Here is a 118,506-nt window from a genome sequence, read left to right as displayed (position 1 = left end):
TGTGTGCCTCTCCATTCTTCCTCCATACTCTGGGTCCTTGGTTTCCAAATGAGATGCAAAAGTTACTCTCATCAGAAAAGAGGACTTTGGACCACTGAGCAACAGCCCAGGTCTGTTTTTCTTTAGCCCAGGTAAGACGCTTCTGATGTTGTTGTTCAGGAGCAGCTTGACAAGAGGAATACGACATTTGAAGCCCATGTCCAGGATCTGTCTGTGTGTGGTGGCTCTTGATGCACTGACTCCAGCCTCAGTCCACTCCTTGTGAAAGTCCCCAACACTTTTGAATGGCCTTTTCCCAATAATCCTCTCCAGGCTGCGGTCATCCCTGCTGCTTGTGCATCTTTTTCTTCCACAGTTTTCCCCTCCACATAACTTTCTATTAGTGTGCTTTGATACAGCACTTTGGGAACATCCAACTTCTTTTGCATTTACCTTTTGAGGCTTTCCCTCCTTATGGAGGGTGTCAATGATGGTTTTCTGCACAACTGTCAGGTCAGCAGTCTTTCCCATGATTGTGATTCCTACTGAACCAGACTGTGAGACCATTTAAAGGCTCAGGAACCCTTTGCAGGTGTTATGGCTTAATTAGCTGATTAGAGTGGGACACTTTGAGCCTAGAATATCACACCTTTTCACAATATTCTAATTTTCGGAGATTGTGGATTTGGGGTTTTCATGAGCTGTAAGCCATAATCATCACAATTATGACAAATCACAGCTTGAGCTATCTTGTTTTGCATTACTAAAATAAATGAACTTTTGCATGATATTCTAATTTTTTTGAGTTTCACCTGTATACACGTGTAAAATTCTTCATTGGCAGTGTTGTAATACGCACAGGTAAACACACGTTCACGCATAAATGATTGCATTCAAACATGCACTTTTCTGGATTTGTTTTACAGCTCTGTACTAAGTGTTGTATTACTGATCTGTAGGCAGCTGTGTGCGTTGTTCTACAGGGAACAATGAATTTATATTCAGATAAAAAAAATAGTTACAAATTTTATTTCTGTGTGCCTAAGAGGGGACATGATCATGACCAGCTGTACATCAGTAACTAATTACTCCACCCGTTCACACTGGGATCACATGGGAATGGGCTGTAAATCCCACTGGAACATGGAAAAAGTAGTGCATGGTACTGAGCTACTGTGGAATTTGGTGGCTACAGAGGCACTGTGCTGCTCACAGGTAAGAGCCTCATGAATTAGTAGATCCCTGCTGTTGTTCTTTACATTGGAATCAGCTGCCCATGCGAATGTAGCCATACCGCTCCCCTTAAGCTGCAAAGTCAGCCAGATGGGGTTGTATACATGCCACAATTGCAATGCTTTGCTTCACAGATGCAGCAAGACTATCCACCCCCGTCACTTTTGGTGGACAGGATTGCCGCTGAACACAATCTGTTCAAGTAAATGGGGGTGGTACAGCCTTTTGTGGGTTAAAACAGGCAGTGAGGTGAAAAACTCACCTCCCAGCTGCCAGTCAACCACAGTCTGAAAACCAATACACTGCAGATCACCTCTCAGAGGGTCATTAAGGGCTGCTGCATGTGTAAAAACAAAGATGAAGGTCCCTGAAAAAGACACAGTCACAAACTGTGACTGGATGAAAAGCGATTTTTAAACAGCACAAGGGATTCTTTACTGTTAGAGCAGAGAACTGGTGAAACAGTCTTCCTCAGGTAGTAGCAGCAGCTGAAAGCATAGATAAATTAAAAAAACAGTTAGACCACACAGCCTTTTAGTTGCATGAACCGATTTCCAATGATAAGAATCAGAGGATTCTTGTGGTTGTAATGACAGGTACATGCGACTAGTGGCAGTCACCTGCTGTTAGGGACAGACCTCTGAGGCTGGACACACAACTCTGTATGCTGCTATAAGGCCACATCAACAAGACCTTAAATGGCTTCCTCCAGGAACACAAAATACAGATGTAGTGGTTACCTGCTGGATACGCATACATGCTCCAGTCATCTGGTTGTATAGGCTGAGCACCCAGGTCTGTACAGACCTTCTATTGCGGTGCTGAAAGACAAACATGACGTACAAGTGTGGTGACATCAGCACATTTGTACTTCAAGATCTGTGAGCCCTTCCACCATGGTGGCAGTTGCCACTTGTCTCTCCATTCATAGATATCCATAAACAGAGATGACACAGCTGTGCAGGCAGAGCTATACAGATACACTAAATTCAAATGAAAACAGAAGACTCACAGGGAGGAAAACCTGCATAATGTGCCCATGTTTCTTGGCACACCCTAAATATAGGTGTAACATGAAAGAGCAGCTTTTAACACCCACATTTCTAACAAAAAGAGAAGGTCTTCCTATGCATAGTGAGAAGGTGGCTCCCTGCCTTACAGGCTTTCCCTGGAGCCACTGTTGCATACATGTTCCTGGGACTATAGCTATATGTAAAGAGTTGGCATAAACACAGCCTCATCTGTGAACTATAGTACTGATCTGCCCACCAGCTTTCACTTTGACAGCTGGATTCCCTGTAATTGGCCCTTGCATGTTTGATGTAAACAGCGGATGGTACCTGACAAGTAGTGCCATTTCCACAAAGGTAGTAAATATGTAGGGCCAGTTGAATCACATTTACTAAACAGCCCATCACCAGCTCAAAAAAAAACAAAAACATATGCATGCAGCTATGCCCTTGTTTTAACCTCTTGCATTCCAGGACATTTTAAAAAGGCCTACAGCCATCAGTTGTTAAAACAGGAATGAGTGGTATCCCACAAAGGCAAGCTCTGCCTGAGACCTACGTAGGTAAAAACATGTTCAAATGTACAGCTAGGTACCATAGATTGGCATGGAACTACTTCCATACATCCAGGTCCTAGTATAGCTTATGGTAGTGGGGCACATGCAACGGTGCTGGTTCTGTACCATTTCACCACTCTTCATTTCTAAGTATAAGATATTACTTGGACAGCTTAATCAAACAATTACTAGCCCCCTTCCTTGAATTTAACAATGAAGTGGAAGACACTTCGGGATGAGTGTATTTTTAAGTAGTCCTGTGTTGAGAAGGCTGGCCCTGGGATGCTGCAGTTGTGTAAATTGATACATCTCATAAATAGAAAGGCAATGTCAGGCATTTACTAGGATAGCAGAAGCTCCAGTATGTTTTGAACAGCAGAGCTTTTAAACAGAGAGATAGACAACTTGCGAAGCATAGGAATAATTTGCTAAGTTAGTCCTCATGCACACTGGACGTTTTTACAGCGGCTGTTTTTGGCTTTAGACGTTTTTTCCTACAGCTAGTAAACCCCCCAGCATGTTATCCTGTGTCCATGCACACAGACTGTAATCAACGCTTTTTGGTTGGGATGTTTCTTGCCTGGGAAAAAAAAACCCAGGACTTGTGGGTTTCTAGAGGAGTTTTTTTTTATTTTTTTAGCCGTAAAAATGCTCTAAACGCTGAAAAAAAGCGATAAAAATGCCACAAACCGGCATTTTTTGACTTTTTTTGGTAAAAAAAAAAATGTAAAACACGGAAGAACACTACTAAACGCGAATGCAAAAATGCTGAAAAACTCACGTTTTTAATGCAACTTTACACAGCTAACATTACCAGCGTTCTCACAACGCCCTGTGTGCATGGAGCCTGACAATGGGATTAATTATCTAAAGGGAAATGGACTGTGCACGTTGCAGGTGCACTCATTTTCCCCATAGCTTAGTAAAGGTGGTGAAGTTGCACTTTGTTTAAAAAAAAAACAAAACCCAATAAAGGTGCAAGGAACAGACCCCCCCCCCCCCCCCCCCAAAAAAAAAAAAAAAAAAAAACAACAAAAAACAGCATTTTTGCTCACGTTTGGATAGAAATCAGCAGAGCTTCACCACATTCTCAAAGCTTTCAGAAAATTAGTACAACTGTACTTGCAAAGTGCAGTCTGTTTGCCTTTAGTAAGTTAACCCCAATGCCTTAGCCTAGGTTCATACGAACGTGCTATGGTGTGCCGTGATTTGTGTTTCCCACACTGCATTCCAAAACACACTGCCCTTGCGATCTGCTGCGGGTGTCATTATAAAGTTAACGACAACCCAAATGCGGGTTGTAAACACGGTGGATTTGCCTGCACCAGATCTCATGGTACAAAATTACCATGCAATCCGGTTGTGGTGGAGCTCCAAACAAGGTGCATGCATGTCTTTGGTGCAATGTAGTGTTATTTGTACCCATTCAAAATAAAGGGGCTCACACATAATTGCTAAAGCATGCTGTACGCAGATGACAATTTACAACTAGGGCAAAGTAGTAGAAGTAAAAATAGAATATATAAACAAATATAGCAAAAATAGAGTGACTAGCCAAATTTCCCAGCTTTTATATTTGATATGATGCAAGAAATGATGGGTCTTAAAAGTAGAATTAAAAGGCAAAAGGTTTTTCTTTTTAGTTTGGATAGAGCAAGGGAAAGTTATAAGTTTTATAACCCGTCATTTTTTGTTTTTTTGCCATCTCACATTGGGAAGTCCCATTGGGGAGATTTCCCTTCACATCATGTCCTATAGCCAAAACAAGAAGTGAGAGGAAATGTTACATGCACTCTTCACACAGCAGAGCTTCCAGCTAACCTTATACATATGATGTAGCACTGCCCTAAACAGCACCGCTGTAAATAATGTTTCAGTTTAGTGTAGCACTGGACTGGAGCATTTGTTTACTTGGTATAATAGACAAATCTACCTTACGATACATATATGCTCACTGTCAAGAGTGCTATTCCAAGCACATTGATTGCCCAGAAGTGGTTGTCCCCACATCCCCCTATTTGGGCAGAATGGAGAACGCAAATAGACACTACTCCATATAGAGAAGAACTGGTATACCGACAAAGGAACTGCCCCCACACGCTTTGATAAAATATGGGACATGTACACTGGGTTTAGACCCAACTTCACCTATTTTGAATAGATTGTCATGTTGCCTCTTCCCTGGATGGTGTACCTTGTTTGCAGATGCTAATGTAATGCTAACCTCCCCTTGGGGTCCATCTGCCTGTAAACTAGATGTGTTGGAGCTGACCTCAATAACTGCACAAGCAAGTTGGGTTGATATACTTATTACTTTATTAATATCAGTCATGGAGAGAGTTTTATTAGTTTATTCCTTATCTTAACATGAACTGTGCTTTAAGAGGATGATAGGATGACAACTGCATGATGTCCATATATTTCTCACGTCGATTGAATGGATCACAATTCTGTACGACTGTTTGTTTCGTTTATTTTAAACCATGTGCACTAAAAATGGATCTTTATTGACAGTTGTAAGTTGCCAAGAAAAACTTGATTCTTTTGTTACTGTAAAATCCCTCTCTCTTCAGTTCTTTGACAGACACAACTCTTCTGAATCTTGACCATAGAGTTGTTTCTCTTCCTAATGTCCTACTCCTGAAGGTGGTGATATAACCCGATGCTCAAGATTCAGAAGAGCTGTGTCTGTCACTGAACCCAAGTGAAACTTCTTTTGTTTGTGTATACTTCAAATAACGAAAACACACACACCAAAAAAAAAAAAAAAAGTCTCTGCTTACTGAATGGAAGTTTTTTTTTTACCATTGGCATACTTGAATAGACAGGCTTTTTTGCAGCCATTACCATTACTTTTTTTTTTTTTTTTTTAAAGCTTTCTACTCTTGTAAGCATACACCACCATTCACAGGAATACTCCTACTTGACAGGTTACTGGTAAATAATTGCAATAAGGCCTGCTTCACACAGGTGATGAAGTTACACAGGTAAGGCACATGTTTACTGTTTCCCTGACCAACTACAGTCAGGTCCATAAATATTGGGACATCGACACAATTCTAACATTTTTGGCTCTATACACCACCACAATGGATTTGAAATGAAACGAACAAGATGTGCTTTAACTGCAGACTGTCAGCTTTAATTTGAGGGTATTTACATCCAAATCAGGTGAACGGTGTAGGAATTACAACAGTTTGCATATGTGTCTCCCACTTGTTAAGGGACCAAAAGTAATGAGACAGAATAATAATCATAAATCAAACTTTCACTTTTTAGTACTTGGTTGCAAATCCTTTGCAGTCAATGACAGCCTGAAGTCTGGAGCGCATAGACATCACCAGACGCTGGGTTTCATCCCTGGTGATGCTCTGCCAGGCCTCTACTGCAACTGTCTTCAGTTCCTGCTTGTTCTTGGGGCATTTTCCCTTCAGTTTTGTCTTCAGCAAGTGAAATGCATGCTCAATCAGATTCAGGTCAGGTGATTGACTTGGCCATTGCATAACATTCCACTTCTTTCCCTTAAAAAACTCTTTGGTTGCTTTTGCAGTATGCTTTGGGTCATTGTCCATCTGCACTGTGAAGCGGCGTCCAATGAGTTCTGAAGCATTTGGCTGAATATGAGCAGATAATATTCCCGAAACACTTCAGAATTCATCCTGCTGCTCTTGTCAGCAGTCACATCATCAATAAATACAAGAGAAGCAGTTCCATTGGCAGCCATACATGCCCACGCCATGACACTACCACCACCATGCTTCACTGATGAGGTGGTATGCTTAGGATCATGAGCAGTTCCTGTCCTTCTCCATACTCTTCTCTTCCCATCACTCTGGTACAAGTTGATCTTGGTCTCATCTGTCCATAGGATGTTGTTCCAGAACTGTGAAGGCTTTTTTAGATGTCATTTGGCAAACTCTAATCTGGCCTTCCTGTTTTTGAGGCTCACCAATGGTTTACATCTTGTGGTGAACCCTCTGTATTCACTCTGGTGAAGTCTTCTCTTGATTGTTGACTTTGACACACATACACCTACCTCCTGGAGAGTGTTCTTGATCTGGCCAACTGTTGTGAAGGGTGTTTTCTGCACCAGGGAAAGAATGCTTCGGTCATCCACCACAGTTGTTTTCCGTGGTCTTCCGGGTCTTTTGGTGTTGCTGAGCTCACCGGTGCGTTCCTTCTTTTTAGGAATGTTCCAAACAGTTGTTTTGGCCACGCCTAATGTTTTTGCTATCTCTCTGATGGGTTTGTTTTGTTTTTTTCAGCCTAATGATGGCTTGCTTCATTGATAGTGACAGCTCTTTGGATCTCATCTTGAGAGTTGACAGCAACAGATTCCAAATGCAAATAGCACACTTGAAATGAACTCTGGACCTTTTATCTGCTCATTGTAATTGGGATAATGAGGGAATAACAAACACCTGGCCATGGAACAGTTGAGAAACCAATTGTCCCATTACTTTTGGTCCCTTAACAAGTGGGAAGCACATATGCAAACGGTTGTAATTCCTACACTGTTCACCTGATTTGGATGTAAATACTCTCAAATTAAAGCTGACAGTCTGCAGTTAAAGCACATCTTGTTCGTTTCATTTCAAATCCATTGTGGTGGTGTATGGAGCCAAAAATGTTAGAATTGTGTCGATGTCCCAATATTTATGGACCTGACTGTATAAACGCCAAACGCAATTGTGTAAACAGGGAGAGGATGGAGGTGTACACACTGCAGAACTAGCATTGTCTTGACCAGACAATTATAAAAATAAATACACATATTACAAAAAATTGCTTAATGCAATTTCAATTCCTGGCCAACGCATTTAAAACACTCATTAACGTTACAGAAATGTTAAAGGCTGCTTTTAAATTCAGCTCCTGTTTGAACTCTAACAGATGCAAGCAGCAAAGAAACTAAGAAAATGTAGAAGTGCCGATCAACCCGTTTTCTGGAAAAAGAATAATGAAACTGTCATCTCTGCACCACCAGCATCAAACAGCCAAGCTAGAAATAATGAAGGAGACAGCAGCATGGAGATACAATTCCCACCTGTCTGAGTGAGACTTCTAAGCATTTTTCCACAGTAATTGCACAGGTGGTACAAACACAATATAATTATGTACATCACATGACAAGAAACCATTACCCTGGAAAGCTTCAGAGGACTGCACAGGATAACCGCAATGTCATGATTTTAGAATATTTTAATTGCTATTTATATATGCAGCTTTACCTCTTACCAACCACATAATGCATAAATGTGAGAACAAGAAAGGTGGGCATTAATACTCAGCCAACGCACATATGCATCCATGGTGGCCTGAGGATGTGTGCCAATAGCGCCCTTACTACATGTTCCCAGCACACTGGGTGACTGTCGCCAATAGCTCTCATTCAAGACTTCTGACCAAGAGCCAGTGGGATGGGATCCGGAATCATGTGCCTTCTGAGTGCAAATCATTGCAGTCACTTGATACAGAAGACACACCACCTCCCAGGCATTCAAACCCCAGTCTAAGGGCCACTGGGAGACTGGCAAGGGCTTAAAAAATATACAATTCACGAAGCCAGCAAACAAAACAAAAAAAACAATTTGAATATTATTAAAACATGACTTTAAAGAATAAAAAAAAAAGCTGAATGCCGATGTTGCAGACGTTTGATTGTACCAAAAATATTTTCGCACGCAATAGAAAATGTTTGTTTCCACCTTGGCCTTGCATTTGCACAAGTTGTATTTTTTCTCCATAAAGTGAAGGCATGGCATCTGTTTTAGTATATTGGAGGCTGCAAAAGATATATAACCTGAGAATTAAAACATATGCCATCATTCATCATTTTAAAGGGTGACCAATTGAATCAGTTTACAGCTTCTCCATAAGAGAGGAGCCTCTCATCACAACCGCACCTTGCAACACAAGGCCCTTTGCTTTTGTGTTTTACTGCCCTCATGGACCTGGGGGCACAGAATGAAAGGGGAATTCTGAGATAGTGGGCCTTGGAAAAGAGAAACAAAAAAAAAAAAAAAGATCAGTGGGCTGCAAGAGGCATCTCAAGCACGTGAATGTCAAGTCTAAAGCGAAAGTCTTTTAAAAGTGGGTTCTCTTTGTTGACCTAATGCTTACTAAAATAGCATTTTTGTACTTCCCAAAAAATCATTTGTATGGTGTTAATTCAGGGACACAGAGTTAATAATGAAACAAGATGGTCATCTTGCTGCCAACAGGAGACTGGGCTCTAGCTAACAAAGCTGCTATTCAGTTAGATAGAACACCTCCCACTCTCATCATGCTCTAATTTTGTAGAAAAGTCAGAAGGGTGGGACCTGTGTCACCTAATGAACTCCAAGAAAAGTATTTTACGGTAATTACAAAAATACCCTTTTCTTTATCAATAATTAGGTGACAAAGGATTAATGCAGAAACAAGAGGGACGTTCAAAAGCAGCCCACCACAATAAATGAAATGCTAACAAGGCCTCCATACCAGTGTACAACCCAGGTAGTTTGCAGCTTAACGGGCTTCCTTAAGAACCTTAGGTCATAAGAAGCCTAACTTTGCAAATGTGTCAAAAATGTTTGAAAATCTGGGAAACAGATGTATGATGTTGAAAGGCTCAAGAGGCATTCACTGACCTAGTGGAGTGTGCCTTGGCAGGAAAAGGTGGAATCTTGTCCTTCAGCAGGCTCAAGCCTGCTGTCTAAGGAGCTGCCTAAGCCACATAGAGATACTGTAACAAGAGGCAGGTTGTTCCGTACAGAATGACAAAAATGGTAGTCAGTTGTGTGAAGGAAGCCTTTGCAGATATATAACTAGAGTGACTTGCACAACATCCAAACCATGGAGGGATATCTCCTTGGGAAGTACCATGCAGGACAGAAATGGAATAACAATGTCCTGATTAAGGTGAAGGGGTTAAAACACCTTGAGGAGAAAAGGGTGCCCTAGGCCTCAAGATCACCATGTCCCTGTATAGTACCAGAGAAGTGCCTTACAAGACACGGCCACTAAGAATCTTGCCTCACAGAGGTTAAGGCAACAAGAGGCTACCTTGTTAGTGAGAATAGAAACTCCTCCTATGGAGTCACAGGTGGATCTATGCACACAACACTTTGACCAGGAAAGGATGGGCAAGCGCTCTTTGTGAAAGAATTGTGAAGGCTAAGATCTTGCCTTTTATGGCATTCAAAGCATAGTGCTGGTGGTAAAATGGTCCTGATCCCACGAGTCACCAGTGCTTAAGGGATAACCAAGTTGCTCAGAGTTCCAGTATATTGAATGTAAGATGAGCTTTCTCCAGCTACCAAGTCCCTAGCACCAAAAGAGTTTCCAGGACATCTCCTCAGCCTGTTATTTGGGTGTCCATTGTGAAACTCTTTCAAACAGACTGAAGAAAGGGCTTCGCTAACTTTAGGATTGAATTTGTGAGCCACCAGGGGGATAACTTGTTCCTGGGTGTCATGCACATGCGACTGTCCAATGTCTGTGCCTTCTGGTCATAAGCACCCAGAATGTTGAGTTGCAACGGTCTGGAGTGGAGTTGGGCATGCAGATGAAGGCAACTGTAAAGCCCAGGACTGTCAAGCAAAAAACTAAGGGTTGACAATCTCTTGTACTGCACAATCAAAACTGTGGAATAGACAGCAAGAAGCTGGTCTTGGAGAAGAAACACCCTGGACTGAGCTGTATGTAGTAGAGAACCTAGATACTCCAAGGGATGAGTTGGATTCAGTGCTTATTTCTAAAAGTTCAAGACCTAACGTCTACAGAGTCTGAGCAGTTTGATGGACATTGGCAGACAAGGCTTGTGCCAACAATTCCCTACAAAATATTGTACAGATTGTTCATTCATACCTTTCTAAAGGTTTGTTTGGAGCGGGCTAATACATAGGTATCAATAGGTATTTTGCAAGCTAATCTGAACAATTTTCAAAAGTGCACTTAGGAGGGACAAACTGAGGGAAAGTACTATATATCAACATACAACATTACCATACAATGTACCAACCAAACCTTGATGTCTAACTTTTTTATATAAAAGACAAAGTTCAAATCTAGTTATAAGAGATAATGGAGATCTGCCAGCACAGTACAGACCGGGTTAAATTATGGCAAACACACACCACAGCCCCTCCTTAACATTACATAGAAGAACTATGGGTAAGATTTTAAAATAAGTAAAAAAGGAAAGCAGCATTTTTAAAATATGTTTTTACATTATGCTATGTGAATGGAAACATGTAACAAATACACTGCTCAAAAAATGAAATGAATACTTTTTCATCAGAGTAGAGCATCAAGCCAATTAAACTCCTGGCATATTGATCTGGTCAATTAAAGTAGCAGAGGGGGTTGTTAATCAGTTTCACCTGCTTTGGTGTTAATGAAATTAACACCAGGTGCACTAGATGGACAACGAGACGACCCCCAAAACAGGAATGATTTTATAGGTGGAGGCCGCTGACAATATTTTTCCCTACTCATCTTTTCTGACCGTTTTTCACTAGTTTTGTATTTGGCTAGGGTCAGTGTCGTTACTGGTAGCATGAGGCGATACCTGGACCATACAGAGGTTGCACAGGCAGTCCAACTCCTCCAGGATGGCACATCAATACGTGACATTGCCAGACGGTTTGCTGTGTCTCCTAACAGTCTCAAGAGCATGGAGGAGATTCCAGGAGACAGTTACTCTAGGAGATCTGGACAGGGCCGTAAAAGGTCCTTAACCCATCAGCATGACCGGTATCTTCTCCTTTGTGCAAGAAGGAACAGGATGAGCACTGCCAGAGCTCTACAAAATGACCTCCAGTAGGACACTGGTGTGAATGACTCTGAACAATCAGAAACAGACTTCCTGAGGGTGGCCTGAGGCCCCGATGTCCTCTAGTGGGACCTATGCTCACTGCCTGGCACCATAGAGATCAATTGGCATTTGCCATTGAACACCAGAATTGGTTCCACAGGCGCCTGTTCTTTTCTCAGATGAGAGCAGGCTCACCATGAGCACATGTGACAGACGTGGAAGGGTCTGCAGAAGCTGTGGAGGACGTTATGCTGCCTGTAACATCGTTCAGCATGACAGTTTTGGTGGTGTGTCCATGATGGTCTGGGGAGGCATATCCATGGAGAAATGCACAGACATCTACAGGCTAGACAATGGCACCCTAATTGCCATTAGGTATCGAGATTAAATCCTTAGACCCATTGTCAGTCCCTACGCTGGTGCATGACAATGGTCAGACACATGTGGTGAGAGTATGCAGTTCCTTGAGGAAGAAGGAATGGATTCCATTGAATGGCCCCCATGCTCGCCAGAGCTAAATCCAATAGAACACCTCTCGGATATCATGTTTTGGTCCATTCAATGCCACCAAGTTGCACCTCAGACTGTCCAGGAGCTCAGTGATGCCCTGGTCCAGATCTGGGAGGAAATACCCCAGGACACCATCCGTTGTCTTATTAGGAGCATGCCCCGACGTTGTCAAGCATGCATACAAGCACATGGGAGCCATACAAACTACTAAGTACCATTTTGAGTTGCTGCAATGAAATTTCAGCAAAATGGACTGGCCTGCTGCATCATTTTTTCACTTTGATTTTCAGGGTATCTTTGAATTCAGTCCTCTGTAGGTTGATAATTTTCATTTCCATCAAACGATGGGGCATCCTTACGTTCCTAACACATTACCTAGCCCATATCAGTATAGATATCCAACATGTTTCCCCATTGAGATCTAGGTTTTCAGAGTGTTCCTTTAATTTTTTTGAGCAGTGTATAGTATAAGTATATACTTATACTTTGAGCAGTGTATAAGTAGGTGTTACCCCACTTTGGCAATACACTTTAAATTTTGGCATAGAAAACATTACATGGCTCTGTGTAATGTACAACAGCAACAAAGCACTACAGGAACCCATTGGTAAGCATTCACTAGTCATAAATGACTCATAAGGAAGAACATGAATCTACAGTTGGCTTCAAAGCAGATATAAATAGAGCAATAGTTATATCAAGCTTTGGAAACTATGACAATGAAGAAAAAAAATAAAAATAACAGAAACCTTGGGATACTACATGGACACTATGTAATAAGCAAGCTTTGTTATATTGGATGGCAATGTCTGCTGCTGCCTAATACATTTATTTAGCATGTGTTAATTGTTTATGCACATATTACCCCAATAATTAGCATTTTAGTATTTCTGGTCATAGTTGCAAATACACCATTTTTAAATGTTAAACTTCAAGTAATCCTACCACAACAACAGGGACAGTGGGAGGAGTGGAGATGGCATGTAAGTAAGGTGAAGGGGTTAATATACAGGTCACCTACAGACAGCATGAGGGGGAGGAAGAAAGGTTAATAACATTTGAACAACCTCACATAACAGCTGCTACTGACCTGGAATTACATTTAACAACTTTGTATAACTAATCCCAGTATTAGATGAATTGTTTGCACAATTGCACATTCAGAGAAAAAAAAAAAAATAGAAGTCTATGGATATTGGTCACGCAAATGTGGTTAGCACAAACTCCATTTAGGGGTATTAACAGACCTCGGAATGGAGGCCTATATGCATCTGAGGAGAGAAGGACAGGAAGGTGGGTAGAGTACAAAGAATAAATGCACCAGTGACAAAAGCAATGATGCTAAACTGAAGCCAAGTGTTACCTGCAGGCACCTAGATGTACCTGCATGTACCTTTAGAGCTCTTAAGAAAACCTCTGGCACCCCACAGTGTGGAGGTTTCAATATGCTAATTACAACTGCAGTACAATTCAACCTTGGGCACACCCTCCCTGTTAGTCTTTTGCTGAAATCAGTAGTCTTGCTTGCAGAAAGGAAAAGGTTATGAGTCAAATATATGACAACCCCCCCCCCGCAATCATCACCGCAATACAATCCCAATGCTTTAAAGTGTCACTAAACCAAGAGAAAAACAGTCATAACATACTGTGCATTATCACTCATCCAGTAAGGAATTTGTTTTATGTACAGTGAAAAATACCTGGTTGAACCTGCCCTTAGCAGCTGCTTCGTGCCTTCTCTGTGTCTCCAAAGATTGTACAGCTCGCCCGTTGCCACATCTATTGCGTATGCTCTGTTCTCTCTTTAGGTTCTGAGCATCTCACGTGACTATAGAGTCACACACATGGTCGTATATACAATCCACAGGTCCACTTAGTTTGGATTAACACCGCACACACTATTTTTGTGGTGTCAGCCCTGCCCAGTGTCTTTTGCTAATCTGCTCAACCACTCCCACTCTCAGCGCTCTATAAGATAAAGGCTAAATTATTCTGTAGTCGAAGATAAAAACTAGGAGGGCTAAAGAGGTAACACAATAAGTGTGCAAAGAACAAAAAGGCAGCTCTGAGTTTCTGACAAGAACACCCATTTTTGTTGTTTGCACTTTTCAAACAATTATAGCAAAACGCTTCAAATATCAAAAAGGGAGCACATAAGAGAAGTTAATCGTTTAAATACCCTTTAAGTGATAATGTGCATAACACAGAACCCTGGGTTGTACAGCTTCTGGGGTACTCTGAGGTTTCTGAAGCATCTCCGACTGCCTGAAATTACATTTTGCTTCCATTTGACACAGAAAAGCTTTATAGTATCATAGCATTACTTACCATCAAATACATGCTAATGAGGACTTTGCATGCAGTTATATGAAAAATACTTTAACCTCTATGTTAAGCTGTGTTTGTATGTAGTACAAATGAGACACCCTAAATCCAGTTTAGCAACCCTAGGTGTACATTACAGCCTATCAATTTGCAAAACTGGGACAGGGTGTAACTACAAAGTCATAAAAAGAGCTGATGCAGGACTTCTAGCTTTGTAGGGAGCAGTTTCAGCAATTTATCCAAATTTGTGCTATAATTTAAATCTTCATATGTTTATTTGACAGATTAAAAAATAAATTAAAATGCATCTAAACTCAATAAAATCTCATACAACCTTTACCATATAAATGTAGTTTCAAAAGTAAGTTTCAATCTTTTTAAAACTGCAACTTTCATTAAAGTAAATCTGGTAATTCTGTTATGAACACTTTTGCCCAGGTACTTACTGTTACAGGGTGACAAAGTTCTGTCTCCCAATCACTCTCCTGTGCTCTCACCCCGTCACATTTACTTGCAGTTGAATTAGACGTGTCGACACTCATAATGCTGGCATGTTACGCCATTGTCACCATCAGCAGGTCAACCCTAAGCAATGACATGCAGCTGTAGCAAATGCTGGGTAAGTGTGCATGCCTGGGGGATTACTGTGCAAATAGTTACTTTGCTCTGTATCTGCAAAATGACTGTCTACTTCGGTCTCTCAGAACAAGGTTCCAAAAATCACTCCACAAAACAATTACATATGAGTGTTTACTTTATTGCAAATTCTAGATAGTTGCAAACTGGGACTGGACAATCCAGTGGTTTTTAAAAAGCAACTAAAAGATTTGGGAAATATGAAATAAATTGAGTATATCTTTTCTAAATATTTGAATGCACTCAACACTGTCCATATACCGATCCTAAAAAGGAGTGCGCACTGAAATCTTCCACTGCCAAAAGGACATATTTGCCACTTTGCAGTGATAGGGCATTGTTTCATAAAATGTTGCAGAGGACAGTCATGCAGTAACCACCTGCCATAACTTGCACTTGTACCTGCTAAAAAGCAGAGATACGCCGGTTTGCAATGGGTTACTGCACATCAATGCTCTGTGCAACGTTATCACAACGTAATTAAGGCAGGAAAACGTAACCCTTTAACTGCCAAGTTAGCCATATAACTCTGGCAGTTTAAGGACAAGATTGAGCATACATGCCAGCAAATAACTAGGGACACAAGATATTTGAAATACATGAACTGCTCAACTGGGCAAAACACATCAACCTTTGCTTCAAATAGCTTGTTTCACTTCAGACAAGTGAAAAGCAAGGAGCGCAACACGCTATACCCCAATGAGGCAAATATCACCCTCCATATATATGTTAGCCATGATTCCACAGCAAAATCACTGTTACAGAGCAGGCCAGCCCAAAACTATTTTTATTGTGGACTTCTAATGTAATGATACGTGGATCAGTATTTAGTGATATATGTAAATACCATTAAATAGATAAAAAAAATCCTAATATAAACTCCGGACAAAACAAACTGATAAAAAAAGAAAAGAAATAAAAGGATAAGGGGACACTGTTAACGTTGACATTTTCTTAAAAAATAGAACTGTTTTCATGGATATTAACTTTTGATGGGGGGGGGGGGGGGTGTCCCACAAGACTCCTGGTTGTTGCACATGTTAATCACTGCCTATGTGGGCCTGCCCCACACAGAGAGAAGTCCGCCTGGATCAAGTCCGGAGGAGTTGAACTCTGCAGAATCTGTTTTTATTTTTTGTTGTCTTGTCAATCCAAAGGGAGGAGTTGAAGAGAAAGAAAAAAGTTTCAGTCAATGTATTGTGAGAGCCAACGGAAGCCCTCGCCATAGCCTTGCCTCTTGAGCACACTGCACATAAACACTTCCATGGGGCGAGCATTAAGATCCTTCAGTGGCACATTTCCCTGCAGATGAAGGGAGATAATGTTGTTAGCCTTGGCACAGCATATACTGTAAAGGAAAACAAAGCTATGCACATACAAAGCCATGGCATGATGACCATCTCCTCTTATTCTGCACATCACCATACTTTTTATATTTTTTTGAACCTTGTCAAAATAGTTCTCCCAATAATATCACTCGTGTGATTCCCTACACTTAGGGTTCCCATATATAGCCTGATTCTCGGTTAACTTAATGACCTGATACGAAGATTGTAAAGTAAAGCTTTGCTAGGAAAAGAAAGGGCTCCAGATTGTTAGATGTACGCATTACAAAAAACAGACTTTATTCCTGCTTAGAAAGTATCTGCATGACAGGACCAATTATTAAAAAAGTAAAAGATAGTTTAATCGTGCATGCACAGCTTGCCCGCATATGTTGAACTGTACAGATGCTTGCAGCAGTTCCCGGAAAGTTTTAGAAATCTCATTACCCCTCTGTTTTCATGAGACACCCGTCCATCACTAAACAGTAATACTATTCTATCAGTTTGCTATTATAATCAAGGAGTATTACACATTAGGAAGATAGACAGATGGGCTTTTGGGAGAAGATAAAGATCGGTTTCCCCAACCTAAAAATGGGTATCTGAAAGCAAACTTTCAAAAAGCTAAATCACAGTAATTATCTAAAGCTGATAAAATGGATATCAAAATTATTCCGTGAAAGATAAAAGGTCTTACTTTTCCTGTGGTTTGTCCATAAAGTCCGAATATTTCTCTCAGCCTCTCTTCACTGATTGCGTCAGCTCTGTCAATTTTATTCCCAAGAATGAGGATTGGCACATTAGATATCGTTTCATCTGTCATGAGTGCCTATATGATTTAAAGGGGGGAGAAGCAGGTCAATATAAAATTAATATAATTTGAACAAAACATTTAACAGATGTGTTAAAAAAAGATTGTGTTCATGTGATATGGTTTAGGACACAAGACTACCTCATGGAAGTGCAAAAAGAATTGATGTGCAGTAACCTACCTCAAGCAGTGCTCAGCGTATAAAATGCCATTGTAGTCAGACTGATGAAAGCTGACTGTTGACTGGTTATTGTTGTCACAGGTCACTGCCTTCTGAATATTCCCCTTTGTCAAATGATTAACTCCTCTTTAAATTTACAAGCATGTCTGTGAATATACGGTTACAAGTGTTTACAAGCAGGGATGGGCTCAGGAGTGTTTAGATCCTAGCCCAAACCCACCAGGAAGCTGTAACTGCACACCACCAAATCATAAGCAACCACAGCATTTCCCACCCTGTCGCTATACTTATACACACCCCTTGTATATGTGTGGCTGTGGGACAGGTGATGCCTCGGTCGCCTCTGATTGACAGTGTGCAGTGACTGCTTCCTGGTGAGATAACTCAGATGGGTTTGGACTGGAATCCAAACATGCCTGAGCTCATCCCTATTTGCAACCACGCATGTCAATTTGAATGCATTTCTGCACTTGTGTATACACCTGTCTAAACCAGAGGTAAGCAATCTTGACACTCTAGCTGTGGCGAAAATCTAAATCCTAAAAGACATTGCAAGACTGCTACAGTGGCATGACGAGATTTGCACTTCATCACAGCTGGAGTTTGCCTACCTGTGGCCTAGTCAGACTTTTCAATGACATCCAAGGCAACAGTAAAGAGGAGCTCGTAAGAATGCAAATTAAGAGCTAGTAAATGGCAAATTATTTATAAATGCTACATTGTCTAGTTCTTGTTTATTACTGTTATAAAGCAGGTGTACATTCTGCTACATTCAGCCTTGTTTAATAAAAAAAACAAAAAAAAACACTGCTTACAGAAAGGGGAATTTACAGACTAAGGCAGCCAGAATACACAAAAGCTGTGCATTTTCAACATTTAAAGCAGAATTAAAGCCACTACTTTACCAATTTCACCAAGACACATTCAAGGCATAACTTGAATTACAACTTTTACAGTTACCAGTGTGCTTGTTTGCTCCCAATCAAACAGTCAAGCCAACAAATGGATGGTGTCATAGCGAATCACAAGTGCATCACCATGGCACCTGCAGATCAATGTATGTATAGGATAGGAGGATCTACTTCTTCTTTAAAGTGGTTGTAAACACTCAGACATAAAATATGAACAAAGTATATCCCTCAGTGTGCACTTGTCTCAATTAAGTGCACCAAGTGCCATTTCTGTCTGAGGCTTCATTCCTCTGCTATCATCATAGATGACTTCTGACAAGTTTTCCTGACACCAAAAGAAAAAAAGCACAGCTGCTCCATATTCTGCTCCAGGTTTTGTCAATTCCCACCATTGTCATGATGCCAAACTGAAAAATAGAGTTAGGATTCACATACACTTTGCTGTAGCCTATAGCAACCAATATTGGTCTACCTTCAGCACAGTGAATTGTGATTGGTTTTCTAAAGGCTACTGAATTTAAAGAATTTTTATTGAATAAAACCAAAAAAGTGTATTTCCTAAAAGAGGAGATACAGGCAGAAAACCTAAAAATTTCTCTATTACAAAGTTCAAAGGCATAAAACAAAACTGGTCATAAAAGTGTCAGGTTTGATCTATTTCTGAAGGTAAATGGCTTGCAGCAAAATAATGCAGCAATAAAATACACAAGAGGGTAAACAAAGCCCTGTGGATTACTGATGCAACAGTCAGCCATGCACATGGGTGATTACAGCTTTCCCGGTGCTATCTGGTTATAAAAAGACTAGCTTTCTTGGGAGAGATTGGACACAGAACCAACAATGCAGTTTTGAAACCAAGTGGCAGAACAACTGATACCCATTAGATAATGTCACCTGATTTGTGCTGTCGAATTGGAAATGTCAATTATTCCTGGTTTGAATTCACACTGACTGTAGTCAGTTATCTATAGTTACACGAAATCTTAGTTCTTTATGTTAATGCTTCCAGATTTTTTTTTTTTTATATATAATTAACAAAACATATCTCTGCAGTTCTTATATAAATACCCTATCTTATAAAATGCATTCTGGTCCTTGTTTACCGGTAGGTCCACTATAAAAATCAGCAGCACTGCTGCAACTTTTGCAAAGTCTGTATAGAAATATTCCCAAGATCACAATATACAGCGGCAGTATGTTTTCAAAAGAACAAAAAACTTTCATCCTTTAATAAAAAGGTAGTATTTGAGCTCAAAACATGTAACTGTGTTAGGATTGAGAATTACTTGTGGAAGAATGTCATCAGTATACTGCTGGGATGAAGCATTCCTTTATTTTCCCTCCCCCAATTACTCATACAGAAAATATACTGTAACATTGTGAACACACATATGCAACAAAAACAGTTTTTTAAACTTAGCTGTTGAAAACTGTTTGATTAGGCTGTATATATTAGTAACATTGTACTACTCTGGGGAAGGGATTAGGTTTTTTTTTCTACAGAGTATGATTGCTTATACCAGTGAATTTCACTGGTATAAGCAATCATTTTTACTGATTGAAATGGATTCAGTGTGTATTGTTGTGATTAGCTGTGATTGGTCACAGCTAAATCACATGGTACAGATGGGCTATGATTGGCCCTGTCTGTACTATGATCACAGTGACCAATCACAGCTAGCAACACAAAATTGTACACAATGAATGGTATGAATCAAAGCCATTCATTGTTTACAATTGCCATGTGATCTGCTGTGATTGGTCACAGCGATCACATGGTACTGGCAGTGGCTGGTACAGTGATTTGTCATTGGCTGTGTGCCCACAGCAAGGCCACAAGACGTGTGTTCCAGGAGGACGTCATATGACGTCCACCTGAAACAACTAAAGTCCCGCCCGACTGTCATTTTGCAATAGGCCAGGTGGGGAGCCAAGCTAGGAGTTGCCAACACCAGAAAAGAAGACTGGAAGCAATCTGATTTGACCGTGATCCACAGTTCAGAAGTAAACATAGTAGATATGAGGACATAACATAACAGCTTTGTGCCAGCCAGTTACTTACATTAAGCTCCACTTTGGACTCCATAAGGCGTGAATGGTCTACACAATCCACAAGAAACACAATTCCATTGATTGCTGGTAGATAGTTTTTCCAAACACGCCGAGCTGAACACCAGAAAAAAAAAAAGAAAAAGAAATAAATTAATTGAAAGGAAAACCAACAAGATAAGTTAACAAAAGAGCAAAAGTCTCTTCTGGTTACAGGTCTGAAGAGGTGCACATTATAAGGGGCTTTTGGGAATGGGGAGAGTATGTGACCTCCTTCCAGAATGCAATGCTTAGGCCTGAGCACCCAATCACTAAGCCCAAGCATCAACCCTGTGTAAACTTTGGTACTACATGACACTAAACATACACAGGTGTAGTCTACTGAATGGGCAAAGTGACAGCCTCTGTAAAATGATTCATGCAGTTGTAAAGAGACACCATAAAAAGGTCTTTAGAATATTTAAGTCTTTTATATACACATGAAAACAAATATACATGCACAATTCATAAATAGGCATGTGACAGTCATGTTTGACGGTTTCAAATTTAGACTCTTCCTAAGTATTTCTGCACAGTGACTGTGCTTTACTGCTCCTCCCTCCAACTGCATGTCTGTAGGAAAGATCTGACCTGACAGAAAATAGATACACTCTGGCTTATTTAGTTTACCTTTCTATTATATCTCAGCAGTTCCTATTTTGCAATAGAGAAAGGTACTCTAAATCTGCATATAAAATATAGTCGGCACCCATGAAACTGACTAAATATGTTATTTAAAGAGGACCTGTTCAGCAGAAGCCGAGTCAAAAAAAGGCAAGCAGAGGGCAAAGAAACATTCGCCGATATTGCCTGAAGGTTCCCTTCAACTTTCCTTGTAAATTACACTGTCTCGGTGGAGACAGCCATCTTGCTAGAGGAGCTGAGTTTTGCTTCCTTGTGCCAGAGCTGCCTTCTTGATTACTGGTGGTGCAATATTTAAGAAGCAACTGGAAAAATTAGCAATCCACAGACTAGATAAAACAGAAGGAAGAACCTTGCACTCCACATCCTCAAATATACATTTCTTTCTAGCAAGGAGACCACCATTTTTACAAATTATGCGAGGCTAGAAGTCAGTGAGAAAACGTTCAACATTTGAAATTCCACAGCTTTTAATTGTTCCTATTCAAGCCTGAGCGTAGTGTTGCTCTAAAAACTCACACAGCCTCTGCATCCAGACGATGTAACGTATACAGGAGATCCACTGCTCTAGTCCAGTGCACAGCCGCTGAAAGACGCTGTGCTTCCGATTGCAGAGGGCCAATTCGGGGCTGTGGGGCGCTAAGCTGTGTCGAACTGAAGTGCTGTCAGCACTATGCACGTAAGGGGAGTGGCTAACACGTTTCAGAACCACCCAGGAGGCTTTGACAAAAGGAAACGGACAGTTCCAAAACATGTTAGCCTCCCCCCCCATCGCGCCGATATCACTTCGGGACCCCGAGACTCCGTGTCTCTGATTCGGCCCTCTGTCACAGGGAACACAAGGTCTTTCAGCTGACCTGCACCAGGGTGGAGCGGTGGATCAGCTGTATGCTTTACATCTTGTGGATGAGAAGGCTCATTGACACGGTGTGTGATAAGCGCCTGTTCTTTTACAAGTGAGTTGCTTATTGTCACCAATTATCTGGTTTAGTTTTATGCTGCATGCAGAGTGGTGCCCTTTTTTTTTGTGTTTGTTTGTTACTGCAGAGATTACTTCAAGTCTCCAAGGAGCTGCCTTGTAGTGCTGTCATTCAGTGGATAGACAAACGAAATCAGCGCTCAAATCTTCATGCAAACCAAGGAATTGCCAAAATGCCAATTGAAGAGGTGCTGCCCTTCTGAGATCAGGAAATCTGACCACTGGTAAATGAAAACAAACAAGGGCGCACTCTCATCGTGCATTACCGTGGTATACCACGTAATTTATTAATGAGTATACATCCTTTTTTATTTAATAAATTACGTGGTATACCACGGTAATGCACGATGAGAGTGCGCCCTTGTTTGTTTTCATTTACCTGCTGTCATTCAGTAGTTTATCAGCTGGGACTTGTGGTGCCTGTAGTAGTTCTCATGGGTCCGCAATATGGTGTGCCCCCTCCTATGCACCACCTGTGCTACCTGTTTGATTTTTACATTGAACCTGCACAATGAACATTGCAAATATTCTCTTTAGCACAATTTAAAAAAGAAATATTAAAGTTCAATTGAAGTTGAAGGAAAAAAAAAATAGAAATTTAATCAGATATCAACCCGATTTCAATATTACTCCTCCACTTCCCTGATATAGGGTGGCTAAATATCACTGTACAGAAGACACCAGTGTTTGACCGCCCTGCCCAGCGTATTCTCTAATCCAACAGACCCGGCCAGAAAAAAGAAAACCCTCTCCTCCTCACAAGTCTACACGTATAAATATTTTCAGAAGATTAATTTATCTGGCCCAATAAAGCACTCATTCTTAACGTTTAAAAAAAAAAAAAATCTTTCTTCATTTTTCTCATTTACCTTAAGTCAGGGGTGGGCAACTGTGGCCCTCCAGCTGTTGGTGAACTACAAGTCCCATCATGCCTCTGCCTTTGGGAGTCATGCTTGTAACTGTCAGTTTTGCAATGTCTCATGGGACTTGTAGTTCTATAACAGTTGGAGGGCCACAGTTGCCCACCCCTGCCTTAAGTCATGGTTATGTGATCATCCAGCACTGGGTCCCACGCCTCTCTGCTTACTTACTGCTGCGGTTCTTCTTACAGGTGTCCATATCACTGTTTGCGTGACATGGACAATTCCCACTGGCTGTCCCCTGGAGTCCTCTCAGAAACCAGAAGACTATGGCTATTGGCTCAAGGGAAGTCAAGGGGAGTGGAAGGCAAGGGCTAATCTCTGGTGCTGGATTAGCGACACCTGTAGGCAGAAATGGCATCAGAGAGGGAGCTGGATGGGGGACTTAGGCGAGTATAATTTGCTTCACCAGGTAAGAAAACCTAAGCAACTCACAGAATGGGTTAGAGGAGGGTCAGAGGGAGGGAGTGATAGTAGGGAGTTTTTGGGTGAAGTTGGGCCTTGGCTGTATGTAGTGTCATCCACCTAGCTGCACCATTTGGCAGCAAAATTATGAACTGGATGGACAGAGGCAAACCGCCTCATTTTAGAATATATATTTATATTACATATATACACACACATAGATATAGATCTCTCTCTCTCTACATACATACATACCTCTCAAGTTACACATGTTGTAATCTGATAAACTAATAAGTAGGAATGAAATGCCTACCTTGTTCATGCCCGCCAAGGTCAAAGGTTGTGAAGGTCATTCCAGCAATCGTCAACTCTTCTGATGCTAACGAATAAATAATTTACATGTTAGACTTCACAATGAAGAGAAAAAGGCACATCTATAATAAATGTAAAAAATTAATACAAATATGATAAATACAAAGTCTAAACCTTCAAGCTAAGGAGTTTGTTATTTCTTCTGTTAAAAATCTGTGTAATATATGATATATGGCCCATGCTACTTGGTCCCACACCTCCCTCCCTGTGACCCCCCCCTTTTTTTTTTCTTCCTAGATATCAAGATTCAGTGGAGACACTGCCCAGTGATCCATGTCACACCAGACTGACCCCTCTCCCAAGCCTACGAAACGCTCGTGGTGTAGGGCTCACCGAGATGCACTTTGCTGCTACATAGGCTCCTAGTGTTCTTGATCGCTAATTTTCTTTACTTACCTTTTCTCATCCGTACACTTCTCCTGTGTTCCTGGCCATTTCCTCCCCCCTCTTCGCCACGGGGGTGGTGTCAGGTAGTCCTCAGGAAATCTTCAAGTTCTACTTATATCAACAAAATGGCGTTTAACTGGCTTACTTTGAACGTGCAGGGCCTCAATTCACCCCAGAAGAGAGTTAAGGTCTTTAAATATTTTCAGGCTCAAAAGCTTGACCTGGCCTGTTTACAGGAAACCCACCTGTCCTCTGGGCACATGCCGAGGTTTCTTGCGATGGTAGATACCAACGCATTTATCACTCCTCAGATGCAGTTAAAAAGAGAGGAGTCCTCACAGCAATCTGTAATGGTGTATCCTTCTCGGACCATCAGGTCAAAGCGGATCCTCAAGGTCGACACTTGATCATAGCGGAGACGATCCAAAATATCAAAATGATTCTCTGTAATTATTATGCTCCGAACCAACAACAGTTGCGCGTTTCCTCCCATCTTTTAACTATATTACAATCCTATCAGAAGGGCCATCTGCTGCTTTGTGGTGACTCTAATATGATTCTGAATCCAAGATTAGGCAGATCACCTCCTACTGCTTCGGCCGCCCCGGTGTCATCTTCCCACTTTGCGACTGCGCTCAAAGCCAATGACAGTGGATGAGTGGCGGAACTTCATCCTACCTGTAAGGCTTACACCAATTTTTCTCATCCTCATAATAGTCAGTCATTCTAGAATTGACCATATTCTGGTGACTCCAGCTTTTCTGCCTTCAGTCCTGATCCATGCAGTCCTTTGGTCAGATCAGGACCCTATTTTGGCACTTTGCAACGCGTCGCACCAAAGCTCCCGCTCCTCGACGTGGTATCTCAATGACTCTTATCTTTCTCCCAAATAGTAGAAGACATCAAGATCCATTCTCCAGATTACTTTCGGAATAACACTCACTGTCTCATCCCCAACAACTTTGTAGGAAGCTTACAAAGAATTTATATGTGGCCATATCATTTAAATTATCCTCGTGGCGCCGCAAAGAACGCAAGCAACGTAAACTAGCCTTAGAGAAGGACTTAAAGACAGTAACGCAGCTTTTAAAAAAATCTCCATCGGTGCATAACAGGAAGCATATTGAACAACTGCGCACAGATCTTAATCTCTGCCTTACAATTGAGGCGGAACTCCACCTTCGCTGGTCTCGCCAAACGTTTTACACAGACGGCAATAAAATTGGCGCTATGGTGGCTAATAGTCTTCGTTTGTTTGCCCCGAAGCAACACGTCTACACCCTAAAAACCAGGAACCATTTATGCACTTCTAATCCACGTCACATTGTCGACGACTTCCACTTTCATCTCTAAAGATTATATGCGGGCAAGAGGGAGGTTGCCGCGTAGATCTTTGAATATCTACAACAAACCCCCCTGCCTGAAATTACAGCTGACCAATGGTCAAACTTGAGCGCAGACCTCACAGAAGCTGAAATCAGATGCACAATTATGGAGCTGAAAATACACAAACGTGCAGGTCCAGATGGCTTTACAGCCTTGTTCTACAAGAAGTTTGCCGACTTAGTGACACCCATCCTAACCAAGACCTTTAATCAACTTAAGCACGAGGGCCACCATACATCTGATATGCTTAAGGTACACAGAGTGATGCTTGCTAAACAGGGTAAAGATCTGCAAACATGGGCTAATTACCGCCCTATTTCCCTACTCAACCTAGACATCAAGATCTTGACAAAGACCCCGGCAATCTGACTGAACCACAAAGGTAATCCACAAAGATGAAGCAGGCTTATTGGCCCACCGTCAAGCAGCCGACAACATACGTTGTACACTTTTGCTTAGCCACTTAGCCCTACAGTGCTGGTGTACGGAGGATGAATTTTTGAAGTGGATTTCAGCCTTATATAGCGTTCCTTTGGCTACAATCCGGTACCATAGGATACAATCTCTTTTGTTCTCTGTAAGGAAGGGGGGGGGGGGGTACCTGCCAGGGGTGCCCTCCCTCCACCCCTTCTCTTTATATTAGCACTCAAGCCCCTTGCCGCTCAAATCCGATCTCACCCTGATATCAAAGGTTTAGAAATAGCAAAGATCCAGTACAAAACTGCACTTTTCGTGGATGATATTTTGCTATATTTGACCTCGCCGCATATATCTCTTCCAAACTTACAGACACTTCTTACTCAGTTCGTGTCTTTCAGGCCTGCACATGAACCCTACAAAATCCATGGCACTAACTATCTTCCTGTCTCCAGTGTCCCAAGCCCACATTCAGGCACAGTTTCCTTTTCAATGGACCCAGACATTGCCACACTTAGAAGTAGTCCTTACCCCTACTTATGATTCTCCCTACCAAGTCAATATTCCACCGCTACTTCGCCAACTGAGAACCCTACTTTCCTCTTGGAACTCTATGTCCATGTCTTGGCCGGGCCCATGCTATTAAAATGTCATACCTACCAAAATTGCTCTAACCTTTCCACATCCTTCCTATTCATATTCCGTACTCTACTCTCCATATACTGCAGAGACAAATCTTGGACTTCATCTTGGTCTCAGGACGTCCTAGGCTATCTCGCCATCTTCTCCTCCGCCCTAGAATCCGAGGCGGGTTGGAGATCCCACATATTCAGCACTACTACGTAGCTGTTCAAATCACATCCCTAGTACAATATTTCTCAGGACCCAACCTTTTCTGCTCTGGGCTTTGCTGAACATCTTGGAGGTTCACCCAATTCAACCATCTTCCATTATCTGGCTCCCCCACTGTCCAAACCTAAACCTCGCAACCCCATTAAAAATATGGGATATTTCTGCAAATACTCGGCCTGCCTAATGTCGCCTCGTCTCCCCTTATTACAGATATAAAACTGTCCTCTGTTCCCCCCCTGAGGAGTCTGACGAGACCGCCATCGGGTGGTGGATTACACATGGTTTCACCATCATCTACTCAATTTTGACAGCGAATGGCCTATGTTCTTTGCCGCAATTTTGAGAACACTATTATACTCCCTCTAATGAGCTGTTTCGCTACTTACAACTTAGTTATTTTATTAGACAGCTATTATGTAATACTACAACCTCGAGAACTTTAACTAGCTTTCAATCTTTATGTAAATCATCTGCCAATACGAGAGGAGCCTTATCCACCACTTACAAAGCTCTCCAAAACCAAGTTTCTGAATCTTTACACGTACTGTGTTAAATGGGAGAAAGACCTTCAGGAAGCCTTGTCACTGGAAGATTGGGTGCCAATTTGGCAATCAGTTGCCAAATGCTCTCGCAACATAAAAGCTTTGGAAAATTCCTATAAGGATATAGCAAAATAAGTTCCTGGCCTATTTGTTTGAGAGGCTGTAAGAGGGAGGGCTCGATGTGTCATATATGGTGGTCTTGTCAGGTGGCCTGGAGACTATGGATTTGTGTTTATATGATTCACTCACAACTCAATATGAGGAAAAATCAAAGAAAGGCCCTCTTATTACAATGCATTGTGGGGGGCTCCTCGGCGCTCCCGCACCCTAAATCGGGTTTATTTTTATGGCCACGAAACGGACCATACCGTGTGCATGGAGGACAGCGGGTCTTCAATTTGAGGAGGTCAAGTCCAGAGTTCAGGGCTTTTTAATTAACGAAAAGCTAATGGCTATACCAGAAGAAAAACATGACCAATTTCTTTGTCTGACCCCTGCACGCTCAAGTGCCACCTTCCTCCCAAAAACTCTTTCCTTTTCCGGTCTCTGTAGCAAAATTCTCCCCTTCTTTCTGTCTTTTCTTTTTTCTCCTCTTCTTCACTATTTTTTCTATTTTTCTTTCTTCTTTGCACTAGTGTTTGATAAGATCCACACTGGGACTTCTACCATTTCCATTTCAAGAGCCCTTACTCCTTCATATGCATTTAACCCACGTATCATAAACGGATAATACTTTACAATATTTTTTGGCCTTTTGTTCATCAGCTTCATCATTTTAATTAAGCTTCCAAAATCTAACAATTTTTAACCCCCACCCAACATAATAGTCACCATGATGTGCAGGTATTCATTTGGGGGACCAAGTTGCAAACTTCTTCTTTCTGAACCACACTAGTACACTCTAACCTCTGTATTGTTTTATCAATATGTGATATGAATTTTTTTCTTGTTCGACACTTTATGATTACAGCCATGTTGGCCCCTGCGTGAGCTACTATTGGTATTATAAAAACGTATGTGTCTGCCTCATTTGCTCATCTTATGTTGCACTTTATGGTTTATTTCTCTGTGATATACTTGTACAATACTGCCATCAATAAAGCTCTTTTGGTACCAGAAACATCTGTGTAATGGTATGACACACATTTAAAATTTTAAATGCATTGCTGAGCAGTGTCAATACAGATAATAATTACATGAAATACATGTCACTTTGATCCTCTCTATCTTGTGTCTTCAAGGTTATAAACATGATCCACCAAAACATCTAAATACAGATCATTTCTAAATGTAGCTACAAGTGGAATATGAGCAGTTGCTTGGGAGGAACAGTATCACTCTCAAGGCTTTGAATGAAAAGGCAAAGCTTCTGGCAGTCACTTCCCCTTCCCTGTTTATCACAAAATAGTTCAATGGTATCAGCAATGCTGTGCTATGGCAGTATTAAACACAAAGGCATACACACTGAATTTCTGAAGAGACAGATGGTGTGCTTATATTACTACGGGCTGGACTTTCCTGACTTCAGAGCCAAGAGCACCCAAACCAATACTGAGGGTGCCCTTATTGACCAAAGAGGACCCCTAGCTGGATCGAAGAATGGCTGTTGGGTATATTATGGAAAAATAAATCCACTCCAAGATCAGCATCAAAAATATTTATTTAGATAAAAAGCTTACAGTCCTGCACATGGCTACTAAGCAAGCTTTTTATAATTACAATCTTTATTATGTACTGGATCTGAGCAGTGTGCTGGCTTTTTCTATATACAAAATTGCTTTCAAGGCGATCGGGAAGTCCTGCCGATGCATGTGTTCTACTGGTTGCCCAAGGATAGTGAGGTGCAGTGAACTTTCTGTACATATCAATGACTGTTATGAGTATCCCAACCACAGCACCACCTGCCTGGTGTTTGCATATTCTCCCTATGCCTGCGTGGGATTCCCCCGGGTACTCCAATTTCCTCCCACACTCCATGCTGGCAGGTTAACTGGTTCCTGTCTAAAATGGCCCTAGTATATATGAATGCAAGTAAGGGACTTTAGATTGTACGCTCATTGAAGGTTAGGGACTGACGTGAAAGTAATTTTTAATAAATGGGTAGATTTGGCCCTGAATCAAGGAAGCCAGGCCTCATTCACAAAGTGAAACTAAATCAGAAAGGCACGCAATGTCTTGGTTAATAAAGGCTATAGCAAAAACCCTGCAAATACATTCCCTTGGCAGGAATCTCACTTTTAAAAGTTTAAAAATGCCAAAAAGGTTTAATATTATGCAACAATTTTACAAAAGACACTAATATTTCACTGTTAAAATATAGCAGATAGATAATTTTATAGGTCCACTATAAGCAACACCAAGCAAATGACAGCACAAGTTCCCAGCATGTATTTGTTGCAATTTCACCTCAGAGCTTTGCCACCTAGAGCCACTGATATGCAAATACCTATGCAATTTGCGTATGTCCTACCATGCAACATTGCCAATGCCTGCTAAAAAATAGTTTTGGCACCCAGGGATTGCCTTGTGGGTTACATGCATGGCTATTCTCAACCAATGGGAAATGAAGTAACCCTGATGTAAGTTTCTGCAGTAGTTGACAAGTGTTTTCAGCTTAGGCCACTTGCACATGGGACCATCCAGCTGAGGTGTTCCTCCTGGCATCTCAGTGCACCCGAGAAGGACAGGTACACCATCCAGCCCCACTTCAGGCAGCCTGCACCTGGACAGGGCTGAAAACTGTACAGAGTGGCTCTGGCATTTAAGATCCTGTGCGTTAAGAGACCAGACCTTGTTCCTGATTGCACACGGCCCTAAACACTTGTACCACTTGGTTTAAATTTTCCCAAGACATCCTTACGCTTCTATCTAGTTAATATCATGGACAATCGTAGAATTGGCATTTACAAACAAGGACATATTAAATGCTAATCAAATGCAACAATTTAAAAATTATGCCTAGAAACCAAAGAAGCTGAAAAACAGGGCAATTTTGCACTGCGGGATTTTTTGTTTTTTTTACCCGAGCTATGTTCCACTTAATGAATAATAGTTTACTTTCTATATTACTCTTTTGCAAGGTAAATAAGCAAATCTCAACTACTTTTCAAAGTGTAAGAATGTAAATGGTATTCACTAGTTATTTCATAAATAAAACCCTATGCTGCATTAAAAGAAAAGAAAAAAAAAAATATCACACTTTAGAACAGCACACATCACTGTTCCCTACACAAAGCAGCTCTGTAGTTGAACAACCAGATTACCTAGACAAAGGCCTCCAAGGTTTCATATTCCTAATCCTATAACTCTAGATCACATGCACCAACATTGACATTTCTGATATAAAGGTTATACCACCCACTACAATGACTTTCTCAGCATTCTGGGGTTTAACCTCCCTGGCGGTATGATTATTTCAGATTTTTGGTGCTGAAAGCGGTACCATTTTTTTGCATGGAAATATGTATTTTTTTTATTGTAGGCTGTAATTTTTAGGAAAAACTCACTGAAATCTGTCCGAACAAGAGTCTAGTAAACATCCCGGGTATGATAAAATTTGAAACACAAAATCATAAATTATAATTTAATAAATAATCATAAAAATAATATAAAAATAATAAAAAATTTAATTCAATAATATAATCAAACCAAAAACACTGAAATGTGAAATAGAGCGCCAAGTTCGCACATTGCTGAGCTCAGTCGCAAAATCGTTTTCAGTTTCTGATGACGAATTTCCCCCACGAATCATTATCACTCAATTCTGTAAGTGGTTCTGATTTACTATCGCTGTTCTCTAGCTGATCTAAACCGCTTTTGACCTAAAGGGACACTTTTTGGATGCCATGGACATTTCTCAGTTTCCAGGCAGAAAGAACAGACAAAATGCAGGCAGGGCCCAGGACAAAGCACTAGGGACAATATGTATGTGAAATAGGTTGAAACAGCAATGTTTTACTGTGTAAAATGAAAAAAAAAAAAAAAATGACATTTTTTAAAATTTTTAAATTTCCCGCCGGCGGCGTCGGCGCCCGTACGTCCCGACGTCACAGGGACAGGACACAGAAGCCGGATGCCGGCATCGGCCGGAGGAGATGGCCGGGGACGCTGCAGGGGACACATCGTGGGAGCGCAGGGTAAGGTAAGTGAAGAACACATACCGGAGCAGCGCCGCATGGTATTCCCGAGTGTAGCTCGGGGTTACCGCTTTTGGTACTGAAATGTTACCCCGAGCTACACTCGGGAATACCGCCAGGGAGGTTAAAGAATAAAATGTCATCACAAAACGCTTTGGAGATTGAATTATGCAAAACTTAAAACAGGAATGGAAACAAGGTACACAACTGAGGCACTTGTTTGCCTTAACAAAATTAAAGTATATGGTAGTATTCTATGTTAAAAAATGCCTTACAATATATGTCTGAAACAGGATAGGGTTCCGCTGTAAGCCTGGGTTCACACTGATGCAGTGTGGAATTCGCACTGGTTTCTGTGCGATTTCCACATTGCATTATAATCGCACTCCGTTCATACGAACCACTGCGGGTGTTTATTTTAAGTTAATGACACCCCGCAATCAGTTCGCAAAACGTGGTGCAATATGCAGAATCGGATCGCATGGGTGTGAACACCCACGCAATTGATTCCGGTGCAGACAAAAAAAAAAAAAAAGGGTCCTGCACTTTTTTGGTACGGATGCGGTGCGATTTGAGCCATACAAAATGTCGCAAATTGCACCGCACAGAAATCGCATGTGAACGCATCAGTGTGAACCCAGGCTCATTGCCCGTTCACATATATGTGAATTGGATGCGGTTTGAACTGCATGACATGTGAAAAAACATTGCTTCCTATTGTGCCTGTTCACATATGTCTGGTGCACTGGCAGTTTGATTTCAGTGCGGTTTTAAAAAGAGCATTGTCCAATTTCTGAGCAGTGCGGTCTGGTTCAGGTGCGGATAACAGGCTATTGACTTCTATGGGAGCCGTTTCCAAACCTGACATGTGGGAACAGGATAAAATCCTTAACTGATCCAGTCCTGAACCTGATGTAAACCTGACCTGAAACGGTGAACAGCTATTGTATCAATTAGTTGTGAAACCTGACCTTCAATCAGCAGGGGACATGTGTGAATCAGCTCTAAGAAAAAAAGTTAACTATTGTATTATGTACCTTATACAATAAAAATTACAATATAGTGTTTGTGTGTAATCTATATAATATGGGAGTGATTGATTTACCAGCAATAAATGTTTTGTGTAATTCACCTTTATGGCTTTATTAGTATGACCCTATCTGATGATACAGAAGTGTATGGGGGGACTGGATCAGGTCATGAGCAAGAAAAATTTGTACATTGTAAGAGACTGAATTCTGCACTATTGTTTTTCCTTTAAGTGAACACCAAAAGATAAAAACATTTCTGCAAATTAAAAGATGCTTAAAAAAAAAAAAGTCACCAAGCAATACTATTATTTAATGGCAGTTGTGGACTATATTGTGGGTATCTATGAAATTCGTAAAACTTGGGTTGGGAAAATTACATATTTTTTTCCCCTTTTAGGTAGTTTTTAATAAAAAAAAAAAAAAAAAAAAAAGAAAATACAGATATGTAACCAAATTTACTACCCAATTAAAACACAATCCAGCCTGAAAAAAAAGGAGTTGGAAATCTATAAGCATAGAAAAAAGATATGAATATTATAAGGAGCAGAACTAAAATGTTTGAGAAAAAAAAAAAAAAAGAAGGTGGCGGCTCTGGACCTGAATTTAAAGTAGAACTAAAATCTTTTGGACAGTGGCAATGGATTAGAACATCGATTAGATTTTTATTGCTGTCTGTGCCCCCATTAGGGAGATTCAACCTCTCTATTTATCCTGTTTACCATCGAAAGTGAAAATAAAGACAACCCTACATTTTGGGTCGTCCTCACAAAAGTAAAAAAAGGAGACATTTTCTGATGGAGACACTAGTTCTGGTGACCTAGGGGTCCCCAAGGAATGTCCTTGATTTGCGGGGGTTATTTTTCACTTCCTGTTTTTGCTATGGGACAGGAAGTGAAGTCAGATCTCTCAAATGGGACACAGATGGGAAAAATATATGCTGACAGGGTTTATAACCATCCCTTACCCCAGGGGTCTCCAAACTGTGGCCTGAGGGCTGGATGTGGCCCTTTGCTAGCCTTTCTCCGGCCCTTGGGGCACTATTCCTCCCACTGACACCAACAATGGGGCACTATTGATAACACTTACGTGGTACTATTCCTCCCATTAATATCTATGACGGGGCATTACTCTTCCTCCTGCTGACCTACCATCCCTGAGACTATGTTTATTCTCACTGATGCTGGCCCCCGAAACATTTTCTACCCCCACTGGCCACACCACACTCCGGCCCACTTAAAGTCTGAAGGACCATAAACCTACCCTTTAACTTGAAAAGTTTGGAGACCCATGACTTAGCCTATCGAAAATGAAGAAAAAAAAAAGTTTTGTCTTTAGTTCTATTTTAACCTCTTTACCACTGTATGATACGTGATTAAGTGGGCTTTAACAACCTGCTACCACACGTGTTCACAGCGAACTGAGATTGTGTGCCGAGAGCATGCATACTGCACAGTCCCAGCAACACTGACTCGGCTTTGTCCAACAAAGGGATGAGCTCCAGATCATGTGCATGTGATCATTGTGACAACCAACTGCAGCTGTCACATGATTGGGAAGACACTCTGTCCCCCAACATTAAAGCACATTTAAAGGGCTTAAACCAATAAGCAGTTAAAAGGAAAGGAAATTCTTTGTGGTGCACCGAAATGAAAATTCTGGTGCCAAAACCGATACTGAACATTCAGAATGCATGTGGCCAAAAACCAAACCGTAAAGGTCTGCGTATATGGGCGTGGGGAGGCTCCAATTTTTTTTCTACTTTCATGTATATATTTTTTTTTCTTAACTTATGATTTTATTGCTATCACATAGTTCACCAATAGTCCTCTATGTGATAGCATATGAGTGACAGGTCCTCTTTGTAGGGGGCAGTGTGTGCAAGGTGGGGGCAGGAGAGGAGCAGTCTATACAGTGAGGGAGCAGGGTATACAGAGAGGCTCCCTCACTGGCTGTCACACTATGTATGTCAGTGTCAGTTTTTAAATTAATTTGCTGGCTTTTTTTTTCTTTTCTCTATAGCTCACAGAATTAGCTGTCACTTTCCCTGGAGTTACAGGAAACTTTGTTTCTTTTATCTGGGGAAAAAAAAAAGCTAAAAGGAAACTTTGTTTCCTTTAACTCTGGGAAAGAAACTAAAAGGAAACTTTGTTTATTTAGCTGGTGGGAAAGTGGCAGCTAATTCTGTGAGCTATAGAGAAGAAAAAAAAAAAAAAGCCGATAATCACATTTAAAAACCAGCACTGACATATAGTCACTGTATACACTGCTCCACTCCTGCCTCTCTCAGCCACCCCCCCTCACATCTGCATTACACAGTCTCCTGTATCGGAACCTGTATCGGCTAAATTTTTCCTATTGGCAAAATTCCAATAGGGCTATTTTCGGCCAATATGTTTTTGGTGGCCGACATTTCGGTGCATCCCTAGAAATTTAGTTTGAAAACCCCTTTTGCCAACCCCCCACCCCAGCAGAACTATCCGACCGTCCCTCATCCCAGTGGAAGCGTATGTGATTTTAATGAACGTGTACAGATATCCATATGTAGAAGCAGTAGGGTGATCTTGGATCTTGGAAAGTATAGATCTTTGAGAGATAAGGCTCATTATGCTCAGGAAGTTGGGGGCAATATGGATTTGAGAGTTTCCTCATACTTTAAGCCAACTAAACACAGGTTAATAATATTTATCAACACAAACATCATGATTTCCATACAAAAAAAGAATCAACATTTTTGCAATAGAGTTTCTACTAATATGCCTTGCTAAACACTTATGCACTCTGGCTTTTTCTTTCATCGTCACACAAATTAATGCAAATGTAAAAAAAAAAAAAGTCAAAGACATACTTGGATGTAGTGTGGGGACATGCTGTCCAAGCCGGTCATCCTTCAGCATGTGAAGCAGTGTTGTTTTGCCAGCATTGTCCAAACCTAAAAACACTAGTTTCCCAGACTTTTTGTATAACCCTAGAAAACAAAAAATATAGATCAGGAAGGTCCATTGTTAACACAGATCTCTTGTGTCTGTTTAATTGTGCCCAAAAAATTGAATTTACCTAAAAACTGCAGCATACTGCTGAAGCCATTATAAATCCACTCAAATATGAAAGACATTTCTGTATCTGTGTCCTGAAAAAAGAACAAATGAAAACACAATTAATTGGCATTAATGTGCAAGCATATAATTTGTCAAACACTTTACTGTTCCGTGAAATAATAATAATTAAAAAAAGAAAAATGTAACAAGTTTGCCTGAAAATCTTCATCTGTTGGCTACCTGTGAATATTTAGTACTTCCTCACTGCCTTCAATGGAAAATCCTCAACCAAACAAGTAGGAGTATCATGCCTACAGGGATGTGCAATTCATATCGCCCGAGACATGTAGTGCTGGGCAGGTTTTTTTTTTTTTTTACATATAGCCCGGCTGCGGGCAAGCAACAAGGGTTACTTTTTTTGCCCCTGTGCTTCATTTTTCCTCCCCCTCCACCTGACTACAGGCTCAGCTTCTTTCCCTCAGCACGGCTTTTCCCATACAGCCCTCCAATAGCCAATTGTCTGTCAGCCTCCCACACCCCTGCTGCCTATTGGCTGCCAGGTCCTGTCTATGTTACAGACTTCCCCATTTGACAAGCGGCATGTTTGCAATGACAGGCGGCAGCCGCACACAGCCTCTCAGGAAGTGTAGTTCCTCGGTCTATCTACTGTGGCTATCTTCAGCCCGCAGACGACTACACTTCCCACAGCCGGGGGGAAGGGGGTGCCGGGGTCAACAATCAAGCTGGCCAGATCACAGGTGACAGACTCCCCTCCCTTCTGTCCATTACACAGAAGGATGCTGAGTAATACGAATACCGCCAGCCTGGATGTGTCTGCTAATTCCTGCTTGACCTCCAGAGCCTGGAAGCACCACCACACTACTTCTGGAGCCAGGCCTGTCGTCGTCGTGCCACCTCACGCTACAGGCAGGATGACTGCGCAGCCTACTCGCCCTGTGCTCCTGGTGTCCACCCCATGGAGGATGGACATGCAGAGCCAGGAGGATGGACACGCAGAGCCAGGAGGATGGACACGCAGAGCCAGGAGGATGGACACGCAGAGCCAGGAGGATGGACACGCAGAGCCAGGAGGATGGACACGCAGAGCCAGGAGGATGGACACGCAGAGCCAGGAGGATGGACACGCAGAGCCAGGAAGATGGACACGCAGAGCCAGGAAGATGGACACGCAGAGCCAGGAAGATGGACACGCAGAGCCAGGAAGATGGACACGCAGAGCCAGGAAAATGGACACGCAGAGCCAGAGCGTTAATAGAGCCAGATACTCCACTTTCCTGGCGAGCACCCACACTGCAAAGTCTCCCTCCTCCCTGCTAGTCCCTGGGTGTTTTGGTAAAAATGATTTTTTCTTATCAAGACAAGTAGATTGTAATGAAGGACAAGCAGACCCCGATTTGGTCCCATGGATAAGTAGTTTTTTTATTTAAATTTCCACACCCCTGATGTCTAGTTGAAGATTGTTAGAATAGTATCACACTTTACACTCATTCTGCTCTAATTACCCTTGGCCAATAATTACATTTTTCAATCAGGTTTATTAGCGATCTGTAGTGATTTTGGGGGTCAAGGGATAGAAACAGCACATGACGGTGGACACTGATACCAACATTCCCAGAAGTTTTGAATGCATAAAAGTCTGTTGGAGAATGCAACTACTGAAAGAACGGAGCTAAGATAGGAGACATGGGCTGCCAGAGTTACATATAATACCTTTTCTTTTGGTTTTTTTTTCCCCTACTCCAGAAAGCACAAATCTTCAATTGCAGTGGGGCTTTCCCCCCCACACCGCAAGGGTTATATGTTCACTTACTAGTTTTCTTACTTAAATGTTCTCGTGGGCTACAAAAAGCATTTTTTTCCCCAATTCTCCACTCCCCTGGCAGATGGCATTCCCCTATGTTCCATCAATAGACTGTTTCTTAGCACCCTTGGGTCCAATGTAAGGTAATATAGGTCCTGCATCGGGGTTTGTGGATGATGTTGGAGGGCATCCAACCACCGGAGCACAGGGAAGAAGGGGCTGTGGGGACCAGTCTTACAGAGTAGGTAAGAGAAACTGTCTGACTTGCAGTCAGGCAGACCTACCTCTTCCACATACAATGCTGGTGTAAAAAATAATATATATATTATGATGACGAAGAGGGACAGGGCACAGCTCAGAACAGATGAGAGAAGAATGAGGGTTGTAAATTAAGTAATACATCCTCCTCATCTGCCCTTAGACCTAATAAGTATGTTGAAGTTTCCCCATCCTAGAGATGGGCTTTATATATTTTAGTTCATATTAATATAAAATGTACTGTTCATTCCACTGGCAAATGCATCATATGTGCATTTAAAGAATATTTTCTTAAAGTGAACCTGATCTGGCTTTAAAAAATGGTCCAAGGTAAAAATCAGTACTGAAGGGCAATTACCAGTGTCAGCCTTCAGATCCACTGGATGCAAGGCAAAGGCTTTACAAAAGACTCTAAAGGGATAGTTCACCTTTACCAAAAAGCTGCCTATGCAGATAAGGGGTGTCTGTAGATAAAAACAAACTGTGCAGCTCTGACTAAAGTTGAATAATGCCCTTGGTAAAGCTGTAGGGCATCTCTACATCTACATACCTCCTGAAGCCTCACTGGATAACTCCCAGGGAGTTGCTAGGTGAGGACTAGTCATTACTGTTCACCTCCACCATTCACAGGAGTGACCTCTCAGATGCTAAGCTCAGAGCTACTACATCAGGGGAGAGAAAGAGTATGTGAAGGGCTTTGATTCAGAAAAAGAGCTCACTCCTGTGATGGTGGAGGTGAGCAGTCATGACTAGGCCTAACTTAGCAACGTCCTGGGAGTATTCCAGTCATGCTTCATGAGGTACATAAATGGCCTACACCTACAGCAAGGGTATTATTCAACTTTAGTCAGAGACAGTTTGTTATCCACAGACACTACTTATCTGCACAGGTAGGTTTCTGCTAAAGGTGAACACTTTAAATTTCTTTCTAAATTGAGATTAGATCACCAGAATTGCCAGCACTAAGATAACCCCCTTGTTATTCATCTGTCAAATACCTGGCACTTCATGCACAAGTGAGGCTCTGGGATTTGACACCAAAATGGCTTAGCACTGTGAGAGGAAGGGGCTTAATCTCATCCTGAAGAGAAGTCAGAACTCATGCAAAGCCTGGATCTCGGGCCCAAGTGGCTCCACAGAGATAGATTTGAAGACTAACAGGTACTTGCAGGCACTTTACACTATTCTTCAGGACGGTTGTTGCCTTAGGAAAGTTTGTGGCCAGGCAAAGTTTCAACAGAAAAGCAGTAATTTAAAGAAATCCTATTACAGAATGCAGAATTATGTAATCTTATTACATGCTACAGAATTTGTAAAGCCAGGATGCACAGATTTGTTGTGTTTTTATACAAGTGCGAAAATGTGAAATAAGCTGTCGACTCAGTGTGTGCTATCATATTCCTTGTATAAATCCCATAATTAATTTACACAGCTAAAACAGATTTCCTATGTGCTTTGCTAGTTATTGAATAAAACAAAAAATTGTTCTCATAATACGAGCAGAATTAGGAGTAAGGCCAAGTCCCATAGGGCGAGCATATCTGTAATTAAAATATTGCCAAAGGAATAAGCTGTATCTGTAATCAAGAGGCAGTGCTAGGCTTACATGTTAGCAGTATAATAGACAAGGGTTTCTACTGACAGTGTCTCTTCAGAAACAAGGGACTAATAAAATCTCTACAATGGGATTGTTTAGATCCATTCTGCAATCAGCAGATAACTTGCTATAAGACACCTACGTTTAGGTGCTGGATGGCCAGTTCTGAATATTCTCACAATATGATCTAAAAATGCAAGATCCAGTGTGAAACTGTATACGACAATCTCTACATCAGGGGTAGAGAAACTTAAAGAGGTGGAGATCTACCTGAACAACATGGAAGTCGTCAAAGATCATGGGGCACAGTGTTGCCTCCTCACACCTGATTTAATCCTCTAATTGCCGAACTACCGTGTCACAGTCGTGTGCATTGCACGGCATTCAAGGGTTTAAACCAGATGACGAGGAGGCAACATATCACCTCCTCACCACCTGTCAAACACATTGGGATTGCTTTGCAAAGGAGCAGCAGTGCCTACTGCACCTGTGAATGAGCCCTTAGTTGTAATCAGCAGCGACACCCTACGGGTAAAGTTGAATCACGTTTTTAATCACCCCCCCCAATCCCTGTGGCAGCAGCCAACGGTGTACACAAACCTGCAGAAGGAGTTACACCCCCCTGTTCCTTTAGGTGGGTGCTACCACCTGTCAACCAAGACCCATTCAAGTAAATGGGCCACTCTGCAAGTGCCCTGCAACTGCATGCTTCTGCAGGGTCCAAGGGCTTAAAGCAGGTAGTGAGAAAGTAACACACTGCTGCCTGTTTAACCCCCTGTTTTCTGTACTGCACAAGGTTGCAGGGCAATTACAGAATGGCCTCATTCACTTGAATGGGTCATGCTTGGCAGGTGTTACACCCACCAACCATGACAGGGGGTAGGAGCAGCACTACAGAGGAGACATCAACTTATGTAGCTCTTGCTCTCCACTACAGCTCCAACTTTACAAGTAGTTCCTCTGCATTGCACTATGTTTTATACTCTGGGACGGTGTGTCAGCAAGCCCAGACCAAGATCTACCTGACACCCTCTCTACATGGTCCCAGACTGCTCTGCCTCCCAGCTGATTTAATATTGTGAAATCACAGAACAAGCATGCTTGTATTTAAAATGAGTGGAATCCTTCAGGCACAGATAATGGCAGCGACTTATTTTAAAATTAAACACCTTGAGGGCTTTGATCACACTGGGTGCCTGTTCATGCCTTTTCTAAAGTGCATGTCTGGCAGAATAAAATCATATATGCAGCACATCTGTACATTTCTCCATGTTTTGTCTCTTTAAAGGGCTGTGAGCTCTGGCAGGATCAATAGGCATTTTTCTGTATTTGCAGCATTTATAAAAAGACAAAATCCAGGGAAATGTGCAAGTACTACATAACCATTTTTTTTATTTTGTCTGGACTCTAATGTAAGGAAAAATCAATTGGAGTCTTTCAAGTACAGCTAAAATGCCCTGAACGTGCAATAGACCCACTATTTAAATGTACTCGGACCACATAATCTATTCATGCCCCTGTATTAGAATATGTTTTTTAGTATATTTACAGTGGGTATAGAAAAGAATCACCCCTTTAAAATAATCACATTTTATTGTGCTGCAGCCTGAAATGAAGACAGACACAATTGTTGTTTTATCCAGCTGTATGAAACCAATGTTTTTTCTTTTTTTAAACTCAAAAACAGAATCACTGAGTTGGAGAAATGATCATTCCCTAGTGTCAGTATTTTATTAAAACACCTTTTGTTTTAATCTCAGCCTTTAGTCTGCTGGAATATGTCTCTACTAACATCTAGACTTTGCAATATTTGCCCATTCTTCTTTGCAGAGCTGCTCAAGTTCAGCTAAATTTAATGGTGACCATTTGTGGACTGCAGTCTTCAAGTCATTCCACAGATTTTCAATGGGGTTTAAGTCTGGGCTCTGACTAGGACATTCACTTTTTTCTCAGTCAACCACTGTGTGGTAATTTTTGCTGTGTGCTTTGGGTCATTGTCATGTTGGAAAGAAAACCACCTTCCCTTAGACAACTTTCTGGCAGAGGGCAGCAGATTTTCCTCAAGAATTTGATGGTATTTTTCCCCATCCATTTTCCTTCTATCCTGACAAGTGCTCCAGTCCCTGCTACAGAGAAACACCCCCATAACAGGATATTACCACCTGCATGCTTTACTGTAGGAATGGTGATGTTTGGATTGTTAGCTGGATTTGGATTTTCGCCAGTCATATCATTTAGTGTTGAGGCCAAATAATAAAATGTTTGTCTCATCTGACCATAACACTTTTTCCGCGTGGCCTCAGAATCTAGTCGTGGCCTTTCTTGAGGAGTGGCTTTTTCTTGCAACCTTCCCACATAAGCCACATTTGTGGACAATTTGATATTGTCACATGTACACAATGACCACTCTATTATAAATTCCTGCAACTGCTTCAGAGTTGTAGGCCTCTTGGTAGCCTCTCTGACCAGCTTCCTCCTGGCTCTTTCATCCAGTCTGGAGCGATAACCTGATCCAGGGAGGGTCTGGGTTGCACCAAATACCTTCCACTTCTTAATAGATTTCATTGTGCTTCTAGACATTGATAAAGCCTTTGAAATTTTTTTGTATCCATCTCCTGACTTGTGCCTGTCCCCAACTTTATCCCGGAGATCTTTTGACAGTGCCCTGCCACCGATAGTTGTTTGCTTCAGGGACTGAAATGCTCCAGGAAAGCTTTTTTTCATGCTGAGCTAATCAAAATGACCACAGCTGATCACACTTGAAAGTCAAATGGTTCTTTGTGCCATTGAGAAGGCAATTAGCTACACCTGGGGGGGGGGGTGATCCTTTTTCTAAAAGGATCTTTCTTAGTGATTCAGGTTTATTTCTCTTTCCCTTTTTATGACATGTTGGTGTTATCTCTTTCACTTGGATGTTAAGTTGAACTGAATAAATACAGCTGACTAAAACAAAACTGAGTGTCTTCATTTCATCAGGCTGCAAGGCAAAAATCTGATTTTAAAGGGGGGACAATTCTCTTCTATACCCACTGTATATTATTATTATGTTAGTATAGGGAGAATTAAAGATCCCATGTAACATACTGGCCTCTGTACTGAGCTGAGGAGGTAAGATAAAGAACGGGTAGGTTAGGGGAAAAAAAAAAAAAAAAAAACAACAACTGCAGAAGGAAAATCTTGTGTTCTTTTACACCATTCTTGACTCATAATCTAACAATCTGTGACACTTTGTTAATACCAATGGCTAAAGTGTAGCAGGCTTTGATGATATGAAGTGTCACTGGTGACAAGGCAAAGTTATTTTAACATGAATAGTCTATTACCATGCATCTATACACTCCTGATACTATTTATGGACAAAATATTGATTTTGCAACTCTATTTAATACCAGCCTGCTTTCAAATAAAAAAAAAAAAAAAATGGAATTTTTGAGGCATACTTTTCTTCCATTTCTGGAAAATGTAGGAGACAGGAAGAACTTTTGGGGCTATTTCCCCTAACTTCCTGTCCTAGTGACAATATTGACAGAAAGAGGATAAATCCCTAATGAGCACAGACTTAGGGTGCTCTCACACAGGTGGTAGCGCAAGGGAGGGGTTGTATTAAAATACCGCACCGCAACCATGAGTGAAGCATTTGGCTAGCATCGCACATCCACTTACTTTAATAGGCGGGTTTGAAAGGGGTAGACTTGTCAAACTCAGGCTGCCATGGTAGGATTTAGCTAGGCAGTTGGGGGCAGTAACAATTGTGGCTCAACCACCTGCCCTCTGGCCGCCCTTGTGAAAGGGCCCAAAAAAGTTTCTGTTGAAAAAGAAACCTCCCTATGCTGTCCAAAACTGGAGAGAGATCAAGGACAGATGTCAGCGGTCAATGAGAATAATCCCTACGTTTATGATCAATGCTCTTGTTACTGAATTGCAAAATACAAACAGGACTTGCAACTGCAAGCATAAAATACAAACAAAAACATTTGCCACAGTTAGAATGCCTTTGCTGAATGATGACTCAACACACAGCATGTGACCCAAAGTTTAAATAACTGGCTTGGTACATAACCTGGCCATGCACAGGATTTACGGAAATGTAATACTTTTTATTTTTGACTCTATTCAAACCTTAAAGCTGATCTCCTGACAGATATAAAAGACATATTAATTCAGCTATGTTTTCATTAATACAAAGCTGAATTAATACGTGTCTTTTATAAGCAATGGTAAGTGCTTGAATGTGACCTGGTACTAGCTTCCTGCAATCCAGTGTACAGCAGAGCTTATACTGGGAGAGGAAAGGCAGCATAAAAGGACCAAGTCAGTTGTGATGAAGTACGTATGCTAAAAAGGGACATGCAGATATGAAGAGAGAGGAAAGTGGCAGAGGGGTCAGCTCATCAGCCTGTTGATTCTCCTTTCACAGTCGAGTCACAGCTGGGGGGAGGGAAAGTACCTGTAAGTAAATCTTAAAGCAGAACTATTATCTTACAAAATGTAGGAGTTATGGTTTTTGGAAGAAAAAACATGCAAAGACTTTTACCAAAAAAATATTTTTCCCCACTGTGATAGGATTTTTTTTTTTTTAATTCATATGTACACCGAACAGTGCATGTACCATGCAGTGTACACCACTGGCTCATTCCTAGCATCGGAAAAATGCCAAAAATGGAGCGAGGAATGACGCAACTCCATTGCCATAAGCAATGGTCGCCCAACAGCCTAATAAGAATGATAGGGATACGAGAAGAAGCAAGGAGGATGGAAACGAAGCGTTACAGAGCCGCAGAGGATGGACCTGTCCTGTCATTGCTGAAGGAGGACAATTGCAGATGGGGGGGGGGGGGGGGGGGTTGTGCCATCATAACATACTGGTACCTTATCCACCAAGCAGACTTCAATTCCCCTTTACCTGAAGCAGGAAAAAAATCATGTCTCCAGCCCCACAGGACAGCAGTGTGCTGTGTAGCAGGTCTGTATAAATCTCAGGACTGGAGCAAAGGAAATAAAAATCCATTGGCAGGGAAATCATCTACCATATATGCATTTCAACTATGAATTTGTTCTTTGCCAGAAGCTCAGATATGAAGTGATTGAAATGCTTTGTTTGTTTTTTTATTAAAATATCAATCATGTTATACTTACCTGCTCTGTGCAATTGTTTTGCATAAAGCAGACCTGATCCTCTTCTTCAGTTCCCTAATGGCAGTCCTGGCTGCCACACACAGCAAGCCACTTGCTATGGGGGCACGCATGTGTGCTCGCTTCTGAGCCGCACTGTGTGTCCATAAGGCAGCCCCCCCCCCCCCAATCCCCCACTGGATCTGATTGACAGCAGTGGGAGTCAATGGCTCCTGCTTCTGTATCTGAGCCAGTGAGGAGTGAGAGAGCCTCGGCTCTAATGCACATCTCTGGATCGAGACTGGGCTCAAGTATGTATTTAAGGGGGGACTGCTGAGGAAGTTGCAAACAGAAGGTTTTTAACCTTTCTGCACAGGATGCAGTAAGGTAAAAAAATTCTGCCTTTACAACCACTCTAAGATTTTGTTCTAGATCATGGAGTTTGTGTTTGCAGGCCATATGGCTGCTTTTCTCAAACAGAAGATGGCATCATATGACCAATGTGTATTCTGCGTAGTGGGCAGATATCACCCATGTAGACAAAAAGAAAAAACCTCAGCGCCCAGGATTCTCTTATTAGACACACAATTCCCCGTGAGATGCTGCTGTACACAGGTGCAGAAACCAAAAAAACTTATGTCAATAAATACCAGCGCAAACCCACATAATAAATTGCATCACCCAACCTATTAGACAAACTAAAAAAACGTGACCACTTATATGCTAATAAAATAATAAAAAAAAAATATATATATATAAATACATAAATAAGTAAGTAAATAATTATTGAATTAATAAGTCCAGTGACAAAAAAATCCCAAAATAACAGTCCCGTGACAAAAATTGTAATTATACTGTAATTTTCATTGGATTCTTACGTGCTTTTGATCCCTTCACCATCCACCAGTGCAAAAACCAACATTAACCGCACTCACCAGATATTAGTGAGTCACACGCCTTTCAGGAATATTAAGGGCTCCTGGACCCCCTTTACTTTATATAGGACCTCCAAATAATACCTCCTTTCAGATCTGGGTACCTCTTCTGGTTACTTCTCTCACCGAATCCCCCAAGGAAAATAATGGAAGCTGCCTCTTGATGTTTAAAACTTTTAGGTAGCTGCAGATTCAGTTGATATCCTGAGTGTTGGCTCTGATGTCCTGTTTTAAGGTGGATCCTTTCCCTTGCATAGTTCCTATAGAGCCACCCTTGGGTATGTGCCAGTAAGCTGGGTAGACTTTGGGGGTCTAATCAAGCCCATATATGAAGAGAGAACAGCATGCTATTTTGGGATTTTTTTGTCACTGGACTTATTAATTCAATAATTATTTACTTATTTATTTATTTATTTATATATTTTTTATTATTTTATTAGCATATAAGTGGTCACGTTTTTTTAGTTTGTCTAATAGGTTGGGTGATGCAATTTATTATGTGGGTTTGCGCTGGTATTTATTGATATAAGATATCACCCATGATAGTTTATTTTATTCAAAAGGAGATTATAGGTGTAAAATGTATTCATCCCCTATACAAAATGATTTTTAGCAGATGGAAGCCTAGAACTGGCTCACATCAATATACAGAGACTATAATGTAAAGGTGTACATGTATAAATTACAGGAAACAAAGTATGATTATAAGTTTCTGTGAACATAATAATAAACTGAAAAACAACTGTGTTAAACAGCCTCTATATCTGATTTATGTATGTTAAATATGGGTTATAGCACAGCAGAAGAGCTGTGTAAGATCTATAACCCTATGCAAGATGCCCAATACCAAAATCTAGATAAAAAAAAAAAAAAAACACGAATTGGACACGGCACCAACATCTGGGTATGATGTACTTTCAAACAACACCTGTAATTTTATATATAAAAATACACCTATCCAGACATTCTTCATTTAATGTATGCATGCCATACACATAAAAAAAAAGTGCAACCATTTCATACACAATAATTTCTTTTGTAAATAAAATTAGTATACAATAGGCAGAAGAGTGTCTATAAGGTTAGCTGTACACTGGCAATCTGTAGAGTAAATCTGATATTGTGCAAAGACCAGGATTTAATATCCTGTTACACTGGATTACATTGAGAATGTGAAGTTTAGAGTTTCCTTACTCCATTCAGTAGTTACAGTATGTACCTCAGCTAGGCATTTTTGTGACATGTAGAGGAGGTATTAGACAAACATGCATTAAACGGATCTGCGAGTGGAACAGCAAGTTATCAGAGACTGCTACACTGCTTCCTCAACCTTAGCTGACATAAAAAAGAGCAATAAGACTCGTTCACACCAGTGAGCCTCACTAAACACACAGTGGCTGGTGTGAGTGGAGACAAGCAGTGCTGACGCTCCAGTTCTGGCGTATTGCACTGTTCACTTTTTTCCACATAACCTCATTGAAATGTCATGAGTGACACATCAATACAGTTCTATTCACCGCAGCAGCAGTGTGATGCATTGGTTCACTGTACAACCCACTGCACATAAAAAAAAAAAAAAAAAAAAAGACTGAAAAAGAATGCTTATTCCAGTATACACCACAGCGGTGCTGTATTGTGAACTGACAGCATTTTGCTTTGTCTACGAGTCACTGCTGCACTGGAAACAGCAAAAGGTTTAGGCTACAACGCATCAGGTGTGACGAAACTAACCATTTACAAAGCTTTGGCCCATAGACATATTTTGTTGAATACATTTCCAGAAAAAAATGCCGAAACCCAAATATAAATATCAGTTTACAAAATATGTAAACCCAACTTTTCATATTCCTGACATGTTCCTGCTGTACCATATAGTTGTATGAAAAAGGATCCGGTTCTCTTCATATGAAATACCTGGTGTTCCTGCCAGCCCCTCTGCTTTCCTATTGAAAACTGACAACACTAGGCATGAGAGCACAGTGTGGTCAGTTCTCTAACTGTGCTGGGAACTCAGTGTGCTGACCCTCTCATACATCAATTTTCTGGGAAGACCAGCATTGCTGTTTCTTCTCCCCTTGCTCTAGAACTGAGGGTATCAGATCCCTTATAAAAAAAAAAGAAGGAAAAGAAGAAGGGGGGGGGGGGTGTGTATATAATATATATATATTTTTTTATTTCTTTACACAAATGTTTTGCCTTTCTTTTCTATTTTAAACTAAATGGGTTGTTTTAAAAGGTGAGGGTTTACAATCACTTAAAAGGCTCATTCAGTCCCCCAGGCCTTGCAAACGCATGTTTTTTCACACGTTAACATGCACTGTCTGAACGCAGCCCATTCACATGAAAGGCTAGCAAAGCACCAAAACATCCAAAAAACGATGGGTGTGCACCTTTTGTCCCCGCTGTACTTCCCTCTGTGGGTGAACAGCTATTAATGCTCATGCAGCCATTGACAGCTCACCACCCACGGATGACATTATACAATTACACTGGAAGATGCGGGACAGCTTTACACTAAGGAACCCCTTCTACATATTCACCAGTAGTGCCCGACATTTGACAGAATACTAAGAGTGCTAGACTCCTGGCACATGTATGATGGGGAATAAAAATATGTATATTATGATTAAATAAGACTTTTGGCATGCAGGCTGTTTACAACTTTTGAGAGATTGGAATGCATAATTTTAATGACAGGCATCCCAAATTCCAATCAACAGATTCAGGTTGCTGGTTTGATGAAACATTAAAAATACTGTAATGTACAGAAAATGCAGCTATTAAATAATTCTAAGTGCAAGATATACATTTGGAAAAATACTCATGTGAATAGTAACACAAATATCTGTTTAACCTGCAACTAATAGTGCAACTTCCTCCTAATGAACCCTCAATACATGCAAAATCAGCAAAATATAGCTGAAAGTTGCTGTAGCTGGACAATGCACTGAATAGGACTTGCACTTCGTGTGTTCAGAATACAGACTGGCAGGCACATACTTCCCCAGAGCCTCATGCACTCCGGCTAAACACCAAGGTTTCATGGGGCCTAAAAGGTTTGTACTTAAAAAAAAAAAAAAAAAAAAGAGAAAATACAAGTTTCCTCGTTTCAGTTCATGGCATAACCATAAATTGTTTTTTCAAACCACTTGTTATTTGAAAGCAACTTATTAGAGAGAGTTGGTTGCAACCAATGACAGATCCACTCACATTTCTGGCACGCGCTTTCCTTCGCTATACTACAGTTTACCAGGAAAGTTATGCCTTTAAATGAAAAGTGTAGATGCTCACCTCTCCTGCTGCTAGAAATGCTAAACACAGCTATATTTAGGAGACATGTTCCCCCAAAGTCCGCTGGAGAACGGACACTTTGAGGATCATCAATCTTCATGGTCCCCCGAAGCTTTCATCAATTCCTGACCAACCATGGTCTACAAAGTGCTTCAATTCAGGTAAATAAAATGCGCCTTAGATGCCCGGAAGGAACCTAATTTAAAAATTGCTTAAGAAAACTGAAAATGAGGGATGAAAGCAAAGAAAAATAGATTTACAGTTTCCATACACTTTAAAGGATAAATTCACCTTAGGGAACATGTTACACCTGTTTTTAGGGTGGAACATGTAACATGTTCTCATAGCTGCAGCAGCGCTTGTTGCCCCCTCCCTCTGATAGAAAGGAGAAGTCTCCTGTACTATCTCGGCCACGTCATTCATTCACGGACTTTTATGAATGAATGAACTGCAACTGTCGTCAGCCTTAGCGGCTGTGGGCTTGCAGTTTTTAATGAACTACCACGGTGCTGTGGAGAGCCATGGTAGTTCATTGAAGCTTCCTGTCAGAATATCTGCTTGCTGTACGGGATTGCTGATGCCATGACCTGCATTTTGTTTGTTTTTTTTATTTTTAATAAATTGCAAAGATTTCAAAACTAACTTCTTTCAAGTTGTCATTATGGAGTATTGTTTATAGAATGTTGAGGAAAAAAATTAACTTAATCCATTTTGGAATAAGGCTGTATCATAACATGTGGCAAAGTTAGGGGCTGTGAATACTTTTTGGACACAGTGTGTGTAAAATATATATATATATATATATATATATATATATATATATATATATATATATTAAACATAAAAAACTAGAATAATGTGGTTGCATAAGTGTGCACATCCTCTTATAAATGGGGATGTAGTGGTGTTCAGAATTAAGCAAGCACATTAAAAATCATGTTAAGTAGGAGTCAGTGCACACCAGCCATCATTTAAAGTGCCTGAGCAACCCCAAGCAAAGTTCAGCTGTTCTAGCAGGTCTTTCCTGACATTTTCTTAGTCGCATCCTACAGTAAAAGTCAAGGTCCGCAAAGAGCTTCCAAAGCATCAAAGGGATCTCACTGTTAAAAGGTCAAGTGAAGGGTACAAAAGAATTTCCAAGGCATTAGATATACCATAGATCACAGTGAAGACAGTCATTAAGTGGAGAAAATATGGTGCAACAGTAACATTACCAAAAACTGGTCTGGGAGGCTGCCAAGAGGCCTACAGCAACATTAAAGGAGCTGCAGAGATATCTGGCAAGTACTGGCTGTGTGGTACATGCGACAACAGTCTCCCATATTCTTCATATGTCTGGGCTATGGGGTAGAGTGGCAGGACGGAAGCCTTTTCTTATGAAGAAAAACATCCAAGCCCCGGCTAAATTTTGCAAAAACATCTGAAGTCTCCCAAAAGCATGTGAAAAAATGTGTTATGGTCTGATGAAACCAAGACTGAACTTTCTGGCCATAGTTCCAAAAGATATGTTTGGAGGCAAAAACAACACTGCACATTACCAAAACAACACAGTGAAGCATGGTGGTGGCAGCATCATGCTTTGGGGCTGTTTTCTTCAGCTGGAACTGGGGCCTTAGTCAAGGTAGAGGGAATTATGAACGGTTCCAAATACCAGTCAATATTGGCACAAAACCTTCGGGCTTCTGCTAGAAACCTGAACATGAAGAGGAACTTCATCTTTCAGCATGACAACGACCCAAAGCATACATCCAAATCAACAAAGGAATGGCTTCACCAGAAGAAGATTAAAGTTTTGGAATGGCCCAGCCAGAGCCCAGACCTGAATCTGATCAAAAATCTGTGGGGTGATCTGAAGAGGGCTGTGCACAGTCCATGCACTTACAATCTGACAGATTTGGAGTGTTTTTCCCAGGAATAGTGGACAAATATTTCCCAGTCAAGATGTGCCATGCTGATAGTTTGAGTGCTGTAATAAAATCAACAGGTGCATCAAAGTATTAGTTTAAGGGTGTGCACACTTATGCAACCATATTTCAGTTTTTTTTATTTTTACTTCCCTCCACCTAAAAGATTTCAGTTTGTTGTTCAATTGAGATGTACAGTTTAAAGGTTACATTAACTTGACATTTTAACAGGGGTGTGTAGACTTTTTATAACACACACTGAATCTAGTACATATCAGACTCAGTGATCAAACGTTTTATTTAAAGAAAAAAAAAAATACCTAAAATCGCTGTTTTGCATATATTCTGAAAGGACTGTATTATACTTTTCTACATGACAAACTCCATGTCATAGACAGGTATCTTGATACAAACTACCTGCACCTGCTGTCACTAAGACATTTAGTAGTAGCAGCATGCTTTTTGTATGGCCTGTCATAATGGGGTAAAAAAATTAGCCTGTTAAAGTACAAAAACAGCAGATAATCACTACTACAAGGGGTCGAATTATACTGTGAAAGAGTGAAAGCAAATAAATATATATTTATTATACCCAGAAGTAGGATATACAGGGTGGGGGGAAGGGGATACAAATCTTCAACATTAATGTGGTTGTAAAGGCTCAAGGTTTTTTACCTTCATGCAAAATCACTGCACATAGCAGATAAGTATGACATGTTTGTTATTTTAAAACAAAAAAAAGATTGCTCTTTATATCACTTTAAAGCAGTACTAAAGGCTGCCACTTTTTTTTGTGTGTAATGCCTTAATTTACCTTTAATCAATAAGCCTCCAACTTCTTTGGATTTAGATGCCTGTCTACCCTGCACAGAGCCCTTAAAGTGATCGTAAACATTGGATTTTTTTAATAACCACTTCACCCCCTAATCGCTAAGCCATTTTTTTTCTATTTAGTATTGTATTACTTTAACTGACAATTGGGCAGTCATGCAACACGGTACCCAAATGAAATTTATATTTTTTCACACAAATAGAGCTTTCCTTTGATTGTATTTGGATTACCAGTGGGGTTTTTTTGTATTATATAAAAAGATTTTGAAAAAATTATATATATTTTTTACTTTTTTGCTATAAAACATATCCAATAAAAAAAACAAAAAAAATCAGATTGATCCATAAATTTAGGTCAAAATGTATTCTGCTACAAATTTTTGGTGAAAAAAAAAATCCCAATAAGTGAATATTGATTGGTTTGTGTGAAAGTTATAGCGTCTGCAATCTATGGTATATATACTGGAATTCCTATATATTTTTACACTAGTAATGGCGGTGATCAGCGACTTACAGCAGGACTGCGATAGTGTGGCAGGCAAACTGACAGTTTGTGGGAACCAGGGACAATACTACAGTGATCAGTGCTAATAATATACACCGCCACTGGCTGGGAAGGGGTTAACATCTAGGGGCAAAGGGTTAACTGTGTGCCTAACAGTGCTTGGTGTATTCACTGTGTGCTGCTTTTACTAAGGGATGTGCCAGTTTTTATTCCCTGCCTTGCTTCCCCGCTGTCAGGACAGAGCTCTGTGTTGTTTACACTCACAGAGCTCTGTCCTGTCTTCCTCTTCGCCGATCAGTGGGACCCGTCCATCAATCATTGGCTGCGACCCGCTGATCAGCTTGTGCTATGACTAACCACAGCACAGCAGAGGTCCCCCCTACCTAGAAGAGCTGGATCATGTATTAGACACATGATCCAACACAGGAGAGCCGCTCTACTCCGGGCTCCTACGTGAGGCAGTCAGAAAGCGGTCACAATAACAAACATGTCATACTTACATGCTCTCTGCAATGATTTTGCAAAGAGCAGTCCTGATCCTGCTCTTCTGGGGTCCCCCACTGGCGCTTCTGGCTCCTCCTGCCTTCAGAACGCCCATATGGCAAGCAGCAATGTATAATAAAAAGTGCCCCCATAGCAACGGTAAAAAATAAAAAAAGTCTGCCTTTAGAAATCACTTTAAACCACTTCCTTCTCCTGCCTAGGACTACATGTCCCATGAGGCATTGCTCCTCACACATTCTCGTGTTCTCAAGCACTTACTGACATGTATGCACGGTGTACTGAGCTGTATGTGTTCTGCACAGTGTATACTGACATGTATGAACGGTGTACTGAGCTGTATGTGTGCTGCACGGTGTGTACTGAGCTGTATATGTGCTTCACGGTGTATACTGAGCTGTATATGTGCTTCACGGTGTATACTGAGCTGTATGTGTGCTTCACGGTGTATACTGAGCTGTATATGTGCTTCACGGTGTATACTGAGCTGTATGTGTGCTTCACGGTGTATACTGAGCTGTATGTGTGCTTCAAGGTGTATACTGACATGTATGAACGGTGTACTGAGCTGTATGTGTGCTTCACGGTGTATACTGAGCTGTATGAACGGTGTACTGAGCTGTATGTGTTTTGCATGTTGTATACTATGTATGAAAGGTGTACTGGGCTCTGTGTGTGTTGCACTGTGTATACTGATATGTACACTGCTCAAAAAAATTAAAGGAACACTTTTTAATCAGAGTATAGCATCAATTCATTTAAACTTCTGGGATATTGATCTGGTCAGTTAAGTAGCAGAGGGGGTTGTTAATCAGTTTCAGCTGCTTTGGTGTTAATAGAATTAACAGGTGCACTAGATGGGCAACAATGAGACGACCCCCAAAACAGGAATGGTTTTACAGGTGGAGGCCACTGACATTTCTTTCCCTACTCATCTTTTCTGTTTTTTTACTAGTTTTGCATTTGGCTAGGGTCAGTGTCACTAATGGTAGCATGAGGTGATACCTGGACCCTACAGATGTTGCACAGGCAGTTCAACTCCTCCAGGATGGCACATCAATACCATTGCCAGAAGGTTTGTTGCGTTTCCCAGCACAATCTCAAGAGCATGGAGGAGATTCCAGGAGACAGGCAATTACTCTAGGAGAGCCGGAGAGGGCCGCAGAAGGTCCTTAACCCATCAGCAGGACTGGTATCTGCTCCTTTGTGCAAGGAGGAACAGGATGAGCACTGCCAGAGCCCTACAAAATTGCCTCCAGCAGGCCTCTAGTGTGAATTTCTCTGACCAAACATTCAGAAACAGGCTTCATGAGTGTGGCCTGACGTTCTTTAGTGGGCCCTGTGCTCATTGCCAGACACCATAAAGTTCGACTCACATTTGCCATTGAACACCAGAATTGGCAGGTTCACCACTGGTGCCCTGTGCTTTCCACAGATGAGAGCAGGTTCACCTTGGGCACATGTGACAGACGTGAAAGTGTCTGGAGAAGCCGTGGAGAACGTTATTCTGCCTGTAACATTATTCAGCATGACCGTTTTGGTGGTGGGCCAGTGATGGTCTGGGTAGGCATATCCATGGAGGGACACACAGACCTCTACAGGCTAGACAATGGCACCCTGACTGCCATTATGTATTGGGTTGAAATCCTTGGACCCATTGTCAGACCCTACGCTGGTGCAATGGGTCCTAGGTTCCTCCAGGTGCATGAAAATGCCCGGCTTCATGTGGCGAGAGTATGCAGGCAGTTCCTGGAGGATGAAGGAATTGATACCACTGAATGGCCCCCACACTCGCCTGACCTAAATCCAATAGAACACCTCTGGGATATGTTTCGGTCCATCCGACTCCACCAGGTTGCACCTCAGACTGTCCAGGAGCTCAGTGATGCCCTGGTCCAGATCTGGGAGGAGATACCCCAGAACACCATCTGTCGTCTCATTAGGAGCGTGCCCCGATGTTGTCAGGCATGCATACAAGCACGTGGGGGCCATACTAACTACCGAGTACCATTCTGAGTTGCTGTAATGACATTTCACCAAAATGGACTAGCCTGCTGCATCATTTTTTCACTTTGATTTTTGGGTCTTTGAATTCAGTTCTCCGTAGGTTGATCATTTCCATCAAACAATGGGGCATCCTTACATTCCAAACACATTACCCAGTCCATATCAGTATAGATATCCAGCATGAGATTTTTCCCCATTGAGATCTGATGTGTTTTCAAAGTGTTCCTTTAATTTTTTTTGAGCAGTGTATGAAGGAGTAATGGGCTGCATGTGTGTTGCACTGTGTATACTGATATGTAAACAAATAATGCATTTTGTATGCAGGCCAACTAATCAGCTGACCAACAACTCAATTATGAACATAGTTAATTTGTATAATCGATTAGGTTGATTAGTTGTTTAGTAGCCCTAAACAAAAAACACTGACAAGTAACTGATCTTCTCTACATGCCATGCACAATTCTGCCATTTGTAACTGATCAACAAAAAAAGAGAGAAAACCCGCTGAACCCACAGGACAACCAATGACTCAACTACGGCCATTAATCAAAGTGGTGTTCTTGTCAGTGTGTAATACATGGAGGCAGCCATCCCCAAATGTCATTTCATATGGCTCTACCCAGAGATGGTGAACTATCTGTGATCAGCCTACAGTCGGGATGGATGGCCTGTGCACACACACAATGATGATGGGGGGGGATAGAGCCCCCTGTCAGTGATCAGCCTACAGTCAGGATGGATGGCCTGTGCACACACACACAGTGATAATAATGATGATGATTGGGGGGGGGGGATAGAGCCCCCTGTCTGTGATCAGCCTACAGTCAGGATGGATGGCCTGTGCACACACACAATGATGATGATGATGGGGGGGATAGAGCCCCCTATCAGTGATCAGCCTGCAGTCAGGATGGATGGCCTGTGCACACACACAATGATGATGATGATGGGGGGGATAGAGCCCCCTATCAGTGATCAGCCTGCAGTCAGGATGGATGGCCTGTGCACACACACGATGATGATGATGGGGGGGGATAGAGCCCCCTGTCAGTGATCAGCCTACAGTCGGGATGATGGCCTGTGCACACACACAATGATGATGATGGGGGGGGGGGGAATAGAGCCCCCTGTCAGTGATCAGCCTACAGTCAGGATGGATGGCCTGTGCACACACACACAGCAATAATAATGATGATGATGGGGGGGGGGGATAGAGCCCCCTGTCTGTGATCAGCCTACAGTCGGGATGATGGCCTGTGCACACACACAATGATGATAATAATGATGATGATGATGGGGGGGATAGAGCCCCCTGTCAATGATCAGTGTGGATCTTCAGAGCACACCAGTTTACATTACAGCTCAGCAGTGACAAGTGATCAGCCCTGCCAGGATCGGTGTGCTTAGGCCAGCCTGGGACTGTGATGATCAGTATAGACTGGACAGGCTCTCTATGGACGGGGAGACGAGTCCAGCCTATGGACGGGGAGACGAGTCCAGCCTATGGACAGGCTCTCTATGGACGGGGAGACCTTTGCCATAGAACAGTATACCTTCACGGCCCGGATGTGTCTGCGTGTCGCCCCATCTCCCCCAGCCCGGACTCAGCCTCCTCCTCACAAACTGCGGTTGCCGCCTGCCTGTACACCTGTCCCGGGTAATGCCTCCTCCTTCTCTAAGAGGCTCACCAGGGCCTTCCTGTTCACTTTCACCACAGCCACCCCGGCTTTCCCTGCCATGCCCCCCCCCCTCTTGTCTTCTTTTTCTCCTCCTCCCCAACCAGTGACCACCTCACCTTCTTCCGTCTCTCCGCTTCTCCCCGTTCGCTTCCCGGCGGCGGCGACGACTCCTCCTCTTCTCCCGGCCCGGGGCCTTGGACACTGGCTAGTAACAGGGAACAGACACCGCACACCGGAAATACGTAGCAAAAAGGGCAGCCCGGTCTGTCAGCAAGAGGGAGAGCGGCTTCACTGGGGCTTACAGCGCACGCGCTGGAGGATTGCCGAACTCTCGCCAGGAGATTAGGCATGCGCAGTGGATAGAGGTATGCGTGTCAACCTGGCGCGCAGGCGCAATGCTGCCAGCCCGAGGCAGTGGCGTTGATTCGGCTGCGTGGCTCTTCTCAGATCATGTGACGTGCTGATGATGTCAGGTTTAGAATGTCACAGGGAGTTCCCAGCTGGTTGTTTGTTCTGAGAATTGTGTAAGAGCGGCCATGAGGTCAGGACGAGGGGCGCAGTGGAAGAGTCATGGCTGTTAGGGTTGGCACAGGAAGTAGAGAGTACTGCCAAGGTGTTGTTGGTGCTGACAGGTGGATTTTTGGCTTGGTATGCTGTACACAAGTTTATTTTTATGCTTCACAATCGTTCTGAGGCCCCATCCACACGTGTGTTATGTGACTGGGCATTTTTTGCACAACACGCATTCACATTGAATTGGCTGTGCGAAATACAACAAATGTGCCAAAGAATCTCTCACACCTTTTTTGGGCATTGAGCTTCACTGCAAGGATCATACTTTCCTTTCCAGGAACATGCATGGAAGTGCGCAGATGTGACTGCAGTCTGAACTACTTCCCGCCCGTCAGTCATTTGACATTTGCCGTTATGACGGTGTGATCTGTCACCCGCTGTGTTCACCGGACACAGCGGATGACCGATTGGTGTACCAGCCACTGCTGGTACCATGTGTTTGCTGTGACAAGTCACAATAGCTTACATGACAATTGTACACAATGGATGGCATTGATTCATAGTACACATGCCATTCGTTGTGTACTATTGTGTTGAGCTCTGTGATTGGTCACATGGTACAGACAGAATCAATCACAGCTCATCTGTACCTTATGAGTAGCTATGGCCAGTCACAGCTACCAACAATAGTAAGTATTGAAATTCATTTAATTCAGTAAAATGCATTGCTTGTAACAAAGAAATTCACTGGTATAAGCAATCATAGTGTGTTATAAAAAAAAAAATTCTGATCACTTACCCAGAGTAGTGCATAGTTGCCAACTGTCCCAATTTGGTCACGGATTTTCAAAAATGCACTGACCTTGTCTCGGAAATCAAGGCCAATCACAGAGAGTGAAAGTGCTGGTGGGTGCCGCAGCTCGTAGATAAGTTTGTTTCACATTGGGGCACACATGCTGGAGACAGAGATCCCTCCCCCTACTTCTTCCCCCTGCAGCTGATCAGCCGGGACTAAGGAATCACTTAGACATTTTCTTAGTCGCATCCTACAGCAAAAGCCGTGGTCTGCAGAGAGCTTCCAAAGCTTCAGAGGGATCTCATTGTTAAAAGGTATCAGTCAGGAGAAAGGTACAAAAGAATTTCCAAGGCATTAGATATAGCATGGAACACAGTGAAGACAGTCCTCATCAAGTGGAGAAAATATGGCACAGCAGTGACATTGCCAAGAACTGGTTGTCCCTCCAAAACTGATGAAAAGACGAGAAGAAAACTGGTCTGGGAGGCTGCCGAGAGGCCTGCAGCAACATTAAAGGAGTTGCAGGAATATCTGGCAAATACTGGCTGTGTGGTACATGTGACAGCAATCTCCCATATTCTTCATATGTCTGGGCTATGGGGTAGAGTGGCAAGACGGAAGCCTTTTCTTATGAAGAAAAACATCCAAGCCCGGATAAAGTTTGCAAAAACACATTTGAAGTCTCCCAAAAGCATGTGGGAAAATGTTATAGTCTGATGAAACCAAGGTTGAACTTTTTGGCCATAATTCCAAAAGATATGTGTGGCACAAAAACAACACTGCACATCACCAAAATAACACCATACCCACAGTGAAGCGTGGTGGCAGCATCATGCTTTGGGGCTGTTTTTCTTCAGCTGGAACTAAGGCCTTAGTCATGGTAGAGGGAATTATGAACAGTTCCAAATACCAGTCAATATTGGCACAAACTCTAGGCTTCTGCTAGAAAGCTGAACATGAAGAGGAACGTCATCTTTCAGCATGACAACGACCCAAAGCATACATCCAAATCAACAAAGCAATGGCTTAAGAAGAATATTAAAGTTTTGGAATGGCCCAGACTTGAATCCCATTGAAAATCTGTGGGGTGATCTGAAGAGATCAGGAGATGCCCTCGCAATCTGACAGATTTGGAGTGTTTTTGCAAGGAAGAGGGGGCAAATATTGCCAAGTCAAGATGTGCCATGCTGATAGAGTGCTGTAATAAAATCAAAAGGTGCTTCCACGAAGTACAGTAAGTCCCCGACTTATGAATGAGTTCTGTTCCGGGAGAACGTTCGTAAATCGGATTCGTTCATCAGTCCAACAAAGTGAGTCTTATACACCTCTGACACACATATACAATGCAAAGCATAAAAAAAACACACAAATACTGTAAATAAAATATTTTTAATTTTACAGTTTCCTGAAAATGGTACAGTACAACTGTAAATAAAATATTGCTTTTACAGTTACTGTAACTTAAAATGGTGGGACAGTACAACTGTAAAACTATTTTTGTTTTAACATTTACCTTAAAATGATGGTACAGTACCATAACTGGCGTATAGTGGAAGAGCGTTACTAACTGGAAGAGGGAGATGGAGCTGAAGGATCATCAGCAATAGGAGATGCAAGGAAAGATGGAATTTGGCCCACACCTGATGTTGATGGAGCTGACGGATCATCAACAATAGGAGTTGGAGGGAAATATGGAATTTGGCCCATACCAAATTGAGAACCTGATGTTGATGACATTTTTGATGGATAAATTCTGTCTACCCTCTGGAAAAAATGATCCAGTGATGTCTGAGTAGTAGCTCTTTTTTTCTTGTCATAGATGACTCTGTAGTACTGGATGGCATTCTGAATGGCTGCTGCAACCTTTGTGTATCGTTGGGGACCTGTGCCTCAAAAACTAACGGTGCCTCTTCAAGTAAAGAAAATTCCAATGTAATTTACTGGGTTGTGAATCTCTTTGGTTCTTCAGTTATATCTTCCTCTTGGCTCTCTGTCTTTTTGCTGGGCCTCTAATTTCATCAGGTCCTCATTCGTAAGCTCCTCATGTTGCACAGCAAGGAGTTCAATGAAGTCGTCCTCTTGCAGATCTAGCTCCAGCTTCATGCTAAGGGTCACTAAGTTGTTGAAGACCTCTTTGGACTCCTTACCCATCTTCTCAAGTCTATGAACTTCATGAACAAACTGAGGGCAAAGGTTCTTCCAAACCCCATTCATCGTGACAGCTGAAACCTCATGAAAGTAAAGTTGATGTTTTTTTATGGCCTTGCAGTCCTTCCAAAATTGTCACAAGGTTGTTCCTGTTTCATCAATAGCCATCACTGCCTGACGAAAAGTGTGACGTAAATAATATTTCTTGAAAGTCCCAATAACTTTACTTTTTCAGGACCCTCCCGCTCTGCATTCTATCTCTTTTTGCGATCTCCCCAAAACAAAATTCTGACATTTATCTGAGCCAATAAACGCCACAGAGTGGCACGTGCCACTCTTTATGCCCACAGGTTGAAAGGGGGTCTTGGGTTTCCCAACGTAACAAAATACTATTTAGCAGCCCAAAATTCACAATTAACATTGCTACACGCTACCTCAGACATCCCCCTGTGGGTCTTGCTGGAAATCCCTGACTGTGCTCCTGTCCCGGTTCCAGCTTTTCTTTGGCTTCAGCCCGCTCATGACTCATAGCCTACGTGAATGGGACTTGACATGTATGGGACTACATGTATCGCCACTCGGTCAAACTGATGTCCCCCTTCTGCCCCTATTGAATAACCCCCTGTTCCCCCCGGGCTTGGCACAACCCCATGCTTTTATCTGGTGGCCGCCCACGGTTACTCCCAGGTGCGCCACTTTTTGAATTCCTGATTGTTTCCTTCTTGGTCCTCCATTTGAAAAATTCATAAAGCCTCTCCAGCAGAATGGTACCCCTATATGCAGCTTAGACACTGGATCTCCTCCCTTCGCCGCGATTCCACATTTCTGTTCTGGAAAACGGCTTTTGAGCACGTTTTTCAGCATTCTCCTGTTGCCCATGGCAGCATCTCTCCTAATCCACTCACATCTTCTCACAGAACATCCTCCTGGCTCCCATTCTTAAGTCTTAAAATGGGAACGTGATCTTGCTGTCTGCTTGGCTCCAGAGGTCTGGAGCAGGGCCTGGTCGGCTGTAGCGAAATGCTTGTTCAATACCACCACTATGGAGGAGGCATATAAGCTCCTTCTCCGATGGTACTGGGTCCCGGCTTGTATAGTTCATGCAAACCCATCTTGTGACAATCGATGTTTTAGAGGCTGTGGAGTTCGTGGAGATGAGTTACATGTATCGTGGAAGTGCCCGCGATTAGTGGGCTTTTGATCCAGAGTCTACGGCCTTCTTTTGTCCCTTCTCCACTCTACCTTCTGTAGAGACCCTCGCCATGAACTCCTACATTGCTTGCTTCCTGGCCTCCTAGCCCATGAGCAGAAACTGGCCAAATATCTTTTTATAGCGGCAAAAAGGGCCATTGCTAGGGCCTGGAAGAAACCAACTGTTCAAATCGCTGAAGTGAGGAATGTTATGACCACTTTTATGGTCCATGAGAAAATGTCGAGTGTCCTCAGTGATTCTCACCCTAGGTTCCTGAAAATATGGAATCCTTGGTGGTCTTTTGCCCACCCCTCACTTCCTGCATCCAATTTGGGTATTTACCTTTACTAGAGGAGGCTCTTGCCTGCAGGTTCACTCATCTCTAATTCTTCTTTCAGTACTTTCTAACTGCACTCTTTCCTCCTTGGCTTTCTGCTGTCTTTCCCTCCCCCCCCCCCTTTTTTTTTTTTTTAGTTATTTCTTTTCCCCACGGCCCTCCACCTCGCTTTGCCACCTTTTGGTATTTTCAACCAGAGACATATTGCCCTATTTTGGGGCACTCCTTGTTGAGGGCTAACCTGGATACATGTAGGTTTTTGTATTGTCCATTTGACCTCGGTCCTCTGCAAGGGACCATATTTTCTGATTGTTTGTATCTTGTTATTCTTTAACCACTTGCCCTCCAGAGGATTTACACCCCTTCCTGACCAGGCTATTTTTTGCATTACGGGGCTGTGTTAATTTAACTGACAATTGCGCGTTCATGCAATGCCGCACCCAGATGAAATTTACGTCCTTTTTTTTCCCCACGAATTCAGCTTTCTTTTGGTGGTATTTTACCGCCTATGCGGGTTTTTAATTTTTTGCGCGACAATTTTGAGAAAAAAAACAATATTTTGGACTTTTTGCTATTAAACGTGTGCAGTCAAAAAATTTAAAAATCAAATTTCATTATAAGTTTAGGATAAAATGTATTCTGCTACATGTCTTTACTAAAAAAAATCTCAATACGTGTAAATTAATTGGTTTACGTGCAAATTATAGCATTTACAAATGGCGGTATAGATACTGGGATTTTTTTTCTCCCTACTAGTAATATCGCCAATCAGCAACTTTTAGCAGGACTACGGCAGGCACTGGGGGGGACTAACTTGGTGTCACTGACATCTCCAGTTACACCAATACAGTGCTAAAAAAACAGCACTCACACTGTACTAATGACACTGGGCAGGAAGGGGTTAATGTGAGGGGAGATCAAAGGGTTAATTGTGTGTAGGGAGTGTTTTACTAGGGGCCGGGGGGTGTGTGCTTCACTGTAAGCACACTGATCAGGATGTCTGTCCTGTGCACAGCCATCCCAAACAGTATGCCCGAGCTGACAGGGAGGAAGACTGTTTGTAAACAAAACAATCTTCCTCCTGTTGGTGATTGTCGGTAATCACCGGGCGTCGGTGGGTAATCACCAGCCAGGACCTGGTGATTGAAATCCGTGGCCATGAATGGTGGCAAAAAATATACGTGTAGCAGTATATCTGCTATGTGGCGGTTAAGCGTTTAACCACATGCCGCCCAGCCACTGTAGAAATACGTTGGCAGGGCGGCACAATTGGGCAAAACCACGTTTTAAAACAGGTAGGGGGCGCGCCACCGCCCTACCTGTCCCGCCGATCACGGCTGCGGATGTCAGTCACCGGGTCACAGCCGATCGTTACCTGCTGTGTCCTGGCGATTAGCGGCAATCACTGACAGAGAGCAGGGCTGCAGTAGCTCTGCTCTCTGTCTGTTCCCTGACAGCTCCTGACAGGCTGATCGGGAGAGAAGAGTTTCTCTCCCGATCAGCGTGCCCTCTCCCCCCCCCCCCCTCCCGTGCAGTACACACCCCCGCCCCCTAGTAAAACACTCCCCTCACACAGTTAACCCTTTCACTGAATAAAGTTAACCCCTTCCTCCCCAGTGCCATTAGTACAGTGTCAGTGTTTTTTTTCTTGCACTGATCACTGTATTGGTGTCACTGGGGATGTCAGTGACCCCAAGTCAGTTCCCCCCCCCCCCCCAGTGTCAGAATGTCTGCCGCAGTCCTGCCATAAGTCACTGTTCGCCGCCATAAGTCGCTGATTGCTGCCATTATTAGTATAAAAAAAAATTAAAAATCTTTCCCGCCATTTGTAAACGCTATAACTTTCACGTAAACCAATTAATTTACACTTATTGGGGTTTTTTTTTAGCAAACACATGTCGCAGAATGCATTTTGGCAAAAAATTTATGACTAAATTTGATTTTTAAATTTTTTTTTTTACTGGGCATGTTTTATAGCAAAAAGTCCAAAATATTGTTTTTTTTTCCTCAAAATTTTCAGGCTTTTTTTTTATAGCGCAAAAAATAAAAATCGCACAGGCGATCAAATACCACCGAAAGAAAGCTCAATTTGTGGGAAAAAAAGGATGTAAAGTTTATTTATGTACCGTATTGCATGACCGCGCAATTTGTCCGTTAAACTAGCGCAGCGCTGTATAGCAAAAAAATGGCGTAAATTGCAGTATCTATACCATAGTTTGTAGATGTTATGACTTTCACACAAAGCAATCAATATACACTTATTTGGATTTTTTTTACCAAAAACATGTAGCATAATACATTTTGACCTAAATTTATAACTAACTTTGAGTTTACTGTATATTTTTTATAGCTGAAAGTAAAAAATATTGTTTTTCTTAAATTTTTGGTCTTTTTTTGTTTATAGCGTGAAAAATAAAAAGCGCACAGGTGATCAAATACCACCGAAAGAAAGCTCTATTTGTGTGAAAAAAAGGACATAAATTTTGTTTGGGTGCAGCATTGCATGACCGCACAATTATCAGTTGAATTAGTGCAGCACCGAGTAGCAAAAAGAGGCCTAGTCATTAAGGGGGGTAAATCCTCAGGAGGGCAAGTGGTTAAAAAGAAAAACCTAATAAAAATGATTGTACCAGAAAGTCACAATAACTCCTTGGTCCATAGGTTGGATGAGCGCCGTAGTATTTGGTGGCAGATGCACGACTTTGACGTTGGGATGAAAGTCATCCATGAATTGGACGTCACCCGGGTGCATTGTCAAGCAGCCAAAGAATGTTGAATGGGATATCTTTATCCAAACAATATTTCTTTATCTCTGGGATAAAGTGGTTGAAAAACCATTCCTGGAAAATGGCTTGTGTAATCCAGGCTTTGGAGTTACTCTTCCACACGAGGTAGAGAGCCCTTGGCTATGTTTTTCAGGGCTCTTGGGTTCTCTAAATGGTAAACTAAGAGGCTTTAGTTTCATATCACCGGAAGCATTGCCACCAAACAGACTAAGTCTGTCCTTTGCTGCTTTAAAGCATGGCATCACCTTTTCCTCTTGACTGATTTAACTTCATTCTGGCATCCTCTTCCAGTACAGTCCTGTCTCATCAACGTTAAAAACCTGTAGGGGTAAATAAGCACCTTCGTCAATAATTTCTATAAGTGTTGCTGGAAATTCTTGGGCAGCTATGGTATCTGCACTCCCAGCCTCACCACTTAATTTTACGTTGTGAAGGTTGGCTCTAGCCTTGAGTCTGTTAAACCAGTGTTTTTCAACCTTTTTTGTGCAAAGGCACACTTTTTTCATGAAAAAAATCACGAGGCACACCACCATTAGAAAATGTTAAAAAAAATTTACCTCTGTGCCTATATTGACTATATATAAAGTAATTCTCTTGAATAGGAATCAAACACAAAGAAATTATTTTATAATTACTTTATTATGAAATAATAAAGTATTTTATAATTGGACCCGGGGACCGGACCAAGAGTAGATGAATGATGTGTATGTGTCATCCATAGTAAGTATAGTAATATTCCCCCATAGTAAGCATAGTAATTAATCCCCCATATAGTAATTAATCCCCCATATAGTAATTCATCCCCCATATAGTAATTCATCCCCCATATAGTAATTCATCCCCCATAGTAATTCATCCCCCATATAGTAATTCATCCCCCATAGTAATTCATCCCCCATAGTAATTAATCCCCCATATAGTAATTCATCCCCCATAGTAATTCATCCCCCATATAGTATTTCATCCCCCATAGTAATTCATCCCCCATAGTAATTCATCCCCCATAGTAATTAATCCCCCATATAGTAATTCATCCCCCATATAGTAATTCATCCCCCATAGTAATTCATCCCCCATAGTAATTCATCCCCCCTATAGTAATTCATCCCCCATATAGTAATTCATCCCCCATATAGTAATTCATCCCCCATAGTAATTCATCCCCCCATAGTAATTCATCCCCCATAGAGTAATTCATCCCCCCTATAGTAATTCATCCCCCCTATAGTAATTCATCCCCCATAGTAATTCATCCCCCATAGTAATTCATCCCCATATTAATTCATCCCCCATATTAAGTCCCCAAGCCCCCCCCGTGTCAATTCACTTACCTTTGCTCCGCGCGTTCCTCTCGCCGTTCCGGTGTAGCATGAAAATCTGTCTCCTATGAGGATCTGTCCCCCTCGACGTATCTGCGCATGTGCCAGTTTCAGGCATTAGCAGCCGATCGGCGATCTCCGGCACATGCGCAGATACGTCGAGGGGGACAGATCATCCTGACAGTATCACGCTCCGCGGGCCGGATTAGAAGGTCCGCCGGGCCGTAGTTTGCCCATTTCTGTTCTAATGATTGGTCTATTTGTGAGCCGAGGCCACATGTTACGGATGAAATTGCAATTTTTCCCACGGCACACCAGACAATATCTCACGGCACACTAGTGTGCCGCGGCACAGTGGTTGAAAAACGCTGTGTTAAACCATCCATGGCTTCAAATCTTCAAACAGGCTTTTAGCTTTTTCTTGAATAAGCATTAAGCTGAGTGGGACCCGAAGCTAATGCTGATCCTGCATCTGCACACTGAGAAGTTTCTCCATCTCCTCTATCACTTTAGCACGCTTTTTGGACATTATTGTTGACTTCATAGGCACAGCAGACTTCATATGTTCCATGATCTTGGCCTTGTTCTTTAGAATTGTGCTGATGGTTGAACGATTCATGTTATAGGAACGAGCGATGTCTGCCATCTTTTCGCCTCGGTCCAATTTCTCAATTATTTTCACTTTTGTTTCCATGGTTATCACTTTGTGCTTCCTAGCAGTTCCCTCCACATCAACACTGCTTTTCCTCTTGCTTACGGAGATCCTGGGCTCTGTACAGTAGACTATCACACTGTACTGTACAGTAAGCACACAGCAGCGCAGCTGTGACAATGTCCGGCAGACACGTGAGCTTCTTCCAGCACTTTGTTCACATCTACGAATGTTCATAATGCGAGGTCCATTCGTACCTGTGAAAGTTTGCAACTCGAATGTTCGTAAGTCGGGGACTTACTGTAATAGTTTCAGGGTGTGCACACTTATGCAACAATATTATTTTAGTTTTGTATATTTACTTCTCTCCACCTAAAAGATTTCAGTTTGTTGTTCAACTGAATTGTACAGTTTAGAGGTTACATTAAAGGTAGAAAAAGTTCTGAAATTTTTTATCTTTGTATTATTTTTTTACATCACAGAAACCTGACATTTTAGCGGGGGGTATATCCACTGTGTGTGCTGGAGGTGTGATCTTACTATCAAAATACCAATGTATGTACTAGAGAAAGAGCCATGTTTGTGTTGCAGGTAGGATATCACTGAAAGAACATACTCTGATAATAAAGGATACAGGATAATGTCAGTGTGATTTCATGTGCACTAACCATTGTGTACACATTAAAGTAACACTAAAGGCTCTGTTTTTGTTTTTTTAATAACAAACATGTCATACTTACCGGCTCTGTGCAGTAGTTTTGCACAGAGCAACCCTGATCCTCCTTTTTTCAGTTCCCCCGTAGACATGTGCGGTTTGTTCCATTCCGAATCCAAATTTGGATAAAATTTGTATTATTCGGATGTATCCAAATATCCAAATTACAATAGTAACAAATTTAAACGAATCCGAGATAACGAAACAAAATTTTGGCTGAAATAAATTATCCGAATGCGAATCGAAATAGAAAACGAAATCGAATTTGAATACAAATTCAAAATGTGAACATATTTTTGACTATTGCTGATTTCCTTCAAAGACTGTCTGTATTAGAATACAGACTTCTTCCGAAATTAAATTTCAAATAGAATAGAATAAAACAGTAGAATAGAAAATAAAAGAATAGAATAGAAAATAATAAAATAGAAAATGGAAAATTGTGTCAAATACTTACCGTAATTTTCCTTTCATGGTGCCCATCCATGGCAGCATACCTGTGATAGAGCTCCACCTCTTAACCACTCCCTCAGGACCAGTAAATAGCATAAAAAGGGAATAGAAAAGGCCCCCCACTTTTTTTTTAATTTGTCATATACCGAAACTCATAGGGTGTGTATGTATGCTGCCATGGATGGGCACCAGGAAAGGAAAATTATGGTAAGTATTTGATGCAATTGTCTGTTTTCCTGGTGCTCACATGGGCAGCATACCTGTGATAATTAACTAGCTGACAGGGTGGGTACTGTTTGACAAAGTGATTTTATTTTACAATGTGACAGAAGACTGTATAGTCCTTCCAAATTCTACAGTTGACAAGGAACCGGAGTCTATTCTGTAATGTTTTAAGAGAGTATGCTGAGATGACCATGCATGCTCTGCATATGGTTTCCATGGATACTCTCGAATGGGCTGCCCTGGAGACTGCAACTGTCCTAGTGGAGTGAGCAGTCACTGCTAAAGGAGGCTCAAGGCCCCTTGATCTGTATGCTCTGTTAATGAGTTTCACAATCCAGTTAGCTAGGGTCCTGGCAGTGGCTTCCAGCATCTAGCTCATGCAATCTTCCTATGTGATCTTCTGGAAAGTTAGGTAAGGCCCAAACATCCAATGAAAAGATGTTGCCACCTTAGGTATGAAGTGGTGCACAGGACGTAGGTCTACACGATCTGGGAAGAACACAATTTGACTATCCAAGGCCTGAAGATATTCCTATAAGAAAAACTGCTTTATAGGTAATGTCCCAAATGGAGCATTGTTCTGTTGGGGCAAAAGGCTGGGCTTACAGGCACTCTAGCAGAATAGATAAATCCCATTGGGGAAAGATCCTCACTCTCAGAGGCCTAATCCTCAACACTGCTCTCAGAAATTGCAGTAGAGATCAATCTAGAAGAGCACCCTAAGTTCTCCAGTCTCACCCTTTTCAACAGCCACGCTCACAGGTCCCACCTGAGCAATTTCAGATGAACAAAGCCGTCCTGTAACAGAAGATGTGAGAATACTAGGAGGGGGATTGGCCTCTGAGTACTGAGGTGGATGGCGAGGGCAAACCAAGGCCTGCATGGCCAATATGAAAGAATGGCAATGATCAAAGTGCTCTCCCTCAGCAACCTCAAGAGAAATTTCTTTATGAAAGCCATTGAAGGGAACGCATGAGCCAGACTGCAGTTCCAAGGGAAAAGTAATGCATCCATCCCCTTGGCCTTGGGAGTGGGAACCAAGTCAGATATCTCCAAAGCTTGTGGTTGATGGAGGAGGCAAAGAGGTCTAACTGGGGGAGACCCCACATGCGGCAAGCTGAGCAAAGACCTGGGGGTGTAAAGCATGCTAATATGGCTCCCACCGCTAGAGTCTGGACATGTGAACCATCAAAAGGGCTTAGTCGGCTTCTGAGGCACACTCAAGGACTTCTGCTTGTGGACCTTCAGAAAGGTAGCCTGTGTATCTTTCCAACCTCTATTTGAACTAGATTGATGGCTGGATCTGGGTTCTCCGGACCAAGCATAATGGAATATATTAGGGAAGAACCTTGACCTTCTTCGTTTTCTGTCCTGCAGAAGCATTTTGGCCTTTCCGCCTGTTACTCTGGATATAGCCGTGTCCAATTTACTGCTGAACAGCGACTTTCTGTCAAAGGGTATCTTGCACCAATTTTGTTTCGAGGAAGTATCGGCAGCTCAGGGCTTTATCCATAGTGCCCTTTTAGCTGTGACTGAGTGAAGCATTGCCCTGGCTGAGCATTTAATAGAATCTATTGCCCCTTCCCCAATAAAGTCTGCCGATACTTTAAGTTCGACTAGAGCCTGGATGATATCAGCCCTAGGCATGCCCTCCTTTAATGCTGATTCGATGTTTTGCGTCCAGACTCTCAATGTGTTATCCACTGATGTAAGTGCTACTCAGTGCTGTATTTTGGTTTTGTGCAACACTAACATCTGTGCCCCCCCCCCATCTAAATTGACAGCAAAATATAGATAAAAAGGGAGAGAAAGAGATCAAGAGACAGAGATAGAAAGATAGGGAGAGAGATAGAGGGCGGGAGAGAAAGAGATATAAAGTAAGAGAGAGAGAAAGAAGAGAGAGAAATAGGGAGAGAAAGAGGGAGGGAAAGATAAAGAGGGAGGGAGAAAAAAGAGAGATAGGAGAGAAAGAATGAAAAGAGGGAAAGATAGAGAAAGATAAAGAGAGAGGGAGAGAAAGAGAGATCAAGAGAGAGACGTAGAAAGATAGAGGGAGAGAGATATAAAGAAAAAGAAAGAGGGTGAGAGATAAAGAGGGAGAGTGAGAAAGAGATACAAAGGCAGAGAGAGAGATAAAGAGGGAGAAAGAGAGAGATAGAAAATAGAGGGCAAGAGAGAAAAAGATAAAGAGAGAAAGAGGGATGGAGAGAAAGAGATATAGAGATAGATAAAAAGGGAGAGAAGGAGATAGAAATAAAGAGGGAGAGAAAGATAGAGATAAAGAGAGGAGAGAGAGGGTGGTTGCAGAGGTGGTGGGGTCGGCATGCTCCTGTCACCGCTGAGCACCTGCAGGTCCTCCCTAACCCCCCCTCTCTATCCTTCTCCTCCTTCGAGGCCCACTGCATCCGGCTCTTCTCTCCCACCCCTTTGAGGATTGCAGTAATCTATCGGCCTCCTGGACCCATATCCTTCTTCCTGGAAGACTTTGCCGCCTGGCTTCCCTTCTTCCTCTCCTCTGAGCTACCAACCATCATCCTTGGGGACTTCAATATCCCCATCACCGTCAACAACCCGGCTACTTCCCAACTCCTCCTCCTAACCTCCTCTTTCGCGCTCACACAGTGCACACAGTCCTTCACCCACTCCGACGGGAACACCCTGGACCTCGTTTTCTCCCACCTCTGTGCCCTCCACAACTTCACTAACACCCCCTTCCCTCTCTCTGACCACCACCTCCTCACGTTCTCCGTCTCCTCATCCTCTAACTCCCCCCCCCAAAGCGTCAAACCATCACCAGCCGTAACCTCCGCAACCTGAACCCGGCCCCTCTCCACTCAGCAGCTGACCGTCTGTACGACAGTATCCTTCCACTGTCATGCCCTGACCTGGCCACTACTGCATACAACGACTCACTGTCAGCTGCCCTCACAACTCCTCCGGTCACCCCCCCTCCTCCATCATTCGCTCACTCACCCACATCTTCAATCTCTCCCTCTCTACTGGCGCATTCCCCTCCCCCCTAAAGCATGCGCACATCACCCCCATACTCAAAAAACCCTCCCTGGACCCCACTGACCTGAACAACCTTAGACCCATCTCCCTGCTACCACTAACTTCCAAGCTCCTTGAGCGCTTAGTCTACAATCGCCTAAGTGCCCACCTCACTGACAACAACCTCCTTGATCTACTACAGTCTGGCTTCTGTCCCCTACACTCCACCGAAACCGCCCTACTCAAAATCACTAATGACCTGCTAACCGCCAAAGCTAATGGCCACTACTCTGTCCTCCTACTCCTCGACCTCTCCGCAGCCTTTGACACAGTCAATCACCCCCTCCTCCTTAATAAACTACACTCCCTTGGCATCAGGGACTCTGTTCTCTCCTGGTTCTCCTCTTACCTATCCCAACGCTCCTTCAGCATTACCTATAACGCTGCCACTTCCCCCTCTCTCCCCCTCTCTGTTGGGGTCCCCCAAGGCTCTGTCCTCGGACCCCTTCTCTTCTCCATCTACACCTCCTCCCTTGACAAACTGATACACTCCCATGGCTTCAACTATCACCTCTATGCCGATGACACACAAATTTACCTCTCCACCCCTCACCTCACCCCCTCAGTCTCCGCCCGCACCACCCACCTCCTAAACGACATATCAGACTGGATGTCGCTCCATTTCCTCAAGTTAAACCTCTCCAAAACAGAGCTCCTAGTTTTCCCCCCAGCCCGAGCCCCCCCCCATCCTCTCCATCACGACTAACAACGCCACCATCAATCCCACCTCGCAAGCCAAAGTCCTAGGTGTCACCCTGGACTCTAACCTTTCCTTCCAACCTCATGTCCAATCACTATCTTCACACTGAAGACGTCATTTATGACGAAACTAGTAGGGCTTGGCTTGCTGGATGCCGACGTCTGTGGAGAGGATTGAGTCACGAGCGCTGTAGTGAGTGTGCGGGGAACAGGAGACTGTTATACCATTTGCTGTTTTATGCTGTTATACTGGTGTCGGTGAAGACACCTTTTTTGTGAGTGTAAATCTTTATTAAATTGTTGGATACTTTTATAAAAAAACTGGCTGCACCATGATTTTTTCTTTCATTCCCAAACATGACCTCGGTGGAGAGATATAAAAAGAGAGAGTGATATAATGCTCCTGGAACCGTTATATTGAGTGGTGGATACCTACCTTATGGATGATTGTGTAGCTATTGATCATCACACCTGAGAAGTTGATTTATTGCATCTGCTCCCAGAGCAAAAAGCGTTTTTTGCTGATCTAGAGATTGATCAGCATGGAGCTCTGGTGAGTTACCCAACTTTACTTTGGTGGTGGATTTTGGCACAATTTCTTTGAGAGCACTTAAATTTGAAAAGGATTTGTTTGGACATTTGAAGAAATTCAAAATTGGACAATTTTTACATTCACTGATTTAATTATTTAAATTACTTATGCACTAAAAAATAGTTTTGCACATAATTGTGATTTTTTTTATATTAATTGAGAATAGATATATATATCTTTTGCACTAATGTTTCTACACTAAATTAGGAATAGTTTGTGGTTTTAGCGCATTCCTTTATTTAAGTTATAGCACTAAGAAATTTATTTGGTTTCTTTGAGGTGGAATTGCTGCTTTAAAGTATTAGGGTGTGGCGCTTTTATTACACTTGTAGACACTGGATCGGCAAGCCTGTGAGGGACAGTTCGAGAAAGAGGATGAGCATTGCAGCTAGAACTATGTTTTTTTTTTAAGGTACTGGGGCTTTTTTTTGCCCGTGTTGGGCTGTGACTTTATAAAACTAAAGTACTCAGTAGTACAGTATACTAAATTTGCGTGTCATTTTTAATTTTGTTGGTAAACCTATGCATTCTTATGCTTCCTAAAATATTTAATGTAGTAAAAGTTCCAATGAAATGAAAGGTTACCCTTGCAATGGTTTCTACCATCACTTCAAGCACACAAATAAACATTAGCCTCCTTGCTTGCTCTGGCAGTGCCACTGCTCAGGCCTCAAGCTTAGGCCTTTTGGCTGGTACCTCAGACCATTACCCAGCACCACTGTGCTCACATGCATCCTCTGCACCTTTTCTGCTGCTCCCTGCTGCTCTGGCCCACACCCTGGTGTAACATAAATGTAAGAGTAGGATAGTTTTGTCAATAGCTGAGAGGGGGGCATGATCTGTAGAAGTAGTGTAATTATAGTTTAATTTTGTGGTATCAAAGATACAGTATTCCAATCAGTAATCAGTCATAGATATATGTTCTTCAATTAGCATTTGAAAAAGACAGACTATAGTTGACACCTAGGTGCTAATAAAATTATTCCATCCACATAAACATAAACATAAACTTGTCACCCTCCTGAACTTCAAAGAAGTCCTAGTCACCTTGTCTGCAAAACCTACAGGGGACAGTGAGAAGGCCCCAAACTGTCTACCAGCTCAGAAGATCAGGGGAGTTTATTTTATTTCTCATAAAAACTAAAATATTAGTTGAAGAGAGATTAAAATAATTCCTTCTGACTGTACACATTTCAGGACACATGTGCATATAGAACTGTGTTTGTAGCATATGTAGAATCCCAGAGAAAAGCATAAAACGGTTATGTTGTGCCTGGTCATGACAGCCAAGTAGTGATTGGTAGTGTCGTCATCAGACTGATGCGCTGGTGTCGGAAATCATATTCTTGACCCAGCTATCAGAACCATTTATGGCCCATTATTAGTTGTGGTTACTTCAAACACAACACGTCCTGTGGGCTGGGGCGGGAACATCCCCCAGGGTTGATTGGCTAAGGGCTAAATTCCAGCCCACATCCATAATTTGATAAATTGAGGACCCTGAGATATGGATAGTGTGATTCACATTGAGCCAATCCCTCTGGTGGATCGTGGATGTCCTGACATGTTTCTGTCACAGTATAAACCTTCGTAAAGTTTATTTGTTTTTATCCTCTTTAATTTTCATAGTGACTAGTCAACTGTGTATGTCTTTTTGTCTTTTTTGTCATTCTTTTTCTTTGTATGTATTTTATGCACTGTCCACTTTCAGGATATTAAATTATAAAATTACTAAGTGACTTCTGTATTGCTAAGTTAGGGCTCATATCTCTGGAGAGATTGATGCATTTTAGTGTCTATGTGCTCGGTCTACGTTTGTTGCTAATCTGTATGGACTTGTACTGTGTGTTAGCAGACTGCATGCGGATTGTAAACTAGGAGATCTACCAAATATAGATCTGTGTGTGACATAGACATTTGTCACCTTCCTGAACCGGAAAGAAAAGTCCTAGTCACTTTGTCTGCATGAACTACAGGGAACAGTGAGAAGGCCCCGAACCATCTGCCAGCTTTGATTTATATCAAAAGATCAGATGAGTATTTTATCTCTCATAAAAACTAAAATATTAGTTGCAAAGAGATGAAAATAATTTCTCCATGCTGCTCTGGCCTTCACCCTGGTCTCTGGGCAGTGGACTTCCTGTCTCGTGGGTGGAGCCCTGAACTGCAGACAGCCCCTTAATTATAAAAGCTGTACATACCTGCAAACTGAGCCTGCAGGTCTCTGGTAAGACTTGGACACAGGGTAGAGGCTTCTATCCTCCCAAAGCTCTTTAAAGCCTCTAGACTCCAGAACCCAATCTCTGATTCACAAAACTTGGAGAAAACTCACAGGCCATTTTTATTTTGCTTAAAACTGCCATTCCAGATCCCCTCAGTCTGCATCTGTGAGAACAGTGGCAGGGCCCAGCACCGCCTGTTTTTTAACACTGTAATCAACAGCCCTTGAAATCCATTTACTTCTCTGTCCCTGCTTTGCATTCACAAGTTAGTGTGGCACTGAGTTACTTGAAAGCTGTACTCTGTAAGCGCTGTACTGTAAGAAAATATTTTCCAAAAACAAGAGGCATGGGTGTTTTTGTGTATTTCGTCCAACTCTGTGTAGTAATCTAGCATGAAAACTGTCCTCCGTGCTGGAGCTTACTGTAATAAAGTCACTGCTGCTCTCTTTACTTGTGCAGGGTGACTAGTCTTGTATCTGCTTCCTCCTGTAATTTTCTGCAGGCAGCCTGTAGTGGGTGGGCCTGTCTGGTCCATCCCAGAATTCTGATTTCTGCACAGGCTATATACAGAACAGTGATTGTGTCACCACTACTTTTAAAAGGCTATAACAGGTGTTTCTGAAGGTATATGCTGCACAAAAAGTGGATTTATATTCAAGGTGGTTATCATGGAATATATTTAAATGAGGGTTTTTGTGCCTTGAGTTGTTGAGCAAGGATGATGATTCATTCTCTTTAGCTGCTAAACCTTGTAATGGATCTCTTTTGTGTCGTTTAATTGTTAAAAACAATAATTTAACATAGGTTAATCTACTTCGTTATTTGTCTTTGTTGAGCATCTTGTATACAGTATGTCAGTTTTCTATCCTTCCCTTCCTCTGGAGTACCTGTTGCCTTGTTAATACTAGTACTAGATAGAGACAAGTCATCATTTATAAATTGGACTTCTTAATTAAAGTGGAATTGAAGTCCACATCATGGTGGGTGGTGTGATGATAGTGAAGATTGACAAAACCCAGACTGTGTGGAGAGACTAAAGCAGTTGTACTGAACACAGTGCCTCATTTTCCCCAGAAGTTAGTAACAAAATGGCTAGATTCAAATCTCATGTCCATACTAGGCATTCATGTACATACATATTTGACATAAAGCAGAGATGTTAGATGGAATACAGAGGTGTCATAAACTTCCATTAGCCATGTCTGCAAGGACCTGCTGGTGGAGGTCCTGTTATAAATGGCCTTTTCATTGTCTGGGAAAGAAGCTCAAGCAATACTCATCCATAATTCTCAGGGCCAAACAATATACATATTCCATAACTACGGCTGTGATAAAGTCACCTTCATAAAAAGTGGTTACACAATTGTATAAGAAGATACCAATCAGATGAACACCAAACATGCCTATCTTACAAGGTCAGGAAGGCCAATAATACATGTTAAACCTCCTAAGAGAAAGATGAATCTGTATCATATTTTGTATCTAATAAATTGTAATTTCATTCTGCTAAATAATATGCCAGTTTTCAGGTTGTGAAACATTGTCAATTAGATTGAAAAATAAATGTACTTAGGATAGTTGACATTAAGGAACATAATAAAACACTTCAGCACACCTATATCACACCTGTAGATCTTGTTCTTGGGTGGGGCTATTCCATAACAACCATCGAGGGGGCAAAAAAAGGCTACCAAGGCAGCTCTGAGCTCTAGTTTTACCATCAATATGTAAAGGGATATTAAGAGTTGTTTAGGAGGGCCAGTAACTCTGCCATATCAGAGTGGATATACTTTGCAAGTGACCAGAACTCTGAGCTGAACCAAGACCAGGTGAACTATATTTTTCACTTCTCACGCCTTTTATGTATTGTGTGAACAACACTTTGTGGGAAACATTGATTTTTACTGTGTTGACAAACATATCCTGATGCATATAGTATTAAGGGGTCCTTAGTCCTGGATTTTTTGAGTCTCTGTGGAGCCCCCATAATCATAGGCTAAACAAGTCTAAGCGACTCAGCTATGCATGAAAACATAGGAACTGAGGTGTAGAAAAATGGCAACAGGTCTTCTGGACTGATGAGTCAAAATTTGAAATATTTAGCTGTAGCAGGAGGCAGTTTGTTTGCCGAAGGGCTGCAGTCCAGTTAAATAATGAGTATCTGTAGGCAACAGTGAAACATGATGGCAGTTCCTTGCAAGTTTGCAAATGCATTTCTGCAAATGGAGTTGGAGATTTGGTTAGGATCAATGGTGTCCTCAATGTTGAGAAATAAAGACAGATACTTATCAATCATGCCATACCATCAGGGAGGGGTGTGATTTGTCCCAAATTTATACTGCAGCAGGACAATTACCCTAAACATTCAGCCACTGTCACTAAGAACTATCTTTAGCGTAAAGAAGAACAAAGAATCCTGAAATTGATGATTTGGCCCCCACATAGCCGTGTTCTTAACGTCATCAAGTCTGTCTTGGATTACATGAAGAGGAAGATGGATTTGAGGAAGCCTACATCCACATACGATCTGTGGTTAGTTCTCCGAGATATTTGGAACAACCTACCTGCTGAGTTCCTTCAAAAACTGTGGGCAAGTGTACCTAGAGGAATTCAAGAATTGATGCTGTTTTGAAGCCAAAGGGTGGTCACACCGAATATTGATTTGATTTAGATTTATCTTCTGTTCATTTACTTCCTATTTTAATTAAAAAAAAAAAACTATTAACGTTTCTATTTCTGAAAGCATACTTAATTTACAGCATTCTTTCACAGCTTCCTAAAATCTTTGCACAGTACTGTATATTTATTCCTACTTACACTTCAGGGGGATATATACAGAGAGCGCTCTGATACAACCATTAGTGATTTATTGCAGAAGAGATACTGTGAAACTGTTCCCTGCTGTTTATGCTATTTATTTGTTTATATGATTTACTGTTTATCCTGCCCTTTGCCATTGCTGCTGATATTAGTTAGATTTTTCATAGCACCGCTGTGATCTGGATTAACTGCCACAATAGCTTAATATTCATGTCAATTAGTTCATTGCATTCAAACGGATTAATTTATTGATTTTATGCATCGTAATAACATACTTACTCAATTTACAATCAAGTAACCTGGTGTCTATTTCTATATGTAATATAGTGGTGGTAGTATATGAACAATTAAAGTGGTTCTAAAGGTTTTTGCATGAAGGTAAAAAATCTTAAGTGTGCAGCTTCCCCCCACTAATACTTACCTGAGCTTGATCACGATCTAGCTCTGTGCACGAGAGAAGCGGGTCTCCCGGGTCTCTGTGTCCTCATTGATTGAGACACACAGCGGGAGCCATTGCCTCTCTCTGCTGTCAATCACAGCCACTGAGGAGGGAATGGGGGGCGGGCTGAGTCACTCTCTCTCTTTTTTTTTTTTTAAGTGAACCTAATTCTTAAGCTCATACAGAGTCATGGCAGAACAGAGAACCCGTAATACCAAGTGGCTCCCCTGGGGGTAATCTCTAAACTTACAAATGTAGGAAAACAATACAAGACATGCAGAGTACTACAAATATGCATACAACATACATGCTATCTAACCTTCCTAGGAAATAAGCAACGACAATGGTCTGTATGTTATAGGGATACACTAAAAAGCTTAGCTTTCATTAAAGTATAACTAGGTAAAACTATTTTCAGGTTTGGACAGAGTGGAGATAAATCCGTTTTTACTGCTGTCTGTGTCCCCATTAGTGAGATTCACCCTCTCTATTTGTCCTTTTTACCATTATCATTAAAAGTAAAAACAAAAGAAATTAAAAAATTTTGGGTGTCCCCAGAAAGTAAAGAGGGGAAATTTTCCAATGGGGACACTAGGTCTAGAGACCTGGGGGTCCCCAAGGGATTCCTATTATTTGCTTGAATTTCCTCTCACTTCCTGTTTTGTCTATGGGTTTAAAGCAAAGGTAAATCTCCACAATGGAACACAGATTGCAAAAAAATTGACAGGGGTTATAACTCTTTCTTACTCCATGAGGCAACCAAGATCCCATGTTACTCAAGCAATTGAAGGAAATCGGGTTCTCTCGTAGTGTAGATTTTATGTCATCCCCAGATAAAGGCCCCTCTGGCACAATCTTCTTTATTCTTATGGAGACACCCCTGGCATAATCTTCCCTGGTCTTATGGAGCCCCATTTTCAGCTGGTGCTGTTTTCTAACTCCAGATGGCACTGTAATATCACACATGCCACAGGTTAGATATGACAAAAGGACAAGCTCTTTTGTCATCTTGTTGACGTAGCCTGGGTGAAGTGTTTGACTAGAAGTCCTCTAAAACAATGGAAACCGCTAATAATGTGTACATTGTTCACATATACATAGTATCCATTTCCCTTTGTATTAGAAGACAGCATGTGCAAACATTGCTCCAATGGCATTTGTTTCTTGTTCACACAAGAAATCTGATGTTTACTTCCGAGAAACAGAAATGTTTTTTATGAAAGTCTGAAAAAAATCGCAAGCTGATGTGACACGGCCTTTCATAGAAGCTACGTGCTTTTAGGCTTTTGCCCAGCTGCCAACACAACAGGACTGACAGTGGAGAACCATACACCTGACTGTAGATCACATGCCCAGAGGGCTGTAGATACATTTTTTTTTCTGGGGGGGTTCAGCTCGCAACTGAGCTGCATTTTTACCGCCCCCACCACCACCAACTTCTCCCCCTTGAAGGAAGGAAGGGGTGGATGGAAGGAAGGAACAGAGGGGTGGGTGGATGGAAAGGGGCGAGGGGTGGGGTGGAAGGAAGGAAGAGAATAATAAAAGTGTATAGTAAGCGCTCATCTACAATGCAAAGCAGCTGAACATTATAGGAAAACACATAATAGTCCTATGTTCCACCTCTGAAGAAGTGTGTGCGCACGAAACGCATCAGGTGGGACCCAAGACGCCATTGACACTAAGCCGTCGGTGCCACGAGGAGGCCCGGCGGCCATTTTGACTTCTTAAAGGGTCAGTGTGTTTGCTCATACTTGGCTATGTAATACTCAAATATGCACCTGTGTTTTTTGGAATAAAAGTTTTACCTACTATACTATGAGTGCTTCCCTATGTCTCCTGTGAGGAGCTTCTTCTATCCTTGCAGCCCTGGGGATTCCTGTGCCAGTTCCTTTGGAGGCTTATCCAGATTGATACTGCTCTGACCTGCCGGATTATTTTCTCACCACATGAGGGCGTAGGATCTCCATCTTTCCCAGCTATTTTCCTGACCAGACCTGAGTGGAGAGGGGATCTTCAGGATATATATATATACACATGCGCATTACCTATGCACGTTCTGGTTAGTGTGAAATTCTACCATTTGCACTGGGAATCAAGGAGCACTGTTTTCACCGGACTGTGTTTATCATTATATTTACTCACTTTTTAAGAGCGCTGCATTTCTTTTATTTATGGAAGGAAGGAAGGGATGGATGGATGGAAGGAATGGAAGGGTGGGTGGATGGAAGGAAGGGAGGGCTGGGTGGAAGGAAGGGTGGAGTGAGTGGAAGCAACGGAGGGAGGAAGGAGTGGATGGAAGGAAGGGGTGGAAGGAAAGGAGGGGTGTGTGGAAGGAAGAGATGGAGGGATGGGAGGAAGGCGTGGGTGAAAGTCGGTGGGTGTAAGGAAGGGAGGGGTGGGAGGAAGGCGTGGGTGGAAAGAAGGGAGGGAGGGGTAGAAGGAAGAGAGGGAGGGGTGGGTGGGTGTAAGGATGGAAGGGAAGGGTGGGTGGAAGGAAGGTAGGGGTGAATGAAAGGAAGGAAGGGGTGAAAGGGAGAATCATCATGACTTAATCATAAGCATCAGAGCTGTCAGCTCCTGTTTTCAGTTTCCCGCCCACACCTCTGAAGCTGCACAGACTGGAGTGTGGGCAGGCACGGGGAGGCAGAGCAGATCCAGCCTCTCCTATTGCTGCGGAGGATGATGGGATGGGCTGGGCTGTGAAAAGAACGTGGAGGCGGTGGGAGGGAGAGGGGGGGGCCAGAGAGAAAACCGAACCATCAGGTATGTTCTGTGCAGTGGTGGGGGCAATAACAAGCAGTGATCTCCTGTATGGCTTTCAGCTGGAAGCCGCTTCTCCTCCTCTCCCTCCCGCGGATTCCAGCTGCTTTTTTGAAAACCATACAGGAGATCGCTGCTTGTCACCGGCCCACTGCCACCCCTCCCACACACCCCTAGCCCTGCTTGCTGTCCCCACCTTATTTCCACTCACGGGTGAGTGGATCGAGGGCTGCAGGGATGGTTAGTAATTGTCCTCTGGGGGGGGAGTTTAGACCCCCCTGAGCCCCCCTTATCTACGCCCCTGTATGCCCAGCCAACTGCCTTATCTGGTGTTGTCTCTTTAAGCTGCCGAGGGAGGTAAACAAGGACACTTACAGTGGGTATAGAAAATAACCACATTTTGTTGCTTTGTAGCCTGAAATGAAGACAGGCACAGTTTTTAGTTTTAGCCAGCTGTATTTACTCAGTGCAATTAATAAATCCAAGTGAACATGTCAGAAGAAGAAAAAAAAATCAAACAGAATCATTGAATTGGAAAAACGATCACTCCCCTCCTAAAAATGACTTGTAAACTCAATCAGATGTAGCTAATCACCTTCTCAGTGGCACACAAAGCCATTTGACTTTCAACTGTGATCAGCTGTGGTCATTTTAACCACTTGCCCTCCAGAGGATTTACCCCTAGGACAGAGATTTGGCAAAATGTACCTTGAAGATTCTGAGGCCACATACAGCTCACCATTCCTACAGTAAAGCATGAAGTTGGTAATATCCTGTTATGAAGGGGGGGTTGTCACTGGGTTTACCTTCCAACATGACAATGACCCAAAGTACACAGCACAAATGACACAGTAGAGAGAGAAAAGGGTGAATGTCCTTGCATGGCTTATTCAGAGCCCAGACTTAAACCCAATTGAAAATCTGTGAAATTACTTGAAGATTGCAGTCCACCATCAGTCACCATCAAATTTAATTGACCTTGAGCAGTTCTGCAAAGAAAAATGGGCAAATATTACAAAGTGTAGATGTGCAAAGTTAGTAGAGACATATCCCAACAGACTAAAGGCTGGAATTAAAGAAAAGGGTGGTTCAGCAAAATACTGACATGAGGAGGTTATCCTTTTTCCAACTCAGTGATTCTGTTTTTGAATGTTTTTTTTTATTTTTTTCTGATATATTGAGTAAATAAAGCTGGATAAAACAAAAACTGTGTCTGTCTTCATTTCCGGCTGCAAAGCAACACAATGTGATTATTTTAAAGCGGTAATTCTTTTCTATACCCATTGTATATTCCCTTGGTGTGTCTAGGAGCCCAGGGGCTTGTGAGAACCCAAGAGATTGTGGGAAAAGGAGGTAAAGGAGCCCTCACGTAGATCTAAACATGGTGAGTCAAGGGGCACTCCACTACATTATCATGTTCTTTACATAGTTTTTATGTACTCTGGAAGGATTATTAATAAACATGATGTAAAGCATAAGATAACATCTGTACTGTGCACCTAATATTCTGACAACCCAAGTCACTCATTTACTTTTATAAGTTGTACTATAAATGAAGCATAGAGAACACTGTTTCCACAAGTTTCATATCGACATGAACCAGGAAAGGAGAAATGGCAACTTAGAGCAATGGTCAGTCCTGGGCCTGAGGCAAGAATGGTACTTAAAAAGACATTAGATGTGTCAGACTAGCGCAGCAATCCTCAACCCCTTTCCCTGTAGGAACTCTTGAAATAATTTTCAGGTTTCAGAATAGAACTGAAAAAAATGTCTAAAAATCTACAGACCATGGTACATTAGTGCAGTATATCTCAACATTTTTTCAGTCAAGGTACCCTGTAGAATTATGTCCAATGTTGAGGCACCCCATTCTAAAATGTGAAAAACTAAACAAACAGTTTTACATAATGCAGCAGCATACACATGCCAACCATTGGAGGGGATTCATTTTCACAACACAGATATGACTTTGCATGCTAGTACAGACCACTGTTCAGAATTTATTTTCTCCCTTGGTTTCTCTTCCTCATGCAGCCCCTAATGCTGAGGGAGAGGGGCAGGGGAGGGGACAAACAAGGATTCTGTACAGATGCCTTACATGTTTATTAGTTGCCTTGTGGCTAGACTGCATGGTGCCCAAGGTTATGATGGTACACAATTAAAAACTCTGGCTTTGTGTAACTAAAAATACAGGCTTGATTCACCCACCGACTTTTTGACAACTTTTGGGCAATATGGGACAATTTTCAGGCATTTTGCAATGCCGTCCCTGAAGAACCCAAATGGCACCTAGTGGACAAGGCCTGCTTTAGTGTAACCACTGGATTGTAGAGATAGTAATAAACAAATTACATTTGCAGTAATAATTATGGAATAACATACCGTAATTATTTTTCAAAATAATTTTCATTTTTTGCCTATTGAGCGAGAATCTTGTTGTTTTTACATTATAGCTATTTTTAATTATGTATCATTATAGACTATTGTTTTTAGAGGAAGCATAGATTTTAATACATGTGGAAAAATGTAGCTGCTTTCATTATTATTATTATTATTATTATTATACAGTATTTATATAGCGCCAAAGGGTTTGCTCAGCGCTGTTCAATTGCAATTAATTAAGGAACCACCACTGATAAAGTAATCCTTTTGTTAATATATGTAACTTTGAGACACATTGCCCATTCTTCCCTTTACCCCTACAATTAAGCCCATTATGGGCAGGGTTTAGGTGGGGTATGCCATTTCTTTTGTGGACATTGTTTGTAAGAGCCAGGACAAGTTTTTTGGCTTAAAGGTTGACCTTTCATAACATGTTACATGTTACACCAATAAAATGTAACATGTTATGAATGGACCAGCCTCCACTCTCCTACTTTGACAGCTAGTGGGGGATCCTCTGACTCCACTAGCTGTCAAAATTTTAATTAAACACAGCCGTGTGTGCCCAGCCACGTCATTCATTAACAGTCCTCTGTGAATGAGAAAACTACAAGTTCTGACAGCCTTAACAGCTGTTGGTTTGTAGTTCTCAATCAACTACCATGGCGCTGTAGTAGTTCATTGATTCTTCCTGTCGGTATATCTGCTATCCTGTACAGGCAAGCATTTATACTGACGAGTCTGCAGGAGACCTGCATGGCACCAGCGATCTGCTGATGGCTGGTGCAATGCCTTATAAGCTCTTGCAACAAAAAAATCATAAATGCTAATTTTTTTACCTGCAAAAAATGTGCATTTATGATTTTTTGTCAAAAGGTGTACTTATCCTTTAAGTGCCCATCCTGTAGGAGGTGGAGTCAGCTGTACTTGAGAAACAGCATTTGAAAAGATTATAGAGTAATAAATTAAAAATCATATTAGAGCATATGAATGCCCACGTGGCCAGGAAAAACTTTTGCAACAGCGCAACTGTAAACATAAAGAGGAACTTCACCCCCTATGTTATTTCTTGTTCTTCCCTCTCCTAATTTCCTGGAGTATCATAAAAACACATACACACGTATTCAGCAAATCAAAAGTTGTCCTGTAAAAATCTGCTGAAGGTTGCCATACATCAAATCCCACACCACCATCTTCTTTTTTACATCATTGGAGGGGGGGTGGGGGGTGGCTGTTGTCTCCTCTGAGATCTTGCAGCTGGCCTCCTGATGAATTGTGGCTGTACATGTACAGTGCCTTCTAGATTGCCCTGAAACAGCCTGGGATGCATGACATAAGTATTTGTTTTTGGTTCTTTTGTAAAGTGCTTTGAAAAGGTGCTATATAATAAAGATAATTTTATTGTTATTATTAATATTATTATCCCAGGTAGCTGGGGACGTCATTGTGGCCTAGGCGAGAATGACAGAATTGCTGGCTGCATTACTGCCACCCAAAATGTGGTGTCTGCAACTTCTTAAAAATATTGTTTAAAGAAGAAAAATGGAGTGCAGATTCACTTTAAGCTTAAAGCCCAATTCTGGGATAAAAGTAACCCCCCTCCCTTCTGCAGTCATGTGATCATCGAGCCTGGATTCCCTCTGTGTGCTTCCTGGAGGGGGTCCTTCTTCTGGGTGTCCACATCACTGGCTAAGTGACATGGACAGTTTCCATTGGCCAGCCAGCTGAGTGGTCCTCAAGATACAGAAGACTGCTGATGTTGGACCAGGAGGAGTTAGGGGGACCGGACAATAAGGATTAACATGTGATTAACTAGTGGTCCCCACAGGTGAAAATGACATCAGTGATGGATCTGGGGGTACTCGGGTATAACTGACTTAATCAGGTAAGGTAAATTGAACAGCTGGAATTATGGATTTTTCCAGAGTTGGGCTTTAACTGATACAAGCAATGACAAGGGATATTGTTTAACCACTTTCCAAATCTATTGTAATATGATGGCCGGGCGGAACTTTCCTCGTTCCGGGTGGACGTCATATGACATCCTCCCACAATGTGCCTTGTACACGGCCATGATCTGTCATTTGCTGTGTCCACCAGATGAAGCCAATGACAGATCACTGTACTGGTCTGCAGTTAGTACCATGTGATCGCTGCGACCAATCACAGCAGATCACATGACAATTGTAAACAATGAATGGTTTCCTTTCATGCCATTCATTGTGTACAATTATGTTACTAGCTGTGATTGGTCACAGTGATCACATGGTACAGACAGCGCAAATCTCAGCCCATCTATACCATGTGATTAGCTGTGGCCAATTGCAGCTAATCACAATAATACTTACTGAATGACTCAATTTCAGTAAAATGGTTTCTTATAACAATGATATTTTCTGCTATAAGCAATCATCATGTGTAAAAAACAAACAAACAAAAAAAAAAGTACAATGTTACTATGGTTACAATGTTACATTCTAATTGAAAAGAAATATTAATTTTGTTTCTGCACTGTCACCAGTCAGCATCCCTGCTCACTGCCACAACAGTTATATGATGATGCTGTACTGCACTAGTGTCCATATGTAAAAGAAAATAGTGAGAAATGTTTTTTTTTAATTTCTTAGGTTTCCAAAAAATTATGACAAAAAAATACAACTTAAAAAAACTCGCCATGCCTCTTACTAAATACTTTGGACTGTCTACTTTCCAAAAAGGGCTCATTTGGGGGATATTTGTACTGTCCTGGCATTTTAGGGTCTCAAGAAATGAGATAGGCAGTCAATACATTAGGACTGATCAGATATACAGTTAGGTCCATATATATTTGGACACAGGCACAATTTTCATACTTTTGGCTCTGTATGCCACCAGAATGAACTAAAACGAAACAATCCAAATTAATTTGAAGTGCAGACTTTCAGCTTTAATTCAAGGGCTTTAATATAAATATCAAGTACAAATTTTAGTAACAGCAACCATTTTTATATACAGTTCCTCCATTTTCAGGAGCTCAAATGTAATTGGACAAATGAATATAATAATAAATAAAATGTTTTTTAATATTTTGTTGAGAATCCTTTACTGGCAATGACTGCCTGAAGTTTGGAACCCATGGACACTACCAAACACTGGGTTTCCTCCTTTCTGATGCTTTGCCAGGCTCTAACTGCAGCTGTCTTCAGTTGTTCTTTGTTTGTGGGTCTTTCTGCCTTTAATTGTGCCTTCAGCAAGTGAAATGCACGCTTAATTGGGTTGAGATCAGGTGATTGACTTGGCCATTGCAGAATATTCCGCTTCTTTTTCTTCAAAAACTCAAGGGTTACTTTTGCAGTTTGTTTTGGATCATTGTCCATCTGTACTGTGAAGCACCGTCCAATCAACTTTGCTGCATTTGGCTGAATCTGGGCTGACAGTATATCTCTAAACACTGCAGAATTCATCCGGCTGCTTCTGTCTTCTGTCACATCATTAATAAACACCAACGACCCAGTGCCATTGGAAGCCATGCATGCCCATGTCATCATACTGCCTCCACCATGTTTTACAGATGACGTTGTGTGCTTTGGATCATGAACTGTTCCAAGCCTTCTCCATACTTTTTTCTTCCCATCATTCTGGTACAGATTAAACTTAGTTTCATCCATCCAAAGAATGGTTTTCCAGAACTGGTCTGGCTTTTAGATGTTTTTTAATCTAATCTGGTTCACAGCAATAGATTCCAAATGCAAATACCACTCTTAGAATCAACTCCAGACTTTTTACCTGCTTAATTGATGAATACCAAAAGAATAGCCCACACCTGGCCACAAAACAGCTTTTGATTGAATTGTCCAATTACTTTTGGTCCCTTGAAAAAAGGGGGATGGCTACTCTTAAGAGCTGTAATTCCTAAACCCTTCCTTCAATTTGGATGTACATACCCTCAAATTAAACCTGAGAGTGTGCACTTTCAGCCCATATCCATTATATAACTATAGCTTGAATATGTTTTGGTAAATACCTGCAAAAATCTGAAATTGTGCCTGTGTCCAAATATGTATGGACCTAACTCTATATCTCATAGTTTGTGGACTATAACTTTCCTACAGACTAAATAACAAACATTGATTTATTCAATTTTCACCAAAGAAATGTAGCAGAATATATTTTGACCTAAAATTATGAAGAATATTTATTTAATTGCAAAATGTTATACCAGAAATGAAGAAAAAAACATTTTTTCAAATGTTTTGGTCTTTTTTGGTTTAACAAAAAATAAAAACCCTGTGGTGATTAAATACAATAAAAAAAGGTCTATTTGGTTTTTTTTTATTGTAACTTTTATTGAATTTTCCAATACAAAAAGAACCTAATACACAAACACTTCACATACATACTTCCAATTTTACATTGCCTTATTCCCTACCCCGTCCTCCCTCCTACCCTCCCACCTTCCGATACCCCTGTCCACATCCTATTTCCTTGTCTCTATCCTCTCTCATGATTATCTATCTGTATCTATATCTCTTCCATCCCACCTCCACTCACTCTTTCAGGTACTCCGTTAAACTCTCTCTAGGCTTTTCCCCCTAAACTCTGACCAGTTCCATATATCTTTTAGATGTTTTAAAGTTTAACCAACTAATCCATGTTTTCCTAAAGTTCTTCATTTTGTCCTCCTCTACTCCTCCATCCTATAAATATGTTCCACTCTGTTTATTCAATCATTTATTCTTGGTGGCTCCAGAGCTTGCCAAAACTTGGGAATCAAGCTCTTAGCTGCACCAATTAAATGACAGAGTATCCTATTTTTATGTAGTTTCACCAAAATGCTAAAATAAATACATCCACAGATCTTTCTGTGCAATAATCCCACATATTTCCTGAATATGATATAATTTTCCCTTCCAGTAAGCCTGTATTTTCGGGCAATCCCACCATATATGTGCCATCATTCCCTTTTCACCACAGCCTCTCCAACATAAAGGTGAAACATCTACTTGCTGTTTATGTGCCACACTTGGTGTAATATACCATTTGTAGTTCATCTCAACTGTGCTCATATTCATCATCTCATGGGGAGGATCCGCTCCTTCCATGTCCATAAGGATTTTATAAATCCTGGAGGTCACTTGTTTTGGGACTGTAGCTACATTCAACAGTTTTTCAAATGGATACAGATCCTCCGACGTCCTCAGTGGTTGTGGGAGCATTGTAACGAAATGAACTAATTGACAATACCACCACTCATCTAATGTGATAAGAAAATCTTTTTTCTTCTTTAAATCTTGAAAAGTGTACAATTTCCCATTATTTAATATGTCCTTCAAACCTGCATTTTTATCTTTAGTCAATTTCCCAGAGATATTCTTCTTCCCTGGTGGGGAAATACTCCGTTCTCACCAGGGGAGTAAAAACTGAATTATGTTTCTATCCCTTTTGCTTATGCATTCTATCCCAAACACTCAAAACTTTCTTTGTCAATGGACTGATATTCAGATCTAATGTGTGAAATTTAAGTGGTATCCAAACAATCTTCCCTAACTGTGCCTTACTTAAAATCCCTTCTATATTTGCCCAACCTTTCCCTCGTGAGTTAAATGCCCAATCTACTATTCGTGATAAAATCACCGTTAAATAATAATTCCTAACGTTAGCCAAACCCCCTTCCCTTTGGCCTTACACATAACCTCATACCTAATTCTCGGTTTCTTATTTGCCCATATAAACCTAAGTATCTTTTTTATTATCACAAAAAAAGACCTTGGTAGGTGCACTGGAAACATGTGAAACTTGCACATCATTTTTTGTACTATCACCATCTTTATAAAATTTATACGATCTATCCAGGATGCTCCACTCTTTGAAAGTCTCCCCAGCTCATTCTTTATTTCATTTATTAATGGAATATAATTTGCCTGGTATAAGGCTTTTATTGAAGGAGTTAATTTTATTCCCAGGTAGCCTATTTCCTTTTCCCTCCAAGTGAACGGGAAATCTTTTTGTAATCTCAGCTTTTCTAGCTTTGGGATAATAATATTTAGAATCTCTGACTTTTTGAGAGATTTATTTTCAGATTCTATAGCTCGCCTTATTGTTTTAATAGTCTCATTAAGTTAGGCAATGTTATTCTGGGATTTACAATATAGAATAACATCACATATCTACATATACTGCCACCTTATGCTCCACTTCCCCTATCTTTATTCCTGCTATATCGACACACTTTCTTACCCTCGCCAGGATGGGTTCCAGGGATAATACAAATAACAGAGGAGAAAGTGTGCATCCTTGTCTAGTACCATTATGCATTTTAAAGAACCGGGAAAGGGATCCGGTAACCTTAACGGCCGCTGATGGCCCGTTATAAAGCCCTTTTATCCACTTTAACATTTTAGGCCCTAATCCAATGGCCTCTAGCATGTCAAACATGAACCCCCAGTTAACCCTGTCGAAAGCCTTTTTGGCGTCAATCGACAGGAATATTGTCGGCAGTTTCTCTCTTTTTACTCTTTGTAAGAGGAGCAATGATCTCAAGCCATTGTCCCTTCCTTCTCTTCCAGGAATGAATCCCACCTTATCCAGGTGTATCCACTCTGGCATCAGCTCCAGTCTAGTTGCCAATACCTTGGCATATAATTTTGTATCAATATTTAATAACGATATGGGCCTATAACTGGCACACTGTGAGCTATCTTTCCCTTCTTTAAGTATGATTGTTATGTAAGCTTGCAATGACTCCTCCCTCATTTCCAACCTCTCCCCTATTGCATTTACATAGCTGCACATTTTAGGGATGAGGAGATCTCTAAATTTTTTAAAATATCCCACAGTATATCTGTTCGGGTCAGGGCTCTTTCCTGTGGCTGTATTCTTTAGGGCCACGGTGATTTCCTCCGGGGTGATAGTTCTCTCTAAGGCCTCTAATTTTTCTTCTGCTATTCTTGGCATCTCCATCTTAAGTATTTCTGCCTATTTCTCTTCCTTTCCTCCTCCGTTTCTTTTTGATTTCTGGGGCTCACATCATTTAACCTGCTGTAATATTTTTGGAACCTGTTGGTAATATCAGTGGTGGCATACACGATTTCTCCTTTTCCATCTTTAATTTTTTCTATAACGTTTTTAGATTTCTAAAAGAAAGCTCTATGTGTGTGAAAAAAAATTATCAAAATATAAATCGGGTACAGTGCTGCATGACAGCGCAATTGTTATTCAAAGTCCAACAGCATTGAAAGCTGAAAATTGGCCTGGGCAGGAAGGGAGTGAAAGTGCCTGGTATTTAATTCAGCTAGAATCTTCATGTAGCATGGCAGCAACAAGTTGCAACACAATGATATTTGCGAATTCACTTGGGTTTCCTTGAATAGGTTATTGAAAAACCAAACTGACACTGTCCTTATTGACTTCAGGCACCTTTCAAGCGTGTTGCACATACAAGAGAGCTAATGAAAACTCAGGACACTGCCTTTTGAAAAGAAAGAATTCAGTCTGTATTTCTGTTGTAAAGAAAATAAACATTTTGTTAATTTTTCAGAATCCAGCAATAGCAAACCAATATGCCAGCAGAACTAAAGAACTCTTCAATTCATATATGCTGGTGATGACTCAGAAGTTCTCTGTAGTTCATTCACAATTGGACAAATGTGCACAAAAAACTATGTACAAGGTAGAAGTGCTTGGGTGGAGATCTGCCCTAGAGAAAATCAGAAGAAAAGTTTGATTTAAAATGTGAGGTCACTGCAGGCAAGAATGAATTGTGCTTGGCAATATAACAGAAATTTAATTAGGAAGTGAAAGAAAAAGTGAATGGGAGAGCAAGCAGTTTAAGGAGACAGGGGACCTATCTTCAGGCAAAGAAACCAAGAATAAATGAATTCGGAAAGGCTTTTAAATCTGGAGTTTCTATATGTAAAAATAAGTATGTTTCTACCACCCACACCCCATACACTCCTATATCAATGCTTAGATCCTGAATAAAGCAGAAATTATGCCAGATGAGACTGGGGATCCACCTTGTGAATGATGATAAGAAGCAGAACTTTCACTTTTGAAGAGGAAGACAGAACTAAAGAGGTAATTTCAACAAGAAAATCTAAGATGGGAATGAAAAGGAAATGTCTGATTAATGGAAAAATGTCATCATTCGTAAAATATGACACCCAGTGGTATCAGAAAATGTGTATTTTGCCTCTTTCTGCCTCTGAGAATCCGAAGAAGGAACCCTAGACAGTTAACAATGCAGAATGGAAAATCAGCACTAAGGACCTATTTACAGTATAATGCAGCATTATGGCCTAACTGCTAACATATCACTATTTTTCTAATAAGAGTGCATTCAACACATATATAAAGCAGTGCTGGGTGCCTTAAAATTGCAGTTTGTGCTCTAAGCATACAATAAATACTTAAATAAATGCAATATATAATTGTAATTGAAAAGAAGTCTATGGATTAAAATAAAGATAATAGAAGTAAAAATAATAATAACCCTCCTACACACCCTATCCTGACTTATTACGTGTATTTTTGCCTGGGTGCTAGCTGTGGAAGGATTTTATTTGTGAACAGAAAACTTTTATTATTTATTCATTAATGTGTTTCTAAACATAAAGTTTTTTTTCTTTAAAATAACAAATATGGCATACTTACCTGCTGTGCGCAGTGGCTTTGCATAGATAAGGCCCGATCCCCCTCTTCTCGGGTCCCCTGACTGTGCTCCTGGCTCCTTCCCACCGCTGAGTGCCCCCATATCAAGCAGGGGACGGGGAGAACTCCATGCAGAAAGTTTTTTTTACCTTAATGCATTTTCTGCATTAAGGTAAAAGAAAGCTTCTGCCCTTAGGACCACTTTAAAGAAGACTTCTACACCATGGCAGTGTGCTCTTTCTTGATCCGTTTCTGTTCCATACTGTTCTCTGCTTTTATAAATGAAATGTAAACTACAGGACCTTTGGAGTATTTCCAGTCATGTTGTGTGGAAATCCCTAAATCATGGATTTTCTTTGAATTTGATCTTGCTGAAAACAAGACATGGTGATGCTCTTACTTTTTTCTCTTCAAGAGTTGTATGGCATTCAAGTAGCCAAACGTGAGCACTACTGTTCTGTGAAGCAGATCACATCCAAATGATGTAGAGCTTATATCCCCTGCATAGGATTAGTGATAAATTGGATAAAGACAGACTTTATCACCATTATATACAGTGCTCAGCATAAATGAGTACACCCAAACAGATTTGTCAGAAAACCTTTCCTTTCTTTTCAGAGTCAACATTTTCTATGGGACACTATACTACAAAATACTCCCACAAATGTGGGCCATTGATTGCAAACAAGATTTGTGAATTTGTACACACAAAAAAGTAATTTTCCTAGCCAATTCATTCAAGACCTTGCAAATTCAATCATTTGTCCTTGCAAAAATGAATACACCCCAATGAAAGTCTTAGGAGCAAAGCTAAATTTTAGATCCTACTTAACAAAAATTCAACTACAGGTGATTCTAATTATTCATTAAACAGTTGTACAACACACAGTTGATTATAAAAGGGCATTACTTCATTAAGAAAACCCCTTCTCATTTCATGCTGTCAGCAATGGCACCACATGGAAGAGAAATGTCACAAGGCCGGAGAAAGAAATCAATTTCTTTACACAAGAAAGGTGAAGGCTACAAGAAGATAAGCAAAGCTTTACTTAGCAGTCAGAATACTGTAACAAAAGTGATACAAAAATTTAACAAAGATGGAACTGCAACCATCTCACAGAGATGTCCAGGCCATCCATGGAAGTTAACACCTCGACAGGAGCATCTTCTGATGAGAAACGTTGAAGAAAATCGCCATGCAAATTCACTGTAGTTAGCTAAAAAAGTTGAAAGCCAAACAGGGGTGATTGTTTCCTGTGCCACAATACGACATACACTGCAGAGGAATAGCATGCAGTGGTGTCGTCCACGAAGAAAGCATCTCCTAAAGCCCATGCACAAAAAAGCACACCTAGAATTTTCCAGGGCCCATGCTGAAAAAGAGGAATACTGGGATTCTGTACTCTGGAATGATGAGACCAAAATAATGGCTTTTGAACTGATAGCTTCAAAAATGTATGGCATTGCAATGGTAAGGAGTACAAAGAAAAATGTGCAGTGCCTACAGTGAAACAGTGGTGACAGTGTCCTTCTGTGGGCTGCATGAGTGCTGCTGGTGTCGGGAAGCTGCATTTCATTGATGGTATCATGAATTCACAGATGTACTGCTCTATATTGAAAGAGAAGATGCTACCATCACTCCGTATTCTTGGTCGTCATGCACTTTTCCCAACATGATAATGATCCAAAACACACATCTAAGGCCACTGTTGCATTTCTGAAGAATAGGGTGAAAGTGATTCAGTGGCCAAGTATGTCGACTGATATGAATCCAATCGACCACCTACTATATGGGGAAATTTTAAGAGACAAGTTGAACATCACTCTTCATCCAGCATCCAGGCTCTAAAAGAGGTCGTTCTTGAAAAATAGAAAAAGAAGTTGCAATATTTTACCAGCTTGTTCATTCCATGCCTAGAAGACTTGGTGCTGTCCTTACAAATCATGGAAGTCATACAAAATACTAGATGTAGCAGTTTTGTTGTGGGGTGTATTCATTTTTGCATCAACTAATTTGAGTAAAACTGAAGATTTCATAATTTTATTAACCTTACTTTCATGTAATGAGCTAAACAAATGTTCTATAAAACTTGATTTTGTCAAAACTTTGGAAATTGTTCTTGTGTTCATTGAGATATTGATTAAAATCTTACTTTTCAAAAGAGGTGTACTCATTTATGCTGAGCACTGTATATATTCAGACAGAATTTGCTAGATATACTAACCTTTGGCACATACAACTTTCAGAGTCTAGCTTCTATTTAGGCCCTCTTGGCAACAAAGAAAATAGTAGAATCAATTCCTTGAATGACTTTGTGGTTCAGGTGCAATCATTTTCTCATAAATCCTATGAATACCAAACATTGTCTAGAGAATTTAAACCTTTTCTCTATAAGAACCTGATCAGGCAGGTACTTTCTTGTTGAGATCTGAACACTCACCAAGCAATACAAAGTACAGCTTGGGTATTTCATGCAACAAGACTGCTAAAAACTTTTGGATGGTGCCACATTCTGTAGCTGGATGGCTGTGCAGCAGGGAAATGAAGGAGAACAGACACACAAGTGTGTCACTGTTGTCAAGACAATGCGTTTCAGAGGCATGGCCTTCTTTATCAAGTCATGCCCATCCCTCACACGTAATGTGTTATGTAGGGACTGTCCAACTCCTCCCCTGGCTTGAATCTTAAAGCAACCATATCAGGAGGAATTAGCTGCACACTAGTAATCTTAAGCAGGGCAATGGCAACCCATATAAATGATTAAAAATCTATGAAATACATAGATACATGTAAAAGACAAGTTGATATATACAATATTAACAATTAAATGATTGAATATAATCATATAGTATACTAATATAAAATATGTGTTTACACCTCAATAACTTGTATGGCAGAAATAGCCATCAAAGAGAACCAATCATGTACAAACCAAAAAATGTACAAGCAATGAGTTATTCAAGAAGAATATAGCACTAAATTAAAAAGAATAAAAATGCTTCCACATCATCACCAAAGACCCTACAGTGACCCTATCATGACTATCACAACCTGTGAGAGGGTGACTCCAAATTTGTTTAAATACACTGTAGACATATGGTTAATGACCTTGGCTGATAGATCATGCCATATAAGGGGAAAAAAATCCTATAGGGTTTGATACTGATCTGACTAGTCTAAGGCAAAAAAGAGAGGGGGGGGGACTGAGGAATGTCTGTTAAATGAGGATATTAATTTCCAGTTCCTCATTCAACCCATCGGGGGACATGGTGTTTAGAGTAACAATCCAGAATGTCTCCTGAGCACACAGTCTGGAAAATCTCTCCCCCTCTGGAATCAACATAGGTATAGCCTCAATCCCAAAAAGTTCTAGACCTACTGCACTGCCCCCATGTACCTGGGCAAAATGTCGGGGAACACTATTTTTATCTTGTTTGTGTTCTATAAACCGTCTGTGTTCTCTAAATCTAGTGCTCATAGCACGTGCTGTACAACCTATTTAGTATAATCCACAAGGACACTTCAGGCCATAGACAACAAATTGTGTGTTACAACTAATAAACTGCTTAATGTGAAATTCCCATCCATCATTACTATGAAAGGTCTTTTTTCTATGTGAATATAGCACCCATAGTATACCAAATGCCTGGCAAAGCGGTTATGGGCCCAGATGTTGTACTTCTCCCAATATCCCATAAACAAATTAGCGTAGTATGGTGCAAAATGTGCACCCATAGCTGTGCCCACTAACTGTCTATAGAAGGACCCATTAAATTTAAAATAATTCCTTTCCAGGGAAAATATGGTACACTGCTGCATGAAGTCTGATTGGGCAGGATGGAAAAAGTCAGCTTTTGATAAGAAATATTTGACTGCATGTAAACCAACTTCATGAGGAATAGAAGTATAAAGCTAGCTCACATCCAATCACAACCAAAGCTAACTTGGTTCCCACCTATAATTTAGTAGATTCTTCAGAACGTGGGAGGAATTCCTGATGTAGGCAGGCAAAGTAGTCACCAGAGCTTGCAGGAATATATCTACATATTGGAAAAGCCTGCTGGTTATTGTGTCCATGCTCGCTACTATGGGTCTTCTTGGTGGACAGCTTAGGTCCATATAATAGAAGTACGGTATTTTGAAAACATTGTTGACAAAGAACTGCTGTTGTGACTTATTTATCGGCCCTTTATAAAGGCATCATTAACCAACTCATGCAATTCTGCTTTATAAGCCTGGAGGGGGTCATTATTGAGTATCTCGTATATGTAGCTCTATCTGAGAAAAGCCTATCTACCTCCCTCAGGTAGTAATCCCTGGTTTGAACTATTATAGCTCCCTTTTTGTCTGCCATACGAATTGCTACATTGTGAACTATTTTTCAGGGCTTCTAATGCAACTTTTTCAGATTTAAGATTACTCATAACCACTTTACCTGGTGGATGGACACAATTTTTAAAAATCCACATACACCATGGCATAATATGCCTTGATAAATTCACTCTTTGCATGGTTTGGACATAATGCTGATTTAGGGCACAATTTGGTGTGGATGATGTCATTATTAAATGGATTGGACATTGCTAGTTCATCATTCGAACCTCCCTCCAGAAATAGGTTTTCTAGGATAGCTAGTACCTCAGTGTCAGTTTCTGCAACATCGAATTCCTTGACATTTGCTTCTACCGACTGTGGACCAATTGTAGTGGAGGGATCATCAGGTGAATATTTAGTAGGTTTCAAGGAATAATACTATTTAACAGTTAGATCACGAATATATTTGTGCAGATCTTTAATTAAATTGAACAGATTGATACAACAATTAGGGGCAAAGTTCAGTCCCTTTTCGTAGGAGATTAATCTTGATCTTACTTAATATGTGGGACAATAAATGTAATATTTTGATAGTGGAGTTTGGTTCCCCTTTCTTCCTCTCTTTGGACCACTTCCTCTTTGCTCCTCTGACCCCTCTTCATCTCCTAGTTTTCTTTTTTCCACAGGAGGAGGGGGATAGACTAAAAAGTTACCTGAACTATTATCCTGACCCAATGTGTTGGGTAATAAACTCAGTGGGATAGTAATGGGTGAACCTCTACTTGTGGGTTCCCTCTGTTGGTTAGTAATAGCTGAGGACACTTGATCTGGGGCATCCTCTTCCCGAATGATACTGTAAGAATTGAGAACAGGGACAGCGTAAGCCACTTAAATTTTCCTAGTGTCTCCTACTGGTGGTTCCACCCCAGTTGTGGGGGACCCTAGTGGGGATCTATCAGATGACTTGCCCTCCATAGAAGCATAGAAATGTGACGGCAGAAAAAGACCAGTGGTCCATCGAGTCTGCCCCATTTTTTTTGTGTGTGGTTTTTTTTTGGGGGGGGGGGGAGTTGGGGCTGTCCCCATTTTCTTGATTTTGATTTCATGTTGAAAATACTGCCCTCTTGAACCTTATTCACCCCCTTGATGTATTTAAAGATTTCAATCATGTCTTCCCTTTCCCTTCTTTCCTCCAGACTGTACATGTTAAGTTCCTGGAGTCACTCTTGATATGTTTTATCCCCCAGACCTTTCACCATTTTTGTTACCCGTCTCTGGACTCGTTCTATCCTCTCAATATCTTTTTGTAAGTGAGGTCTCCAGAACTGGACACAATATTCTAAATGAGGTCTAACTAGAGATCTATATAGAAGAACCAGGAACTCCTTCCTTCTGCTGGTGACCCCTCTAGTGATGCATCCTAGAATTCTTTTTGCTTTCCCCACTGCCTGGCCACACTGTTATCTCATTTTGCAATCATCTCAAATAAGTACCCCCAAGTCCTTTTCCTCTGAAGTGCTGGCCAACACTATACCCCCCATGTTGTACTCTCTCAAGGGATTATTTTTCCCTAGGTGCATTATTGTACATTTAGAAACATTGAACTGCAGTTTCCACATTTTTGACCAATCTTCCAGCAATGCCAAATCAACTATGTTACAAACACCTCCAGGGATATCAACCCTATTACACACCTTTCTGTCATTAGCAAAAAGACATACCTTACCCAACAAACCTTTAGTTATATCACTTACATATAGATTAAATCGAACAGGACCTAGTACAGTGCCTTGTGGTATCCACTAGTGACTGGCCTCTATTCCGAGTGAACTCCATTTACAACCACACTCTAGTATTTATCCTTTAGCCATCTGCATATCCACTGAGCCACCCAAGGGCTAAGTCCTAGCTTGTACAACTTTTGTATTAGATCATTATGTGAAACTGTATCAAATGCCTTGCTGAAATCAAGATATGCTATGTCCACAGCACCACCCTGGTCCAAAACATTGGTAATATAGTCAAAAATCCAATCAGATTAGTCTGACATGATCTGCCCTCAGTAATCCATGCTGCTTTGGATCCAGCAAGTTGTGTGTTTTTAAGCGATCAATGAACCATCTTTTCAGGAGTGATTCCATTAACTTGACTTCTACCGATGTTAAACTCACTGGCCTGTAATTGCCTGCTTCTACTTTGCTGCCCTTCTTGTGGATAGGTACAATATTAGCTGTCCTCCAGTCATGGGGAACTTCTCCTGTTAGAAGTGGTTGATTAAAAAGATCGGTTAATGATCCAACAACTACACCTCAAAGTTATCTTAGAACTCTGGGATGAATACCATCAGGGCCCAATGCTGTATTAATCTTTTAACCAAGCCAGTTCCTCTGCTACCTCTGTCTCCGAAAATCCTAAAAATTAACCATCATTACTAGAACCAATATGAGTTCCCAACTTATTATTGTTAGTATAATTTATTTCTGAGAACACTGAACAAAAGTATTTGTTAAAGTGGTTTGCTGCATCCAGGTCGCCCTTAACATAAGTGTTGTGTCCAGTTCTAATTTTAGTGATCCCATCATATTTTTTCTTTCTATCACTAATGTACCTAAAAAGGTTTTATCTTCTTTCTTAATAGATTTAGCAATGTCCTCCTCTTTCTGTGCTTTGGCAGCACTGATGATGTGTTTGGCCTCCTTTTGTCTATTCTTATACGCTTCTCTGTCAGCTACACCTCCTGTTTCCTTGAATCTCCTATATGCTGATTTTTTTTCCTTTACTATCCTACTTATCTCTTTAGTGAAGCATATTGTTTTTTTCTTCTGTTTATTCTTACTAACCTGCTTGATATATAATCTAGCTGCCTCCAGGATGGTAGACTTTAACAGTGCCCACTGATTAATTACTCCTGTCGTTTTACTCCTACCTTTCAGCTAATTTTTTAGAAATTCACCCATTTCAGCAAAATTTGTCTTTTTGAAATCTAAAACTTGTTTTTGTATATGATTTTTCAGTTCTTATTTCAATATCAAACCAAAGACATTGGTGATCACTAGAACCCAAATTTTCTCCCACCTCAACATTAGACAGTCGATCCCCATTTGTCAGTACCAGGTCTAGAATATGATCACCTTGGGTTGGACTTTTTACTAACTGTTTTACAGAAAGCCCATTCAGTGCTTCCATTACATCCCTGCTCCTGCTTGTAAGCAGTTTGAGAATTCCAGTTAATGTCAGGCATGTTGAAGGCACCTATAATCAAAACCTCCCCCTTCATTTCCATTTGAGTTATCTCATCAATCAACAAGTTATCATAATTTTCAGTCTGTCCTGGGGGTCTGTATATTACACCATTTCTAAGGAAAGATCCCTCTCTGGTTAGAAGGCAGACCCAGAGGGTTTCAAGTATTAAATTTGTTTTTTGAATTAATGTTAGCCTTATGCTATTTTTGTATTTCAATGGTTTTTATTAATTTTAAACAGTATAAAACAAAACACACCCACGCAGGGGCTATCAATTGCACCGATAAAAAAGGCATAACAGAGCAGACAACGCTCTAATTCCAATAAGGCAAAGCGTATGCCCACGCAGGGGCTATCAATGGCACATAGGTTACAATAACATCAGTGAAACGCTGACTAACGCAACTAAAGGCAGCTGTCCACTGTCACACCAAAACAAACAAAAAACAGAGAAGAAGAGCGGAGAGGAAAGAAGAAAAAACAAAAAAAAAAAAAAAAAAAAACAACACACACCAAAGAGCAGGGGTCCACGAACGCCAATACCAAACTCCATTACCTCCCCACAATGGCCGGGGGGAGCGTGGGAAAGGCGTATTGCAACCACGGCTCCCATATTTTCAAAAATTTATGTTGAGAGTCGTTGCATATACTCGACATCTGCTCGTTGAGCATCACAGTAGTCATACGATCCCGCACCCCCTGAAAAAGTACAAACGGACTCTTCCAGGCCTGAGCAATTGTCCTAGTGGCTGATAAAAACAAATAGGAAGCCAACCGCTGCTGACGAGCCAAGAGGCCCGGTACGGGGCAATGAAGCAAAGCATACCGAGCATCCCGGCGTATGGAGAGATGGAACAAAGTGAAAAGGAGGCCAAACACACAAGACCAAAAACGAACCAACCTCGGGCATGACCACCAGACATGCAGTACATCGCCACGATGGCCACAACCCCGAAAACATCGATCACTACAGGCAGGGTTAGCCTGGGCCAGACGAGCCGGAACCCAGTACCAACGAAACAATACCTTGTAGGCTGCTTCCAGCGTGGTCGTATTAAATGAACATTTAGCTATGAGTGACCAGGCCCTATTCCAGTCCTCCGGATCCACAGCCACTCCCAGGTCGCGTTCCCACTGAGCAACATATGAAAGAGAAGTGTGTTCAAAGCTGTGTAAAAAAGGGAGATAAGGCCCGGGGCACCTGGGTGCTGCTGGCAAAGCCGTTCAAAGGCATATTTCTGATATGGGAAAGCAGAAGTGGCCCTCAGCGAGAGTAGCCAGTGCCGCAATTGAAGGTACCGATAAAATTCCGCTGGGGGAACATCTCGAGACTCCCGAAGGACATTCCAGGTGGGAAAGGACAGAAAAATCAAAAAGTGTTGCACCTGTGAGAAACCATGAGCCACCCACCAAGAAAATGCCCTCGGGTGATCTAGACCCGGCGGGAAAAGAGGGTTGTTAATGATTGGAAGTAAGGGCAAGAAGGGTGACATCAGGCCACTGGAGTAACGTACCGAGTCCCAGACTTGTAGGCCATGGAGCAACATCGGACTCAGTGCCATAGGGCACAGGGCAGGGGGAAGCCATAGAAGTGTCGACAGTGCGATAGGGGCACAATTAGGTAGTTCCAGCAGGACCCAGAGAGGAACATCGGAGGAAGCGTACAACATAGACAGCGGAGCAATCTGGCTCGCCTGATAATGCTTAGTTACATTAGGTACCCCAAGACCACCCTGGAGTCTATGAGCAAAGAGCGTATTTCTAGAGACTCTGGGGTGTTTATTGGCCCAGATAAACCGCATAAACTTCGCCTGAAGCAAGCGAAGAAAATGAGGGGGAACCCGCACTGGGAGGGTGCGAAAATAATATAACAATTTCGGCAAGATGGTCATTTTCACTGAATGGACCCGTCCTATCCAAGACAGGTGCGGAAATTGCCAGGAATGCATAAGGGAAGATAAAGAGCTAAGCAAAGGATAGTAATTTGCACCAAAAAGGGAGTCATAGGTGGGGGTCAAGCGAATGCCCAAGTATTCAAGAGAAGAGGAAGCCCACCGGTAAGGGAAGTGGTATTGTAGGCGCGAAACCAAGTCTGAAGCCAAAGTAATATTGAGAGCGACGGTTTTATCCAAGTTGATACATAGACCCGAGATCAAGGAGGAGCGCTCAAGAACCCGTTGCAAGTTAGGAAGCGTCGTCAGAGGATTAGTAAGGGTCAAGAGGGCATCGTCCGCAAAGAGGCTCAGCTTAAACTCCTGTCCCGCGTATGGAACCCCCGTTACATTGCAATCGGTCCGGAGTGCTAAAGCCAGTGGCTCAAGCGTCAGGACAAAAAGCGCCGGGGACAGCGGGCAGCCCTGCCTCGTCCCTCGCCCAACAGGAAAGGGATCCGAGAAGTACCCAGCGTATTTAACGGAAGCCGAAGGGAAGGAATATAAGGCTTGAAGCCAAGAGAGAATAGAATCCCCGAAACCCCAACAAGACAGCACAAACCACAGATATTCCCAGGATAGAGAATCAAAAGCTTTATATATGTCCAAGGACAGTAAAAATCCTGGGATTTTCCGTTGTTGCAGAAAATGTATAAGATGGACCACCTTATGGATGTTATCACCCGCCTGCCTCCCGGGGACGAACCCTACTTGGTCCCTGTGGACCAGGCTACACAAATATTTATTGATGCGAAAACTAAGGATCTTGCCCAATATCTTCAGGTCTTCATTAAGAAGAGAAATGGGCCGGAAGGCTTGCGGTTCCTGGACATCATCGGTCGTTTTAGGAATCATAGAGATATGTGCCCTAAGTGCGTCCGGAGAAGGCAAGGAGCCCTGCCGTAACTCATTGAAATAGGCCCTAAAAAGGGCGCCAATAGGACTGAGAATTTTTTATAATAGAGACCGGAGAAGCCGTCAGGACCTGGGGCCGTGGAGGACCGTAAAGATTTGATCACTTGGAGCACTTCCGGTACGGTGACACCAGCGTTGAGGGCCGCCTGTGCTGCCTCGGTTAATCCAGGAAGATGGAGGTCTTGAAAGAATGCCTCTGCCTGGGCCACAGGGAAGGGATCTGGGGCAGCATAGAGGCGCGAAAGGAAGTCCGAGAATCGGGAAACAATCTGCTGGGGATTAGATGTACAGCCACCCGTGGAAAGTCGAAGTCGAATCGGTTTATGGGGTTTCCCCACAGAATTGAGTTTCCTGGCTAGCATGGGACCGGGCTTATTAGCACAGGAATAGAATATATGTCTGATCTAACGCAGGGCCCTTTCGGCCTCCGAAGAGGCGAGGAGGTCCAATTCTGTCGCCAGAGCGTCCCGAGCGCGTTTATGGGCCACGGATGGAGATGACTTCCAACGCGCATCCGCAGAGGCCAGGAGAGAATGTAGCTCCAAGAGTCGGCATTCCCGCTCCCGCTTCTGAACTGCAGCCAGCTGTATAACATGACCCCGCACCGTGGCCTTATGCGCTTCCCATAGGGGCACTGCTGAAGAGACCGATCCCGAGTTTTCCGTAAAATATGTCTGTAAAAAGAATTCTATTTGTTGGCAGGTAGCCTGAGTGGTCAGCAAAGAGTCATTGATGCGCCAATGAAAAGGGCGCCGTTCTGACCCAGAAAGGGCAAGGAGGAGTACCAAAGGATCATGATCTGACCAGGGTGAGGAGGGAATAGTTATCCGCCGGACCGAGGGGAGCTGCTGGACCTGCATGAATATATGATCAATTCTACAAAAGCTGTCATGAGGATTGGAATAGAACGTAAAGTCACGTTCAGTTGGATGAAGTTCCCTCCAGACATCCGCTAGCCCCGCCGTCCGCAAAAGAGAGAGCATACGTTCCTCCAGCACCAAGTCATGAGAGGGAGTCGCTCCCCGTGCGCAGCGCCTATCCAATGTGGAATCCAAGGTAACATTCGAATCCCCCATAACAAGAAGAAGACCCTTAGAGTGTTGAGAAACAATGGTGCAAAGATGCGAAAAGAATTTATGCTGGAAACGGTTAGGCGCGTAGTAAGAGACAAAGGTAACCTCCTGGTCCCAGAGGGTGCCTTGCAGAAGCAAATACCTGCCCGTGGGGTCCGCTATATGCCTAGAACAGACAAAGGGGAGATTGCGTTTAAAAGCTATCAGAACACCCCGATGCTTTTCAGGAGCCGAGGCCGTGTAAAAGATGGGATAGTGAGGTGAAAGATAACGCGGAGCGGAGGACTGGGAAAACCTGGTCTCCTGTAGACATACCACATCAATTTGTTGCGATTTGAGGTGATGAAAAACTTTAGCCCGTTTCTGAGGCGAATTGAAGCCTTGAACATTTTGTGAATGTATTTTCAAAAGGGGCGAGGCCATGGCGGTATCAATGCAACACGCTCAGCAGAAAAAAGCCCAAAGCAGCCAGCAATTTCCACTCCCAATGGCGATCGGACCATGGCGTCCCGGAACCCTGCAGAAAACAAAAACGAAAAAAAAAACAGAGAAAAAGAAAAGAACAAAGAAAGCAAAAAGGAAAAAGACACAAAACGTATACACAACAGTGCAATCGTGTCACACCAATGGTGACGTGCATCCTACACATGAAGGATACAGTTAGGGGTAACTCTACCACCGGACATATGGCTGCAAATGGAAACATCAAACAGAAGCCCTCAGGGGGCAAAAAGGCAATGAACATAATATAATATAGTAAAACTTAATAAAACTAAAAGTCCCAGGAGCAGGGACCTCCGCGATAACCTCCCCATAGAAACCCAGATAACCATAGGGGCCAACCCCCTTCCATCCTACCAGGCCCACCGGGTCAACCTCCCACCCCAGAGCCCAAGGAAACCATCACCCAATGCCACCAACGTAGACCCAATTACCATCATATGGACCCAAAATAGGCTACGGCAGCAAAAAGTCCCGATTCTCAAGTCCAGGATAAGACCCCCCCAACCCGGGATGTAACCCAAAGGAGCAAGCCGGAGCAGTCCCAACCTAGAATGTCAACAAACCGGGAAGACCCTAAGGCCAAACTCACGATCTCGTCAGGGTAGTCCCTCGGTGAGGCGATATGTGGGAGTTCCAAGGCGCATCTTCAGCCTGGAGAACAGGAAGGACTTGATCGCGAAGGGGTCTGAGGGAGAGCCCCCCTCCTGTTGGACGACCGCTCCCAGATGCGGCCCAAAGGAGGAGGCCTCGCCAAGGATCCAGATGAATGAGCTGGGCTCCGATCAGCAGCTTCCGGCGAGAGAAGATGTAGAGATTCCAGGAGAGAATGGGCCTCCTCCGGCGTAGCCACAGAATGACTGCGGCCCTGGTAGGTGAAGGTGAGGCGGAACGGAAAGCCCCAGGCGTATTTAATTCTTCGTTTCACCAGGACCAAAGTGAAGGGCTTCAACTGGCGGCGTTTCTGGAGAGTGGTCTGAGAGAGGTCTGCGAAAAGCTGGTAGCGGTGCCCCTGGAAGCTAAGATCAGGGTTATTTCTGGCCGCCAAGAGGATAGTTTCCTTAGTGCGGTAATAAGTAAACTTGATGATAATGTCCCTCGGGGGCCCATCCGGTCGTCTGGGGCCCAAAGAACGATGTATGCGGTCAAATTCGAGCCGGTCAATGGGAATAGCGGGTGTCAGCTCCTGAAACAGAGCAGTAGCAGTGGATGTAAGATCCGTGACCGTTTCCGGGATACCCCTTAACCGCAAATTGCCGCGGCGGGAATGATTTTCGAAATCCTCAAGCCGCAATAGTGCGTCCGCCAATTCCTTCTTAAGGTCGCACAGGTCCTGTTCGTGATTTTCAATGACCGTGGCCGCAGCATCCATTTTATCCTCGAGATCATTCGTCCGATTGCCCAAATCCCGAATTTCCCGCGAAAGACGGTCGGCCAGCTTGGAGGTAGCGGAGGACAATTCTGATTGCAGCATACATTTAAAGCAGCGCAGGAGCTCAGCATCCCACAGGGATGGAATGTGAGACTGCCGGGCTGGCTCCGAATCCAGGTCTTCCCCACTGCCAGGATCCATCTCACCTGCAGTTAGTGATGGCAGGGGACCCAAACTTGCAGCCAGGGCTTCAGCTGTTGTCCCCGGTGGGAACCGCGAATCCGCGAATCCGCGGCCGGGGTCCTGGAAGCCTCCGGCCCAAATCGAGGCCGCGGCTTCACCCGTGATCTCCGGGTAGGCCGCAACTTCCCGCACGGTCCGCCGGGCGCTGGAGGTGCGGGCGGCCAGCGTTTTTTTCCACATCAGGGTGCCAGAGGGACAGGGAGCCAGGGAGGAAGCGGAGGGACCCCCCCTGAAGGTCAAAAATCGGCCGATATGTCCGGCGGCCGAGACAGCAGATTATTAGGCAGCCATCCTGGCTGCTGCTCACGAGCGCCCCCCCCCCCCAGCCTTATGCTATTTTTGACATATATGGCAACTCCACCTCTTCTCTTCCCTACTCTGTCTTTAGTGTATAGTGTATACCCTGGTCTAGTTATTTCCCAGTCATTTGAATCCCTGACTCACATCTTTGTAATTGCAATAGGTCCAAATTGTCCCTAGAAATAGGAGCTGTCAGCTCACAAAGCTTGTTGCCTAAACTACAAGCATTAGTGCACATGACATGACAAACACTGCTATCTACTGCTTTATTTTTGCCACCAGAAACTTTAACTGAAGTGACCAGCCCATCAGCCCAGTTCTTAGTAACACAAACCCTCACATTTGTTTCAACTTGCTGGGGACAGAAATGCTCCTCAACAATTATATCTCTGCCCCCATTTCTCAGTTTAAATACATGTCCAAAAAAATCCTAAATGCCATACTAAGAAGCTCAGCGCCCTTGTATGAGGGATGCAGACCATCTCTTTTGTACAGCTCAATGTCAGACCACCTGATAGCATCATGACTAACATAACCTAAACCTTCAGCTTTGCACCAATCCTTTAACCAAACATTGAACTCTGCTATACAAAGTACTTTCTCTTGTCCATTATGCAAAGGTAAGACCTCCGAAAATGTAACCGTACACCGTATGCAACCGTATTGGATTCTTTGTTGGTATGTTGATGTTTCAAATACTTCCTCCTAGTGGGTTGTTGGAATTTATAAAAAACAACAAAAAAAATCAGCACAAAGAAGTCCCAAATCCAAATGTCAGAAACAATTATATAGTTCAGTGTTATAAGTGCACATAGCACTAGGGCAAGCTCTTGAAGCTGTAGCAGGCTCTGGGTAAAAACAAATGAAGAGAAAAACAAAAAGGCGCCTCTAAGTACAGTATTGAAGGACGTTTATTACTCAACAATTAAAAGCCACTCACATGATGGAAGTGTAAAAGAAGTACCGATGAGCTTCTTTTACACTTCCATCATGTGAGTGGCTTTTAATTGTTGAGTAATAAACATCCTTCAATACTGCACTTAGAGGCGCATTTTTAAAAAAAAAAAAAATGTATTCATTTGTTGGGATTTATAACCCTGCGGAACTGGTTGACTCTGATTAGAGTCATCCCTAGACACTTGGGATAACATATCCCTAGTGTTATTTCCCCAAGGGCCTCTGCTATCTTGATTGACCAGTTTTGGATGAAAGTTTTCTAAATTCAATGGGTAGGGCTGTTGCTCTTCATTTGGCCATCTTCGATTTTTCTTCCAAATAAAAATGAGCCCATTTTCATAATCCTTAATGTCCCTAGAGAAGTTTTTGCCTGGAACCAAGTTGTCTTCAAAAATCCTTGTTTTGTTATGAATGAAGTCTCTGCATCTGCAATAGCTTGAGACCTCCCTATAGGTCTTCAGCTCCTTGAACTTGATAGGATCTTATAGGTGCAAGCTGAACAAATGCAAGGCCTATAAATTAATTTCACATGAAAAAAAGACCTTCCATACTAATGATGGATGGGAATTTCACATTAAGCAGTTAATTAGGTGACAATTTGTTGTCTATGGCCTGAAGTGTCCTTGCGGGTTATACTATATAGGTCGTATGGTAAGTTCTATGCGCACTAGATTCAGAGAACACAGACGGTTTATAGAACACAAACGGGATAAACATATTGTTTGCTGACATTTTGCCCAGGTACATTGCAGTAGGTGTAGAACTTTTTGGGATTGAGGCTATATCTATGTTGATTCCAGAGGGGGAGAGATTTTCCAGACTGTGTGCTCAGGAGACATTCTGGATTTTTACTCCAAACACCATCTTCCCTGATGGGTTAAATGAGGAATTGGAAATTAATACCCTCATTTAATGGGCATTCTTCAGTCTCTCCCCCCTCTTTTTTTGCCTTAACCTAGTCAGATCAGTATCAAACTCTTTGGGATTTTTTATCGCCTTATATGGCATGATCTATCAGCCAAGGTCACTAACCATATGTCTATATATAAATAAATTTGATGGAGCTGTCCAGTCACCCTCCCCCAGGTTGTGACAGTCATGATAGGGCTACTCTGGGGTCTTTAGTGATGATGTGGAAGCATTTTTATGCTTTTTAATTTAGTACTATATTCTTCTTGAATAACTCATTGCTTTTATGTTTTTTAGCTTGTACTTGATTGGTTCTCTTTGATGGCTATTTCTGCCATACAAGTTATTGAGGTAGAAACACATTTTTATATTAGTGTATTTCCTATAAATTGATATTTTATTATTGCAATATATGATTATATTCAATCATTTAACATTTAATGATGTATACATCAACTTCTTATACATGTATCTATGAATTTCATAGGTTTTTAATTATTTATATAGGTTGACATTGCCCTGCTTAAGATTACTAGTGTGCAGCCAATTCCTCCTGCTATGATTACTTTAACAACCAGGGGAGGAGTTGGGCAGTCCTTATATAACACATTGCATGTGAGGGGTGGGCGTGACTTGATAAAGGAGGCCACAGCTCTGAAACGCATCATCTTGACAACCGTGTCTGTTCTCCTGCATCTCCCTGCCCTATGGTTGTCCAGCTACAGAGTGCAGAGCCATCAGTGTCGGGCAAATGCGCAGTACCTTCAGCGGCTTCCTAGCTGTCAGCTGGTGTTACAAGGAGGATCTGAAAGTCAACATTGCTCGGATCATGCAGCAGCCATCAGGAGGGTTGGTGTGGACACAGACATGCTCAATTTTCATATGGAATATGTGAGTGCATATGGTGTAGATTTACATTGCTGTTTTTAATAATGTGGATTATACTAGGGTGGCCATGCGCTCTCTTTCTTTATATTGTTACAGATTTTGCCTAGAAAGTTCTGCTATCTGAACCCGGAGGAAGACATCAGAAAATAAGACCTAAACTGTGATGTGTGGATTCAGGAGTATTCAGCAAGGATTGGATGAGAATTTTGAAAAGCAGTTGCTTTCAAGCAAAAATTATCTTAAAGAAAGGAGGCCACACGATAAACTTACCAGTGGGACTTTCATGGAGTGTGGTCTTGTTCTTCAAATTTGTTTAGTTTACATTATAAATGATGTTTAGCATTAATCATTTTACAGAGTAAAATATGTCAAAATCATTGTGAGTATTTTATAATACAAATTAATATAGCAAAAGGTACAACTGAAGCAATACTGTTTATGGGATCCAATGGACTTTTGCCTTTTTATGAAACAAATTATGGAAAAAAGATTAGTTCTTGCTCCAGATGCTTTTAGTTATGAGGTCCGTTGTTCTGCAGTATCACAAGAAGTGTGTGATATTATACCTAGTAGCTCCACTGAAGGATAATGCATAGGAACGTGGTGCTACCCACACAAGTTCTGCTGGTTTTTTTACTGGTCCCCCCCCAAACAGCACAAATACCACCAGCCACCAAAGCAACAGTCCATACACTCTGGCTCCAATGAACAGTCTAGGGGTTGCTTATTGTGTAGTTCAGTGCTGGAATAATTTATAACTGGAGAAAGGTTGGGGAATGGGATACTACAAAAAAAAAAAAAGCTCAGCAGTAGCCAGTTAGCAGAGGACAGTCTTCTTACAGTAGTGGTAATGGTTAATAGTGAGCAGTCCACATCTGTGGAATTTGGGCATCTGGTTACCCTGCATAAGCAACATTCAGTACCCTGTGCAGTATACAGCACTCAGGGATCAACTCAAAGTCACTACTCACAAGTCCCCAGGACAGCTGCCTACTTCTAGCTTCCTCTCCCGGACACAACCAAGTGGGTGAGATGGCACCTTTTAGGACCGGATCCCCTTTTATGGTGTGATTCTATAGTCAGCTCTGAGCAAAGTCCATTTAGTCCTTTCACCCTAGCACCTCTGAAGCCTCGTTGAGCAGTTGTTGAGTCCATGGGCTGCCTGGAGAGAAGGAACTCTGCTCTCCAGTTCTTCAGACTATTTATTCACACTCTGGCCCCCTTTTGGAAACTTACATTTCAGGAATTGTCCAGAACCTGATAAATATTCAGGCTGGGCAATCTGAATCTCCCACCCTGTGCTCTGGAGCATGGGTAGGCAACTCCTACCAATATGAAGGAGATCAAAAGGTCACCAGGGTTCAGAGCCCCCTATGTTTAAGAAACTAAAGAGCAAGGCCTAACTAAATAGTAAGGAGATCTTATAAAACATAATATAATGTAATAGAAACTATAATAAAACAAATGCTACTGTAAAAATATAAACTTAGCCTACCTTAAAAGATAAGTTCACATTTCATAACATGTTACATGTTACACCCCACCCACAGATCCTGAAGTGTGACCCAGTAATTGGGGAATTACTTTCAGATAAGCCCAATTTTATTTTTAGGAAGCCTCGTGATTTGAGAAGTATGATAGCCCCCAATAGACTACAGAACCAAAAGGAGGTTTGGATAGCCATTGTATCATGTGGTCATCCATTTTCGACCAAAGAGGCAATTACAGATGTGGCGTATGAAATTGTGTGACGTGCTCCTCAATGTGGCACTGTAAAGAGGAGGTAACTGGCGCGGATGGCAGTAAACATCATATCAAACAGTTCATCAATTTGTCCCTGCAGCCTGTTATATGTAGGTTGCACTTCACATCCATTAAGAGTCTGCATTGGTGAACACAGGTACAGCATTAATGGCGGCAGGGACAACTATTCAGTCCCACGACATTTCAAAGAGAAACACAAAAGTAACCACTGAGGAATTAAAGTATTTGGAATTAAGGCCATTTCCAGAGATCAAGATAATGGTAGGAGATACCAAAGGGTTTGCCAAAGAGAAAGCAATTGGATCTTCACACTAGATAGCCTTGCCCCTAAGCGTTCAAACGAGGATCTGGAGATTTACTCAGTAGTTCTTCCATGACCCATATTCTCGAATAACTATATCACATATCCCTTTACATTTGTCATTTCTATCCACATGCTCCATTTTCTCCTTTTCCACCACTAACAGTGATTTTTTCCTGTCTTTTCCATTTTTCTCTTTTGTTTTTAATACATAGACATGCATAGATAGAGGTGTGACACGCATATGTACAAGTGCGTCCACACTGCAAATATTTCAATTGTTTTTTTAAATATTAATTTTTTTTAGATTTTTTTTTATATTTCATACCACTTAGATACACCATCAATTTGTACATTGATACTCTAAATTTATAGTCAGGCTAGGCAGACGAGTGGGTTTTTTGTCAATATTAACAACAATAATACACATCAATTGTTAAAGTTTGCCCTCTAAAGCCCCTGAGAACAATCAGTAAACTTTTCAATATTTTAAATAGTTTAGCTATTGTATTGACAGTGTATATTATTTGTAATTTTTTATATCATATGTTTGCATGTATACGGTAACACAATCATCATTTCTTTTTATTATTTTAGTCTATATCGCCTTTTACAAAAAAAATAAAAAAATAAAAATACACACACCCACACAAACACAAATATATATATATATATATATATATATATATATATATATAGTGGCAGAGCGTCCCAAAGGAACTCTGAGAAAGTCTTGTTTGGGGTTTATAGATCTCCCAGGTTCCTTACATATACCTTTAGGGATCTCTGATATGAGGTCCAATGCAGGGTTTACCTCTCTCTCCTTGGGTCATTAAATCCACCTGGGACCTGTAACAAGGGCTCTCGGCCTGGGGATCAGACAAGTCCATCTGGAGAGCTGAAAGGTTGGTGGAAACTAACTAGCTGTCTATGTTGTGGCTGACAAGTGGTAGGCTTGATCAGTCTGGTAGTTAGGACCTGAATTACTGTGTAGTGAGAGCCGGGACACGGCTAGGTTTTTGTTTGATATTTTCCTGCCATTTATTTTGGTTAAACACTGTACAGCACTTTATATAGTTTTGTAAATAGCACCAATAAACACCTTCACTGTTTGCCACTAATCTCACTGGATTTGGTATCTGTGCCTGAAAGACTGCTTACCCCAGGAAACATATATCCTGGCTGCCTATCCCAACTCACAAAATATATAATAAATACATATATATTTTTTCCATCATTAAATATCCTGGTGAATAGGCATCCACCCATGAAATATGTGGGGTATTATTCTATTTATTATTGCATTTATAATTTTATTTGTCATGTAGAAATTGGCCGTTCAATATTAACAGTATTATTAATACTAATTTCAACCAATATTAGAAACTTTATGTAATCTTTTCTGTAGGCTACCCTGAGAATTGTGATGGGAAAGATAGGCGCTCCAATTGCAGTTTAACACCTACTGCTCAGTGTGCATCCTACTTTCCTTTGCCTTCTCAGTGTCCAGGTCCTAGGCTCTCTTTGGAGCCTTAAAGATGGTCGCTGGAATGCAAATTGGAAGTGATGTAGTTCCGTGACCAAAAGTAGCGGCTGGTAAGCAGGATAATGCCGCACTCCTTGTCTTTCTGAATGGCATGCATTCCACGGCATCCCACATGATGGCAGCAGCTACTGCCATTGCTGCTGTTCACAGTATCCCATCATTTGAGTGGGCTTGTTTTCTTCCTCATCCTTTTTTTTTTTTTTTTCTCCTCAATGGTAGCTGAAGTCATTGAACGAGACCATTAGCCATTGAATATGATAAATGTATCTATTGTATTTAATTAATGAATACATACATATGGTTGGTTTCTCTGTCCTTTGCGCTTTGATTTAACATGCATAGGTATATAGGTTAATATGAGCGACGATAATTACTGTCTGTAATGTCTTTTATGTGTGGGTTTATACTTGTCATGAAAAAACTGATGTTGAGTATTGTGTTTAATGCACACCCCTTAGATATTAGGTCCACCCATCGCCTAATGGGAGGAACCCATTCACAAGAATTCGGTCCGGATTCAAATGATGTTTTATATAAGGGGTGATTGCGCAGCATTAGATATAGGCTCTGATGAAGAGGGGATTGCTCCTCGAAACGCGTCAGAGATTCTCAGGCATCCTTTTGACACGTGGAACTCGTTCAGACCGTGGACCACTGTCGGTCATGATATGCTTGTGTACATTTGTTGTTTGTGAGTATACATCTGCTACTTTGTACAATTAAAGTTTTTATTAGGTAATGCGCAAGGCTTGTGCGCCCCTTTTGCTTTCTTATTTTCTACCTATATTCAGGGTGTAACATGTAATGAATAGACTGGCCCCCGCTCCCCTGCTGTGACAGCTAGTGGGGGATCTTCTACTCCCGCTAGCTGTCAAAAGAAAAAAATTGTGGCCGTGCAAGGCATTGCCTGCCCGGCCACGTCCCTCATTCATAGTGTTTTGTGAATGAGAAACTGCAAGTCCTGACAGCCTTAGTGACAGCCTTAATGGCTGTCGGCTTGTATTTTGCAATGAACTACCACAGCGCTGTGGTAGTTCATTGAGTCTTCCTGTCAGTATATCTGCTTGCCCGTACATCCGTATGGGCAAGTAGATATACTGACAGGTCTGCAGGAGCTTTCTGCTTTTTTAGCAAAAGGTGAACATACCCTTAAAAAGTGGACAGTGTCAGTCAGTCAGTACAGCAGTGGATGGTGTCAGTAGGACAGAGGATGCATCAGTAGAGCAGTGGATGGTGTCAATAGGGCAGAGGTTGGCGTCAGCAGGGCAGTGGATGGTGTCAGTAGATTTTTATTTCATTTTTTACAATTGTGTTTTTTTTAATTTATTTTATACTGTTTATAGCAGCCCTGTTGGGGGGCTTTGGTGAAATATCAAGATCTAAACATCTGTCTCACAGGGGTCTAACCCCTGATGTCTCACTTTTGAGAAAAAAAGATTGAGGACATACTGTAGTCTTCAGCTGCATAAAATGAATGAACAGGAAGAGCTCTGCACAGTCTCCCTGTTCATTCACAAATGGAAGCGTAGTAAATACAGTTTAGTATGCTTCAGTTATGAATGAACAGTGAATGAATCAGTACTGATCACTCACCATATTGATTCAGAAAAGGTAGGGGGCAGTAAATGGCATGTTTACTGGCCCATTCCTCGCTCTGCCTTATGAATAGACCCCCCTCCCCCAGCAGTAGGTGGGAAAGGAGGGGAGGAGAAGCCACATTTGCTGCTGGGGAAGAGTGGAGGGGCCAAGGGAGCACACGGGGGGGGGGGGGCAGGCAGCAGAAGGAAGGGAAACCTGGATAGAGGGGTGATGGAGGTGACATTTACTGGAACCGATTCCTCGTATGTTCCCGCTTGCAGCACTTGAATGCTGGTGGGAGGGAGAGGAGGAGAGGCCAGCTTTCAGCTGCTGCAGGAGGAAAATACAAGACATTGGTTTCAGTAAATGCCTCCCCTCCTGTCTAGGTTCTGTGGCTTGGCAAGGAAGAAATGTGATCTACCTGATACCTGGCCATGATTGACAGGTTGCCGATCCCCCTGCTCTGGAAGCTTCTTCGATAGACAGGTTGAAGCAATCAAACTCCTGGCCTGTGAGACCCTAAACAGGCCAGACCAAACAAATACTGGTTGTTTATGTACGAAGAAAGCAAAAGCTAAATTTGTCGAGCATCTACAGTACACTAGGAGTCCTCTATAGGAATTAAACCTGGACATGTAAGAATGATCTTCTGTATCAAGATGTTTGCATAGAAATTCCTCAGTATTGTCCCCTATGGGTTGTTTGAATAAGGTTTTTTTTTTCTCTTGTATATCAGTACCTTATTAACTGATTGACTGCCGCCCTATAGCAGAAATACTGCTACAGGGTGGCAGGGCTGTGCAAAATCACATGTGTGTATATATACTGTTCACTCACCATATATGTATATATATGTGTGTGTGTGTGTGTGTATGTATGTATGTATGTGAATTTGCATTTCCAGGTAGGGGGGCGTGCGACATTGGCGGCTTCAGCTGCCCTGCTGGCATTCAGCGATCACCAACTATCACTAATAGGGGAGAGGTCTGTATGTAAACAATACTGATCTCTCCCTTGTCAGCTCCTGCCTGTGGCTTTGTATTGCTCTGCATAGCAGAGCAATACAAAGCAATGTGCTTACACTATAAAACACGCACAGCACACAGTAAAACACACAACCCAGATGTTAACCCCTTCCTGCCCAGTGTCATCAGTACATATTATATATATATTGCCGTTTGTAGATACTATAACTTTCACGTAAACCAATTAATTTACACATATTGGGATTTTTCTTAGCAAAGACATGTAGCAGAATACATTTTGGCTTAAATTTATGAAGAAATTAGATTTTCTAAATTTTCTCTTTTACTGGATATGTTTTATAGGAAAAAGTAAAAAATATTGTGTTTTCTCAAAATTGTTGGTCTTTTTTTGTTTGTAGAACAAAAAATTAAAAACGCACAGGTGATCAAATACCACCAAAAGAAAGCTCTATTTGTGGGAAAAAAAGGACATAAATTTCATTTGGGTGCAGCGTTGCATGACCGCGCAATTGTCAGTTAAAATAACGCAGCGCCATATCACAAAAAAAGACCTGGTCGGGAAGGGGGGTAAAACCACTTGTTGTTTGTAAGTATACATCTGCTACTTTGCACGATTACAGTTTTTATTAGGTAAAGCGCAAGAGGGCAAGTGGTTAATTTCCTGTAGAGTGGATGCCTCCCAAGCATGTGGCGGACTCCAAATGCAATCATTAATGCTTCATCTGCCAACTCCTTCTGAACAGTGCAAAATCTCAATTCTTCCTTGGCCACAGGGGCGGACTGACCATTCGAGCACTCAGGCACTGCTCGAGGGCCCGGGGTCAGTAGGGGCCCCATGAGATGCCCCTGGTACCTTTCATAGGCTTTTTTGGGTGTGGTTTGAGTGTGGGCGAGGACACAGGGGCCCCATGATCCCCTATTGCCTGGGGGCCCCATGTGTTGTCAGTCCGCCCCTGCCTGGCCATCTTCTTTTCAATAGTGCACCGTTTAATGGATTGCAAATCTATACAAAAATTGTGAATCTTATTGTGCTGAGCAGGAAACAAAGAAAAATGTATTGTATTGTAAGTGTAGACACCAGTATGCTATGAGAAGGATATCACACCTTGTCCTGCTTTAGCTACTTAGTGGTGAATGCAACAGGAAGATTATAAATAGATTTGATTCTACAATTTATTACCAACCGGGTTCTTAGGAGTAAAAATTAAAATAAGATTTTATTTATTAAATTTAAAGAACACAATATATATATGGTTGCAGCCACATATTCAGCAACCTTGATGTCCCTTTTTGTGCATCTATAAGGTGAAGTCTAATAAAGTTTTGTTTGTTTGGGGGTTTTTTTGTGCAACTGCCTCTCCGTTCCTACTCAGTGTACTTGGGTATATTATATAGCATTTCTCAGCCTTCCAACAAATGCACTCATGGTTGTGGCTGTGAATGTGATGTTCCGTAAATAAACTGTGTGATAACATCCAACAATAGTGTTCCAAGTCTCTGTGTGATCGATCCCCTGTTGTGAGACTGCCAGCACTATCCAAGGAAAGCTGTGTCTGATGATTATGCCTGCTCCCAGGCCTCACTAGCTCCTGACACTAAGGCGAAGGTCACACTGCTTCTGAAAAACAATCTGCAGTGAATTGCTTTTCAGAAAGGGGCTAAGCAGCTGACATAAAGTGTTAAGGGAGCAATCCTGATGTTTCCAAAATGCGTTTTTTTTTTTTTTTTTTTGCTGAAAATTTTAATGGGATTAATGTGCTGCAGCTGCACGTTAAGTGTTTTGCTCATGGTTGTGGTGCAGCCCAGTTGTTCTGAATGGGGAAAATGTTTCATGTGGTGCTTCCTGTCAACTGGACAAGCTGCATTCCAATTGCTGCAGCAGTGATGCAAGGCACGGCGGCATGCGTAAAGTCTACTCTGGCTGTAAGGTAGATTTTGGGTGGGCAGTTTGGGGATGGTAAAACCGTGACTCAACCACTATTTTTACCACCCACTACCTTCCCATGTGAAAGAGGCCTTAATTAGTGTAGGAAGGTTTGAATAATCCAAAGTTAATTTGCAATTGTACAGGAGCTATCAGAGGGAACATAACAGGATAAAGTCACAGTGCGACCTTTCGTAAGAGAAAATCTATTGTAAACCAGTTGATATTAATACAAAAACACACAAGAGGACACACACTCCTCATGTAGTACCGTGATACAAAATTTATTAGAATAAGGAAGGGTGTGAAGGGAGGGCAGCTCTGGAAACACGTTGGTTGTTTCAACCAGATGGTTCCAAGAAGGGACCCCAATATCCCATACTGATGTATTTTGATATATACTGTACCTACCTTTCTTAGTTTTGGTTTGTAAGTATCCATTTGTTTCTATTTTATACTAATAAATATTGTATCCCGGTAATGCATGAGTGTCTGTGCCCTCTTGTAGTGATTTGAAGATTCCCCTGATCTGTGGAGGGCTGCACCTGAGTGAGTGGCATATACTGTGGAATATTATCTATTTATTTAAGGTACTTATATAGCACTGTCAATTTACGCAGCGCTTTACATATATAGTACATTCACATTAGTCCCTAACTCACAAGGAGCGTGCAATCTAAGGTCCCTAACTCAAATTCATACATATACTAGGGCCAATTTAGACAGGATCCAATTAACCTACCAGCATGTCTTTGGAGTGTGGGAGGAAACCAGAGTACCCGGAGGAAACCCACGCAGACCATGCAAACTCCAGGCAGGTGGTGCCGTGGTTGGGATTCGAACCAACGACCCTAGTACTGCCAGGTGGAAGTGCTAACCATTTAGCCACTGTGCTGCCCAATATGAGGAGCATCCTGATTTGAGTGCTGATGTGATTTTTGTTTCTATTGACAGTTGATATTGATGCATATCAATATATTATTATATTATGTTATAAAGACATGCTTCCCTCCACCCAATTTATTTAAAATGACTACAATTTCCTGCAAAATGTGTTCTCAGCCGTATTATTCCTGGACTAGCCACAGAAACCGTGGGAAATATGGGATACCTTAATAATTGTTTTTTTTTTTTTTTCATAGCATTCAGAATTTGAGTCTGTGTTTCTGGCTGTGTTACCGGAGACTGCTCATAAGGTGATTGGGATTGTTGCTGAAGCAGGGGCAGACTGACCATTTGGAAACTCAGGCACTGCCCGAGATCCGGGGGTCAGTAGGGGGCCCCATGAGATGCCCCTGGTACCTTTTTCATAGGCTTTTTTGAGTTTGGGCAAGGACACAGGGGCCCCATGATCCCCCATTGCCCGGGGTCCCATGAGTTGTCAGTCCGCCCCTGTGCTGAAGTCATTTATTTACAAGAATTCTACATGCAAATGCTCTTTAGGTTAGTATGTCATGTTAACAAGTATGCACTAGATGGCACTGTTAGGCTTTTGCAAAATATTTCTAACCCATATTGGATCTTCTGCCACTTCAACTTCTACATAAAAACAAGAGTGCGTTAGCGGAAAATAACAATTAATAGGCAGTTAAAACTAAATGAAGCGAAAACAACACATCACCACAGGCTATTAGAAATAAATGCTCACATAACATTTTGGTATCAACAATTGCACATCTAATTTTAAAGTGACTGTTATTTAAAAAAATGAAATCTTAAACTTTACAAACAGGTTTATATTTTGCTGCTGTGTGCAATTGAATTGCACAGAGTGGCCTCAAACCTCTTCTTCTTGTCCCCCGCCCCAGCACTCCTGGCTCCTCTTCTTGGTGTGACACCATAAGAAGCAGCTTGCTGTCGTGACACACCTGTGTGCTTGATCCTAGAGCTGCCTGGATTGGGGACAGGTAAGAAATACAGCCCCTAGACATAACAAGCATTTAAATCTGTGTGGGAGGGGGCACTGCATGAGTGGATTTTTTTTAACTCATTGAGCTGGGCTTTAACTCTATCTGTATTGTGCTGGCAGATTTCATTATCAGTTAAAACATTGTCTGTCCTGACAAAGGGTTAAGGATCTCAAGGCCTGGGTGGTACATTGCATGGTACTGCACATCCCTCAGTTTTGTTCCTATAATTGTACTTTCTTCAGAATAGTTTGCACTTCTATGCATAACTTTGTGCCAAGCAAAACTATTTGAAAAACAGTATATATATTTTTAGGTAAACCGTATGAATAGGGACACTAGCTTTTTAAAGTTTCTAAAACTTGACTGCTGAAGTACAACTACACTTATAATATGAATGAGGGAGCAAAGCATTATCAAACCATCACGTTACCCCTGGTTCACACCAATGTGTTTTTTTAGTGCTGTAAGAAAAGCTCAGTGCATGTTGGAAGGAGAAGGCTGGCACATGCTCATGCTTACACGCATGCTCATAAGTCTGAGCAAAAGCTCAATACAAAACAGGCATTGTCACACTCACGCAAATGTATTAGTGTTTTCAGAAAACAACTGCGTATGTGCACACGTATGAGCACTGGCACCAAATGTCCTTTTTAACCACTTCAATAATGGGTACATATACCCCCTTCCTGCTCAGGCAAATATTCAGCTTTCAGTGTCGCCGCATTTTGAATGACCATTGCGCAGTCATGCAACACCGTACCCATATGAAATTTTTATCATTTTTCTTCACACAAATAGAGTTTTCTTTTGGTGGTATTTAATCACAACTATGGTTTTTATTTTTTGGTAAATAAAACAAAAAACACCTGAAACTTTTGGAAAAAAAAAAACTTTTTTCCTTTCTGTTATAAAATTTTGCAAATAAATAACATTTCTTCATAAATTTAGGTCAAAATGTATTCTGCTACATTTCTTTGGTGAAAATAATAATAATAATTGAATTTGTATTTTTTTTCAAATGTTTCTTTTTTTTATTTTTATTACATTTTCTTTTTTTTTTTTTTTACTATTTTATTTTTCAGCACACTGTGACCAAAGCAATACAATGTTACCATAGTGGCATAAGGGTAAAGCGAGCGCTCATAGTTCAGCTGCTGGAACACTCTAAGGAATCACTGGACCTTTAAGCAAGAATAATAATATATAGTG

General features: G+C 41.8%; 1 protein-coding gene across 1 annotated transcript; it reads right to left on the bottom strand.

The window, feature by feature from the left end:
• Window positions 1–15,150: 15,150 nt before the first annotated feature.
• On the bottom strand, window positions 15,151–56,186 carry SAR1A (secretion associated Ras related GTPase 1A). The gene is made up of 7 exons (XM_089670714.1): window positions 56,029–56,186; window positions 35,490–35,562; window positions 35,281–35,400; window positions 23,626–23,691; window positions 20,341–20,444; window positions 17,073–17,204; window positions 15,151–16,352 (listed from the first exon to the last, which is right to left on the bottom strand). The coding sequence occupies exons 2-7, from the start codon at window positions 35,545–35,547 to the stop codon at window positions 16,236–16,238; spliced, it is 597 nt and encodes a 198-aa protein (XP_089526840.1). The 5' UTR covers window positions 35,548–35,562; window positions 56,029–56,186; the 3' UTR covers window positions 15,151–16,235.
• Window positions 56,187–118,506: the final 62,320 nt, after the last annotated feature.

The sequence above is a fragment of the Staurois parvus genome, unplaced genomic scaffold (assembly GCF_062004578.1).
Source record: "Staurois parvus isolate SC_StPar_1 unplaced genomic scaffold, SC_StPar_1.0 ptg000094l, whole genome shotgun sequence".
NCBI classification, from domain to species: Eukaryota; Metazoa; Chordata; class Amphibia; order Anura; family Ranidae; genus Staurois; species Staurois parvus.
The sequence above is the reverse complement of the archived record's forward strand: the minus strand, read 5'-3'. Positions and strand labels throughout refer to the sequence as shown.

Excerpts from the sequence above, each read along its gene's own strand:
- SAR1A (XM_089670714.1), bottom strand. The coding sequence starts at position 35,547 with ATGTCTTTCATATTTGAGTGGATTTATAATGGCTTCAGCAGTATGCTG. Across the intron at positions 20,445-23,625 it reads CCTTGGCGGGCATGAACAAG|CTCGGCGTGTTTGGAAAAAC; the intron begins GTAGGCATTTCA and ends TCTGGTGTTCAG. Across the intron at positions 17,205-20,340 it reads AGTCCAAAGTGGAGCTTAAT|GCACTCATGACAGATGAAAC; the intron begins GTAAGTAACTGG and ends TAAATCATATAG.